Below are 144179 nucleotides of genomic sequence, written 5' to 3'. Positions count from 1 at the left end.
ATACGTAGAAGATGGTGTGATACTGAGCAAGCTGAATAGCTGGGGAGTGGTGGCCGTCTCGGAGATAAGGAGGAGAGTTTGGCCAGGAACGGAGGTGGTTGACGGGACACGTTTCTGCAAGGTCAAGTTCACAGAAAAAGTGACATCATTACCTTATTCTACAAGAATTGAGACGTTGGAGGGAGCAGAATATTTCAGGGTCATTCATGACAAACAGGTCAGAGTGTGTCGTATGTGTATTCAACCCAGGCACATAGTTAAAGACTGCCCGGAATTTAAGTGTTTTAAGTGTGGCAATCAAGGACACTATGCGAGAGAATGTGATGGAGAGAAGGAAAGGAATTTTGTGGTGAATGCAGAAAGAGATTGGTGGAGTGCAACTGTGGAGAGGTTAGGGCTGAAGAGAGGAGTCAAACAATATTCGAGGAAGCAGTGGTATTGTCGCAAGAAGGAGAAGAAGATGGAGGAGAGGACGTGGTGGAAGGTGGAGAGACGGAGGAAGGAAGAAGGAAGAAGGACCAGAAGATAAATGAAATTGGGAGCAGTATGGACTCAGAAATAAGAAGAGGGAGTTTTCAGGAGGAAGGGGGAGTGGACTGAGGGGGACTCACAGGTTTTGGGGGAAAGCACAGCACTAACAAGTAGCTCGGGGGGTGAAGAAATGGAGGGGGTTATGGAGTTGATGACAATACCAGAGACGGCGATGAATACGGGGAGCACAACGGAGGTGGATGCCAAGAGTGGGAGTTGGCTGGATAACATGGACTTGGAGGAGATATCGGACACAGATGATGAGGGAAAGAGGGAAAGAATGAGGGAAGGATACAGGAAGAGGAAAGCGGTGGGAAGAGGGAGAGAGAAAGGGTGGAAGAAGAAAGAAACTGGATAACAGGTAGAGGATAATGAAATTATATTTTATTATTTTATTATTTATTAGAATGGTCAATATAATGTCAATAAATGCAAATGGTTTGAGAACAATGGGAAAATTTAATAGAATAGTCCAAATGAAGAATTCAGATATTTTATGTATTCAAGAAACACACTGGGATAATGTTTGTGTTTTAGAAGTAAAAAAAAATATGGAGGGATTTTATTTATGTAAACAATGGCAGAGGGAATTCAAGTGGGGTTGCAATTTTATTAAGGAAGGATGTAGTAGAAAATGTGAAGAAGATATATAATGATAATAATTTTGGATTTTAATTTTGGATTTTGAATATATGAATAGGGTTTTTAGGATTATAAATATTTATGCGCCGAATAAAGAGATAGAGCGAAGGAATTTATTTTTAGAATTAGGGAAATGGTGCAAGGTTACTGTATTTTAGTTGGGGATTTCAATGTTAAAATGAATAGATTAGATATGTCAAGGGGAGCTATTTTTAGAAGTGACGTATCGAGGGGGGTTTTAAGGAAGATTATGTGTGAAAACTGTCTGATTGATATATGGAGAGACGAGAACCCGAACAAGAGAGGATTTTCTAGAAGGCAGGTGGTTTTAGGGGAGTTGAAACAGACACGGATAGATCTGGTTTTAGTAAATGAAGGGTTAAGGAATTTTATGAAGGATATTAATTATATTTTTACAACTTTTAGTGATCATGCTGGGTTAACATTTTCGGTGGGGTTAGATAAAGAAAGGAAAGGGGGGGGAATATGGTGCATGAATGCAGGGTATCTAGGTGATGAAGAATATGGAATACAGCTTAAATCTTTGATAGAACATGAAATGGAGGATAAGCAAAAAGGGAATGATAAGTGCCAGTGGTGGGAAAATGTAAAGAAAAAAATTAAAGGTTTTAGTATTAGATATGCAAGGAAGAAGAGGAGTAGGATGACAAGAGAAGAACATTTTTTAAGAGAAAAATTTAATGAAGTAATGAGGAAATGTGATATTGATCCTATTTATAATATTGAAAGGTTTTTAGATTTAAAGGCACAATTGAGCAAATGTGAAATAGATAAGTGTAAGGGGGCATCTATTAGAAGTAGGGCAAAGTATGTGTTGGAAGGGGAGAAATGTACGTCTTTTTTTCTTGGTTTAGAGAAAACTAAACAGACGAAATCATATATTAGTGAGATAGAAAATGTAAAGGGTGAAGTGGTAAATGATTATGTTGAGATATTAGAAACCGTACAGAATTTTTATAAGGATTTATTTAAGAAAGGGGAGGTGGATGAGGGGTGTGTAAAGGAGATTTTAGGTAGTGTGGATGTGCAAAGATGTGATAGGAAGATAACAGTGGATGAAGTGAAAGATGCAATTAAGGGTTTACAAATAAATAAAAGTCCTGGAGTAGATGGACTAATTGCAGAGTTTTATAAAATGCATGAAAGTTTTTTAGCACCGATTTTAATGGAAGTGTATCAATATATGGAAGATAATAATACTGTTTCAGACTCCATGGTGACAGGGCTGATATCGATTTTATATAAAAATAAGGGGAGCAAATTAAAATTGGAGAATTATAGCCCAATTAGTTTATTAAACTCAGATAAGATTTTAGCTAAGATATTGGCAAATAGGATGAAGATGGTTTTAAATGATATTATAGCACCTACACAAAATTATAGTGTGCCTGGAAGAGATATAGCTGATGCTATTATTACACTTAGAGATGTGATAAATAAAATGAATAGCGATAAGAGAGGGGGAATTGTTTTAAGTATAGATTTTAATAAAGCTTTTGACAGGGTGGAACATGATTTTATGTTTAGGGTACTGGAAAAATATGGGTTTGGAAACAGAATAATAGGATGGATAAAATTATTATATAGAAAGGCAAAAAGTAGGGTAAAATGTAATGGGGTTTTAACAGATTCTTTTATTATTGAGAGATCGGTGAGACAGGGGTGCCCTTTATCAGCATTATTGTATGTTTTATCGGTAGAACCCTTAGCGGCATACCTTAAAAAAGATAATTTTATAAATTGTGTAGAGACTCCGCAAGGAGGTTTTAGTTTAATTCATCAATATGCAGACGATACCACAATAACAGTTAGAGATGAGGGAAGTGTTAAAAGGGTGATGGAGTGTTTTAAAGTATATGAGCAAGCCTCAGGAGCAAAAGTGAATATGGAGAAGTCAGTAATAATGTATGTTGGGAAGATTAATGAGGGGATTTTTCCTTTTAAAATGGTAAATTATTATTTTAAGGTGTTAGGTGTGTTTTTAGGGGTGAAGAAACAGGAAGCTAGGGATCTGACATGGAGTGGTGTAATAAATAAAGTTAGAAAGGTGGTAAATATGTGGAGGGGGAGGTCTTTGAAATTAAAAGGGAAAGTAATTGTCGTAAATTCCTTGCTGATGTCAATTTTTATTCATGTCATGAATGTTTTAGACGTACCAGAATGGGTTTTATCGGAAATAAATAAGATTTTAGTTGATTTTTTTATGGGATGGGAAAGGTGCGAAAATGTATTTTAAAACTTTGATTGCAGGTTATGAGGAGGGGATTTAAATGTGAGGAAAAAAGCAATTAGAGTCAAAATGGTACGTAAATATTTATATGGTGAATTAGATTATGGATGGAAAAGATTTTTTAAGGAGTATTTGCAGGAGGTTGGGAGGATGGGGGACAATGGTTTATCGATGTGTATGAAAAAGGAAATGTTAGGTAATATACCTTTGTTTTATAGAGAAGTGTTTGAGGTTTGGGGGGAGTTTTTACTAAATATTTATTATGAGTCTACCATTTTAGACAATATTTGAAAAATCAGCCAATTTTTTAAAATCCCAAGATACAGTATAATAATAAGATGTTGTTTTGTAAATATTTTATGAGAGCTGGGATGAGACAGATTGGGGACATTTTATATGAGGTCATTCCGGGGTTCCTTCCATGTCAGGCAATATTTGATAATGTGGATGAAGAAAATGATGAAATAAGTAGAACTACTGTGGAGAACATGTATAAGAGAATATTAGGATGTCTTCCTGGGGAGTGGGGTGTTTTAATAAATAAAGAGGTGGCTACAATAGCAAAGGGTTTACCACTTTTATATTATGAAAGTAATGGGAAGAAGTATGATTTGTCAGGTTTGAAAGTTAAAAAGGTTTATGAAAAATTTATTTTAAGAGAGATAAAAACTCCTGCTTCGGAAAAAGTGTGGTCTAGGGTGTTTGCAAATATAGATGTGAAATCATTATGGAAGAATGTAAATGTAAAATATAATTCTATAGAATGTGAAGACAATGATTTTAAATTGAAACATAATAGGATTTTTACGAACGTGGTTTTACATCAAATAAATAGAGATGTTAAAAGAGAATGTGATATTTGTGGTACGGGGGTGGAAAATTTTATGCACTTTTTTGTTGAATGTAGTAGATTAGAAGAGTTTCATAAGTTTTTAAAGGGGATTTTAGTACAACATTGGGGAGAAGAGATTGTTGCTGGGGTTGAGTGGAGGAGGTTGTTTCTTTTTGGTTTAACTGGGAAAAGCAAAGTTTTTAATTTTAATTTGATGAATTTTGTTCTTAGTCATGCCAGATACGCTGTAAGACTAAGAAGAAATTTGGGACATTATGAAGGGAAAATTGTGAGTGTGGAGGTTATATTTAGAAGTATTCTAGAGAAAGATATAGAAGTAATATATAAATATGGTGGATGTAATTTTGAAAAATTATTTGTGTGGGGGAGCACTTTTATTGAAATTGAGTCGAATGGAAAACTTGGTTTTAATTATTAATTGGTTTTGGTGGATGATTGGGGTTTTAATAGGTTCTTTTCTTTTCTTTTTTGATTTTGTAAAAGGATGAATTGTTCATCCTTTTTTATAATAAAATATTTTAAAAAATTAAAAAATACGCCTGATCTCGTCTGATCTCGTCTGATCTCGGAAGCTAAGCAGGGTCGGGCCTGGTTAGTACTTGGATGCAAGACCGCCTGGGAATACCAGGTGCTGTAAGCTTTTTGTCACTGCCTTGTGGAATTTGAACTCTTTGTCCGTTTTTTTCCCACAAGGCTGAAATATGTGCCCTCGCTTTGAAAGAAGTAAGCAAGGTTAGTTTGTATTTCATCCAAAAATCTGTGCTACAAATTATGGCTACAGTACATTCCACTTTTTGAGTGACACAAAGATGCCTATCTAAATGGTGAAAATGCAACAGCTGTTAATCAGACTACTTTGACTTTACATGGTGCACCAAGAGATAGTTTCTCGCTTATGACCATACCGGCCTGAGTGAAACAGGTGTTGGTAATTAAGTCGTGAGTGAGTGTTTGTTTGCTTGAGATTGTTTGGTGAGAGTGTTTTGGTTATTTTCATCATTTTTTGGAGTATAATTTAGATTTTTGCATTTGAACAAGTTGAAGTTTGGTTCGTTTTTTCCCCCTTAGCAGTTTTGCTGCTTGGGGGAGAGTTTTTTGGGTTTAATTGTTTTTTACAATGACAGACAAAATGGACAAAAAAATGCTCAATGGAAGAAAATGGAGATGAAGGAGGACTGAAATATGGCAAAGAATTTACGGTGGCAGTGGAGTTGATGGGAGAAGATAAAGTCAGGACGATGGAATTACTACGTGTGATTAAAGAGGTGTGTGGAGAGGTGGTGGGATGTAGAGTAAAATGAGAAAGAAAGTATGAGGTCACGATGAGAAATGGAAAAGGAAAAGAGCGCTTAATGGATGGCTTTATGATTAAAGAAACAATAATTATGGCAAGAGACATGGTTTCCAATGAACTTATAGTCTCATAGTCTTATAGTCATGAATTTGCCTGTGCATATGGAAGACAATGCTATATTGGCCAAGCTATGTAGCTGGGGTGTATCAGCAGTCTCTGAAATCAGGAGGAGAGTTTCGCCAGGGATGGAGATAGCAGATGGCACGAGATACTGCAAAGTGAAATTTATTGACACTGTGAAATCATTGCAGGTACTCTACAAAGTTTGACACACTTGAAGGAGGAGAGTACTTTAGAGTTATTCATGATAAGCAGGTCAGAGTTTGTAGGCTTTGTATTCAGCCTGGTCATATTTTGAAGGACTGCCCTGAATTCAAATGTTATAAGTGTGGGAAGCAAGGGCATTATGCAAGAGAATGTGTAGGTGGAAAGGAAAGGGCATTTTGCGAAGGATGTCGCATGAGAACTGACGAGTGCAACTGTGGAGAGGTTGTGAATGAGGGGGGAGCCAGGATCTTTTTGTGGAGACAGATATATCTCCGAAACCAGAAGAAGATGATGGAGGAGAGGACGTGGTGGAGGGTGGAGAGACGGAGAATGCAAGAAGGGAGAAGATGGAACAGAAGATGAATGAAATAAGAGGGCGTTTTCAGGAGGAGGGAGGGGGGGAGTGGGCTGGTGGAGTGACTGGGGACTCACAGATTTTGGGGGGGACCTCGGGCTATGTGGGTGCCTCGGAAGAAGGTGAAGTGGAGGGGAGTGGGATGCTGACAATAACAGGAGACAAATGGATACAGGAAGCACAACAGGCACATGAAAGAAGAGTTTAAGTTTCTTGGAAGAGATTGATTTAGAGTCCATTTCAGATTCAGATGACATGAAAAGATTGACAGAAAATGGGGAGGCTACAGGAAGAGGAAAAGGGCGGTGGAGGTGAAAAAGGACAGAAAAGGAAGAAAACATGACAACAGATAGAGGTAAACGAGAAAATATTTATTATTTTTTACTATTTATTGGAATGGTTCATTTTATGTCAATCAATGCGAACGGTTTAAGAACAATGGAAAAATTTAAAAGAATAGTAAAAATGAAGAATTCTGATATTTTATGCTTTCAAGAAACACATTGGGACAATGTATGTGTTTTAGAAGTTTTAAAAATATGGAGAGATTTTATTTATGTTAACAATGGCAGGGGGAATTCATGTGGTGTTGCTATTTTATTGAGGAAGGATGTGGTAGAGAATGTGAAACATATATATAATGATAATGAGAGGATTTAAATTTTGGATTTTGAATATATGAGTATGGTTTTTAGAATTATAAATATTTCTGCGGCTAATACTGAAATAGAGCGCAAAGATGTATTTTTAGAATTAGGGAAATGGTGTGAGGGGAATTGTATTGTAGTTGGGGATTTTAATGTTAAAATGGATAGACTGGATATGACAAGAGGACCTATTTTTAGAAGTGATGTATCTAGGTTTTTTTTAAAGAAGATATTAGAAAAATGAATAATTGATATGTGGAGAGAGGAAAATCCAGACAAAAGAGAATTTTCTAGAAGGCAGGTGGTTTTAGGGGATTTGAAACAAACAAGGATAGATCTGGTTTTAGTAAAAGAAGGTTTAAGGAATTTTATGAAAGATATTAAGTATGTTTTTACAACTTTAAGTGATCATGCAGGTTTATTATTTTCAGTGGGTTTAGATAAGGAAAGAACAGGGGGTGGAATATGGTGTATCAATGCAGGGTATTTAGGAGATAAGGAATATGGGAAACAACTTAAATCTTTGATATCATGTGAAATGGAGGATAAGCAGAAAGAGAATGATAAGTGTTTATGGTGGGACAAGGTTAAGGAAAAAATAAAAGTTTTTAGTATAAGATATGCAAGGAAAAAGAGAGGTAGGATGAAAAGAGAAGAAAATGAGTTGAGAGCTAAATTGGAAGAAGAAATGGGGAAATGTGACAGTGAGCCTAATTATAATATAGACAAGGTTTTAGAGTTGAAAGACAAATTGAGTAAATATGAAATAGATAAGTGTAAGGGGGCTATTATAAGAAGTAAAGAAAGCAATGTATTTTTTGGAGAGGGAGAAATGCATGTTTTTTCTTGGATTAGAGAAAAGTACTAAAAGAAGAACATATCTTAGACAGATTGAAAATGTAAAGGGTGAAGTAGTAGAGATTTTAGAGACAATGCAGAATTTTTATAGGGACTTATTTAAGAAAGGGGAGGTGGATGAGGGGTGTGTACAGGATATTTTAGATAGTGTGGAATTGAAAATTAATGTAGAGGATAAGTTGATGTGTGATGGTGTAACGTAGTTCATCTGTTGTATGAAGAGAGTCAGACCGAAATGCAGCGTGTAGGTTATTCATGACTTTAATGAAGATAAATACGGTACATGAAATAACTGAAGAAGAAAACAACAAACGGAACGTGAACTAATTGAAGCCTATCTGGTGACTAACACAGAGACAGGTACAATCACCCACAAAATACAACACGCACTCAGGCTACCTAAATACGGTTCCCAATCCGAGACAACGAGAATCACCTGACTCCAATTGGGAATTACCTCAGGCAGCCAAGCCTAACTAGACACACCCCTAATCATACACAATCCCAATTAATACAAACCCCAATACGAATTTTACAACATATAAACCCATGTCACACCCTGGCCTACCCAAACATATAACAAAAACACAAGATACAATGACCAAGGCGTGACAGAACCCCCCCCCCCCTAAGGTGCGGACTCCGGGACGCACCACAAGAGCATAGGGAGGGTCCGGGTGGGCGTCTGTCCATGGTGGCGGTTCTGGCTCGGGACGTGGACCCCACTCCATAAATGTCCTAGTTCCTCCCCTTCGCGTCCTGGGATAATCCACCTTCTCCACCGACCATGGCCTAATAGTCCTCACCCTGATCCCCACATAACTGAGGGGCAGCTCAGGACAGAGGGGCAGCTCGGGACAGAGGGGCATCTCGGGACAGAGGGGCATCTCGGGACAGAGGGGCATCTCGGGACAGAGGGGCATCTCAGGACAGAGGGGCATCTCAGGACAGAGGGGCATCTCAGGACAGAGGGGCATCTCAGGACAGAGGGGCATCTCAAGACAGAGGGGCAGCTCAGGGCAGAGGGGCAGCTCAGGACAGAGGGGCAGCCCGGTACTGAGGGGAAGCCCGGTACTGAGAGGAAGCCCGGTACTGAGAGGAAGCTCAGTACTGAGAGGAAGCTCAGTACTGAGAGGAAGCTCAGGCAGGTAGTAGGCTCCGGTCAATCCTGGCTGGCTGGTGGAACTGGATGATTCAGGTTGTCTGGCCGATCTAGAAGATCTTGGCAGACTGGCACTTCTGGCGGATCCTGGCAGACTGGCGACGCTGGGCAGACTGGCGACGCTGGGCAGACTGGCGGCGCTGGGCCGACTGGCGGCGCTGGGCCGACTGGCGGCGCTGGGCAGACTGGCGGCGCTGGGCAGACTGGCGGCGCTGGGCAGACTGGGAGCACTGGCGGCGCTGGGCAGACTGGGAGCACTGGCGGAGCTGGGCAGACTGGGAGCACTGGCCGCGCTGGGCAGACTGGGAGCACTGGCGGAGCTGGGCAGACTGGGAGCACTGGCGGAGCTGGGCAGACTGGGAGCACTGGCGGAGCTGGGAAGACTGGGAGCACTGGCGGAGCTGGGCAGACTGGAGACTCCGGCAGCGCAGGAGAGGAGAAAGGCTCTGGCTGTGCTACACAGGCGGGAGACTCCGGTAGCGCAGGAGAGGAGAAAAGCGCTGGCTGCGCTGAACAGGCGAGGCGCACAGGAGGCCTGGTGCGTGGTGCTGGAACTGGTGGTACTGGCGCTAGGACACGCACAGGAAGCCTGGTGCGGGGACCTGCTACCGGAGGACTGGTGTGTAGAGGTGGCTCTGGATAGACCGGACCGTGCAGGCGTACTGGAGCTCTTGAGCACCGAGCCTGCCCAAGCTTACCTGGCTCGATGCCCACCCGGCCAATAGGAAGGGATGGTATGTGCCGCAGCTGGCTCTGCACCCGCACTGGAAACACCGTGCTCTCCATAGCATAACACGGTGCCTGCCCGGTCTCTCTAGCCCAACGGTGAGCACAGGGAGTATGCGCAGGTCTCCTACCTGGCATAACTATTCTCCCTTTTAGTCCCCCCCCCCAATACATTTTTTGGGGTGACTTTCCGGTTTCCAACCGAGTCGCCGTGCTGCCTCCTCATACCTGCGCCTCAACGCTTTAGCTGCTTCTATTTCCTCCTTGGGACGGCGATATTCTCCCGGCTGCGCCCAGGGTCCTTTTCCGTCTAATATCCTCTCCCAAGACCAGAAGTCCTCATATTGCTTCTCCTCACAATGAACAGGGAGAGTAGGCTCAGGTCTGACTCCTGACCCAGCCACTCTCTCTCTGCGTTTTCCCGTTACCTTCGGTTTTCGCTCTGTATAGCCATGCTTTCCTTTTCGATTCCATAGGTGTATAGCCCTCTTCGCATTGCTGTAGGGAATCCCAGGCGGGCTCCTGCACTCGCTCTGGGTTGGCCTCCCACCTGTCGATTTCTTCCCACGTAGTATACTCCATGCTTCTGCTGTCCATAACGTCCTCTTTCAGATCCTGCCAGTTCACACGCTGCTCAGTCTGTGAATGGTGGTGGGTGATTCTGTAACGTCGTTTGTCTGTTGTATGAAGAGAGTCAGACCGAAATGCAGCGTGTAGGTTATTCATGACTTTAATGAAGATAAATACGGTACATGAAATAACTGAAGAAGAAGAAAACAACAAACGGAACGTGAACTAATTACAGCCTATTGTAACGAAGTTCGTCTGTTGTTTGAAGAGAGTCAGACCGAAATGCAGCGTGTAGGTTACTCATGACTTTTAATGAAGATAATGCGGTACATGAAATAACTGAAGAAGAAAACAACAAACGAGTGAAACTAATTACAGCCTATCTGGTGACTAACACAGAGACAGGTACAATCACCCACAAAATACAACGCACTCAGGCTACCTAAATACAGTTCCCAATCCGAGACAACGAGAATCACCTGACTCCAATTGGGAATCGCCTCAGGCAGCCAAGCCTAACTAGACACACCCCTAATCATACACAATCCCAATTAATACAAACCCCAATACGAATTACAACATATAAACCCATGTCACACCCTGGCCTACCCAAACATATAACAAAAACACAAGATACAATGACCAAGGCGTGACAGATGGGACGATTACAGTAAATGAAATTATAGATGCGATTAAGGATTTACAGGTGAATAAGAGCCCTGGTGTAGATGGGATCATTGCAGAATTTTATAAAATGTCTGAAAGTTTTTATAGCACCTATTTTATTGGAGGTTTACCACTATATGGAGGGGAATGACTGCATTTCAGAATCAATGGTGACAGGGATGATAACTACTTTGTTTTTATATAAAGGGAGTAGGGTAAAATTGGACAATTATAGGCCTATTAGTTTATTGAATGTGGATTAGAAGATTTTAACCAAAATTTTAGCGAATAGAATGAGGAGAGTTTTACATGACATTATTGCACCAACACAGAATTATAGTGTTCCAGGGAGGGACATAGTTGACACAATTAATACAATTAGAGACGTGATACACAAAATTAATGGGGATAAGATGGGGGGTATTGTTTTAAGCATAGATTTAAATAAGGCTTTTGATAGGGTAGAACATGATTTTCTGTTTAGGGTTTTGGAAAGATTTGGTTTTGGTAATAAAATAATAGGGTGGATAAGATTTATATAGAAATGCAAAAAGTAGGGTGAAATGCGATGGGATTTTAACTGATTCTTTTACTCTTGAGAGATCGGTAAGACAGGGATGTCCTTTATCTGCTTTATTGTATGTTTTATCAGTTGAACCTTTAGCAGCTTTTCTTAAGGATAATTTTATTAATTGTGTACAAACTCCAAGGGAGGGATTTTAGTTTGATTCACCAATATGCAGATGACACAACTATAACAGTTAGAGATAAGGAGAGTGTAAAAAGGGTAATAGAGGGTTTTAAAGTATATGGAAGAGCATCAGGAGCTGAAGTTAATATGGAAAAATCTGTTGTAATGTATATTGGAATGGTAAATGAGGGGAATTTGTCTTTTAAAGAGGAAAAATATTATTTTAAGGTGTTAGGAGTGTTTTTAGGGGTAAAATAATAGGAAGCTAGGGATGTGACATGGAATGGTGTGATAAATAAAGTTAGGAAGGTTGTAAATATGTGGAAGGGGAGGTTTTTAAAATTAAAGGGGAAAGTAATTGTTATACATTCTTTATTGATGTCAATTTTTATACATGTAGTGAATGTTTTAGATATGCCAGATTGGGTTTTATCTGAAATGAATAAGATTTTGGTTGATTTCTTATGGGACGGGAAGGGGGTGAAAATAGCTTTTAAGACTTTGATTGCAGGTTATAAGGAGGGGGGTTGAGGTTGGTGGATTTATTAACAAAGAAAATTCAGTACTTTATTTTGGCACTGGAAGATTTTGACTTTCACAAACATTGGTAAGATGGCTGACTTCCAAAGCGAGTGCACAGGACTTGGTACAAAGAGTTTAAATTCCACAAGGCAGTGATGCTGATGAAATGATGCAAGATCACCCCTAGTGAACAAAAAGCTTACAACTTTGTATAACTTTGTCTTCGATGTATACCGGAAGATTCATGAAAGATACAACTAGCTCATTGGCAATCATATCCTCGCCATGGCAATCATATCTCTCGCCATGATCCTTGTATCTTTAATCATTAAACCATCCATTAACCTTTCCTTTTCCATTTCGCATTATAATTTCGTACTTTCTTTCTCCTTTCAGTCTACATCCCACCACCTCCCCACACACCTCTTTAATCGAACGTAGTAACTCCATCGTTGTAACTTTATCTTCTCCCATCAACTCCACTGCCACCATAAATTCTTTGCCATATTTTGTCCGTTGAGCATTCTGTTAGTCATTGCCATGTTGTCCGTCATAGTAAACAAAATTGAGAACAATTCTCCCCCAAGAAGCAAAACTGCAAAGGGGAAAAAAACGAACCAAACTTGTTCAAATGCAAAAATCTCAATTATACTTTAAAAAAAATGAAAATAGCTCTCAAGCAAACACTCAAGAAAAGAAAAACCACTCACTCATGACTTAACCCGCTGAGCTCTGTCGAGACCACCGGGTGCCTGGCGGTTGCAGGGTTCCATTTGTGGGTTATCGGCCTTTTGGTTCAGATCAAGCTTGGTACCGAGGTGCCCCAGAGCTCGCTGAGTCAGAAGGTCGAAGTAGGAGTGCGGTAAAAAGTTATTTGATAAAATAATTGAAGTTTTTGTTTTTTCTCCCTTATTGTTTTGGAGTTTTTTTGGCTGGAGGAGAGCGTCATTCTCCTTGCAGAGATGGCGCAGAGGTCGTCAAATGGGTCGGTCCCGGGGATCGGACTGGCAAATACCCTGTGTTTTGCTTGGAGGGAAAAGGATGTGGAGCCATTTGGAAGGGAGACGTTTGGGAGAACAATCCTTTTTGGAATATTGAAGCTGGCGGTGAAGGACGTGTTTTACCTTCAAAGCAACTCGCTGGATGGAACATTTGATGTGGCCTTCTACAGGGAGAGCAAGCACGATGAGATCCTTAAAAAAGTGAGAGAGATGGGAGATACAAAGCCGATGTGCCTGTATGAGGTAAAGAGCTTGGCTAGGAACAATTTTCAGGTTGTAACTGTCAATATGTACAACCCCTACGTCAAGGTTGAGGAGGTGAGGGCCTTTCTGGGAAGATAAATGGATAATGTCTCCTCAGTAAGGCACCTCAAAGATTCGTTGGGCTTTTGGAACGGGAGGAGAGGCTTCCAGGCCCTCCTCAGAGAGGACCCTAAGGGACTTGGTGGGTACCTTCATCCCCCAGCTATGTTCTCCCTTGGGGCTGACAGGGGGACATTGTATTATGCACGTCAGCCCCCGTTTTGCAGGCGCTGTATGGCCTACGGACACGTCCTGGCCTCGTGCAGATTTTGTGGATCTGGGGAGCACGAGTCCAAGGACTGTGATGAGCCGAAGGCTTGCCACGGGTGTGGATCTACAAAGCACCTGTGGCGGGATTGCCCGGCTCGTCAGAGGTCATACGCGTCTGCAGTTGGAGGGGGAGCAGGAGCAGGGGGAAGAAGAGGAGGAGGACCATCTCAGGCCCAGAGCGCGGGCCCAGAAGGTAAAGTCGATCAGAAAGAAGAGGAAGGAGTAACAGCGGGAAGAGGAGGGGCAGGAGAAGATACGGGAGTAGAAGAAGGAAAGGAGAAGGGAAGCAAGGGAGTGGAAGAGCGAGAGAGAACAACAGTGGAGGGATTGGTGGTGGTGGGGGAGGAGGGGGAGAGGGGGTGCGGGTATGGGGGATAGCCTGTCGAGCTTCCTAGTGGAAGAAATGAGGGAAATGGTGGAGGAGCTAGCGGGGAAGGGGGTGGTGTCTCCTCCTTCACCAAAAAAGAAAGGGAAGAGGAGGGGGGCTCGGCAGGCAGTGAGGGGGAGGGGGTGTGGATGGGGAGGGGGTAGTCAAGAGAGGGATGGGGGCGGTAAATATTTATTTGACCTCGCTCTTCTCCTCAGCACCTTGTCTTTTGGTGGATGGTGAGGCCCAGGGTATGGATCAGGGCTGTTTGTCCGGGGGGGGATCCCAACTCCTGTTTGGGGAGATGGGGTCCCCTACTCTCAGCCAAGCAGCCTACAGGGAGGGAGTGGAGAGTGTTGGTGGGGAACCCGGAATGCAGGGCACTCCAAGATCTAACACCGTGCCTGCATCCTGGGTTGGAGAGATGGGGGAGGACGGGGGGACGTCAGGAGAGGAGAAGACGTCCCTGCCGGATGTGATGAAGCAGGGGAGCATCGGGTGAGCCTCCTGTTCTGTTTTCTGTTTGGGTTTAGTATTTGGGTGAAGGTGGTTTATTTGTATTATTTGTATCATGGGGTCTAATTTTAAGTTTGTTAGTTTAAATGTAAGGGGTTTAAGGGATTTTGTAAAGAGGGCTGTTTCTAGTTATTTGGAGGGTGTGGGCTTTGATTTTTTTCTACAGGAGGTTCATCTGAGGGATGGAGGGGATGTTTATAGATTTAGGAGGGAGTGGGATAAGGGAGAATCGTATTGGGGTATAGGAGGGGTGCACTCAACAGGGGTAGGGATTTTGTGTGGGCACAGGGAGGTAAAGGTTGATGGTTCTTTTGTTGTTATGCAGGGGAGGGTTTTAGGGGTGGATGTCAATAGGCAAGGGTTTTTGTGTGGGCACAGGGAGGTAAAGGTGGAGGATTCTTTTGTTGTTATGCAGGGGAGGGTTTTAGGGGTGGATGTCAATAGGCAAGGGTTTTTGTGTGTGCACAGGGAGGTAAAGGTGGAGGGTTCTTTTGTTGTTATACAGGGGAGGGTTTTAGGGGTGGGATGGATGGGCTGCCGGTTGAGTTTTACCTCAAGTTTTGGGGTATACTTGGACCAGTGGTCCTCGAAGTCTTGAAGGCCATCCTTGAGACGGCGGTCCCGGGGCGATCAATGGCTGTTGGTGTACTGTCACTTCTTTATAAGAAGGGGGAAGCAACTGACCTTGGCAACTGGCGGCGGTTGACCATGCTGTGTGTAGATTACAAGATACTTGCAAAGGTTTAAGCAGACATGTGGGCACAGCCCCTTCCCTACGTCGTCCACGTCGTACGTCGTCCACAAGGATCAGACGTGTGGGGTAGAGGGCCGCTCTATTAGATGGAATCTACAGTTGATCAGGGACCCCATCGCTTGGGTTGAAGATAGAGGGCTGCCTTTAATGGTAGCAGCGCTAGATCAGGCGAAAGCCTTTGATCGCGTGAATAGATATTTTCTATACAGGGTATTAGGTAGATTAGGATTTGGGGAGAAGTTCATAGGATGGATCCGTACATTGTATGTCGGAGCGGGTTGCCGAGCGAGTGTAAATAGTCACATGGGTGACGTTTTTGACCTCTCGTCAGGGGTCAGACAGGGGTGCCCGCTCTCGGCTCTCCTCTTCGTTCTGTACATGGACCCTCTGGGGGCTGCCATTAGGGAAGACACAGGGGTGGAGGGCTTGTTGATCCCTGGAAGCGGTGGTTTGCACATTCAAGTTGACGCAGTACGCCGATGACACTTCCTTACTGCTTTGCAAGGACTCGTGCCTGACAAGGTCCCTTGCCATTATTGGGGACTTCACCCGAGCGTTGGGAGCGGTTCTGAACCATGCAAAGTCTTCTGTTAAATTTTTCAGAAGACGGCGCGGCAGGACGGATGTGCCCAGGGGGTTATCTCTCTGTGAGGGGGCCCTGAGGATTATCAGGGTCCATTTTGAGACCTCTGGCTCAGTGACGCTGAACTGGAACATGGGTATCGCAATGGTACAGAGGAAGTCTTTGTCTTTTATGGACAAGGTCCTGGTCCTAAAGGTGGATGTATTGCCGTCTCTTTTGAATCTGGCGTACATCTACCCATTACCGGCTTGTCTGAGGATGCCTCTAGTGAGGCTTGTGTTTCAGTTCATGTGGTGTGGCAGGTACGAGTGGGTCGCCAGGGCACGCATGCTCTGTCCCATCGGGGAGGGAGGTAGGGGGGGGTACCACATCTCCCCCTCAAGCTGCACACATTTTTTGTTTCTTTTCTGTTGACGGAGCTTGCTCATCTGGTGATACACCCGTCCGGTTACCTTTTGCGGGTGTTCTTATCGTATCAGACGAGAAGCCTGTGGTGTGGTCTAACACGGGTCCTCAGGCGGAAAAGCTGCTGTGGCACTTTGGCCATGCAGCCAAGCGGCTGCGTGCGCACCCCGAGGTTGAAGTTGCCCGAGTAGGTTTAGATCACAAGCACCTGTACGAGGAGGTCAGATGGGCAGGGAGTCCGGCGCCTGTAGTCGGCGTCCCGGCAGTGGTCTGGGAGGGAGTGCAGGCACGGGGCCTGAACAACAGGCTCAAGGACCTGATTTGGTTGAGCCTCCACAAGTGCTTGCCAGTACGTTCTATCATGTACCGGCATAGTTTGGCACAATCCCCCACCGGTCCAAGATCCTCATGTGGCAGGGAGGAGACTGTGCGCCATGCCTTTGCTGGAGTAGTATGGGCTAGTGCACAGGTGCTGTTAGGAATGGTAAGAGGGGATTTTGTATTGACGTGGGCAAAGTTAGAGAGAGGTCTAGTGAGAGCGACAGGGACAGATAGGGACAGGTTTCTGCTCTGGCTTCTCATGAGTCTCTTTAAACGGGGACTGTGGGAAGTCAGTCAGAACATGGTTAAGACAGCGAGAGATTGGGGGTTGGAAGGAATAGTGAGGAGGGTGGAAGGAGATTTTAGGGAGAGGATGAAGAGGGTGGAGATGAAGTGGGGGCAGCATGCTGCCTGGGAGAGGTGGAAGGGGGGTTTAGGGCTGGGATTGATTTAGATGGTTTAAGGGGATAGATTAGGGATGGAGTGATAGGGAAAGGTAGTGGTAAGGTATGACGGGGAGGGAAGATGCCCCCCTGAGGTTTTGTTTAGTGTGTTCTTTGTTAATTTAAAAATGCAATGGATGGAGAGTGAATGATAACTATAATTTTGTATTGTATGAATGGCATTGATTGTAATAAATTATTTAAAAAAATGTAAATCTGTTCTTATCAGTTTAATATCTGATACGTCCCCCTACGGGGGACTACATATTAAATGGATTTTTCGAACAAGGAGTTGGAAATGGGGCTTCCTTCGGGAACGGTGCAACATCTCCCATTGTCAAGGGAAAAAAATACACAAAGCTATGTGAAAAGCTAGCAGAAGAAGTGAAGGAAAGAGAAAAAAAATAAGAAACATTGAAACTGAAAGAAGGGAGAAGAGCCCTTCATGGAGTCTCCTGTTTCCCACCATTTCGCCTGCAAAGAGAAGGCAGCCAGTGTGCCATTCTCAAACATTCAGGTTTTCCACTTGTGCCAGTTGGATTTAAAGATCATCACCGTGCACATTTACAATCCCTATTTTGAAGATGACAGAATTCGGGGCTTTCCTATGCCGGTTTGGTAAAGTGAGTCCTGGGGTATGGTACCTACGGGATCTGGTCAGGGAGGAGACAGTTCCGTGTCGCACTGAACAGGGATCCAGAAGGAGTCAATAAGTTTGTTCACCCACCAGCCTATTTATCCATTGGAGAGGACCGGGGTTACCTGTTTTATTCAGACACTGCCGTAGCTTCGGTCATTTGGCCACGGGGTGCAACCTGCTGAAGTGCAGAAACTGTGGGAAACCAGGTCAAGGCGCAAGTCTGCAATGGCTGTGGGAAGCAGGGCCAATTGTTTAAAAACTGCCCAAATAGACAATGGACCTATGTGGAGGCAGCCGGTGATGGCCTCGAGGAAGGTGCTGCAGGCTCTCCTCTCCAGCCAATAGAGGAAGTTCTTAAGGAAATTTGAGTGGCAGCAGCGGCGGTGGCGAAAGCCCCAGGGGAAGCTGCAGTAAAGGAGGTCTGTCCGAAGGGGACTTTGGAGGAGATGGAGCTGCTGACTGGAGCCTGGGAGGATAGTCTGCTGAGTGAAATGTCAGACGACTCGGCTACCCGACCCATTTCGTGAAAGCTGAGGTCGTCTTCGGCTAGCGGGTCGACTGGGTAGGTATCTTAGGACAATAGAGAGTCCGGGATGGTGTACAAGGGGAAAAGGAAGAAGAGGAGGGTCACTGACCGGGTGGAGGTGGAAAGCACAGGAGGCCATCGGCGGCCATCTCCAACCGGTTTACAGTGCTGAACCCTGATACCGGAGATGATTAAAAACAGATAGAGGGAACCAGTGTGTCCTCTCTTTTGCAGGAGCGGGAACCAGTGTGTCCAGTGCACAGGCTTGCTACAGGCGAGCCCACAACGGTTTGGCACAACGTGGCCCATCCGGCTCTGCTGAACCGTCAACGGGACTTGTCCTGGATTGTCACCCACGAGATCCTCCAGGTCAGAGCCGTTATGCAGTCCCGGGGCATGGTGAGGACACCCGACCAGGCTGCGGCCAGGAGGAGTCGGTGAGGCACTTGCACTGGGAGTGCAGAGCTGCCAGGGGCCTGTAGAAGGAAGCACTGTGGTCATCCCGCAACCTGCTGGTAGCAAAACGAGTCGTGTCCACCCCCCAGGCAGTGGCCATGGTAGACCTGGGGTGGTACAGAAAGGGGCCTCAACCCAAGGCGAAGGCTTCCCCACAACACCCAAGGTGACAGCACTGCGGCGCCTAGGGCGATGCGCCTAGTGAAGGGATCTCCTCCGGGCCCTCGAAGGACAGGACGGTTATTGAATTCGGAATAGCACTTTTTTAAACAAAGTTTGTTTTTAAACATGTTTTACTTTTGTTAAATCATTTGTACACAATTGAAATGGCTTTTAGAGATTGGATGTTTTACAAGAAAAAATACATTTATTCGTGGTTGTTTATTGTTTTTTACATAGACTAACAATTTAAATGTAATATTCAAATGCTGTTTGTATGTGTATAAATGTTGTACAAATATAAATGAGCTGTTTTAAAGGGAAATCAAATCAAATTGTATTTGTCACATACACATGGTTAGCAGATGTTAATGCGAGTGTAGCGAAATGCTTGTGCTTCTAGTTCCGACAATGCAGTAATAACCAACAAGTAATCTAACTAACAATTCCAAAACTACTGTCTTATACACAGTGTAAGGGGATAAAGAATATGTACATAAGGATATATGAATGAGTGATGGTACAGGGCAGCATAGGCAAGATACAGTAGATGGTATCGAGTACAATATATACATATGAGATGAGTATGTAAACAAAGTGGCATAGTTAAAGTGGCTAGTGATACATGTATTACATAAGGATTTTATTTATTTATTTTATTTTATTTCACCTTTATTTAACCAGGTAGGCAAGTTGAGAACAAGTTCTCATTTACAATTGCGACCTGGCCAAGATAAAGCAAAGCAGTTCGACACATACAACGACAGAGTTACACATGGAGTAAAACAAACATACAGTCAATAATACAGTATAAACAAGTCTATATACAATGTGAGCAAATGAGGTGAGAAGGGAGGTAAAGGCAAAAAAGGCCATGGTGGCAAAGTAAATACAATATAGCAAGTAAAACACTGGAATGGTAGTTTTGCAATGGAAGAATGTGCAAAGTAGACATAAAAATAATGGGGTGCAAAGGAGCAAAATAAATAAATAAATTAAATACAGTTGGGAAAGAGGTAGTTGTTTGGGCTAAATTATAGGTGGGCTATGTACAGGTGCAGTAATCTGTAAGATGCTCTGACAGTTGGTGCTTAAAGCTAGTGAGGGAGATAAGTGTTTCCAGTTTCAGAGATTTTTGCCCCCGGTGATGCATTGTGCAGACCTCACTACCCTCTGGAGAGCCTTACGGTTGAGGGCGGAGCAGTTGCCGTACCAGGCGGTGTTACAGCCCGCCAGGATGCTCTCGATTGTGCATCTGTAGAGGTTTGTGAGTGCTTTTGGTGACAAGCCAAATTTATTCAGCCTCCTGAGATTGAAGAGGCGCTGCTGCGCCTTCTTCACGATGCTGTCTGTGTGAGTGGACCAATTCAGTTTCTCTGTGATGTGTATGCCAAGGAACTTAAAACTTGCTACCCTCTCCCCTACTGTTCCATCGATGTGGATAGGGGGGTGTTCCCTCTGCTGTTTCCTGAAGTCCACAATCATCTCCTTAGTTTTGTTGACGTTGAGTGTGAGGTTATTTTCCTGACACCACACTCCGAGGGCCCTCACCTCCTCCCTGTAGGCCGTCTCGTCGTTGTTGGTAATCAAGCCTACCACTGTTGTGTTGTCCGCAAACTTGATGATTGAGTTGGAGGCGTGCGTGGCCACGCAGTCGTGGGTGAACAGGGAGTACAGGAGAGGGCTCAGAACGCACCCTTGTGGGGCCCCGTGTTGAGGATCAGCGGGGAGGAGATGTTGTTGCCTACCCTCACCACCTGGGGGCGGCCCGTCAGGAAGTCCAGTACCCAGTTGCACAGGGCGGGGTCGAGACCCAGGGTCTCGAGCTTGATGACAAGCTTGGAGGGTACCATGGTGTTGAATGCCGAGCTGTAGTCGATGAACAGCATTCTCACATAGGTATTCCTCTTGTCCAGATGGGTTAGGGCAGTGTGCAGTGTGGTTGAGATTGCATTGTCTGTGGACCTATTTGGGCGGTAAGCAAATTGGAGTGGGTCTAGGGGGTCAGGTAGGGTGGAGGTGATATGGTCCTTGACTAGTCTCTCAAAGCACTTCATGATGACGGAAGTGAGTGCTACGGGGCGGTAGTCGTTTAGCTCAGTTACCTTAGCTTTCTTGGGAACAGGAACAATGGTGGCCCTCTTGAAGCATGTGGGAACAGCAGACTGGTATAGGGATTGATTGAATATGTCCGTAAACACACCGGCCAGCTGGTCTGCGCATGCTCTGAGGGCGCGGCTGGGGATGCCGTCTGGGCCTGCAGCCTTGCGAGGGTTAACACGTTTAAATGTCTTACTCACCTCGGCTGCAGTGAAGGAGAGACCGCATGTTTTCTTTGCAGGCCGTGTCAGTGGCACTGTATTGTCCTCAAAGCAGACAAAAAAGTTATTTAGTCTGCCTGGGAGCAAGACATCCTGGTCCGTGACTGGGCTGGGTTTCTTCTTGTAGTCAGTGATTGACTGTAGACCCTGCCACATGCCTCTGTGTCTGAGTCGTTGAATTGAGATTCTACTTTGTCTCTGTACTGACGCTTAGCTTGTTTGATAGCCTTGCGGCGGGAATAGCTGCACTGTTTGTATTCGGTCATGTTACCAGACACCTTGCCCTGATTAAAAGCAGTGGTTCGCGCTTTCAGTTTCACGCAAATGCTGCCATCAATCCACGGTTTCTGGTTAGGGAATGTTTTAATCGTTGCTATGGGAATGACATCTTCAACGCACGTTCTTATGATCTCGCACACCGAATCAGCGTATTCGTCAATATTGTTATCTGACGCAATACGAAACATTTCCCAGTCCACGTGATGGAAGCAGTCTTGGAGTGTGGAATCAGCTTGGTCGGACCAGCATTGAACAGACCTCAGCGTGGGAGCCTCTTGTTTAAGTTTCTGTCTGTAGGCAGGGATCAACAAAATGGAGTCGTGGACAGCTTTTCCGAAAGGGGGGCGGGGCAGGGCCTTATATCGCGGAAGTTAGAATAACAATGATCCAAGGTTTTACCACCCCTGGTTGCGCAATCGATATGCTGATAAAATTTAGGGAATCTTGTTTTCAGATTAGCTTTGTTAAAATCCCCAGCTACAATGAATGCAGCCTCCGGATAAATGGTTTCCAGTTTGCAAAGAGTTAAATAAAGTTCGTTCAGAGCCATCGATGTATCTGCTTGGGGGGGGGATATATACGGCTGTGATTATAATCGAAGAGAATTCTCTTGGTAGATAATGCGGTCTACATTTGATTGTGAGGAATTCTAAATCAGGTGAACAGAAGGATTTGAGTTCCTGTATGTTTCTTTCATCACACCATGTCTCGTTAGTCATGAGGCACATGCCCCCGCCACTCTTCTTACCAGAAAGATGTTTGTTTCTGTCGGCGCGATGCGTGGAGAAACCAGTTGGCTGCACCGCCCCAGATAGCGTCTCTCCAGTGAGCCATGTTTCCATGAAGCAAAGAATGTTACAGTCTCTGATGTCCCTCTGGAATGCTGCCCTTGCTCGGATTTCATCAACCTTGTTCAAGAGACTGGACATTGGCAAGAAGAATGCTAAGGAGTGGTGCACGGTGTGCCCGTCTCCGGAGTCTGATCAGAAGACCGCCTCGTTTCCCTCTTTTTCGGAGTCGTTGCATGGAATCAATTCCATTGACCTGTTTGTAAGGCAGAACACAGGATCCGCGTCGCGGAAAACATATTCTTGGTCGTACTGATGGTGAGTTGACGCTGATCTTATATTCAGTAGTTCTTCTTGACTGTATGTAATGAAACCTAAGATGACCTGGGGTACTAATGTAAGAAATAACACGTAAAAAAAAAAATTGCTTAGTTTCCTAGGAACGCGAAGCGAGGCGGCCATCTGCCGGAAGTACGACACTTAAATAATAGTAATATTAATAATCTGTTGTGTGTATTTTCTATTACAGTTGCTGCATTTGATCGGAGAAGCGATTATAGGCCGGAGTTATTTTGTTAAGTGTATTATTGTTGTTCTGTTTCACAATTACTTTATTTTGTCCTGGGTAAGGAGGTGGTCTCGGTTGTAGACTACAGGCCCGCTGCTCCTTTTCCTTTCTTTCTTTCTTTTTTAATTTATATTTTGTTTTTATTTTTTACTTGTTCTGTTTTGCATTTCCCCTCTCCTGTATATAATTTTGTCTTCCCTTAGCTCCTCTCAGTGTCTTCAGTTTTGTGTTGTCTGCTCGCCGGGGTGGCCTGCTAGCCTGGTCTGCGATCTCATCTGATCTTGGAAGCTAAGCAGGGTCAGTGATTGAAGACAATTTGTTAGAATTGTTTTTTATTATTAGTTGAGTTGATTTTCACCAGCTTATGTTGTTGGGGGAAAGGTCTCTGTATAACCGAATGGATTACACTGGCTTCTATGACCATCGCGAGGAAACTGAAAGAGTGCAGGTAATGAAGTGAATAATCATGGTGCACCACCGTCGAGGGAGAAATCCTATGATAGGGCTTGTATTGTGGAGGTGGATATCACTGGGAATCATAAACTAACGATGGAATTGCTGCGAGGGATAGAGAAGGCATGCTGAGCAGTGACAGGGTGCAGATGCAAGGGCGATCAGGAGTATGAGATAAAGATGTCGCATGTCTATGGGAAGGAGTGACTGATGGATGGACTGAAGATCAAATCGTGTATGGTAATGGCGAGGGACATTTCATCGGATGAACTGGTGGCGTCCTTCATGAATTTATCCGTATATATTAGCGATGATGCTATTGTTGCCAAATTGGAAGGATTTAGAAGACATTTTGTCTGGTAACGGAGATAGCGGATGTCACAAGATTCTGCAAGGTCCGGTTCACAGATGTGATGCACTCACTACTGTATTCTGCAAAGTTCGAGATGTTGGAGGGGGCTCAATAATTCCGTGTGATACACGACAGGCAAGTTAAAGTGTGCCGAAGTTGCATTCAGCCTGGCCACGTAGTCCGGAATTGCCAGGATTTTTTTTATGACGGAGATGCAGAATACAAGGGCATTATGCGAGAGTGCGTCGCAAAAGTGGGAAGACCTTGCAATGTGTGTGGTGAAAGGGGCTTCCACTGCACGTGTACTAGGCCGACAGACGGTGATGACATGGAACATCAGGAGGTGGTGGTAGAAGAGAGTGTGATGGAGGAGAGGACGGGAGGGAGGAAAAGGAGGCCAGGATGGTGAAGGAGAAGAGGTTGATGAATCTACTGTGGCAGATGGAATCGGGTCTAGCATGGAAATGAGCCGGAGGGTGGAGGAGGAGTGTCGGCCACGGATCTGTCTGAAGGTGCAGGGGGTGCTGATCATGAACGTTTTATATCTGACGCTAGTCCTAAAAATATGGAGGTGAAGGGTGAATCCTCGAAGAGTAAGGACTCTGTGCCTGACGTGTCCTCAGATGAAGTCCAAAGAGTGAGGAAAGAAGCGAAGGAAAGGCGGCTGGTCAAGATCAAGAAGAAAAAGACTGGGTCTTGATGATGGAAACAATAAACAGAACATCCAGAACGCCGCAGCCCGTCTGGTGTTCAACCTTCCCAAGTTCTCTCACGTCAACCCGCTCCTCCGCTCTCTCCACTGGCTTCCAGTTGAAGCTCGCATCCGCTACAAGACCATGGTGCTTGCCTACGGAGCTGTGAGGGGAACGGCACCTCAGTACCTCCAGGCTCTGATCAGGCCCTACACCCAAACAAGGGCACTGCGTTCATCCACCTCTGGCCTGCTCGCCTCCCTACCACTGAGGAAGTACAGTTCCCGCTCAGCCCAGTCAAAACTGTTCGCTGCTCTGGCCCCCCAATGGTGGAACAAACTCCCTCACGACGCCAGGACAGCGGAGTCAATCACCACCTTCCGGAGACACCTGAAACCCCACCTCTTTAAGGAATACCTAGGATAGGATAAGTAATCCTTCTCACCTCCCCCCCCTTTAAGATTTAGATGCACTATTGTAAAGTGACTGTTCTACTGGATGTCATAAGGTGAATGCACCAATTTGTAAGTCGCTCTGGATAAGAGCGTCTGCTAAACGACTTAAATGTAATGTAAATGTAATAAACATCATACTCCTACTCATGGTGAGCGTTATATCTGTCAAAATTAATGAGACTAAGACATATGGAAAAGTTAGACCAGACAGTAAGCCTACTTCAGGTTATTTCATGCCTTCAGGAGACACTGGCCTGACAGTATGGTGGATGGAATAAGAATGCGATGGATGGATTTGCTTTATTTTAATAATGGTAGGGAGAGGACTTGTGGGGTTGCTATTTTATTTAAACCTCTTACAGCTCCCCCCTACTTTGTGTAATTTCCACCTGAAGACATACCCAAATCTATCAGCCTGTAGCTCAGGCACAGAACCAAGGATATACATATTTTTGGTACCATTTGAAAGAAAATACTTTGAAGTTTGTGTACATGTGAATTGAATTTAGGAGAATATAAAACAATATATCTGGTTTAGATAAAACAATGAAAAAACACTTTTTTTGTATCATCTTTAAAATGAACAAGATAAAATGCGGACAATTTCAGTGAAAAATACAAGAGGGCAACAGTACTTGTGCAAAGTTTCAGAATGATACCTTCCAAAATGAGTGCGCTACATGACATTGTTTGGGTAACTGTATATTGGTTGGGGGATTTTAAACGTTCGTTTTACTAAACTGGACATGTCAAGGAGTACATTGTTGTGCTCTGATCTCTCTAGGCTAGACTGGCTGGGGCTAATGAAGGATCGTTGAGTGATGTATGGCAGGCTTTGTGAAAGCTCAGGCTGCTCTACATAACATTGAAAAGAGTGCATGTGTGGGGGCAATGGGGGGGTCGATCAAGGCTGTAGTGAAGTTTTATTGATGCTAAATTACCTGATGCTGAACGAAAAATGTATGGCAAAGATATGCCGGTTAAGGAGATATTGGAGGACATCTTGGCCAGGAATAGGAAAAAATGTCAGGGATCAGATGGGCTGAAAAGTGAGTTTAATAATCAATTTGTGGATATTTTGGCACCTATATTGTTGGACGTGTACATGGAACAGGCACAGATAGTTCCAGAATCATTGTCCACAGTTTTGTTAAATATTATAAAACCAATGGAGCAGGGAGAAGCTGGAAAATTTGAGGCCTTTAAGTTCACGGAATACTGATAAGATTTTGGCAAGGGTTTTCGCTAAACGTGCTAATAAAGTGATGGGGAGTATTGTATCTGAGTCAGATGTACAGTGTTCCCGGGAGGGATATTATGGATATTACTTGTACATTAATGGATGTTGTTCGACATATGACTGTTGAAGGAGGCATAGTGCTTAGCCTAGATTTGAACAAGAAAAGTAACTTGAGAAGTGTGAAAGTAGGCATGTGAGGGATGTAATGGAGATGCATGGATGAATGTAAAATGTGTATAAGTGTTAAAGGTACACTTAATCAAAAACAAATCAACCAGATCACAAAACAAAATGGTGCTTGTGGAGCGAGAGAGAGAGGCAAGACTGGGCACCAGGACCTTTTATCACCTAGGTGATCCCAAACCCAGGTGCAACTTGTCACCTTAACGACCCAATCAACTCCACCTGTCCCCAATCTGCAAATATAAACACAGAGAAGGAGGCAGGGAAACCGAGGGGGGTATAACACCCACTCCTAAGAACAGCAGGAACTAACAAAGACCTGAAAACAAAACCCACAACCACACAAATACACCAATACATCTGATCACGGTTCAGACACAAAATAGTATACAAACCATAAAGATAAGAGGCCCACTGTATGCCCATGATACCAACCCAACCACATCACCTGACCCCAACCAACCTCAGCAACCACGGTACCCGGAAGCAACAATTTAAAAGATAAAGAAATGGAGACCAAGTGACAGGAGCGCAGAAGCCAGAGCAACAGGAAGGATAAAATAAACCCTGTAAAAATAAAAACAAACAACGAAGGCGTCCGAAGATCGACGAAATCGGTGCACGTTAAAGCACATTATCCACACTTTTTACATGTCGTACATCCACACGCATGCAGGTACAAACACCAGCACATAATCCTGCTTTTTAGGCAAAGCATGGTGTGCAGGAAAGTAAGTGGGTTGTTGTCAGTGTATACCACAACAGGGACCACACACATACCTCTATGCTTCAATGCCCAGATTAAAACAAGGGCCTCTTTCTCCCCCACTGAATAAATCAACTGATAGCTGTTAAACTTTCGGGAGAAATAAATAACAGGATGTTCAACACCCCCATCTGCTTGAAGCAACATTACACCTGACCCTACGTTACTTGTATCCACATATAGGCTGAAGGCAGTTCAAATCATGGGGCAGCCAACACAGGGTCAGAACTAAGAAGCAGTTTCACATTTTTAAAAGCACTCTGACAGCAGGAATACCAGATTAAATCAACCCTCTCCTTCAACAGATCAGTCAGAGGTGCTACAACCATGGAGAAGTTGAAGCAAAACCCCCGAAAGTCACCAACCATACCTAGGAAGCGTTGCAGCTCCTTCTTGGTGATGGGCGGTGGAAACAGATCGATAGTGGCCACTTTAGCCTGCAGTGGGAGAACACGACCCTGCCCGACCACTCTGCCGAGGTAGGTCACTGTTGCTTGGGCAAACTCAGTTGGCAAAGTTCACAGTGAGACAGGCCTCAGCCAAATGTTCAAACAGAGGCTGTATCTGCACCAGATCACGCTCCCAAGTGTCACTATAAAACAACCACATCAAAGATAAACAGCACAGCTTTCAAGTCCAGAGGTCACCCTATTCATTAGACACTGAAATGTAGCAGGAACATTGCGTAGGCCTCAACTCCTGACCTAATAGGAGAAAAGACCTGAAGGAATAATAAAAGCAGATATTTCACGATCTCTTGATGACAAAGGCACTTCCCAGTAACCCTTCAGCATATCAAACTTGCTGAAAAACCGGGCAGCACCAACCTGGTCAACACAATCATCCATCCGTGGGAGTGGGTAACAGTCCGGATGTCAGTGCAAAATCCAAGAAAGCATGCCATAAGACTGTTTGAGGACAGTGCCCCACATCAACATTTTCCACAATCATAGGTTTCATTAAATATTCACTTTTTAAAAATCTTCCTCTGATTTGTCATCCAAAGGGTCCCAGCTATAACATGTAGTGTCATTTTGTTAGATAATCCTTCTTCATATCCCAAAAAGTCCATTTAGTTTGCACCATCGATTTGAGTAATCCACTCGTTCAACATGCCTAAACTTTGATTCAACAAGTCAAAGTATGTTTCTAGTTAGTGCTCAGGTACCCTAAAATGTAATTAAACTATAATATTTAATACGGAAAGAAGTATGTTCAATAGGAAAGCAATATTAGCAGGTGCGCGTCCTCCTCATTGCACGCGCAAACACAGATTTCCAAACTGGTGTTGTTGTACTAAAACTCATATTTATCATTCGTTATTGAAGTTACAAGCCTGAAGCCAAGAACAAAGACTGTTGACACATTGTGGAAGCCATGAAATTGGATATTCCCCTATGCTTTCATACCTTAAGGGAACATTTTGATGCTTGCCATATGGTTAGTGAGAAAGTCCATATTGCAAATATACGGTCCCTTACTAGACGTCTGAAAATGTTTGTAAAATTCGCGGATGGCGTTGGGCCGTGCGGCAGGGCCGGATCTTCCGGGAAGTCATCGGACATTCGGTTTCCGTTTTATAAAATATTCAAATTTTGGACATTTTTCCTCTGTCCCGGTAAATCCCACAAGAGGGCGAATGGAATCATATTGCAAACGTACAAAACATCACGAATCACGACATGGCCTTATCTCCTAAATGGAAAAGACTTCGAAGACGAAACTTGGTGAGCAGAAGTTTGGCATAATAGCAAGGCCCCGAACAAGATGGCATCTTGGCCTCAATGTTTTTTGAGTTATGGCCATTTTTCTAGGAATAAAGGTAAAAAATGAAAATAGAAAAATAATTTGACCGCTTCACGTCAAAGTAAGTGAACCTACGGTGTCTATAAAAAAGAACCAGTCATTTAAGGACAATCGTACAATGTCAAATTGTTGATGTTCAAAATTAGTTTTTTTTAAACAGTTACAAATCCAGTTGCAGCATGTTCATACGAATCATTTTAAAGTCTGCTTTGGAGCTCTGCGAGATTTCTGTGATTTTCTGTGATAACACACACACAACACGAAACCCTCCGTAAATAAGTCAGTTCTTAATGCAAAGACTTAAAACTCAATATTCTACAATTGCCTACCCAAGGAGAATGTGTTCACTTTCAGCTTCCTGTGTAAACCGGAAGTGCCTTAAAATGGTGTCATAGGTGCTGTTTCGAAGGGTTGAAAAAGGTCAGATCTTTTCAAAACTTCATATGTGTGATTAGGCAACCCTCATGAACTGTAAGTCAGTCATTTCTCCCAACAGATGTTAAAGAAAAGCTCACACACACACACACACACACACACACACACACACACACACACACACACACACACACACACACACACACACACCACACACACACACACACACACACACACACACACACACACACACACACACACACACACACACACACACACACACACACACACACACACACACACACACACAAACACACACAGCAAGGATGGAGTGACAAAGTGCGGTGCTTAAAGACACACAGAGCCTGCAATGGATTTCCATATTCTCAAGGCCGTGCCGAGTTTAACGAGATTCAACGAGTGCAGCGACCGTGAAAAAAGTAGGCCCAAAATTAAGCCTGGCCCGAAATGTCATTTGCTTTTGGGTGACAGTGAGAGAACCGTTAGGGTGAGAAGCACAATTTGACTTCAGGTACGTTCCTGAGGTCCTCTCGATCTGTGCAAGCCAAACCTTGACCGTGTGGCATTAATCCTTAACAGAAAAATCTGTTTATTTTTTATCTCACAGCTTACAATGACATCTCTCCTTATAGGAAAACATTGCCTTCTCCCCTAAATTCAACCTAGAGCCTATTTGGGTTAATATTGCCTTATGAACTATGAGGCTTACCTATGTTGATTCTAAGCTTTCTGAAGCAATCGGAAGTGGTTAAATTCACCCTAAAAGTGTTTTTCTATACCCAAGCTGATGTTTGATAGAAATAGTGAATTCAACCCTGTGTAAATCAGTCAGTTCTTAACGTATATACTTAAACTCATGATTCTGTAAAAGCATACTCCAATGAGGATATGTGTTTACTTTTAGCTTCCTGTGTCAACGGGAAGTGCCATAATTGGTGTCACAGGGGCTGTTTCGAAGGGTTAAAAAAGTCAGATCTTTCCAAAACTTCATGTGCGATTAGGCAACCCTCATGAACTGTAAATCAGTCATTTCTCCCATAAAATTTCCAAGAAAAACTAAATCACACACATACACATACACACAGCCTGGACGGAGGGACACAGCGGGCTGTGTCGAGACAGACAGAGCCTGCAATAGTTAACTTTGTTCGAACTATTAAAGAACCGTCAGACCTAGAGCTCAGATTGATAGTGCGTGGTGAGTTATGTGGCTCTAGAAGGTTCTAGGACCGAGAAACAGCCTCGTACATTTGCAATGACTTCAATTAATGTTCACATCACGTAAATGACAACATTTAGAAATGTCCCAGAGTCTCAAGACTAGGTGCATTGCAACCGCCTCGGCCCATAGAGACAGACCCCAACGTTACTGTCCGATAGCTAATTCAAGGACCCCGTAGCAAGGAATAGAAAAAGTGGATTTTCAGCACCAATTAAGGTCTTGCTCGTGCACCAAATGACCTATCGAGCCGAAACTTGGGATTCGGGGTCGCCTCATCTAGGCCTACACATAATGTCAGAACTGGACCCGCAGCTAGAACGTAACTACGTGTTTTACGTTTTTATTGTAGTTTGAACAGAAGGCGTTGTGAATTTTGGGCCACCTCTGAAATATGTGATAGTTGGCTTCTAAATGAGTTGGAAAAGTGGGTGTGGTGTCAGTTTGTATCAGTTTGGTGTCAACCGCAACGAGCGATGGAGAGGAACCAGAATCACTTCACGGCCATCCCGAGATCATCATGCCAGTCAATTTTGCATTTCTGCAGTATTTCTGAGCATGACAAATTCATGATGGTAAATGTCCATTGAATCATATTGCAAATGCACTGTGCATTTGCAATATGTTTCAACCGTGAAAAAATATCACCAAATGAATCTGATGAAATCAACAAAACGAGCGAAGGAGAGGAACCACTATCACTGCCCGGCCATCCCGAGTTAATCAAGCCAGTCAATTTTGCATTTCTGAAGGATTTTTGAGCATGTCAAATTTGTGATGGTACATGGCAAATGGACATAACATCCTGATTTGGCATTTTCAAATCTTTCATATTGCATTGGGACATTTCTTATGGCATTTGGCCAAAAAAAGTGACTTTCGACTTTTGACTTCCTATGAAATCATATTGCAAATGGACAAACATATGCCTTGTGCACATGTATATATATATATTTTAAATTATGATAATAAAATGACTAAAGTATGTTGATACAGCTCTTATACATGTGTAATTGACACAAAATTTGAAAGGATTTTGAAAAACGGTCCAGAAAGCACTTTTTTAAGGGGGTGATAAGTTTTTCAAAATTTTACTTTGATGTAGACTTGTATTACATTTGCAATATGAAAATCCACGGTGGAGCGCACTCGCCATCTGTTGGATTTTTAAAGTGTTACACTCGGCATTTGCCATATGGCATTTGCAATCAACTTTGAATGAAACAACGCCGAATTGAGTGGTATTGGACACCATGTATGTGGTTTGTCCAGTGCCAATGACTTCCCATTCACTTTTGTACATTTCAGGGGCGGTTTTCAGCACCAATTAGGGTCTTGCTCGGGCACCAAATGACCTATCGAGCCGAAACTTGGGATTCTGGGTCGCCTCACATTTTCAAGTGTCCAGCAAGTCTACGCTGATTCTGAAGAGGAAGTGGAGGATGTGTCAGAAAATGAAGATTGGGAGGAATTACAACCCAGAGCCTGATGCATCATCTTCAGAGGAAGACGATATCTCTCACGCTGAAAGCGAGACTTTCCTGTCAAAAAACGGCTAAATCAAATGGTCCTCAGTGGCATATCACAAACAGGGAAGAATGGCAGAACATAAGGTCATGTAGATGACCCCAGGACCCACAACGTATGTTGTTTCCCATGCCCATGACATGGCCTCAACATTCTACCTGTTTATCACACCGGCAAATACAAATAATCATCCTGGACATGACAAATCTGGAGGGTTTTCAAAAATATGGAGACAGCTGGAAAGGGATGGATGAGACTGACCTGCATGCCTACATAGGGCTGCTAATCTTAGCAGGTGTATACATGTTCCGAGGTGAGGTTGCCGCTAGTCTATGGGATGCAAGGAGTGGAAGGGCCATTTTCTGTGCCAACATGCAACTAAAAGTATTTCACACTTACACAAGACTGCTACGATTTGGTGACCATGAGTCAAGACCTGCAAGATGTGGGACAGACAAACTGGCAGCCGTTTGAGAGGTCTGGGAAAGTGGGTTGAGCGGCTGCCATACCTCTCCAACCCAGGGAATGACGTGACAGTGGATGAGCAACAGGTTCCATTCAGAGGTAGTATATGTACATATATTTAATAAAAGTGATTTTCACCATTGACTTCTGTGACTGTTTCTGTGTGACACCGATACTAATAATTACCAATGATGCTAATCTCTTCTTGCCAAAGGTCTGTCAGGACCCGGTTACGAACCCGGGTCTCCGGAGTGAGAAACAGTCACTTAACCAACTGAGCCACGAATAGTCGGCAGAACCCAGAAGATGAGCCAGACACAGCAGTACTTGAGACGGTGTATTTAATGAAGTAAAAAGTGAAGTTCTTCAGGAAAACATGTAACTCCACAACCTCAAAAGGAATTCCACAAGAACAAAGGTAATCCTCCAAGACAAAAAGGTAAATCCACAAGGTGGAAGGTATTGCACAAAAAGCCTCAAAATATACTCAAAAACAAACAAACAAGAACAAAAAAACAGAATTCCACAAGAGAGTCCACCGGGATCAACAAGAGATCACAGAGTACTAGGGCTGGGTGCTAACATACAAACACAGAGCAAAGAACAGAGGAAAACAAAGGGTGTAAATACAATCAGGCGAAACGAGGCACAGGTGCAAATAGTAATGGGGATCAAGGGAAAACAAAGGGTCAAAAGGCACAATGGGGGCATCTAGTGACCAAAAACCGGAACAACCCTGGCCAAATCCTGACAAGGTCATTGTCCTTTCGAGCAGTATATGCCCAGCAAGCCAGAAAAATATGGGATCAAGTTATGGGTGGGACTGCGATGCCATTTCTGACCAAGTTTGAACTTTTTAGGGATAGAGGGCAGCATTTTGACGTTGGATGAATTGCGTGCCCAAAACACTCTGAAGTTTCTAAAACTGTTTGAATTATGTCTGTGAGTGTAACATAATTCATAGGGCAGGCAAACTTCCAAACAGGAAGCGGAAATTCTGGGGCTGGTTGATTTTTAACTCCTCGCCTATTCACATCCCAGTAAGATATGGATCTGTTCACACTTCCTACGCCTTCCACTAGATGTCAACAGTCAGTAGAATGTGGAATGAAGCCTCTAGTGTGATGTGGGGACGGAAGGCAGTTATTTCAGTTAGTGGTCTGGCAGAATGCAAGCTCCTGGTTACACACATTCCTCATGATACACCATGCGTTCCATTACTCTGTAGACAAAAACGAATGCTCCGGTTGGAACGTTATTAGACATATATGATAAAAATGTCCTGAAGATTGATTCTCTACTTAGTTTGATCAGTTTATTCGACCTGACATATAACTCTTTGAAGTTTTCGTCCGAGTTCGCCTGGACCAGCGCCAGCTTTTGGACATGTGAACTAAACGTGCTAGCAAAAGTAGCCAATTGGACACTAGTAATGGACATTATGGAACAAAACAACGATTTATTGCGGAACTAGTATTCCTGGCACTGCATTCTGATGAAAGATCATTAAAGATAAGGGAATATTTATGATGTAATTTCGTATTTCTGTTGACTCCAACATAGCGGAGAAATGTTGTTTGTTTCTGACCACGTCCCAGATTATTGCATGGTATGCTTTTTTCGTATATTTCTTTTTAAAATCTGACACAGCGGTTGCATAAAGAACAAGTGTATCTTTTAATTTTTATGTAAAACATGTATCTTTTGTCAAAGTTTATGATGAGTATTTCAGTTATTTGACGTAGCTCTCTGTAATTACTCGGGATATTTTGGAGGCATTTCTGAACATGGCACCAATGTAATCCGAGATTTGTGGATGTCACGCCTTGGTCTTAGTATTTTGTGTTTTCTTTAATTATTTGGTCAGGCCAGGGTGTGACATGGGTTTATGTTGTTGTATTTCGTATTGGGGTTTTTGTATTATTGGGATTGCGGCTGAGTAGGGGTGTTGCATGGGCTTGGCTGCCTGAGGCGGTTCTCAATCAGAGTCAGGTGATTCTCGTTGTCTCTGATTGGGAACCGTATTTAGGTAGCCTGGTTTCGCTTTGTGTTTCGTGGGTGATTGTTCCTGTCTCTGTGTAGTGTTCACCAGATAGCCTGTAATAGGTTTCACGTTCCGTTTGTTGTTTTGTATTTTGTAATAGTTATTTCATGTATCGCTTTCTTCATTAAAGACATGAGTAACCACCACGCTGCATTTCGGTCCGACTCTCTTTCGACAAACGAAGAACGACGTTACAGTGGATATAAATATGCATATTATCGAACAAAACATAAATGTATTGTGTCATCTGATGAAGATTATCAAAGGTTAGTGATTAATTGTATCTCTAATTCTGCTAATTCTGCTTTTGTGACTATCTTTGGCTGGGGAAAATAGCTGTGTGTTTTTTGGATTTGGTGGTGATCTAACAAATATATGTTGTGTTTTCGCTGTAAAACTTTTTAAAACTCGGACACGATGGGTAGATTAACAAGATGTTTATCTTTCATTTGCTGTATTGGACTTTTTAAACTGTGATTACAAAATCCTAGCTAAGCCATCCGTATGGAAGGCTTGCTGCACCAAGTCATACACTCTGACCAGACTGGCTTTGTGAGAAATAGGCATTTATTTTTCAATATTAGGCACCTTATGAATATACTGTACTCCCCAGCGTCGGAGGACCCGGAGGTGGTGGTCTCACTTGATAAAAAAAAGTGTTTGACCGCGTTGAGTGGGATTACCTAACAGCTGCCCTTTATAGCTTTGGCCCCAAATTCATTGCGTGGATAAAGATTCTTTACCCCCTTGGCTTCGGTACGGACTAATAACTTGTCCTCTGACTATTTTCCCTTGCACCACGGATCCAGACAGGGTTGCCCACTCTCCCCCTTGTTGTTTGCTTTGGCAATCGAACCTCTCGCCATTGAACTACGCTCTAATGATGCCATTCAAGGCATAATCAGGGCGGGCTGGGAGCAGAACGTCTCACTATATGCTGACGACCTCCTTTTGTTTATCTCCAACCCCGAAACCTCATTGCCACGTGCCCTATCTGTTCTTAAAAAGTTTGGATCAATCTCAGGGTACAAGCTGAATCTAGGCAAGAGTGAGCTTTTTTTCCGGTAAACAAGGCTGCTTTAAAGTGCTCTTTTACAAGTTCTCAGTTTAGGATTGTCCGGGATCAATTCACTTACTTGGGAGTAAAAGTGACAAGGAAATATTCAAATTTGTTTCAGGAAAACTTTGTTGCTCTATCAGACAGATTGAAACAATCTTTTACTTTTTGGAATTCGCTACCCCTTTCTCTTATCGGAAGGATTAATGACATTAAAATGAATGTGTTGCCCAAATGTTTATATTTATTTCAATGTTTACCCATTTTTATTCCAAAATCTTTTTTTATTTCACTGGATCAAACATTCATGCATTTTATTTGGGATGGCAAGGTACCACGGATTGGTAGAAAACATTTACAGAAGCCTAGGTCATCGGAGGGTTTAGCTCTACCAATTTTCAGACATACTACTGGGCTGCAAATTTCAGAGCCGTTCTGTACTGGCTGCAGACTGATCCTACTGGCCCTAGACCACTCTGGGTCCAGATGGAGTCTGAATCGTGTAAACCTGCAGCACTTTCCTCTGTGCTGTGCTCGTCTCTCCCAGTGTCCCTAGGCAAAAGGTGTGTCAACCCAATTGTAAAGCAGTCTTTTAAAATTTGGAATCAGTTCCGTTTAGCCTTTAGCCTCCCGAGGCTTTTCTCTATCAGGCCCAATCAATCAGAACATTTTATTTCCTCCATCTTTGAATGATGGGGCTTTTGGCATTTGGCATTTGGCACTCACTAGGCCTCTCCTCGCTAGCCCTATTATTCTTTGATGATACATGTGCCTCTTTTTCTCAGCTGCAGGAAAAGTTCAATCTCCCCCAATCCTACTTTTCCAGACTAGAAACTTTGTCAGGGCTAACACACATGGATTTCCCAATAGGCCTGCGAATACAGCTATAGAGAGCATCTTGGAGCTGAACAAGCTTCTTAGGGGTGCAATTTCAGATGTATATGCAATCATTCATGACTTACAGAACCCTTCTTTGGTGCCTTTAAAGACTGGATGGGAAAAGGATTTGGGGGAGGAACTTGGGGAAGACGCCTGGGAATCTGTGCTGCACAGGGTGCACTCGTCCTCTTTTAGCACTAGACACAGCCTCATTCAATTCAAGGTGGTTCACCGTATCCACTGGTCGGGGGCCAAACTTGGAAGAATATTCTCTGATTTTGATCCTACCTGTGTCAGATGTAAAGTGGAACCAGCCACACTGTTGCATATGTTTTGGGGCTGTCATAAACTGTCAGGTTTCTGGGAATTAATATTTAAATGTTTCTCTGATATATATGACACTGTTATAGATCCGTCTCCCCTTACAGCCCTTTTTGGAGTACTGCCCATGGGTACCCCCCTATCAAGAATCCAGTCAGACACTGTTGCTTATACAACTGTTTTAGCTAGATGGCTAATACTACAGAACTGGAAGATGGTAGCTCCCCCATCTTATAAATATTGGGTGAGGGATGTGTTGTGCTCTCTGAAACTAGAAAAAATTCTATTCAATTCACGTGGGAACCCCAAACTGTTTGATGAGGCTTGGGCTTCATTCCGGTCTTAGTTTAAACAGTCCATCCTCTGATGGCATTCCAATTCATATTAAAATAAGTCTGTGACTTAAGGGTTGGAGGAGCTTCTCTCTGTGTTTTTGCTGGGGGGGGTCATTAAGGTCCATGTGCTTATTGATTGTGATCCGCAGATGCCTTGTTCATCTTGCCCAGGCAGAGACTGAAGTGTGAGCTTGTTTTTCCCAGTTATTTTTACATTTTGTTCACGCCTACATGAATAATAATTTTTATTTTTTTATTTTAAAGCATTGTAAACTTTTTTCTGTCCAGTGGATGGTCGGTCTGTGGCCATGACACAGTGGTTGCATTTCTCCACCCTTATCCCTTGACTGTTTACAGGAACAATGGTGAGTTGTTTGCTCTGTCCCTGTACTATAGATTGCCCTTTAACCTCTGTAGCCTTCTGCCTGGTGTGTTTAACTTGTCTAAAGTATGGTATCTTTAAAGCTATTTTTTTATTTGTATTTATATTGCTTTGTCGCGTGTGTGTGTGTGTGTGTGTGTGTGTGTGTGTGTGTGTGTGTGTGTGTGTGTGTGTGTGTGTGTGTGTGTGTGTGTGTGTGTGTGTGTGTGTGTGTGTGTGTGTGTGTGTGTGTGTGTGTGTGTGTGTGTGTGTGTGTGTGTGAAACTTAAACAAAAAAAAGAAAAAAAAGAAATTAAAAGGGAAAGTAATTGTAATAAATTCATTGTTGATGTCAATTTTTATTTATGTAAATGAATGTTTTGGATATGCCAGAATGGGTTTTATCTGAAATGAATAAGATTTTAGTTGATTATTTATGGGATGGGAAGGGGGTGAAAATAGCTTTTAAAACTTTGATTGCAGGTTATGAGGAAGGGGGTTTGAAGTTGGTAGATTTAAGTGTAAGGAAAACAGCAAGTAAATATTTATTTGGTAAATTGGATAATGGGTGGAAAATGTTTTTTAAAGAGTATTTGCAGGAGGTTGGGAGGATGGGGGACAATGGTTTATTAATGAGTATGAATAAGGAAATGTTAGGTAATATACCTTTGTTTTATAGAGAAGTGTTTGAGGCTTGGGGGCAGTTTTTACCAAATATTTATTACGAATGTTCCACTTTAGAAAATATTTTAAATCAGCCGATATTTTTCAATTCAAAGATAAAGTGTAATAATATGTTGTTTTGTAAATATTTTGGTTTATGGTTGGTTTATAGAAAATATATTCTAAAAGTGATAAAAGTTCCTGCTTTTGAAAAAGTTTTGCAAATATGAATGTGAAATCAATATGAAAGAATAAAATATAATGCAATTTTAAGCTCTTTTTTGTGAATGTAGCAGGTTCAAAGTTTTTAAACAGCTTTTAGTAAAACATTGGGGAGAAGAGATTTTTTTCTGGGGTGGAATGGAGGAGGGTTCATTTTTGTTTTAAATTTTAATTTAATGAATTTCGTACTAAGTCATGCTAGATAGGCGATAAGATTAAGAAGGAATTTAGGTCATTATGAAGGGAAAATTGTGAGTGTGGAGGTTTTAAAAAATATATTTTAGAGAAAGAAAGAGATATTATATAGATAGGGTGGAGGAAATTTTGAAAAAATGTTTGTGGGGGAGTACTTTTATTGAAATCCTGTCAAATGGAACTCTTCGTCCGAAGAGGAGTAAGGATCGGACCAAGATGAGGCGTCGTAAGTGTTCATGGCGAATTTTAATAAGAAAAGCCTGAACACTATGAAATACAAAACCGAAACAGTCCCGTGTGGCACAAACACTGACACAGGAAACAGAAAACAAACAGACTGCCCACCCCAACTCACGCCCTGACTAACTAAATAAAGACAAAACAAAGGATTTTTTTATTTTTTATTTTACCTTTAGTTAACTAGGCAAGTCAGTTTTAAATATTTTAATATACCTTCATTGTCTTCTACCTGTTGTCTTGTTTTTTCCCTTTTCCATAATTTTCCACGTCCCCCGCTTTCCTCTTCCTCAGGCCTCCTCTTATTCTGTCTGTATCCGAAATCAGCTCTAATTCAATCTCATCCAACCAACTCAAATTCTTCTTTCCCGTGTCTGTTGTGCTTTCTGTATACATTTCCGTCTCCTGTATATTTGTCAGCATCCCACTCCCCTCCGCTTCACCTCCTCCCGAGACATCCACATGGGCCGAGCCTCCGCTCAAAACCTGTGCGTCCCCAGTGCCTCCACCCAGCCCAATCCCCCCTCCTCCTGAAAACTCCCTCTTCTCATCTCTGAATCCATGCTGCTCCCTATTTCATCCACCCTCGGCTTCTGCACCTTCTCGCTCTCCTCATCTCCGCTCTCCTCCACGTCCTCTTCTCTATAATTTTCTTCTCCAAGCGGTGATACAGCTGCTTCATCGAATAGTTCTTGACTTCTCTCCACAGCCAAAACCTCTCCACACTTGCACTCCTCTGTTCTTAACCTGCATGCTCCGCAAATTGCCCTATCCCTCACTCCGACACATTCTCTGGAGTAATGTCCCTGGTTTCAGCACTTAAAACACCTGAAATCAGGGCAGTCTTTTAAAATATGTCCAGGTTGAATACACAAGCGACACACCCTGACCCTGACACACCCTCCACAATCACATGAGCGCTACAGCAACACCGCTTAACCAAACCAAGGTCTCTACCTGGTGTACACTTGCGTTTAAAGGGTAACTACACCCCAAAATCGAAAGACTTAATTTCTTCCCAGACCTCAAAAGTGGTTTCCTGCTAGGATTTTAAATGTTGTCGTGGACATAGAACATCCAATCGTGTTATGTTTCTATTAATAACCTCTTGGAACTACCTCTCCCGGATCCGGGAGAATTTTCATCAACTGACACTAATTAGCATAACGCAAAAAAATATTACTAGAAAATCACAAGTGAAATATATCGAAACACAGTTTAGCCTTTTGTTAATCACCCTGTCATCTCAGATTTAGAAATTATGCTTTACAGCCAAAGCAAGACAAGCATTTGTGTAAGTTTATCGATAGCCTAGCATAGCATAATGCCTAGCTAGCAGCAGGAAGCTTGGTCACGAAAATCAGAAAAGCATTGAAATTAAATAATTTACCTTTGTTGAGCTTCGGATGTTTTCACTCACGAGACTCCCAGTTAGACAGCAAATGTTAATTTTGTCCCATAAAGATTATTTTTGTAGCCGAAATACCTCCATTTGTACTTCACGTTTGGTTGAGAAATCCACCGGAAACTGCAGTCACGACAACGCCGAAAAATATTCCAAATTAGATCCATGGCAAACGTTTTTTTATAATCAGTCCTCAAGGTGTTTTTATAATCAAGCCTCAAGGTGTTTTTCAAATATCTATGTGATAATATATCAATCGGGACAGGTGGCTTCTTAGTAGGAAAGAGAGAAACAATGGCCACATTTGTCTTTTACGCACAAAACACTCTGAGAGACTCCAGCTGACCACTGACACAATGTTGACGTTCAGGCTAATATTTCAAAATAAAAGCTTGAAACTATGTATTGTGACACTAAACACATTAGGGAAGCCTTAGAAAAAGGAATCTGGTTGATATCTCATTCACTGCTCAATAGGGACGCATAGGAACGCAGAGCTTTCTAAATAAGAGTCCCTTCCTGATTGGATTTTTCTCAGGCTTTCCCCTGCAATATCAGTTCTGTCATACTCACCATGAGAAACAAGATTTTCTGAAACCAAGATTGAAATCTTTTTACAATATTTTTACAGTTTTGGAAGCTTTAGTGTTTTCTATCCTAAGCTGTCAAATATATGCATATTCTAGCATCTTGTCCTGACAAAATAGCCCGTTTACTTTGGGAACGTTATTTTTCAAAAAATGAAAATAGTGCTCCCTAGTTTTTTTTGAGAGCAAAAACGGTTAACGGGGAAATGTAAACGGAGAATAGGGGGAATTTTCTTTGGGGGGCGGGCATTCAGGCAAAACATTGAAGGGATTTTACAGGGCCCTAATGGACTACAGACATTGACAGTCTCCTAGCCTAAAAACAAATGCTGAATGCACTGCCTATATTTTGAGGGAAACACTAACAAACTGCAGTTTGTTCAATAAAAACACAACATTATTAGGGTGATAAATAAAAGGCAGCTGCTCCACGCATTACACAAGAGAACCCTCTACTGGAGCAAAAAGCTTACAGCACCTGGTATTCCCAGGCCTGACCCTGCTTCGCTTCCGAGATCAGACGAGATTGGGCGTATTAAAAAATATATATATTTACAACTGACCTTGGGGCGGCAGCGTAGCTAGAGCGTTGGACTAGTAACCGGAAGGTTGCAAGTTCAAACCCCCGAGCTGACAAGGTACAAATCTGTCGTTCTGCCCCTGAACAGGCAGTTCAGGAAACACAGATCATGGCGAGGGACATGGTTACTGATGAACTTGTGAACTCTTCTGAATCTGCCAGTGTACATGAGGACCGCACTATACTGTCCAAGCTGTGTAGCTGCGGTCTCCGACATCAGGCAGAGAGTTTGGCCAGGGACAGATATTGTGGATGGCATGCGTTTCTGCAAGGTAAAGTTTACAGACACTGTGCAATCGCTGCCGAATTCTACCAAGTTTGAGGGTGGAGAATATTTTAGGGTCATACTCTGTATTCAGCCAGGACACATTATAAAGGACTGCCCTGAATTTAAATGTTACATGTGCGGTAAGCAAGGACACTACGCAAGGGAATGTGTAGGTGGGAGAGAAAGGGCTTCTTGCGGAGAATGTAAGAAGAGAGCGGGCAAGTGTACCTGTGGAGATGGAGTGACTACGGTGGGGATCCAGGATCTTTTTATAGGAGTAGCTGCACCACCGCCAGTAGAAGAAGAGGCCAGAGAGGAGGAGGCGGAGGAGGAAGGAGAGGTGGGGAAAGGAATGCGGGAAGCATTGGAGCAGAGGCCTGACTACTTGGGAGCAGTATGGACTCTGTGATACGGAGAGAAGGCCTTCAAAGGTTGGGCTTTAGTGTGAGCCCTGGTGTCTCGCAGGAACTGGGGGGAAGCTCGGCTCATGTGAGTACCTCTGCAGGCAGCGAGATGAATGGGAGCTTGATGACAGCAACTGTACAAGAGTCTGCAATCGACACAGGGAGCACACAGGACATGGCAGATGTGGACATTGAAATTATGGTTAGAACATGGGGGAGCTACAGGACGAGGAAAGCGGCTGCGTATGTGAAAAAGAAGGAGGGTAGAGGGAAAAAACATGAAACCAGGTAGATGAGAAATATACATTTTTTTTCTCTTCATTTATGCAATGATTAATTTAAAGTCTATCAATGCTAATGGCCTAAGAAATATTGAAAAAATCCACAGAGTAGTTAACATGGTTAAACATAGTTAAAACAGATATCCTGTGTATACAAGAGACCCATTGGGATAATGAATGTATGTTGGACGTTAACAAAATACGGAGTACCTAGCTTTGTAAATAATGGAATGGGAAATTCATGTGGTGTCGCAATATTGCTGAAGAAGGATGCAGTGAATAATGTAACACAAATAAATGCAACAAGGGGAGAATATTAATCATAGAATTTGAATATATGTGTATGAGATTTAGAATTATTAATATATATACACCCAAGAATGGAGGAATATATTTATGGAATTTAGACAATTGTGTGAGGGGGAATAGTATTGTGGTTGGTGGCTTTAATGTCAAGAGAGAGACTGGATATGATGAGAGGAGCCAAATTTAGATGTGAATCCTGTAGGGAAATTCTACTTAAATAGATGTCTGAGAAAGGAATTAAAGATGCATGGACGGATGAAAATCCAAATTAAGGATCATTTTTAAAAAGGTAGGTGGTGTTAGGAGAATTGAAACAAACAAGGATAGATTTGGTTCTGGTAAAATGAGGATTAAGAAAAGGTACGAAAGACATTAAGTATGTTTTTGCAGCTTTAATATTCTCCATGGGTTTAGATATGATGAGACAGGAGGAGGAGTATGGTGCATGAATGCAAGGTATTTAGGAGAGGAGGAATGTGGAAAACAACATAAGTTACTGGAAGATAAGTCAATGGTGGGAAATTAGAATCTCAGTATTAGATATGCAAGGAAGAGGAGTATTATGATGAAAAGAGAAGAGAATGAAGAAATGGGAAAATGTGATAGTGAACCTAATAAGATAGAAAAATATGAAATGGAAAGTGTAAAGGTGCAATTATCAGAAGCAAGGCACATTTTGGAGGGGGAGAAATGTACTTCCTTTTTTCTTCACTATAATTTGCAAATAAAATCATAAAAAATCCTACAATGTGATTTTCTGGATTGTTTTCTCATTTTGTCTGTCATAGTTGACGTGTACCTATGATGAAAATTACAGGCCTCTCTCATCGTTTTAAGTGGGAGAACTTGCACAATTGGTGGCTGACTAAATACTTTTTTGCCCCACTGTACTTGTATCCATATTCTCATTCACCCCTTTGTGTGTATTTGATAGTTGTTGGGGAATTGTTAGATTACTGCACTGTCGGAAACTAGAACTAGCATTTCGCTACACTCGCATTAACATCTGTATGTGACCAATACCACTTGATTTAATTTGATTTATTTGACAGCCCACTTGGAGTTTGCCATAAGGCACCTAAAGTACTCTCACCATGAGAAACAAGATTTTCTGAAACCAAGATTGAAATCTTTGGCCTGAATGCCAAGTGTCACAACTGGAGGAAACCTGCAACCGATACTGACTAGTCTCCCTGCCACTCAAAAACATTCCCACAGCCTGATGCTGCCACCACCATACTTAACTGTAGGGATGTTTTCTCAGTGGCAGGGAGACTAGTCAGTATCGAGGGAAAGATGAATTGAGGAAAGTACAGAGAGATCCTTGATGAAAATCTGCTCCAGAGCGCTCAGGACCTCAGACTTTCCTGTCCAACAGGACAACAACCCTAAGCACACAGACAAGACAATGCAGGAGTGGCTTCTGGACCAGTCTCGAGTGACCCATCCAGAGCCCGGATTTGAATCCGATTAAACAACTCTGGAGAGATCAGAAAATAGCTGTGCAGCGACGATCTGCATACAACCTGATAAGATTTAGAGGATCTACAGAGAAGAATGGGAGAAACTCCACAAATGCAGGTGTGCCAAGCTTGTAGCGTCACACCCAAGAAGACTCAAGGCTGTAATTGCTGCCAACGGTGCTTCAACAAAGTAATGAGTAAAGGGTCAGAATACTTATGTGATATATATTTTGCAATATTTGCTAAATATATTTAGTCATTATTGGGTATTATTGGGTAGATTGATGAGGAAAATAAGGCTGTAACGTAACAAAATGTGGAAAAAGTCAAGGGGTCTCAATACTTTCCAAATGCACTGTATATATAAAGTATATATATACACTTCGGACTCCAACATTGCTAATCCTAATATTTATGTATATCTTAATTCTATTATTTTACTTTTAGTGCACTGTTCTGACAGTGCAGTAACATCTAACAATTCCACAACAACTACCTAATACACACAAATGTAAAGGGATGGAATAAGATTTGTGTGCATTGTTGTGTATTGTCAGATATTACTCCTCATTACATTTACATTTACATTTAAGTCATTTAGCAGACGCTCTTATCCAGAGCGACTTACAAATTGGTGCATTCACCTTATGACATCCAGTGGGACAGTCACTTAACAATAGTGCATCTAAAACTTAGGGGGGTGGGGTGAGAGGGATTACTTAACCTATCCTAGGTATTCCTTAAAGAGGTGGGGTTTCAGGTGTCTCCGGAAGGTGGTGATTGACTCCGCTGTCCTGGCGTCGTGAGGGAGTTTGTTCCACCATTGGGGGGCCAGGGCAGCGAACAGTTTTGACTGGGCTGAGCGGGAGCTGTACTTCCTCAGTGGTAGGGAGGCGAGCAGGCCAGAGGTGGATGAACGCAGTGCCCTTGTTTGGGTGTAGGGCCTGATCAGAGCCTGGAGGTACTGAGGTGCCGTTCCCCTCACAGCTCCGTAGGCAAGCACCATGGTCTTGTAGCGGATGCGAGCTTCAACTGGAAGCCAGTGGAGAGAACGGAGGAGCGGGGTGACGTGAGAGAATTTGGGAAGGTTGAACACCAGACGGGCTGCGGCGTTCTGGATGAGTTGAAGGGGTTTAATGGCACAGGCAGGGAGCCCAGCCAACAGCGAGTTGCAGTAATCCAGACGGGAGATGACAAGTGCCTGGATTAGGACCTGCGCCGCTTCCTGTGTGAGGCAGGGTCGTACTCTGCGGATGTTGTAGAGCATGAGCCTACAGGAACGGGCCACCGCCTTGATGTTAGTTGAGAACGACAGGGTGTTGTCCAGGATCACGCCAAGGTTCTTGGCGCTCTGGGAGGAGGACACAATGGAGTTGTCAACCGTGATGGCGAGATCATGGAACGGGCAGTCCTTCCCCGGGAGGAAGAGCAGCTCCGTCTTGCCGAGGTTCAGCTTGAGGTGGTGATCCGTCATCCACACTGATATGTCTGCCAGACATGCAGAGATGCGATTCGCCACCTGGTCATCAGAAGGGGGAAAGGAGAAGATTAATTGTGTGTCGTCTGCATAGCAATGATAAGAGAGACCATGTGAGGTTATGACAGAGCCAAGTGACTTGGTGTATAGCGAGAATAGGAGAGGGCCAAGAACAGAGCCCTGGGGGACACCAGTGGTGAGAGCGCGTGGTGAGGAGACAGATTCTCGCCACGCCACCTGGTAGGAGCGACCTGTCAGGTAGGACGCAATCCAAGCGTGGGCCGCGCCGGAGATGCCCAACTCGGAGAGGGTGGAGAGGAGGATCTGATGGTTCACAGTATCGAAGGCAGCCGATAGATCTAGAAGGATGAGAGCAGAGGAGAGAGAGTTAGCTTTAGCAGTGCGGAGCGCCTCCGTGATACAGAGGAGAGCAGTCTCAGTTGAATGACTAGTCTTGAAACCTGACTGATTTGGATCAAGAAGGTCATTCAGAGAGAGATAGCGGGAGAGCTGGCCAAGGACGGCACGTTCAAGAGTTTTGGAGAGAAAAGAAAGAAGGGATACTGGTCTGTAATTGTTGACATCGGAGGGATCGAGTGTAGGTTTTTTCAGAAGGGGTGCAACTCTCGCTCTCTTGAAGACGGAAGGGACGTAGCCAACGGTCAGGGATGAGTTGATGAGCGAGGTGAGGTAAGGGAGAAGGTCTCCGGAAATGGTCTGGAGAAGAGAGGAGGGGATAGGGTCAAGCGGGCAGGTTGTTGGGCGGCCGGCCGTCACAAGACGCGAGATTTCATCTGGAGAGAGAGGGGAGAAAGAGGTCAGAGCACAGGGTAGGGCAGTGTGAGCAGAACCAGCGGTGTCGTTTGACTTAGCAAACGAGGATCGGATGTCGTCGACCTTCTTTTCAAAATGGTTGACGAAGTCATCTGCAGAGAGGGAGGAGGGGGAGGGGGCGGAGGATTCAGGAGGGAGGAGAAGGTGGCAAAGAGCTTCCTAGGGTTAGAGGCAGATGCTTGGAATTTAGCGTGGTAGAAAGTGGCTTTAGCAGCAGAGACAGAGGAGGAAAATGTAGAGAGGAGGGAGTGAAAGGATGCCAGGTCCGCAGGGAGGCGAGTTTTCCTCCATTTCCGCTCGGCTGCCCGGAGCCCTGTTCTGTGAGCTCGCAATGAGTCATCGAGCCACGGAGCGGGAGGGGAGGACCGAGCCGGCCTGGAGGATAGGGGACATAGAGAGTCAAGGGATGCAGAGAGGGAGGAGAGGAGGGTTGAGGAGGCAGAATCAGGAGATAGGTGGGAGAAGGTTTGAGCGGAGGGAAGAGATGATAGGATGGAAGAGGAGAGAGTAGCGGGGAGAGAGAGCGAAGGTTGGGACGGCGCGATACCATCCGAGTAGGGGCAGTGTGGGAGGTGTTGGATGAGAGCGAGAGGGAAAAGGATACAAGGCAGTGGTCGGAGACTTGGAGGGGAGTTGCAATGAGGTTAGTGGAAGAACAGCATCTAGTAAAGATGAGGTCGAGCGTATTGCCTGCCTTGTGAGTAGGGGGAAGGTGAGAGGGTGAGGTCAAAAGAGGAGAGGAGTGGAAAGAAGGAGGCAGAGAGGAAAGAGTCAAAGGTAGACGTGGGGAGGTTAAAGTCGCCCAGAACTGTGAGAGGTGAGCCGTCCTCAGGAAAGGAGCTTATCAAGACATCAAGCTCATTGATGAACTCTCCGAGGGAACCTGGAGGGCGATAAATGATAAGGATGTTAAGCTTGAAAGGGCTAGTAACTGTGACAGCATGGAATTCAAAGGAGGCGATAGACAGATGGGTAAGGGGAGAAAAAGAGAATGACCACTTGGGAGAGATGAGGATCCCGGTGCCACCACCCCGCTGACCAGACGCTCTCGGGGTGTGCGAGAACACGTGGGCGGACGAAGAGAGAGCAGTAGGAGTAGCAGTGTTGTCTGTGGTGATCCATGTTTCCGTCAGTGCCAAGAAGTCGAGGGACTGGAGGGAGGCATAGGCTGAGATGAACTCTGCCTTGTTGACCGCAGATTGGCAGTTCCAGAGGCTACCGGAGACCTGGAACTCCACGTGGGTCGTGCGCGCTGGGACCACCAGAGTAGTGTGGCCGCGGCCACGCGGTGAGGAGCGTTTGTATGGTCTGTGCAGAGAGGAGAGAACAGGGATAAACAGACACATAGTTGACAGGCTACAGAAGAGGCTACGCTAATGCAAAGGAGATTGGAATGACAAGTGGACTACACGTCTCGAATGTTCAGAAAGTTAAGCTACGTAGCAAGAATCTTATTGACTAAAATGATTAAAATGATACAGTACTGCTGAAGTAGGCCAGCTGGCAGTGGGTGCGTTGTTGACACTACACTAATCAAGTCGTTCCGTTGAGTGTAATAGTTTCTGCAGTGTTGCTATTCGGGGCTAGCAGGCTAGCTAGCAGTGTTGTTTACGTTACGTTGCGTTAAAAGAACGACAATAGATGGCTAGCGAACCTAGAAAATCGCTCTAGACTACACAATTATCTTTGATACAAAGACGGCTATGTAGCTAGCTACGATCAAACAAATCAAACCGTTGTACTGTAATGAAATGAAGTGAAAATGTGATACTACCTGTGAGTGCGACCGGGTAGTTGAGTTCTATACAGAAGACGTTGGCTAGCGTTGGCTAGCTGTTGGCTAGCTAGCAGAGTCACCTACGTTAAGGACGACAAATAGCTGGCTAGCTAACCTCGGTAAATTAAGATAATCACTCTAAGACTACACACTCTAAACCTAAACAACACAATTATCTTGGATACGATGATACGTATCATCATGGAGCTAGGAACACAAGCATTTCGTTACATCCACAATAACATCTGATAAATATGTGTATACGACCAATAAAATTCGATATTGATTGAATCCATATTGCGGAAGTTTAGTGCTATAGCGCGATTGAAATTTAAAGGTAATTTCTGATTGAGCCCAGATATGCAGCATTTACCATGAATGCAGGCTCTGCGAACATGGGAACATTGGTTTTTAATTTAAATCCCACTACTATACTAAACTTCCACGATACAGATTGAATCGAGCCCCAAATCAGATCAAACTTTATTGAAAGATGTTAGATGTTTGGTTGCAATAGAGTTGTGAATTCAACCTATTACTAATGTGAAATCAACCAAAGCTTGAAACCCCAGGCCTATTTTCAATTTTCTTGTTGAATCCTGGGTTGAAATGAAATGATAGCTTTTGAAGACATGGGCCTAGAAAGCATAATTGATGATATATGATTGATAAAGTATATTATATATATAATTTGCTCGCTATAGTGAATGTCTTGAGTTCTTAATTGGAGAGACATTTATGCAAGGTTTGTCTATGTTGAAAATTGGTCACCATGACATAATCCCGTTGATGAAATTTCACCCTCTAAATCAGTCTACATTGATGACTTTTGCAAATCCAATGTATTTTACTAAAATCCACATCACAATACGTTGACAAATTACATTGAAACAACATTGATTCAATCCGTTTGTGCCTCAATGGAATGTTACTATCTTACCTGAGGGCATCTTTCACCCGTTCCTTCAGGAGAGGTCTGGTGGAATGAGTCCCTCTGCTCCTCAACTCCCATGTCTTCCAACACTGAATGTCTGTTTATTGCTTTGTGTGTCTCTCTCTTTTCTTTCTGTCTATGTTTCTTTGTCTGTCCTCCTAGTCTGAAACAGTGTGCGGAGGAAATACCTCTCATAAAAACCTCTCACGAAGGTCTCACAATTATCAACAAACTGTCAAACACCCTGATAAGAGGTTAAAAAAAAGCTACTCAATGTTCCAAGCTAGTCTGAGTGTACTCCTGGCTGTGTCTTTGTTTGTATCTCAGTTGGACCATCCTCATATCTGAGTGCAGGACACAATCCCTGATATTATGGTTCGAACAGAGACTTAGCTGAATAATAAGGACATTAAGATTTGGGGTTAAAATATCTTCAGGTGTGATATATTGCAAAAAGTGAAAGGCGTGGCTGTTTATGTAAAAACAACACACATGGCATCATGTTGTCTAAATATTACTGTTCCCAAGAAAATTAGCTGGTTATAGAAAAGCCAAATAAACCCAAATACATATTTATTTGTTGCTGGGATTTACCACTGTGATTACTGAAAACAGAGGATGGATAAACAACATTGCAGTTAGTTACAGTATGGGATCTTACTTTGAGACAGAAAAATAATCCTGCAGCAACAGGAAATGTGAATTATTATGTGGATTGTAATAAATTGACATTTTCATAGGTGTTGATACATTTTTCGTAAGGGAAAATCAAGTCTGAAATTTCAAAGTGGAAATTACAAACTTCAGAAGACTTTTTCAACCTCAAATACACAACATGTTTTATGTCAGGGTAATCAAACTAATAACGGTTAACTTCATATGGCTGCAGGGCAGTTTTGAGTAGCTTGGATGAAAAGGTGCCCATTGTAAATGGCCAGGTTCTCAGTTGCTAATATATGTATATTATTATTAGTATTGGATAGAAAATACTCTAAAGTTTCCAAAATGGTCAAAATATTGTCTGTGAGTATAACAGAACTGATATTGCAGGCGAAACCCTGAGGAATATCAAACCAGAAAGTGAATTCTATTTTGAAAACTCCATGTTCCATAGCCTCCCTTTGCTCCATTTAAAGGGATATGAACCAGATTCCATTTCCTATCTCTTCCTCAAGGTGTCAACAGTCTTCAGACATAGTTTCAGGCTTTTATTCTGAAAAATAAGCCAGAACGATAACAAGTGGTCACATAAATTTGCTTGCGCAATAGAATTTGGACAGCCATTGTTTTCCCCTCTCCTACTGTGAAAGACATTTGCGGTTGATATATTATCGATTATATATTTTAAAATCAACCTGAGGATTGATTATAAAAAACGTTTTACATGTTTCAGAACATAACGCGACAAACAAACGGAGGTATTTTGGATATAAAAATCATCTTTATGGAACAAACAGAACATTTGTTGTGTGAGTGAAAACATCCAAAGGTCATCAAAGGTAAACGATTAATCTGATTGCTTTTCTGATTTTTGTGATCAAGCATCCTGATGCTACGTGTACTTAATGTTTTGTAGTGCGATCGATAAACTTACACAAACGCTTGTATTGCTTTCGCTGAAAGCATCATTTCAAAATCTGACACGACAGGTGGATTAACAAAAAGCTAAGCTGTGATTTCATGAATATAAATATTTTTTGTAATATTTATTGAATGCTATTCAGCAGTTGTTGATGACACTCATCCTGATAGGGGATTGCAGCCATAACAAGTTAAGTACCAACGCATATTTTCTACTGGTTCTATTACCGAATTATGGTTCCTTTCCCTCCACTTGTTTGATGTTCCAAACTCTACTCTAAGGCTATTCAAGAGTCCCTCTGTAGAGTCAAGAGAGAGGGAAGGGAGAAAGGTATTTATAGGGGGGAGGTGATAAACCTTACCCACAGGTCAACGTCTTGACAGTCCCCCCATGTTGGGTTCAGTCTTGCGATTAACCAGTTAAACATTAGGGGGCGCTATACATTTTTTGGGATGAAAAACGTTCCCGTTTTAAACAATATATTTTGTCATGAAAAGATGCTCGACTATGCAAATAATTGACAGCTTTGGATAGAAAACACTCTGACGTTTCCAAAACTGCAAAGATATTGTCTGTGAGAGCAACAGAACTGATGTTGCAGGCGAAACCCAGATAAAAATCCAACCAGGAAGTGTCGCATTTTTTGAAACCGCCTCATGCCAATGATTCCTTACATGGCTGTGAATGAACTACGAATGAGCTTACGTTTTCCACGTATTCCCCAAGGTGTCTACAGCATTGTGACGTCTTTTTACGCATTTCCATTGAAGAATAGCCGTAAGGGAACATATATAGCAAGTGGTCACATGGTGTCTCCCGCAGAAAATCTTGCGTAAAATACTGAGGTAGCCATTTTTACAATCGCTTCTTATGAGAAACCAACTGCCTCGACGGATATATTATCGAATATATATATGTTAAAAACACCTTGAGGATGGATCCTAAACAACGTTTGCCGTGTTTCTGTCGATATTATGGAGCTAATTTTGAAAAAAGTTTGGCGTCGTAGTGGTAGCATTTTCCGGTCGATTTCTTAGCCAAGCATGATGAACAAATGGGAGATAATTTCGCCTACAAAAATAATATTTTTGGAAAAAAGGAACATTTGCTATCTAACTGAGAGTCTCCTGAGTGAAAGCATCTGAAGTTCTTCAAAGGTAAATTATTTAATTTGGTTGCTTTTCTTATTTTCGTGAAAATGTTGCCTGCTGAATGCTAACGCTAAATGCTACACTAGCTAGCAATAGTGTTACACAAATGCTTGTTTTGCAATGGTTGAGAAGCATATTTTGAAAATCTGAGATGACAGTGTTGTTAACAAAAATCTAAGCTTGAGAGCTAGCATATTGATTTCATTTCATTTGCGATTTTCATGAATAGTTAACGTTGCGTTATGGTAATGAGCTTGAGGCTGTATTCACGATCCCGGATCCGGGATGGCTCGTCGCAACAGGTTAACCATTGGAAGAGTGCAATGGAGATTTCCTTCCCCGTGTTGCACTCTGAGTGACTCCTATGTCGGTATTATCAATAGCAATTTAACTTGTGAGGTTACTAATCCTCTTACTGAGTGTTGCTGGACTGACTGTGGTATTGGTACTCAAGGGGACCAGTTGTCCTACTGATTTATTCTGAAATGTTATCCTACAGGAATACATGATTAGAGCGTTTTACTAATTGTCTTGTAGTGGCTACTACACATGGCAAGGAATGATTATTGTTGCCATTTGTTTTGGAGGTGGACAAGTCCACTGGACTTCCTTTATGATCAGTGTGGTACACCTCAGTACTATCTTAGATGTGTTCTAAGATAATCCCTGTCTAGGGGCCTGTCTGTTCCTCACTGTTCTCAAAGGGGAGTTTACAACTAGATTTGAGTTATGCTTTGGCGGCCTCGTAAGGTGTTATCCGTAGTCTCGACCCCCACACCGATCTCGATAAGGCTCATCATGGGTCTAAGCTACTCTTCCCCCCTTTTGTGTCTTGGGACCCCCCCACCAACGGGTGGTGTTGGTATCCGAGGCACAAACTAAAAGTTTGGACCGTATGTACGAGTTGTCAGTGGCCACTTTATTATGAGAATGGCTGTAACCTTTCAACCAAATCTCCTGGTGTTTGTGCTTCAACACCCTCAGTGGCTGTCGAGGTCTGACTGTCACCACCGCGTCCGCGTGTGGCAACCTCTTCAGTATCTGCAAACTGAGACGAGGATATCGGTCTGTGATATCGCAAAGTGTTTCACCAGTGGGAGTCATCGGGTCAGTTGCTGGACTGATGCCATTAGTGTCATTGTAAGGGTTGACAGTCCCCAAAAAAGCGGAAGGTGTATCATCGGAAGCAGAGTATACTCTGCGCATCAATGTTTTTCTTGCTGAGACGGCCGCAGTGCTTGCGGAAGTGTCCGAAGGGCAAAAGGAGTTCATCTCAACTACCGTATTGCACGGCTGCAAGGAGGAACAAAGTTGCTCATTCACAGAGACAGCTGGCTTGAAATCATGACAAGAATGGTCAATAAGATTGGCTGATGAAATGTGTCGAGATATCGTAATATCTCCTTGGATCGGATTCTGCAACAAGAGGTTTCTAAACGTCTTTTTCACACGGGGTGCTTTCGACAGATACCCCTTGTGAATGACTGCGTTGCAGCTAGCCTGTGAGCTTACCTGGTGGTTTTCCAATCCATCAATGGGAGTAACCGATCCATCAAGTCTGCTCCCAGGAGCAGGGGTACAGTTTTGAGGCTGGTAACATACACAGGGTGAACGAGCGATACGTCCTGGAAGTGTAGTTAAAGCATAACTCTCAATGTGAAAGGCGAGGTAGTCTGAGTGACCCCTCGAAGTGTAGTGTCGCATCGTTCCACTTTTAACCAACATTTAGTTGGCTTCAAAGCCCTTTTGAGATCATCGAACAATGTTTGAGAGATGAGTGATATTGTCGCACCTGAATTAATTAGCGCATGACAAGTTAAGCCGTCCTCCAGGACTGTTTCCATGTATGGCTGTTTAGATTCGTGGTTAGTGGACATATTCCCCACAAAGTGGAGTGGCCATTCGCAACGAAGTGATGTGCTATTTCTGTTCAAGGTGGAAGCAGATGGACTTTTCCGGTTTTGAGTGGTTTGGCTTTAACTTCTTATGGTATAGGGGACGGTTGCGTCCCACTTGGGCAAAAAACAGGGAAAATGCAGCGCGGCTAATAAAAAAAATGATATAAAAATCAAACTTTCATTACATCACACAATTAAAGCTACACTTGTTGTGAATCCAGCCAACATGTCAGATTTTTAAAAGGCTTTTCGGCAAAAGCATAAGAAGCTATTATCTGATGATAGCACAACAGTAAACAAAGAGGGTAGCATATTTCAACCCTGCAGGCGCTACACAAAACGCAGAAATAAAATATAAAACACGCCGTATCTTTGACGAGCATCTTTTGCTGGCACTCAATATTGTTCACGACTTCTCCCGAAGTCGTTGCCTCGCCTTGTTCGGGCGGTGCTCGGCGTTCGACGTCACCGGTCTTCTAGCCATCATTGATCCTTTTTTCATTTTCCATCGGTTTTGTCTTGTCTTCCCACACACCTGTTTTCAATCCCATTCATTACCTGTTGTGTATTTAACCCTCTGTTTCCCCTCATGTCTTTGTCAGAGATTGTTTTATTGTCAGTGTAGTGTGATTGTTGTATAGGTGCGTGTCGGGTCCTCGTACCCATGTTTGTTTGTTTGTTTGTTTGTTTATGTACATTTAGTGTTATGGAGCATACTCCGTGGACTTTATTAAAAGACTCCATTTTACACTCCATTTGACTCTCCTGCGCCTGACTTCCCTGCCACTTATTCCTCTATGCATGACAGAATCTCTGACCAATGAAGTCAGCAGGAGAGGACACTATGCCCATGGAGCTGGAGGAACGCGTTCAGGAACAAGCGAGGGAGCTTGACGTTATCAGCTCCGTCATGGATCACATTGTCATGAAAATGGTTCGCTGGGAGAGACAGGGAGTTTCTCCAGCGCCACGGAATCTCCCCTGAACGTTTTTTCCTCTCCGGAATCAAAGATCCCTTTATCCCTACCTACGGGATACAACGGAGATACTGCCGGCTGCCAGGGTTTCCTCCTTAAACTGAACTTGTATCTAGCCACGGCCTCCCCAGTACCATCTGACCGTGAGAAGAGTTACGCCCTCGTCTCATGCCTCACCGGGAAAGCCCTGGAATGGGCCAGCGCTGTGTGTAGTAGGGAGGATGCAGAGCTGGACCAGTTTGAGGAGTTCACCCGCCAATTCCGGATAGTATTCGATCACCCACCTGAAGGCAAAGCAGCGGGTGAGCTTCTCTATCATCTGAGGCAGGAGACGAGGAGTGCACAGGATTTTTCTTTGGAGTATAGGACCTTGGCTGCTGGCGCTGGATGGAGCAACAGGCCCCTGATCGACCATTACCGTTGTAGTCTACGCGAGGACATCCGTCGGGAGCTGGCCTGTAGAGACACCACCCTCACCTTCGACCAGCTGGTGGACATGTCCATCAAGCTGGACAACATGCTGGCTACTCGTGGACGTCTAGATCGGGGTCTGGTTGTTCCATCCTCCCGCACCCTCTCTCCCGAAACTATGGAATTGGGAGGGATGGTGAGCAGGGAGACCGGAGGGGGTTCCCGCTGGAGCACCATTCAAGGTCGCAGAGAGCACACTGCTGGTCGGTGCCGGTTTGGTTCCTCTGGGAATAGAGAGGGCAGGCAGGGCATTCTGGCATCACCCCAGGTGAGTAGGCACAATTCTCATCCAGAGCCCTCTGCTGCACTAATGTTTGTCTCTGTCTCTTTTCCTGATTTTTCACTGCATTCCCAGTATAAGGCGCTAGTAGATTCAGGTGCGGCTGGGAATTTCATTAATAAAAGTCTAGCTCATAGTGTAGGGATCCCTACTGTTCCTGTGGATATGCCTTTCCCTATTCATGCCTTAGATAGTCAACCATTAGGGTCAGGGTTTATCAGGGAGGTAACCGCACCTTTGTGTATGATAACGTGGGAGGGTCACAAGGAGAAGATTAGTATTTTCCTTATTGATTCTCCAGGTATTCTGTAGTGCTAGGCCTACCCTGGTTAGTTTGTCATAACCCCACTGTTTCTTGGCCAAAGAGGGCTCTCACGGGGTGGTCGCGAGAATGCTCAGGCAGGTGTTTAGGGGTTTCGGTTGGTGCTACTACAGTGGAAAGTCCAGACCAGGTCTCCACCGTGCGCATTCCCCCCGAATATGCCGATTTGGCTCTTGCCTTCTGTAAAAAGAAGGCGACTCAATTACCACCCCATCGACGGGGGGATTGTGCGATAGATCTCCTGGTAGACGCTGCATATCCCAAGAGTCACGTGTATCCCCTGTTGCAAGCGGAGACGGAGGCTATGGAGACATATGTCTCTGAATCCCTGCATCAGGGGTTCATTCAGCCATCCATTTCACCCGTCTCTTCGAGTTTCTTTTTTGTGAAAAAAAAGGATGGCGGTTTAGCCCGTGCGCTGATTATCGAGGTCTTAATAAAATCACAGTGAAATATAGTTACCCGCTACCTATGATCAATACGATTATTGAGTTAATGCACGGGGCACGTTTTTTCACAAAATTGAATCTCAGGAGTGCGTACAATCTGGTGCGTATTAAGAAGGGTGATGAGTGGAAGACGGCATTTAGCACCACCTCAGGTCATTATGAGTACCTGGTCATACCATATGGCTTGATGAATGCTCCATCAGTTTTCCAATAATTTGTAGATGAGATCTTCAGGGACCTGCACGGGCAGGGTGTAGTGGTGTATATCGATGATATTCTGATATACTTTGCTACACGCGCCGAGCATGTGTCCCTGGTGTGCAGGTTGCTTGGTCGCCTGTTGGAGCATGATCTATATGTCAAGTCTGAGAAATGCTTGTTTTTCCAACAATCCATCTCCTTCCTAGGGCATCGGATTTCCACTTCAAGAGTGGAGATGGAGCGTGACCGCATTACAGCCGTGCGTAATTGGCCGACACCAACCATGGTAAAGGAGTTGCAGCGTTTTTTGGGGTTTTCCAATTACTACCGGAGGTTTATCCGGGGTTTTGGTCAGGTGGCAGCTCCCATTACCTCACTGCTAAAGGGGGGCCCGGTGCGCTTGCAGTGGTCGGCTGAGGTGAACAGGGCTTTTGAGCACCTGAAGACTCTGTTTACCTCGGTGCCTGTGCTGGCTCATCCGGATCCCTCTTTGCCATTAATAGTGGAGGTGGACACATCCGAAGCTGGGATAGGAGCAGTGCTCTCTCAGCATTCGGGTATGCCACTGAAGCCCCTGTGCTTTATTTTCTAAGAAGCTCAGCCCGGCGGAGCGAAACTATGATGTGGGGAACCGAGAGCTGTTAGCTGTCATAGAAGCTTTGAAGGTGTGGAGGCATTGGCTTGAGGGGGCTAAACACCATTTTCTCATCTGGACTGACCACCGCAATCTGGAGTATATCTGGCAGGCGAAGAGATTGAATCCTCGCCAGGCAAGGTGGGCCATGTTTTTCACTCTTTTTGTGTTTACTCTTTCTTACAGACCAGGCTCCCAGAACGTTAAGGCAGACTCATTGTCTCGGCTGTATGACACAGAGGAGCGGTCCATGGATCCCACTACCATACTCCCAGCTTCGTGTCTGGTGGCGCCTGTAGTGTGGGAGCTGGACGCGGACATTGAGCGGGCGTCACGTGCAGAGCCTTCTCCCCTTGAGTGTCCAGCTGGTCGTCTGTACGTTCCGTCTGCTGGCCGCGACCGATTGATATATTGGGCTCACACGTCACCCTCCTCTGGTCATCCTGGGATAGGTCGGACAATGCGCTGTCTTGACGGGAGATACTGGTAGCCCACTTTAGCTAAGGACGTGAGGATTTATGTTTCTTCCTGCTCGGTGTGCGCCCAGTGCAAGGCTCCTAGACACCTGCCCAGAGGTAAGCTACAACCTCTACCTGTTCCTCAACGGCCGTGGTCGCACCTGTCGGTGGATTTTTTGACTGATCTTCCACCTTCACAGGGTTACACCACGATCCTGGTAGTTGTGGATCGGATTTTCAAAGTCCTGTCGTCTCCTCCCTTTGCCCGGTCTCCCTACGGCCTTACAAACTGCAGAGGCCCTGTTTACACACGTTTTCCGGCACTATGGGGTGCCTGAGGATATAGTGTCTGATCGGGGTCCCAAGTTCACATCAAGGGTCTGGAAGGCGTTCTTGGAGCGTCTGGGGGAGTGGGCAAAGTTCGTGCCCTGGGCAGAGATGGCTCAGAACTCGCTACATCACTCCTCCACTAACCTTACTCCCTTTCAATGTGTATTAGGGTATCAGCCGGTTCTGGCTCCTTGGCATCAGAGCCAGACCGAGGCCCCTGCGGTGGACAATTGGTTTCGGCACGCTGAGGAGACCTGGGAGGCAGCCCACATCCACCTTCAGCGTGCCATAAGGCGCCAGAAAATTGGCGCAGACCGTCGCCGCAGTGAGGCCCCAGTGTTCACACCAGGGGACAGGGTCTGGCTCTCGACCCGAAACCTGCCCCTTCGCCTGCTCTGCCGGAAGCTGGGTCCGCGGTTTATGGGGCCGTTTAAAGTCCTGAGGAGAGTGAACGAGGTATGTTATGTTAGGTTACAACTACCCACTCATTACCGTATTAACCCCTCATTCCATGTGTCGCTCCTCAGGCCGATGGTGGCTGGCCCGCTCCAGGAGGCTGAAGTGCGTAATGTTCCTCCGCCTCCTCTATACATCGAGGGGGTTCCGGCGTACTCTGTTCGATCCATTTTGGATTCGAGATGTCGGGCGAGGGGCCTTCAGTACCTCGTGGACTGGGAGGGGTACCACCCGGAGGAGAGATGCTGGGTTCCGGTGGAGGACGTGTTAGATCCTTCCATGTTTTCAGAATTCCACCGTCTCCACCATCTCCATCGTCCCGGAGGGCGTACTGTCACGACTTCTGCCGAAGTCGTTGCCTCTCCTTGTTCGGGCGGTGCTCGGCATTCGACGTCACCGGTCTTCTAGCCATCATTGATCCTTTTTTCATTTTCCATTGGTTTTGTCTCGTCTTCCTACACACCTGTTTTCAATCCCATTCATTACCTGTTGTGTATTTAACCCTCTGTTTCCCCTCATGTCTTTGTCAGAGATTGTTTTATTGTTGTATAGGTGCGCGTCGGGTCCTCGTACCCATGTTTGTTTGTTTGTTTATGTACATTTAGTGTTATGGAGCATACTCCGTGGACTTAATTAAAAGACTCCATTTTACACTCCATTTGACTCTCCTGCGCCTGACTTCCCTGCCACCTATTACACCTATGCATGACAAATATGTCCCGTAAACATCACAATTGGTCCTTTTGTTTGATTAATTCCGTCCATATATATCAAAAATGTAAATGTATTTGGCACAACGTCACTACAAAATATCTCAAAAGTTGTCTATAAACTACTTTTGTAATACAAATTTAGGTAAACGTTAATAATCGATCAAATTGAAGACAGGTCTATCTGTTTTCAATGGAGGATGAGAGGAAACGAACACTACTTTTCATGTCTTGGCCAACTCAACAGCGTTACCCTTTTCCAGGATGGCCCTACTCCTTCATTGCACAAATGAATAACCTAAACTAACTAAATTCCAAAGACTGTTGACATCCAGTGGAAGGGATAGGAACTGAAAACAAGTTCCTAAGAAATATCATTTGCCAATGAGAAATCGGTGAACAGACAGAGACATAAAATAAAAAAATCTGAACTGTTAGTCCTCAGGGTTTTGCCTGCTACATAAAATCTGTTATACTCACAGACAATATGTTTAAAGCACATAAAGATATGATCTGGGACCAGGCTAAAACATTTACATGTACATTTTAGTCATTTAGCAGACACTCATATCCAGAGCAATTGCAGGAGCAATTTGGGCAAAGCGCCTTGCTCAAGGACACAACACGTTTCACATAGTTTGCAATGTGTGACTAATGATGAAATGTGTAGGATATTATTTTGGAGAGAATAAAGAGTGCAGCTATGCTTCAGAAGTGTATTCAATCATACAAGTGCTGAATATGAAACAGATGAACACAATAAATTACACAACAGATCTGCTCATTTTACTGACGTTTATTTAGCCATGTACTCAAACAATCATTTTTACTTTAACATATTGGAGTGTGTGTTCGATCAATGCTAGAAAATTACAAATCGTATTCAAAGTAGATTAATTTAGATCAGGAAATGAGCAATTTAGGAAAATGTTCCAAATGCACATTAACATGAATTATTCACATCCTCTTTAGGAAAATACAGAAAGATACAAAGAGATTAGCTCTATAACAGTGTTCAAACTAGAGAAGAACTATACTCCATTTGACCCTGAAATACACAATGTATAGATGTGGCTCAAGGCTACGTGATGCCAACCTGGACTGTATGATATGTTACAAATTCCAATTTGTTGTGGCAAACGTTAGCTGGGTTAGGGGAAGGATGCTATGTTCTTGCAAAGTAGCTGACATGCAGTTGCAAAGTTGCTAATTAGCTAAAATGCTAAAGTTGATATGTTAGAAACACAGAGTGAATAGCTGCTATTCATACTCATTCATTGGATATTGAACTACCACGATTTACATAATTTTCAACATCAGCAATGAGGCCTAAGAAATTACCCATTGTATGTTTCCCCTTGGCATTGAAACCGTATAACCCTAGCTTATGAGAGACAGAGGAGTTAGCTAGAGCCAATGTTGTTAAAGCAATTAGAATTTACATTAACATTTTAGTAATTTAGCAGACAATGTTATACAGAGCAACTGACCGTTAGTGCATTCATCTTAAGATAGCTAGGTGGGACAACCACATCTCAGTGAGAGTAAGTACATTTTTCCTCAACGTAGCTATCAGCAAAGTCAGTGCAAAAAGAGAAAAAAAGGCAAGTGTTTGTTCATGAAAGGCAAGGGTGTTATATTTATATATATACAGTACCAGTCTAAAGTTTGGACACTTACTCATTCATGGGTTTTAATTTATTTTTTAAAACACAACTGATTGGCTCAAATGTATGAAGAATGAAATAAATTACACAAATTAACTTTTAACAAGGCACAACTGTTTATTGAGATGCATTCTAGGTGACTACCTCATGAAGCTGGTTGAGAGAATGACAAGAGTGTGCCATGAAGGCAAAGGGTGGCTACTTTGAAGAAATTCAAGTGTAAAATATATTTTGATTTTGAACAGTTTTTTTTGGTTACTACATGATATGTTATTTAATAGTTTTTATTGTCTTAACCTCTTCAACCTATGGGGGCGCTATGTCATTATTGGATTAAAAAAACGTGCCCGTTTTAAGCGCAATATTTTGTCACGAAAAGATGCTCGACTATGCATATAATTGGCAGCTTTGGAAAGAAAACACTCTGACTTTCCAAAACTGCAAAGCTATTATCTGTGAGTGCCCCCGAACTGATGCTACAGGCGAAACCAAGATGAAACTTCAAACAGGAAATGAGCAGGATTTTTCACGCTCTGTTTTTCATTGTCTCCTTATATGGCTGTGAAAGCGCCACGAATTAGCCTGCCCTTTCTATCGTTTCTCCAAGTTGTCTGCAGCATTGTGACGTATTTGTAGGCATGTCATTGGAAGATTGGCCATAAGAGACTACATTTACCAGGTGTCCGCCCGGTGTCCTTTGTTGAAATTGTTGCGTAATCTCCAAGCTGCTTGCATTCATCCATGTGATTGAGACAGAGAGGAGACTTCCAGGAATGATATATCATGAAGAGATATGTGAAAAACACCTTGAGGATTGATTCTAAACAACGTTTACCATGTTTCAGTCGATATTATGGAGTTAATGTGGAAGAAATTTTCGGGTTTTTTTGGTAGCCATACATGGCGCCTAAAACGGACCGATTTCTCCTACACAAATAATCTTTCAGGAAAAATTTGCTATCTAACTGAGAGTCTCCTCATTGAAAACATCCGAAGTTCTTCAAAGGTAAATTCTTTTATTTGAATGGTTTTCTGGTTTTTGTGAAAATGTCGACTGCTGAATGCTAACGCTAAATGCTAACGCTAAATGCTAACGCTAAATGCTAACGCTAAATGCTAACGCTAAATGCTAACGCTAAATGCTAACGCTAAATGCTAACGCTAAATGCTAACGCTAAATGCTAACGCTAAATGCTAACGCTAAATGCTAACGCTAAATGCTAACGCTAAATGCTAACGCTAAATGCTAACGCTAAATGCTAACGCTAAATGCTAACGCTAAATGCTAACGCTAAATGCTAACGCTAAATGCTAACGCTAAATGCTAACGCTAAATGCTAACGCTAAATGCTAACGCTAGCTATCAACACTGTTACACAAATACTTGTTTTGCTATGGTTGAGAAGCGTATTTTTGAAAATCTGAGATGACAGTGTTGTTAACAAAAGGCTAAGCTTGAGAGCTAGCTTAGCTTAGCTAAACGTGACGCACAAAATGGAGCGATTTCTCCTAAACAAATCATCTTTCAGGAAATCTGAACATTTGCTATCTCACTGAGTCTCCTCATTGAAAACATCAGAAGTTCTTCGAAGGTAAATTATTTTATTTGAATGGTTTTTGTGAAAATGTCGCCTGCTGAATGCTAACGCTAAATGCTAACGCTAGCTATCAATACTGTTACACAAATGCTTGTTTTGCTATGGTTGAGAAGCATATTTTTGAAAATCTGAGATGACAGTGTTGTTAACAAAAGGCTAAGCTTGAGAGCTAGCATATTGATTTCATTTCATTTGTGATTTTCATGAATAGTTAACGTTGTGTGTTATGCTAATGAGCTTGCTGATAGATTTACACAATCCTGCATACATTTTTTTTTCTTAGCTAAACGTGACGCACAAAATGGAGCGATTTCTCCTAAACAAATCATCTTTCAGGAAAAACTGAACATTTGCTATCTCACTGAGTCTCCTCATTGAAAACATCAGAAGTTCTTCAAAGGTAAATGATTTTATTTGAATGGTTTTCTGGTTTTTGTGAAAATGTTGCCTGCTGAACGCTAAATGCTGTTACACAAATGCTTGTTTTGCTATGGTTGAGAAGCATATTTTTGAAAATCTGAGATGACAGTGTTGTTAACAAAAGGCTAAGCTTGAGAGCTAGCATATTTATTTAATTTCATTTGCGATTTTCATGAATAGTTAACGTTGCGTTATGGTAATGAGCTTGAGGCTGTATTCACGATCCCGGATCCGGGATGGCTCGACGCAAGAAGTTAACTATTATTCTACAATGTAGAAAATAGTAAAAATTAAGAATAAACCTTGAATGAGTGTTTCCAAACTTTTGACTGATATATATATATATATATACATATTATATATATATATATACATATATATATATATATATATATATATGTATGTGTGTGTATGTGTGTATATATATATGGGAGAAGGCCCCTGAGGTACAGGACAAACTACTGTCTGGGACACACTGGCCCTAGGAGGAATGGATTAAAGGGAGGGACGGGGATGGGGAGGTGAAGTGAACTGCTGACTAGACGACACATCTTAGGTGGCTGACAAATATATTGGGGAGTTTTATAGTTTTATTTCGGGAGGTATTTTGTGTTCAGTTATTTAACATAACATGAAGGGGGAACTGCCTTGGTCCAACCGGCAAAACACACACGGTGGTGCATTCTCTTTCACAGAGAGGAAAGAGGTGAGGGGAACCAATGGGAAGCCAGGCAGATGAAGGTGGAGTGGAAGGGAGGTGGAGTGGAAGAGGAACAAAGTGACCCCTGTTGGTTACATCTTGGTAGTGCAGGTCAAGTCCTAACAGAAGAGGAGATAGGGTCAGAACATAAGATATGATTCTGTGACTAACTAATGCATTTCTAGGTAGCTCAAAGTCTGCTCCACTCACCACAGCATACTCGTAGATGATCGGTATGTCTGAGGCCCCATGCAGTCGGAGGCTGTATAGCACCGCGTCGTGGATCGTAGTGAACAGACAGCTTTTAGGGATGGACTCAGAGAAGAAGCCTGCACTCGATAACTGCTCCACCACACAGACTGGAGGAGAGACAAACCAGGTTAGACAATACACATGTGAACCCCAAACACACACACAGACAACACAAGCTATGGCCAGAGCGCTGGAGCCTGAATTACCACACATACCAGTGGCGGTCGGTGCCATTTTAAGATGAGGGATGACGATACTTTTTTATGAGCATCGCCTTACAGTGTTTCTATTACAGCATATTGGATGACTGTCATTCCTTTTCCATTCACCCAGCTCAACGTAACAACGATAGGTTCAGGCTACTACATGATACTCAAATGTTTCCAATATCCATCATGAGGTTGCTACAACCTAGCATATGAATTAACGTTTACCATGTAGGTACACAGTTTAAGATACATTTTAGTAATCAAGGTGACAGATATTGACACAATCAATACTGCCTTGCACACTCTTGTCAGCATCTAGCTGATCTAGAGTGTAATTATTAGTCCAACAGTTGCAAATTATAGTTTTTCTTGGACAAATTCAGGTATGTTTACAATTGTCTTATTCATCCCCCCTCTTGTCTCTAACTATTCCCCAGGTCGTTGCTGTAAATGAGAATGTGTTCTCAGTCAACTGAGCTGGTAAAATACATGTTTACATGTTAAACATTTTCCAAGCCAAACCTTAATATAATAACCGCTAACCTCTACAAACAGCCTACATTGTTGTCACCATATTAACGTCATAATCAACATAGCTACTAGATCTAACGCGTTAGTAAACCCACTACAATTATGCAGTATAGTGTGCAGTTGAGCAGTTACACCGGTTGGCCCTGGTAGGAATAAATTAATAAAACCAGAAGCTTACCTTGACTTGGAGGAGTTTCAGTGTTGGATAGCCAGCTAGCTAACATAGCATCCCTCTCTGTTTGAGATTGAGCCGGGTGTTTGAGTATGCTAAACTAGCTAAGAAAGTGAAAGTAAATCATTTTTAAAAATCTAAATCTCTCTATTTCTTGCTTCTCCTTCACTTGTTACATAATTTGTTCAAAACTGTACAACTATTGTCTTTCTCGCTCTTTGAGTCAACTCCTCACCACATTTTACGCACTGCTAGCTAGCTGTAGCTTATGCTTTCAGTACTACCTTCATTCTCTGGACAACATGTCAGTTCATACTGCAAGAACTCTGATAGGTTGGAGGATGTCCTCCAATGTTGTTATAATTACTGTGTAAGTCTATGGAAAGGGGTGAGAACCACATGCCTCCTAGGTTTTGTATTGAAGTCAATGTACCCAGAGGAGGACGGAAACTACGGTGCTACGCTACAGAGTGCTGTTGAATATACTGTAGACCTTCATTGCTAAACTGTGTTGTTTAATAAATGATTTGGTGACGTGAATATATTTAGTATAGTTTGTTACATATATGTTTGACTAGTTTTTTTCAGAATTTCAATGAAGAGGATGGTCCTCCACTGACACATACTCACCTTGGCATCCAGTTAAATAAATGTCAATGTCAATCTTTCTGTAGTTTAGGAATATCTGCAAAAAAAGAGAAAGTCAAATAAGAAGTCCATGTTTCTCTCAGGGACTGTTTTTGTTACACCAGTTTGGATTGATCTTGTTTTTCTCTTCCATCCCTCTTCATTTCCGCCTCTTAGGTACATAGGGTACATAAAATATAATTTAGGCCTGCCAACTCACAGAAAACAAGACCTTTTGGTTGTTTTGAGCACAAAGCCACACAGGAGAGCGACTGCAAACAATGTTACATAAGAAGACTGGATACAAAGAAACTAACAATAATACATTTCTGAAAACATCTGTGAACCAAACCTCTTTCTCTCTTTCCTTGTCTCCTCTCTATCCCCTTTGTGCTCAAACCCCACTCCTTCATCACCATTGTTCAAAACCACTCATACGTTTTTCAGCGTCTTCACAGTGGCCGTGTCAGCAAAGTTGGCTGTGGATAGGTCCAGGATGATGGTGTGTGTGTTGTTGACGGAGCTCCTCCCCATCTCTCCTTCTCTTCCGGTACTGGACATCTGGGTCATGTGATCATTGCCATGAATATCAGTTTTAGAGTCCTGGTCGAACCTGTTACCTTGCTGCTCAAAACCCCAGTTCACCTTAGATTGACAGAGAGACAGAGTTTCAATCTTTACTCTGCTCTTATAAAATACACATTTCAAAAGCATTATGGGCTAGCCTAGGTGCACCTGGAGGTTTTACTGAAGCACCAAATTTAGCACAGCGGTAGATTTATGTAAACTAAAAAGATTTCGATATGGAGCCGCCCCAGATTTGGCCCCTGGGGGAACGTGGCAGTATTTTTTTTAATAGCCGTATACGATAACACTATTTTACAATTCAGAAGGTCTATTTTGAGAAAAACACATATCTATCATGAATTGTTTTACATATGGAGCCACCACAGATTTAGACTACGTGACATTGCAGGAAAATGAATCCATGCTTTTGTCACTTCAAGGTTAGACTCCTGCAATGCTCTACTTTCCGCCGACCCAGATAAAGCACTAAATAAACTTCAGTTAGTGCTAAAACGCCTGCAATAATCTAGACTAGAACCCAAAATATGTTTTTCGTATTACCCCAGTGCTAGCCTCTCTACACTGGCTTCCTGTTAAGGAGAGGTTTTAAGGTTTTACTGCTAACCTACAAAGCATTACATGGCTTGCTCCTACCTATCTTTATGATTTGGTCCTGCTGTACATACCTAAACCTACGCTATGGTCACAAGACGCAGGCCTCCTTACTGTCCCTAGAATTTCTAAGCAAACAGCTGGAGGCAGGGCTTTCTCCTATAGAGCTCAATTTTTGAGGAAGGGTCTGCGTATCCATGTGAGAGAAGCAGACTCGGTCTCGACCTTTTGGTCTTTATTTAAGACTCATTTCTTCAGTAGGTCTTATGATTGAGTATAGTTTGTCCCAGGAGTGTGAAGGTCAACGGAAAGGCACAAGAGCAAAAACCACCCTTGCTGTCTCTGCTTGGCCAGTTCCCCTCTCTCCACTGGGATTCTCTGTCTCAAACCCTATTACAGGGGCTGAGTCACTGGCATACTGATGCTCTTCCATGTCATCCCTAGGAGGGGTGCGTCACTGACGTGATTTTCCTGTCCAGGTTGACGCCCCCTTCTTGGGTTCGTGCCGAGGGGGAGATCTTTGTGGGCTATACTCGGTCTTGTCTCAGGATAGTAAGTTGGTGGTTGAAGATATCTCTCTAGTGGTGTACGGGCTGTGCTTTGGCAAAGTGGGTGGGGTTATATCCTGTTTGTTTGGCCCTGTCCGGAGGTATCATCAGACGGGGCCACAGTGTCTCCCGGCCCCTCCTGTCTCAGCCTCCAGTATTTATGCTGCAAAGGTTTGTGTCGGGGGACAAGGGTCAGTCTGTTATATCTGGAGTATTTCTCCTGTCTTATCCGGTGTCCTGTTTGAACTCTGCTCTCTCTAATTCTCTATGCTTTCTTTATTTCTGATGACCTGAGCCCCAGGACCATGCCTCAGGACTACCTGGCCTGATGACTCCTTGCTGTCACCAGTCCACCTGGTCGTGCTGGAGTTCCAGTTTCAACTGTTCTGCCTGCGGCTATGGAACCCTGGCCTGTACAGCAGACATGCTACTTTGTCCCAGACCTGCTGTTTTCAACTCTAGAGACAGCAAGAGCGGTAGAGATACTCTGAATGATCGGCTATGAAAATCCAACTGACATTTACTCCTGAGGTGCTGACCTGTTGCACCTTCTGTGATTATTATTATTTGACCCTGGGGTAGCTCCATATCTGAATCTTTTCAGGGTACAAACATCTACACAATTGTTTTGTTTAATGCCTCACTATACTCTAGTACATCACACTACACACCTGTCCGTTGATGGGTCGGTCAACTAGGGCAATGGCTGTCTGGTTCAATTTCAGGTCTGGGGAACCTTTCTCTTCCTCCCTCTTGTCATCTGGATGGACTGTATTGTTGGGTAGGCGTCCATTCACACCATTCTGGGAAGGGAAGAGAAATAAGGTCACTAACAATTTTTGTGTGTGTGGTTCTTAGTCCTACACTACCGTTCAAAAGTTTGGGGTCACTTAGAAATGTCCTTGTTTTTGAAAGAAAAGCACATTTTTGGACCATAAAAACAACATCAAATTGATCAAAAATACAGTGTAGGCATTGTTAATGTTGTAAACGACTATTGTAGCTGTAAACGACAGATTTTGGGGGAATATCTACATTTATTAGCAACCATCACTCCTGTGTTCCAATGGCACGTTGTGTTAGCTAATCCAAGTTTATCATTTTAAAAGGCTAATTGATTATTAGAAAACCCTTTTATAATTATGTTAGCACAGCTGAAAATGGTTTGTCCTGATTAAAGAAGCAATAAAACTGGCTTTTAGACTAGTTGAGTATCTGGAGCATCAGCATTTGTGAGTTTGATTACAGGCTCAAAATGGCCAGAAACAGACTTATCTTCTGAAACTCGTCAGTCTATTCCTGTTCTGAGAAATGAAGGCTATTCCATGCGAGAAACAGCCTAGAAACTAACTTCATTAAATAGTACTCGCAAAACACCAGTCTCAATGTCAACAGTGAAGAGGCGACTCCGGGATGCTGACCTTCTAGGCAGAGTTCCTCTGTCCAGTGTCTGTTCTTTTGCCCATCTTAATCTTTTATTTTTATTGACCTGTCTGAGATATGGATTTTTTCTGTGCAACTCTGCCTAGATATCAAAACCCTGTCTATATAAACAACCATATCAGGTTGGTCCCATTGTCAGCATCCCGGAGCCGCCTCTTCACGGATGACGTTGAGACCTGCGTTTTGCGTGTACTATTTAATGAAGCTGCCAGTTGAGGACTTGTGAGGCGTCTGTTTCTCAAACTAGACACTTGTCCGCTTCTTTCAAAAACAAGGACATTTCTAAGTCAAATCAAATGTATTTATATAGCCCTTCGTACATCAGCTGATATGTGTGTTGGACGTGTATTATACCTTTTTTGCCTCTTTTTTGGCTTTGTTTTTTTCTTTCTCATCTTTTCTCTTTTCTTCAGTGTCTCTTTTCTTCTTTTTCATCAGCAGCATTCCAATGTCAATTCCACTCTGTGTAAGAAAATGAAATGGAGGGCTTGAGATAAAGAGCGTGAGGGAGACAGAAAGCAATTCTGAGAAAGAGGGCTATTGAGAGAATGACACACAAACCTATTTTCACAGTGGAAATGATGAGCGCAATAGGTGGAAGTGGCACAAAACGACTGTTTTAATAAATACATTGTAGGTGTGACGAGGGCATGGCCACTCACTGGCCAATCAACGTGTTTCATGGCCTAAGGCCGTGTTCCCCGTCCTATTGGAGTTATCAGAATCTGCTCGTTCCCAGTTGGGAATTTCAATTGAATGACCCCGAATCCAAGTCAGAATGACAAGTGGGAAACTGAGAAAATTTTGTTACCCGCGTTGCCGAGTTGTGACGTTTCACCACTGACCTTTTACTCGTTCAACCAAAAGATGACGAAAAATTCCTTATATGAATAATGAAGCTAGTCTGACCATATTGTCAATGTTAAGCAAGCTAGCTAACTTCATTATTAGCAATGTTAGCAAGCTTATCAAGCTATCTAAAATCTTATTGGTTGAAGAATTGTTCAGAGTTCTAAAGCACTTGAACACATTCACGTCAGACTGACAACTTCCCACAAGCAAGTGAAGCCAGCCTAATATGGTCGAATACAACAGGTGTAGAATTTACAGTGACATGCTTACTTACGAGCCCCTAACCGACAGTGCGGTTTAAAAAAATACGGATCAGAATAAAAGGTAAAAGTCATTAAAGAGCAGCAGAAAAAAATAACAATATACAGTTGAATTCGGAAGTTTACATACACTTAGGTTGGAGTCATTAAATCTTGTTTTTCAACCACTCCACTAATTTCTTGTTAAAGGCACAGTCAACTTAGTGTATGTAAACTTCTGACCCATTGGAATTGGGATACCGTGAATTATTAGTGAATTAATCTGTCTGTAAACAATTGTTGGAAATATTACTTGCCATGCACAAAGAAGATGTCCTAACTGACTTGTCAAAACCATAGTTTGTTAAACAGCTCGGAAAATTCCAGGAAATTATGTCATGGCTTTAGAAGCTACTGATAGACTAATTGACATCATTTGATTCAATTGGAGGTGAACATGTGGATGTATTTCAAGGCCTACCTTCAAACTCAGTGCCTCTTTGCTTGGAATCGAAAAAAATGGTTGACCTCCACAAGTCTGGTTCATCCTTGGGAGAAATTTCCAAAAGCCTCTAGGTACCACGTTCATTTGTACAAACAATAGTACGCAAGTATAAACACAATTGGTCCACGCAGCCGTCATACCGCTCAGGAAGGAGACGTGTTCTGTCTCCTAGAGATGAACGTACTGTGGTTGTGAAAAGTTCAAATCAATAGCAAAGGACCTTGTGAAGATGCTGGAGGAAACGGGTACAAAAGTATCTATATCCACAGTAAAACGAGTCCTATATCGACATAACCTGAAAGGCCGCTCAGCAAGGAAGAAGCCACTGCTCCAAAACCGCCATAAAAAGCCAGACTACATTTTGCAACTGCACATGGAGGCAAAGATTGTACTTTTTTGGGAAGTGTCCTCTGGTCTGATGAAAAAAAATAGAACTGTTTTGCCATAATGACCATCGCTATGTTTGGAGGAGAAAGGGCGAGGTTTGTTCTGTTCGGTGACCTAAACTGGGATATGCTTTAACACCCCGGAAGTCCCTCAATCTCACACAAATGATCAAGGAACCCACCAGTTACAACCCTAAATCCATAAACATGTGCACCCTCATAGATATTATCCTGACCATCTTGTCCTCCAAATACACCTCTGCCTTCTTCAAAAAGGATCTCAGCGGTCACTGCCTCATTGCCTGCATCCACTATGGGTCCACGGTCAAGTGACCACCCCTCATCATTGTCAAACGCTCCATAAAACACTTCTCCGAGCAGGCTTTTCAATTTGACCTGGCCCTGGGATCCTGGAAGGACATTGACCTCATCCCGTCAGTCGAGGATGCCTGGTCGTCCTTTAAAAGTAATTTCCTTTCCTTAAATAAGCATGCCCCTTTAAAAAAATGGAACTAAGAACAGATATAGTCCTTGGTTCACTCCAGACCTGACTGCCCTCGACCAGCACAAAAACATCCTGTGGCGGACTGCAATAGCATCGAATAGTCCCTGGGATTATGCAACTGTTCGGTGAAGTCGGGAACCAATACACGCAGTCAGTCAGGAAAGCAAAGGCTAGCTTTTGCAAACAGAAATTTGCCTCCTGTTGCTCTAACTACAAAAAGTTCTGGGACACTGTAAAGTCCATGGAGAACAAGAGCACCTCCTCCCAGCTGCCCACTGCACTGAGGCTAGGTAACACTGTCAAAACCGATAAATCCACAATAATCAAGAATTAGAATAAGCATTTCTCCACTGCTGGCAATGCTTTCATCCTGGCTACCCCAACACCAGACAACAACAGCTCTGCTTTTGTTGTTTGTGTCGCATTGCTTTGCTTTATCTTGGCCAGGTCGCAGTTGTAAATGAGAACTAGCCTACCTGGTTAAATAAAGGTTAAATAAATAAAAAAATAAACTCAAGCCTATAGAAAATTGGTGAGCAGAACTGAAAAAGTGTGTGCGGGCAAGGTGGCCTAAAAACCTGACTCAGTTACACCAGCTCTGTCAGGAGGTACGGGCCAATATTCACCCAACTTATTGTGGGAAGCTTGTGGAAGGCTGCAAAAAACGTTTGACGCAATTTAAAGGAAATGCTACCAAATACTAATTGAGTGAATGTAAACTTCTGTCACGACTTCTGCCGAAGTCATTGCCTCTCCTTGTTCGGGCGGTGCTCGGCGTTCGACGTCACCGGTCTTCTAGCCATGATTGATCCTTTTTTCATTTTCAATTGGTTTTGTCTTGTCTTCCCACACACCTGTTTTCAATCCCATTCATTACCTGTTGTGTATTTAACCCTCTGTTTCCCCTCATGTCTTTGTCAGAGATTGTTGTTTAGGTGCGCGTCGGGGTCCTCGTACCCATGTTTGTTTGTTTATGTACAGTTAGTGTTATGGAGCATACTCGTTGGACTTTATTAAAAGACTCCATTTTACACTCCATTTGACGCGCCTGACTTCCCTGCCAACTAATTACACCTATGCATGACAACTTCTGACCTACTGGGAATGTGACGAAAGAAATAAAAGCTGAAATAAATCATTCTCTCTACCATTATTCTGAATGCGAATCATCTGGGTAGCCATTTGACTAGATATTCAGGAGTCTTATGTCCTGGGGGTAGAAGCTATTCAGAAGCCTCTTGGACCTAGACTTGGCACCCCGGCCGTGCTTGCTGTGTGGTCGCAGGGAGAACAGTCTATGACTAGGGTGGCTGGAGTCTTTCACAATTTTTAGGGCCTACCTCTGACACCGCCGGGTATAGGGGTCTAGGATGGCAAGAAGATTGGCCTCAGTGATGGAATGGGCCATTAGCACTACCCTCTGTCATGCTTTGAGGTCGAAGGCTGAGCAGTTGCCATACCAGGTTGTGATGCAGCCAGTCAGGATGCTCTTGATGGTGGAGCTGTAGATCCTTTTGAGTCTCCTGAGGGGGAATAGGTTTTGTCTTGCCCGCTTCACAGGTGTCATGGTGTGCTTGAACCATGTTAGTTTGTTGGTGATGTGGACACCAAGGAACTTGAAGTTTTCAACCCGCTTCACTGCAGCCCCATCGAAGAAAATGGGGGTGTGCTCGGTCCTTTTTCCTGTAGTCAACAATCATCTCCTTTGTCTTAAGTTGCATTTAACTCATTTAGCAGTCATTCCTATCCAGAGGGACTTGCAGGATCAATTAGGGTTCCATGCCTTGCTCATGAGCACATTGTAAGATTTTTTTACCAAGTTTGATCAGGGATTCGAACCAGCAAACTTTTGATTTCTCGTCTAACGCTCTTAAGCTCTAGGCTACTTGCTTATAGTCTGTATGTAATATCAAGACTCTGAATGATTCATATCGATGTGCTGCTACAGTCTGTTATGACCGAAAATAACTTCTGAACATCAGAACTGGGATTACGATTTCTCCTTTGACGAGTCCGATGAGAAAGATATACTGCTCTCCCGGGAACAGGCTCAGATCCCCATCATTTGCATGAAGAAAAGACGGAGGAAAAGAGGACGCAGATCGGGCTGACTTTTGAGAATCTGTAGGCGAGCAAGTTAACTCCCACTGCCATCAATTCTAATTGCTGACATGCAATCATTGAAAATTGGAATTGATGACCTACGTTTACGATTATCCTACCAACGGGACATTAAAAGCTTCTATCCCAAGCCATAAGACTGCTCAACAATTAATAAAATGGCCACCGGAAAATTACATTGACTCCCCCCCTCCAATTGTTTTGTACACTGCTGCTACTCACAGTTTATTATCTATGCATAGTCACTTCCCCCCTACCTACATGTAGAAATGACCTCTAACCTGTACCACTTGTATATAACTTCGTTATTGTGTTACTTTTTATTATTTTTTACTTTAGTTTATTTGGTAAATATTTTATTAACTCTTCATGAACTGCACTGTTGGTTAAGGGCTTGTAAGTAAGCATTTCACGGTAAGGTCTACACTTGCATTCATGTGACAAAAAAGTTTGATTTTGATTTGATCGAACGACACAACCTCTCCAAATCACCAAAATGTTCCAAAACTGAGATATAGTTTGTCAGTTGTAGGGGTCCATTGTGGATTGAAACTACAGTTTATTAAATAGAATAGGCTACGTGTAATAACAACTGTAAAAAAGGTGTGACCAATATTGCCCTTGTCGTCAAGCAAGTTTCCAATTGAACTAATCATGTCTGTATTTAAAGCAACTGCCCAGTGTTTACAGATTTCAATGAGATATGAGTGAAATAATTTTCCTTAATAATTATTTTAAAAGGTGTGGGCGTATACCGGTCATAAAAGAATCACACTACCTTCTCCTGCAGTGCGTCCAGGTATAGCTGAGCGTTGGTATAGTACATTGTGGTGGAGGAACGGAAGATGGTGATACCTGGTATCTCTTTAGCCTGTGGGACAAACCAACACACAAACAGGGGACTTCAATAGATGGTCATCTAAAAACTGTTTTAAAACCCACTGACACCTCCCTAATTACATATTACAGTTTTGTTTTATTGCTTTGGTCTTATTTTCATAAGTATGTGATGAATTTCCAAAACTCTTAGTACAAAAGTCAACTGGTAACAATTGTAACATGGACAGTCTTGCATTAATTTTGTTTGTTCACCACATAACCACTGAAATCATTGCATGACTCTATTACAGTACTGTATTCGCCAACGCAGTTTTAGTAAAGCAGTGTGAACTCTGCATTGTAAAAGGCAAATACTTTATATGAACATGTGTTGCAATGTCAAACATGTATTTCTAGATGAAACACTGATTAAGTTTGGTGAAAAAAAGGACTGTATGATTTTGTTGTAGTTGGTCAGTTAAATGTACTTAGAGTTTTGAAACAACTACCTTTTTGATGATCTGTTTGTGACTATTAGTTGTGAAAATGTACCACATGAAAATTGCAAATAAAGCGATACAAAAAAACGTGTAAACAGCTCCGTCTCACCTCCTCATATGTTTCTGTATCCAGGTAGAGCTCAGTCCCAGGAACATGCCCCAGGATAGAGTACCTCGGCCTGGGAGAGAGAGCACGCACGCACGAGAGAGAGAGGACAGATGTTATCTTCTTTAAGAAGAAGAGAAACACAATACTTTCACTTTAGAACAATGGTATTCAAAGTCCGAGTCGCGACCAGTGGGATTGCCCAAAATATTATAATAATACGAGTGCAGATTTTTGTATGGGACAATATACAAACGTTTCTGAGAAAGATATTTACTGGTTTCTTTTCATTTCGGGAAGAAATTTAAACGGAATGAAGGTTATTTGTTGATGCAAAAATGTAAATTTACCGATTTTTAAGGTTGTATCATCTTCTTTGGGGTGGGGTCGTGAGAAAATATAGCAAAAAAAAATGGGTCCCCCTCTGAAAAAGTTTGAATACCACTGTTTTAGAAGTATTAATCTATCTTACTCTCTCTCATAATAAAACAAACAAACACAAACACGTGTGCTCATGCACACACACTCATACAAAAACACTTTTTACAATCTGCCATTCCTTTTGGTGGACCCCAGAATGAGTAGCTGCTGCCTTGGGGATCCATAATAAATACAAATAAAATACACTCAGACTCACAGTTGTGTTTTGAAGATGACAGTGAGCATAGAGAAGCCGATGGATGCACCAAGGCCAATGTCCAGGTTCAGCAAGATAGTACACACCAGAGTTACCAACCACACCAGCTAGGGGACAGCAGAGACACAGGTAATCAGTATGTGGAAATCACAGGAATCAGGGTTTCTCAAACCCCATTTGAGTCATATACGTTAATCTCAAGTTAGGATGCATGTTTTAGGATATAAATATGAAGTGTATAGATGTGTTATTCGCCACTCGGACTCCCGAGTAGCGTGGCGGTCTAAGACACTGCATTTCAGTGCAAAAGGCGTCACTACAGTCCCGGGAAGGATTCCAGACTGAATCACATCCGGCTGGGATTGGGAGGCCATAGGGCGGCACACAAATCATTGTAAATTCGATTTTGATGTTAACTGACTTGTCTAGTTAAATATAGGTAAAATAAACAAAAATAAAAGCTCTCACCAGGTCGACCTTATTGCTCTTCCAGAGTGCAGGAATGTCTTTAAACTGCATAAAAAGGCCTTTCAGGTTCACAAGCACTATACAGGCCAGGACAGCCTAGGGGACACACAAACACTCATCAGATCAGTGGTGGTGTCTGTGTTTGGATGAGGTGGAGGTGATGGAGACATAGATACCTTGGGAAGCTCCTCAAACAGTGTCCCCAGTTGCAGAATGAAGATCAGCACAAGTACTGAAGAAATCATCCCCACAACCTGACAAAATGTACAAACACACACATCAGTTAGTGTGCACGTGTGCGTAAATATTAGCAAGTGGAGATACGTGTATGTGCATGCATGAGTGTAGGTCTTTGTGTGTTACCTGTGTCTTTCCCCCAGTGCTATCCTGGAGGAGGGTACGTGACGGAGAAGCAGCAATGGCGTGGCATTGAAAGAATCCTCCCACTATGTTACAGAGACCAACAGCCACCATCTCCTAAAAAGAGAGAAAGAAGACCAAGAGAGAAAATAGTTTGAAAGAGAGGGGGGAGATTACAAGAATGGAGAGGCTCAATTAAAATGGGGTTTATTTACTTGTGGCCACCCCCAGTAAATAAGTCCTAGTGCTTATTCCGTGGTATATTCAGTATTTTTTTCACAGCTCCTGGTGTACTTCGCCTTCATACATGACAGAAAAGAGCGTGTCGGCCATTAAACATTCAGGATCAGACAGCTGTAAGCTGGTACAGACACTGTGTGTTCCCTTCCTGTCTCACTCCTTCAGAGCAAAGCAAACCCAAGCACGTGTATGTGTGTGTGTGTCTGTATGTGCATGTCCCACCTGGTTGCTGTCCACATCGTAGCCGTGTTTTTGGCCGAAGATTTTTCCCAAGGAGATGTTCAGGGCATATCCCACTATGCCTACTACGAATGCATCACCAACTACCGAACCCCACATACTAACGTCAGGTGAACTGGGAGGCTTTAATCTAAGGATAAAGAAGAAAGGGAGATGGGGAGAAGACAGGAGTGGAGAGAAAGGGAGAGGAAGAGAGGGAGAGATTAAAGTGGACAGGGGGAGGAAGGGATAGAGGAGAATTATGTGGTTCAAAGACACTGTAAAAATGTATCTCATTGATTACTGCCTCGTCCAGACCCCTCATCCTTCCCCAACACATCCCCTTGACTCTTGCTGCTGGTAACACGTGTTGAAACATGTAGACAAACAAATAATGACATTGGTGTTTAACTGTGTATCAATGCACAGGATAAGTTATGATTGCTCAAAGTAACCTAAATGCTAAACAAAGTGGTAAAGGACCTGTAGGCTACCTAAGGTAAAGCCATGTTATGAAGAAAATGATTTGATACTTGAAAGAATGAAATTATCAATTTACACCAGTGACAATGATCAAGCCTATGAATACTGTATCCTCCATTCAACAGCTGATAGTAGCAGTTGCCACTTCTTACTGTAATTTTTGTCTTTGGCAGTCCTGCAATCTGAAGACCATGCAGAATCAGCTAAAACACATGTCCAAAACTGCCTTAGCAAATCTTGATGAAACAGGTTGACATTTACTGGCTGTTGATCATTGTTTCACTGTCATCACACTTCTCTCTGCTCACTGTATCTGTGTTTCCTTATCAGACTTTGACATTTTGATCTATTCACCTTATGTAGCCCGGCCCACTCGACCCAGTTCCATTCAAACGCGATTGTGTTTTCCTGTCACAACTTCTGTCAACGCTAGTGAATTACCTCAGAGTGGTAGCCAGCGAATAATTAAAAAACAAGCATCATTAACACATCTTAACAAATAAACAAAAACATGGCTCACATTTGGGAACACACACAAATGGCTCTTCAGAGGTCGGATGGTATCACCGTACCCCATCCGTCCATGATTAATATTTGGGCGGATGACGTGATAAAATGGCCTGAAATTCCGTATGGGGACATTTTTCATTACTTCGTGCTCTTTTTGGGAGTGGATGGTTTCACTACGAAAAATGACCTCCACAGTGGTAAGGTGGGCCGAGAGGAGGGAAAAGGATTGGTATTTTTGAAGGCCGATGTTCAGCCCAGACAATCAAGCAGCTCTTACCACTCTGCTTGGGTACTTGTATCCAACAACGGATCAGTAGAGATGGCTGAATTGAGAATGTTATGATTGGTTATGGTAACATGTATTTGTGGATCAACAGAACTGCTGTATTAATGAGGGAATCTGTAAGTATCCTGTCAAATCTCATGTTGGTGAAGCAAGGTAGGTTTATCGAGGTGAGGTTTATCCAGGTGAGTAGTGTCACGTTCTGACCTTAGTTCCTTTGTTTTGTCTTTTGTTTTCGTATGGTCAGGGCGTGAGGTCTATGTTAGTTTGTCTATGATTTTCTATTTCTGTGTTTGGCCTGGTATGGCTCTCAATCGTTGTCCCTGATTGAGAACCATATTTAGGTAGCCTGTTTTCCATTGTGTTTTGTTGGTGGTTATTTTCTGTTTAGTGTCGTAACTTACAGGACTGTTCGTTCTTTGTTTATCGGTTTGCTTTCATTGGTCCTCCTCTCCTTCCCCAGATGACAAGCGTTACAAGTAGGGTATAACATTAATTTAGACATGTCAGCATCACATGTATTTCTTTAGTGTTACTGTTTTCTGGGTGAATAAGGTTTGTATAATATCCTTGTGGTTGGGGGTAATGCCTAAAGTATGGTAAGTACAAGTGGTCATCTCATTGGGAACAATCGCAAGATAAGTTTATGATGAAACTTACATGTGTTTGGATTAAGTTGATCACAGTCCTGAGTCACACAATTGTTAATAATGTTATTTTATCTGAATGTCTTGTTGTAACAAACATTCGATCACCGGTGCAGAATGGGCTAACTGGCATAGCCTGGACTGTTGAGCAGTGTTGGTGTTAAGGGGAATGGCTGTGATTATCTGGATGATGTCTTCAATGGGAAAGCCTGTGATGTGAAGGCGATGGAGGGCACACCCCAACTGCAACATGGGCCACCTGGCTACTACCTGCAGGTGCAAATTGGTATGTTTTGCATAGGACTGAGAGAAAGTAAGGTGTTCATCTGGACTCACAGCAAGTTGTCATCCATGTCCCATATGATACGCAGAGGCTGTCCTGTGTTTGAAGGCATTCTACTTTACACACATGCTGCTATTTATTTTTGAGGAGCATCAGGCAGACAGATTGTCAGTGACAAATATATGCAGCTCTGTATAAGTATGTAGTCAGATGTCTCTCCTGTTTGCAGTTACTATTAACCTCTTGAAGCTCGGGGGCACTATTTTTGTATTTTTGGAAAAATAACATTCCCAAAGTAAACCGCCTGTTTCTCAGGACCAGATGCTAGAATATGCATATAATTGACAGCTTACGATAGAAAACACTCTAAAGTTTCCAAAACCGTCAAAATATAACAGAACTGATATTGCAGGCGAAACCCTGAGGAAAATCCAATCAGGAAGTGACTTATTTTGAAACCCCTGTCTTTCTATGCATCCCTATTGCCCATTGAAAGGGATATCAACCAGATTCCTTTTTCTGTGGCTTCCCTAAGGTGTCTACAGCCTTTTAGACGTAGTTTCAGGCATTTATTTTGAAGAATGAGCGTAAACGTCCACATTGCGTAAGTGGTCAGTTGTTGGCTCTGTGATTTTTGCGCACGTAGAGAGGTAGCCATTTTACCTCCCTGTCCTAGTGAAAAGCCAACCTTGAGGATTGATTAGAAAAAATGTTTGCCATGTTTCTGTCTATTATGGATATAGTTTGAAATCTGTTTGTTATCGTGACCGCTATTTCCGGTGGATTCCTAGGCATAACGCATCAAACTAACGGAGGTATTTGGATATAAAAATATATTTATGGAACAAAAGAAACATTTGCTGTCTAACTGGGAGTCTCGTGAGTGAAAACATCTGAAGCTCATCAAAGGTAAATGATTCATTTGATTGCTTTTCTGATTTTCGTGACCAGTTACCTGCCTCTAGGTGTACATAATGTTTTGCTAGTATATCGATAAACTTACACAAACACTTGTCTGTAAATCATAATTTCAAAATCTGAGATGACAGGGTGATTAACAAAAGGCTAAGCTGTATTTCGCTAGTGATTTCATGAAAGATTATTTTCTAGTAAGATTATTTGGCCGTTGCGCTATGCTATTTAACGTAGTTGATGACAATTATCCCGGATCTGGGATGGGTGGTTCCAAGAGGTTTTAACAAATAGTTTTTCTGGCTTTATTTTTTATTAATATTAATGAGTATGTAAAACTAAGTCGAGTTGTAATATAATTAATTGAAATGTATTTAATGTAACATTTGACAACTAATTCATATATCAACCCTCTGAATGCACTTTGACTGGTCCGTTCATTCAGCATCTTCATGAATGATGTTACACAGGGCAGCAAAGTATTTTGTCCATTTTAGATGAGAGGTTGATTGGCGCTGTCTGTGAAATGAATCTAAACCGTTTTAGCCTTTGAATTACGTGTTTCACATGGAACCCTCATGTTAGCTATCCGTCATGTTCATGTGGTATCCTCTGACAGTTGTGTCTTTTTGTGAAGGCTGGAATTGTTCATCTGACCTTCCTGTCATGTCTCAGATCCCAGATTGTGAAGCCCTGGTCCGCCATGACGTCATCACCTGGACAGAGGTACTCCAGGAACCCAGAGTCCGATGTTATATATTTACCTCCATATGCTGAGGAGATGAACATCAATGGCAACCAGGAATTAGATAGTGTTCTGGGCGTAGTAATGGCTGAATGACTCTCCCCTTGAATCCAGATTATTTCACTTCTGTAAAGCAGTTTCTGAGCAGTCAATAATGCAGGTTGTTCCTGGGTAGTGGTTGATAAGACATTGTAGCGTGAATGGTTTCCCTTGGCAGCCATGGAATGTACTCTTTTCCTTTTCCATCATGTCAATCCAATAACTAATCACTCGACTGACAATACTCTGGGAAACACCAAACATTTCTGCTCGCTACTGTTGCAGCAAGTTGAGCTTCAGCTTCATCAGTGTTATCAGGAGTTGGTCTGTCAAGTCCACCGCTTTGAGCCAGAGCCATAAAGACTCAATGTCTTTCGGAGGTGGATGTAGGTCATTTGGGGCTCCTCAGGTACATTCAGATTGACTTTGGTGTTCAAAACATTGCTGTAAAAACTGCCTTCTCTTCATCCAGTTGTTGAGACAGCCTTGTACTGAACATACTGTATAATGCTTGTCATGTTGACCAATTTTAGGATTTTGTACGGTTCTGTCTTTGTAAAACTATCAAGCTCCCAACTAAAAGTACCACTTTTGCATGCGCCAGTGTCACACAAATGTTGCCGGAAATAGAAACACAATTGCAACTAACTCGCCATGATCCCTGTGATGTTCAAGAACAAGGAAAATAGGATGACTCTTTCCCAATGAACTACACCATATCACATTTCCTTATCTTCCCTCTTCCTCCCCTCTTCTCCTGTGGACTCAACTGACCTTAGAACTCCCCTAAACACCCACAAACACTAACTCATAAACACTCACCCTTTGGGGATCTGTCCAATGACGGCCACTTTGTATAGGCTGTGCAGTTTGCAGTAGTAAGAGATAAGTGTTGCTACTATGATCTGTAACACACACATGGACACACATAAGTTACCATGCTCACAATAACACAACATCGCCTGTCCTGTTGTGTACATGTGTATTTGTGAGTAAATCATTATATCAGACCCTCTGTGTTTTTGCTGTGTTCGGAATCCATGTACAAAAACAGGCCGATTATTTAACACAACTACTCATTTAATATATTTTATTGGATCAATTAATCAATCAATTAAACTGGAATGGTTTGGTGACATCAGCCAAGGTGACATGTTGCCCTCTAGTGGCTTTCACTAGACGTGTCGTTCAAGAGACCAAAAGAGAGGAATGAGGAGCAAAAGACTTGAGGATGATTGTATGACAAATAAACAGAGGTGTTAGATGTAGAGCAGGGTTTCCTAAACTTGGTCCATGTGTTTGTTTTTTCCCTAGCACTACACAGCTAACTCAAATAACCGAGTTTGGTTAACCCTGGTGTAGAGGACTTACTGTTATGAGTTCTATTGGAACGGGCACAGGCATTTTCTTCTCAAAGTAAATGTTGAGTTCTTTGACCGCTATGAGGACCGCCAAGGCCACTAGAGTTACCACCACGGCCGCAATGTTAGTCTCTGGCAGATGTCTACAGATATCTATTAGGAGCTAGAGAGAGAGAGAGTTTCTGCATACATGCAGCAGTTGGAAAACATTTACGACTTTTGTGTTTGTGTGTGGATGTGTTGTGTGCACTCACATAGACCTGAGACAGAGGTCCGGAGAAGCGTCCAACGCGGATCCCAAAGAGGCTTGGGAGTTGGGAAAGTACCACATGTATACCTGCTCCTGTCATGTAAGCACGTACCATGGGATCTGACAGGAACGTCACCGCAAAACCAAACCGAATCATGCCCAGCAGAAACAGAAAGATCCCACTCAGAAAAGTGGTGCCAAACTTGCTCAGTAGTGTTACAATAGGCATCTAAATATTTGTAAGGGGGGGGTAACATTTTTGAGAAGGACATTGTCACTGGACATCCAGTGGAACAACCACTTTACAATAGTGCATCTAAATATTTTAAGGGAGTGAGAAGAGTTACTTTATCCCTCCACCTTTGGGGTTTCAGGTGTCTCCGGAAGGTGGTGATTGACTCCGCTGTCCTGGCGTCGTGAGGGAGTTTGTTCCACCATTGGGGAGCCAGAGCAGCTAACAGTTTTGACTGAGCTGAGCGGGAACTGTACTTCCTCAGTGGTAGGGAGGCGAGCAGGCCAGAGGTGGATGAACGCAGTGCTGCTATCTGTACTCTTAAGGCATCACGGGATACTACATCGAGAACTTGAGTCCCATTGGTTCCATTTAGAATCATGAAGTTACTGTTTGGGGCCAGCCTCTCTGTCGTGGTGCCTATCATGATGCTGGTCACAGCAAATGGGCCTGAGGGAACACACACACATTACACACACAAAATCATGGTAGGGAGATCATTAGCATATTCCTTTGACCAAATTATATTAAAATATTAAAATTATCTCTCTGCCCCCCCCCTTCCACACTCTGTCTTGCCTACGGAGATGTGTCTGGAGGTGCCAAAGATGCAGTACATGAGTACAGGGTAGAAGGAAGTGTAGAGGCCATACACTGGGGGCACAGAGGCCAGCAGAGCATAGGCCAAACCTGGGGAAACATTAAAGAAATGTCAGTGTTCATAGACTTCACAAAATAGATAGTTATCATATAGTATTCTCAGCCCAAAGAGATGCAACACTAACTTGAACTTGATCAACTTGTGTAAGAAGAGAGGGAGGGGATGGCCCTTGTTCTGTGAGCTCGTCAGAGTCGAAGCCACGGAGCGGGATCAAGCTTTCACGTACCTCAGGCATTGGTATCAATGAAAGATTTACATGTGGTTACATGCAGTGGCTTAAAGTGACTAAGTACTCAGTGGTGTGAAGTACCACTTATGTAATTTATATGGGTAGGCCTATCGGTACTTTAATATTTCTATTTGTCACAACTTTTACTCAACTACATTCCTAAAGAAAATAATGTACTTTTTAAACATTTACCTTCACCCCCCCAAAAAAAATGGTAACATTTTGAATGCTTAGCAGGACATGAAACTGTCCAATATATTCACTTATCAAGATAACATCCCTACTGCCTCAGATCTGGTGAATTCACTAAACACAAATGCTTCATTTGAAAACTATGTCAGATTGTTGGAGTTTTTTTATGCTACTGTCTCGTTGGCTTAATATAAGGAGTTTGATTCATAGCATTTAACTTTACTTATACTCAAGTATAGCAATTGGTACTTTTCCTCCCATTGTTCTTACAGTAAGTACATGTTCAAATAAATCGTTTTAGACTTTTACTCAAGTAGTATTTTACTGGTTAACTTTTACTTGAGTCATTTTCTACACATTTTGGTCAGGTAAGACTACTTAGTACTTTTCCCACCATGTGTTGTTGATTTCAAGTTAGGATTGGGCCCTGTATGTGTGTTCAAACAGTAGAGGTGGTACAGACCCATAGGCAGGTGCATGATGCCAATGCTTATGCCAGATATGAGGTCTCCCAGTGCGTCTTGTCTCACTGAGTAACGAGGCAGCCATGACAGGATAGGTATAAAGCTCAGCACAGAACGCTTCAGCTTGGGCACTGAACACCTGCGACCAGGGGGAAGAGTTGGAGAAGTGGAGAAAAGAATAATACATTTTTGTTATCCATTTGTGACAACGGATGTGTTTCCGCTGTGTGTTGAATAGGGCATGCAGGCAACTCAGCTCCTTGAGTGCCACAGTGAGTGCAGGGTTTTGTTCCATTCCATCTCTTACACTTCTAATGAAACTAACCAGGAGTCTTAGAGCTTGGCTGGAACATTAGCCAGAACAAATGATGGCAATTCAGGACCAGGTTTCATCTCCTTTGGTGGCACATAGAGCCTGTTAACACCGTGCCATAGGGCTGTAGTTACAATCGAGGCGGGAAAGGGAGTAAGCCTACATAGGATTTTGAAAAAAGATGAAATTCTACAATTAAAATAAATGTTCCATCACATTGACCATATTATTTAGGGCAAGCACAATTGATTCTGAGTTTGAGCATATCAAACTATTAATAAGATGTGTATGCAGGTTGTAAGGCAGGGTTCCCCAACTGGCGGCCAACTGGCCGAATTTAGCCCACGAGTGGTTTTATTTGTCTTATGTCATTAGACACAGACTATAAAAACACCAGGAAATCAGCTCCAGTGATTTACATTTTTGAAATCTGTTCCCAAGTATTCCCACTCAGAGTGACATGATCATATAAAAATGCAAGAAAGTTTTGAAATTATTATGCTTTAGTCAAATATTATATCTGTTTGCGATTCTTGCGGTCAAATTGACTAATTATGTTCCGGCCCCCCTACCATCCGCCTAGTTGATACGTGTTCTATGGGTTGAGCTACATGGTGATGGACTTAGAGATCAGCCATTTTGTAACGGCTGTTGTGGGAAGAAGGTGAGGACCAATGCGCAGCATGTTCATCTTTTTAATAAAGTAAACTGAACACTGAATAACAAAACAACCTGATCAGTTCTGTCAAGTGTAGGACACACAAAGACTGAAAACAACCATCCAGGCTACCTAAATATGGTTCTCAATCAGGGACGATTGACAGCTGCCTCTGATTGAGAACCATACTAAGCCAAACACAGAAATAGAAAATCATAGACAAACTAACAGACAACCCACCCAACTCACGCCCTGACCATACTAAAACAAAAGACAAAACAAAGGAACTAAGGTCAGAACGTGACACATTTAAAACCAGCAACTGTTTTTGTCGCTTCTGCCATAGACTCCTGGTCAAGTCCCGTTCCGAGGCATTGTAAAATCAGACGTCTTGATACAGGAAGAGCCGGCTGGTAGAGGAGACTATTACTTTTTTAAGTGCAGTAACTTTGGGCTATTTACTGTATCTATTAGTGTGCTTGCTGAAGGCAAGAACACTCTAGATTTCATACATACTCATGTTATTAGGTGTGCTTGCTGAAGGAAAAGCACAACTTTAGATTTCTATCTTAGTCTTTATTATTATATATATAAAGTATGCTTCGCTACCACACCCAGTGGGCCTCGGGATCATGTCATGGTATCTCTGTGCATTCAAATTGACATGAATAAAATGCAATTGTGAACATTGTCCATAGCTTATGCCTGACCATACCATAACCCCACCGCCACCATGGGGCACTCTGTTCACAATCAGCAAACCGCTCGCCCACACAACGCCATACATGCTGTCTGCCATCTACCCGGTACAGTTCAAACTGGGATCCATCCATGCTGAGTACACTTATCCAGTGGGTCAGTGGCCATCGAAGTAAAGCTTTTGCCCACTAAAGTCAGAAGCGACGCCGAAATACAGTCAGTCAAGACCCTGGTGAGGACGATGATTGCAAGCAGATTAGCTTCCCGGAGACCATTTCTAACAGTTTGCAGACATTCATTGGTTGTTTAAACCCACAGTTTCATCAGCTCTCTGGGTGGTTGGTCTCAGATGTCATGACATGGCCCTTTTTGGGTATAGCTAGAGGTTTCCATCTCTCTCTCCTACACACAGGTTCTATTATCTCCTGGAGACTCTCTCCCCCTGGCCACGCAGAAAGAGACACATAACGAGAACAAAGGATTTCACACGGCGTACTCCTAAATCCCCAAGATGGGGATTTGATACAAAATGGCCCCTTGTGAGAAGGTGGGAATGGTCCGTGGACACTTAAGGGATGGGTATGATGAGTGTGTTTCATTTGGTGACCTCAGAGAGGACAGGAAACACACAACCATATCTCTGAATATGTACATTTCTCAATTATGGGGTTTGCATCTAATTCTTGTATAAAATGAATGAGTAAAGATTAAACTATTTATGAAATGAAGTAATATAACATTATACCTTTTAATGTGAAATAACTGTATTCCCTTTAAAGTTTAACTTCTTATGGCCAGGTGGGACGGAAGCGTCCCACCTGGCCAACATCCTGTGAAATTGCAGAGCGCGAAAATATGTTTATATATCAAAATAAAGCGTAACTTCTTGTTAATGCAGCCACTGTGTCAGATTTCAAAAGGCTTTACGGCGAAAGCAAACCTTTGCGCGTTTGACCCAGAAATACACAGGTTTCAACTCGCCCAACATGCCTACAAAGTATCTAATACGTTACCTGTAAACTTGGTCCAAACATTTCAAACAACATTCCTAATACATCTCAGGTATCCTAAAACTTAAATAATCGATAAAATATAACACCTCTAGGGGGTGTGGGATGCTACCGTCCAACCTGGCCAACATCCAGTGAAATTGCAGAGGGCCAAAATTCAAAAACAGAAATACTCATTATAAAAATTAATGAAACATACAAGTGTTATACATCGGTTTAAAGATTAAATTCTTGTTATTCCAACTGCGGTGTCAGATTTAAAAAAGGCTTTACAGCGAAAGCAAACCATGCGATTATCTGAGAACAGCGCCCAGCAGACAAATCATTACAAACAGTTACCAGCCAAGTAGAGGAGTTACACAAGTCAGAAATAGCAATAAAATAATCACTTATCTTTCATGATCTTCATATGGCTGCACTCACAAGACTCCATGTTACACAATAAATGTTTGTTTTGTTCAGTAATCCATTTGAACAAAGTGCGGTCACAACAGACAGACGAAAAATCAAAGTACCATAAAGGTTCGTAGAAACATGTCAAACAATGTTTATAATTAATCCTCAGGTTGTTTTTGTCATAAATAATTAATCATATATTTCAACTGGACAATAGCTTCCTCAATAGAAAAGGAAAAAGAAGAAAGGCACACTCCCGGTTACAGGACTCATGTCTGGAAATTTATACTGTCTTCTCATTGAAAGTGTTTTTTCTCCCTAATATTTCAGAGTAAAAGCCTGAAACAATGCCTAAAGACTGGCCACATGTAGTGGAAGCCATAGAGATTGTAAACTGGGTCATAAGGGTAGCCTAGTGGTTAGAGTGTTGGACTAGTAACTGAAAGATTGCAAATTCATACCCCCGAACTGACAAGGTACAAATCTGTCATTCTGCCCATGAACAGGCAGTTAAACCCACTGTTCCTAGGCCGTCATTGAAAATAAGAATGTGTTCTTAACTGACTTGCCTAGCTAAATAAAGGTAAAATAAATGAATAATTCTTTGTATGGTGGATAGGCTTTCAATGGAAAAACAGGCATTTCAACATAATTGCACTTCCTAGATGTGGTTGTGAGACCTGTTGAATGTACACATTCTCTAAAACGACATTGGAGGTGGCTTATACAGTAGTAGAGAAATTAACATTTCATTCTCTGGCAACAGCATTGGTGGAAATTCCTGAAGTCAGTTTCTGACAGTTTGTACAGAAATTTTTTGGTTATGCAAACCCAGAGTTTCATCAGCTGTCTGGGTGGTTGGTCTGAGACGATCCTTCAGGTAAAGAAGCCGGTTTAGGAGGTGCTGGGCTGGCATGGTTACACGTGGTCTGCAGCTGTAAGGCCTGTTGAATGTACAGCCATATTTTCTAAAATGAAATTAGGTGGCTTATAGTAGAGAAATTACAATTAAAATCTCTGGCAACAGCTTTGGTGGAAATTCCAGCAGTCAACATGCCAATTCCATGCTCCATCAAAACGTTGTGTTGTGGTGCAAAACTGGACATTTTAGAGTGGCCTTTTATTGTCCCCAGCATAAGGTGCACCTGTGTGATGATCATGCTGTTTAATCAGCTTCTTGATATACCACACCTGGTGGATGGATTATTTTGGACAAATGCTCACTAACAGCAATGTAAACAATTTTGTGCAACATTTCTGGAGAAATATATTTTTTTGTGCTTATGGAACATTTACATTTAAGTCATTTAGCAGATGCTCGAACATTTCTGAGATCTTTTATTTTAGCTCATGAAACACCTTACATGTTGCGTTTATATTTTTGCTCAATACCCACTCAAAAAGACAGCCAAAAGTTTGTGACACCCAATGTGTCACTGCGCTTTTAAACATTTTAAAGAACAACAAAGTTCTCTGCAACCTTTGCATGCTATCTTGAACATGCACGCTTTCTAAGATTACATAAGAGGACATTTATCGTTACAGTAAACTTCAAGACAAATGTGTCCATGGATGTCTTTCTAATTTTAAGGTTGAATAAATACTGTTACAATAGTAAGATTTCACGCTCGCTATCCTCAAACTCCCTGTCATAAATCGACCAAGGCGCAGCGTGCATGTATTCCACATCTTTTAATGAAAGTGAAACCGAAATAAGTAAACAGCAAAGACCGTGAAGCAAACGAGGTACACACAAACACACACAGAAAATAATTACCCACAAAACACAGGTGGGGAAAAGGCTACCGAAGTATGGTTCTCAATCGGAGACAACGACAGACAGCTGTCCCTGATTTGAGAACCATACCTGGCCAAAAACAAAGAAAGAAAAACATAGAGTTCACACCCTGGCCTAACCAAAATAGAGAATAAAACCCTCTCTATGGCCAGGGAGTGACATAAGATCACATTCACCTTAGTCTATTTAACTGTATTGTAAAAGCTTTATTGGATTGTATTTGGTTGTCAATCTAAGTTTTAACCTCTACGGGATCGGCGTCACCCCCGTGGGACAGTTGAGCTAATGTAGGCTAATGTGATTAGCATGAGGTTGTAAGTAACAAGAACATTTCCCAGGACATAGACATCTGATATGGGCAGAAAGCTTAAATTATTGTTAATCTAACTGCACTGTCCAATTTTAAAGTAGCTATTACAGTGAAAGAATACCATGCTATTGTTTGGAGAGTGCACAGTTATGAACTTGAAAATGTATCAATAAACCAATTAGGCACATTTGGGCAGACTTGATACAACATTTTGAACAGAAATGTGATGGTTCATTGGATCAGTCTAAAACTTTTCACATACATTGCTGCCATCTAGTGGCCAAACTCAATTGCGTCTAACCTGGAATAAAACATTGTGACCTTTCTCTTGCATTTCAAAGATGATGGGGGGGATTTCATGTTTTTCTTTTTTCATCTTTTACCAGATCTAATGTGTTGTATTCTCCTAAATTAATTTCACATTTCCACAAAATGCAAAGTGTATCAAGAATAGGCATATCCCTCAGGTCCTGAGCTACAGGCAGTCAGATTTGGGTATGTCGTTTTATGCGAAAATTGAAAAAAAGGGTCTGATCCTCATATTTTCTTAACTGTATTGTTGGTTAAGGGCTTGTACTGTAAGTAAGCATTATATGTATCTGGTTGAGAGAATGCCATGAGTGTGCAAAGCTGTCAAGTATCCCTAACCCTAAATATATTTATCACATTTTAGGTTACTACATGATTCCATAGTTTCGACGCCTTCACTATTATTCTACAATGTAAAAATACATCATTTTTGGATAAACATACTCAATCTTTTGACTGGTACTGGCACGCCCTAGCCTTGGATATCTTTATCATTTTGGTTAGGCCAGGGTGTGACATGGGTGATTTATTGTGTTCGTTTGTCTAGGGGTTTATTAGATTAATGGGGTTGTGTTCAGTTTAGTTGTCTAGGTAAGTCTATGGTTGCCTAGAGTGGTTTTCAATCAGAGGCAGGTGTTTATCATTGTCTCTGATTGGGAGCCATATTCTTTGGGTATTTTGTGGGTGATTGTTTCCTGTCTTTGTGTTTTATGCACCAGTTAGGACTGTTTTGGTTTTCATGTTTATTGTTTTGTAGTTCGTTCATGTTAAGTGTATCTTATTAAAGAACCATGACCTTCAACCATGCTGCGATTTGGTCCACCTCTCCTCCCCAGGAAGAAAGCCGTGACAGGTACTGCATACAAAAATATTAACTCAATATGTAAAGTGTTGTTCCCATGTGTCATGATTTGAAATAAACATCCCAGAAATGTTAGATAAACAATAAAAGCTTATTTCTCTCAAATGTTTTGCACAAATCTGTTTTGATAGGATTACCTATCCACCTGACAGGTGTGTCATTTCAATAGGCTGAATAAATAGCATGATCATTACACAGGTGCACCTTGTGCTGGGGGCAATACAAAGATACTATAAATTGTGCAGTTTTGTCACACATCACAATTGCACAGATATCTCAAGGGAGCGTGTAAATGGCATGTTGACTGCAGGAATGTCCAACAGAGCTGTTGCCAGATAATTTAATGTTCATTTCTCGACAATAAGCCGCCTCCAACATCGAAAATTTGGCAATACGCTCAACCAGACTAAAAACCGCAGACCACATGTAACCATGCCAGCCCAGGACCTCCACATCCGGCTTTGTTACCTGAAGGATCGTCTGAGACCAGCCACCAGGACAGCTGATAAAACTGGAGTTTTTCTGTATGTAATAAAGACCTTTTGTAAGGGAAAAACAAATCTAATTGACTGAGTCTGACTCCCAAGAGTGTGGACTTATGCCCTCCCAGGCACACCCATGGCTGCACCGCAGCGCAATCATGTGAAATCCATATATTAGGGCTGAATTTTTCAACTGTAACTCAAATCTTGAAATTCTTGTATGTTTTATTTATAGTTTTGTTCAGTATAGTGCATATAGTGCATTCGGGAGGAGTATTCAGACCCCTTGACTTTTTCCATATTTTGATGTGTCACAGCATTTTTCTAAAATGTATTAAAATATTTATCAATCTACACACACTAATAAATAATGACAAAGTGATAAGTAAATTAGAAACATTTCTAAAAACCCGTTAAGTATTTAGACCCTTTGCTATGAGATTCATCTCAGGTACATCCTGTTCCATTGATCATCCTTGAGATGTTTGTACAACTTTATTGGAGTGGTAAATTCAATAGATTGCACATGATTTGGAAAGGGAAACATCTGTCTATATAAGGTCCCACAGTTGACAATGCATGTCAGAGCAAAAACCAAGCCATGGGGTTGAAGCAATTGTCCGTAGAACTCCGAGATAGGATTGTGTCGAGGCCACAGATCTGGGGAAGGGTACCAAAAAATGTCTGCAGTATTGAAGGTCCCCAAGAACACAGTAGCCTCCATCATTCTTCAGGAGGCTGAAGAAATTTGGCTTGTCACCTAAAACCCTGACAAACCTTTACAGATGCACAATTGAGAGCATCCTGTCAGGCTGTATCACCGCCTTGTAGGGCAACTGCACTTCCCTCAACCACAAGGCTCTCCAGAGGGTGGTGCAGTCTGCACAAGCATCACCGTGGGCAAACTACCTGCCCTCCAAGACACCTACAGCACCCGATGTCACAGGAAGGCCAAAAAGATCATCAAGGACAACAACCACGAGCCACTGCCTGTTCACCCCTTTTCCATCCAGAAGGTGAGGTCAGCAGAAGTGCATGAAAGCTGGGACCGAGAGATTGAAAAACAGCTTCTATCTCAAGGTCATCAGACTGCTAAATAGCCATCATTAACTCAGAGAGGCTGCGGTCTACATGGACTCAAATCACTGGTCACTTTAATAAATGGATCACTCGCCAATCAATTTCGCCAATCTTACATTACTTCTCTTATGTGTATAAACTGTACCTCATACCATCTATTGCACCTTGCCTATGCCGCTCCTGACATCGCTCATCCATATACTTGTATACATATTCTCATTCACCCCTTTGTGAGTATTTCAAAGTTGTTGGGGAATTGTTAGATTACTTGTTAGATATTACTGCACTGTCGGAACGAGAAACACAAGCATTTCACTACGCTCGCATTAACATCTGCTAACCATGTGTCTGTGACCGACAGCCCACTTGGAGTTTGCCATAAGGCACCTAAAGTACTCTGACCATGAGAAACAAGATTTTCTGAAACCAAGATTGAAATCTTTGGCCTGAATGCCAAGTGTCACATCTGGAGGAAACCTGCAACCATCCCTACAGTTAAGCATGGTGGTGGCAGCATCAGGCTGTGGGGTTGTTTTTCAGTGGCAGGGACTGGGAGACTAGTCAGTATCGAGGGAAAGATGAATTGAGGAAAGTACAGAGAGATCCTTGACGAAAATCTGCTCCAGAGCGCTCAGGACCTCAGACTTTCCTGTCCAACAGGACAACAACCCTAAGCACACAGAGGAGACAATGCAGGAGTGACTTCTGGACCAGTCTCTTGAATGTCCTTGAGTGACCCAGCCAGAGCCCGGATTTGAATCCGATCAAACAACTCTGGGGAGATCAGAAAATAGCTGTGCAGCGACGATCCCCATACAACCAGACAAGATTTAGAGGATCTACAGAGAAGAATGGGAGAAACTCCACAAATGCAGGTGTGCCAAGCTTGTAGCGTCGCACCGAAGAAGACTCAAGGCTGTAATTGCTGTCAACGGTGCTTCAACAAAGTAATGAGTCAGAATACTTATGTGATATATATTTTGCAAAATTTTCTAAATATATTTAGCCATTATTGGGTATTGTGTGTAGATTGATGAGGAAAATAAGGCTGTAACGTAACAAAATGTGGAAAAAGTCAAGGGGTCTCAATACTTTCCAAATGCACTGTATATATAAAGTATATACAATGCCTTGCGAAAGTATTCGGCCCCCTTGAACTTTGTGATCTTTTGCCACATTTCAGGATTCAAACATAAAGATATAAAACTGTATTTTTTTGTGAAGAATCAACAACAAGTGGGACACAATCATGAAGTGGAACGACATTTATTGGATATTTCAAACTTTTTTAACAAATCAAAACTGAAAAATTGGGCGTGCAAAATTATTCAGCCCCTTTACTTTCAGTGCAGCAAACTCTCTCCAGAAGTTCAGTGAGGATCTCTGAATGATCCAATGTTGACCTAAATGACTAATGATGATAAATACAATCCACCTGTGTGTAATCAAGTCTCGGTAAAAATGCACCTGCACTGTGATAGTCTCAGAGGTCCGTTAAAAGCGCAGAGAGCATCATGAAGAACAAGGAACACACCAGGCAGGTCCGAGATACTGTTGTGAAGAAGTTTAAAGCCGGATTTGGATACAAAAAGATTTCCCCAACTTTAAACATCACAAGGAGCACTGTGCAAGCGATAATATTGAAATGGAAGGAGTATTAGACCACTGCAAATCTACCAAGACCTGGCCGTCCCTCTAAACTTTCAGCTCATACAAAGAGAAGACTGATCAGAGATGCAGCCAAGAGGCCCATGATCACTCTGGATGAACTGCAAAGATCTACAGCTGAGGTGGGAGAATCTGTCCATAGGACAACAATCAGTCGTATATTGCACAAATCTGGCCTTTATGGAAGAGTGGCAAGAAGAAAGCCATTTCTTAAAGATATCCATAAAAAGTGTAGTTTAAAGTTTGCCACAAGCCACCTGGGAGACACACCAAACATGTGGAAGAAGGTGCTCTGGTCAGATGAAACCAAAATTGAACTTTTTGGCAACAATGCAAAACGTTATGTTTGGCGTAAAAGCAACACCCTGAACACACCATCCCCACTGTCAAACATGGTGGTGGCAGCAGCATGGTTTGGGCCTGCTTTTCTTCAGCAGGGACAGGGAAGATGGTTAAAATTGATGGGATGATGGATGGAGCCAAATACAGGACCATTCTGGAAGAAATCCTGATGGAGTCTGCGAAAGACCTGAGACTGGGACGGAGATTTGTCTTCCAACAAGACAATGATCCAAAACATAAAGCAAAATCTACAAGTGAATGGTTCAAAAATAAAAAATATCCAGGTGTTAGAATGGCCAAGTCAAAGTCCAGACCTGAATCCAATCGAGAATCTGTGGAAAGAACTGAAAACTGCTGTTCACAAATGCTCTCCAACCAACCTACCTAATACACACAAATGTAAAGGCATGGAATAAGATTTGTGTGCATTGTCTGATATTACTTCTCTGTTGGAGCTAGGAACACAAGCATTTTTTTACTTCCGCAATAACATCTGATAAATATGTGTATAACGACCAATAAAATTTACATTTTATTGAATCCATATTGCGGAAGTTTAGTGTTATAGCGCGATTGAAATTTAAAGGTAATTTCTGATTGAGACCAGATATGCAGCATTTACCATGAATGCAGTCTCTGCGAACATTGGTTTTTAATTTAAATCACACTATTATAATAAACTTCCACGATACAGATTGAATCGAGTCCCAAATCAGATCAAACTTTATTTAAAGTTTGATTTGAATTAGGCTTATTCTTTAACTTAGATGTTTGGTTGCAATAGAGATGTGAATTCAACCTATTACTAATGTGAAATCAACCAAAGCTTTAAACCCTAGGCCTATTTTCAATTTTCTTGTTGAATTCTGGGTTGAAATTAAATGATAGCCTTTGAAGACATGGGCCTAAAAAGCATAATTGATGATATATTATTGATAAAGTATATTTACTTTTCATTTGCACTGTTAAATCTACCCTTTTAAATGACATTGATTGCTATAGTGAATGTCTTGAGTTCTTAATTGGAGAGACATTTATGCAAGGCTTGTCTATGTTGAAAATTGGTCACCATGACATAATCCCATTGTTGAAATTTCACCCTCTAAATCAGTCTACATTGATGACTTTTGCAAATCCAATGTATTTTACTAAATTCCACATCACAATACGTTGACAAATTACATTGAAACAAGGTTGATTCAATCCGTTTGTGTCCAATGGGATGCTACTATCTTACCTGAGGGCATCTTTCACCCGTTCCTTCAGGAGAGGTCTGGTGGAGTGAGTCCGTCTTCTGGCCAACTCGTCCAAGCAAAGCTCGTTCAAAACATCCCTCTCCACGTAAAACTCCCCAGCTCTCTGCTCCTCAACTCCCATGTCTTCCAACACTGAATGTATGTGTGTTTATTGCTTTGTGTGTCTCTCTGTCTGTCCTTCTAGTCTGAAACAGTGTGCGGAGGAAATACCTCTCACAAAGGTCTCACAATTATCAACAAACTGTCAAACACCCTGATAAGAGGTACAAAAAAAGCTACTCAATGTTCCAAGCTAGTCTGAGTGTACTCCTGGCCGTGTCTTTGTTTGTATCTCAGTTGGACCTTCCTCATACCTGGGTGCAGGACACAATCCCTAATATTCTGGTTCAAACAGAGACTTGGCTGACTGATTCGGTCTCCGATAAGGACATTGAGATTTGTGGTTAAAATATTTTCAGGTGTGATATATTGCAAAAAGGGAAAGGAGTGGCTGTTTATGTAAAAACAACACACTTGGCATCATGTTGTCTAAATATGACTGTTCCGAAGAAAATTAGCTGGTTATAGAAAAGACAAATAAACCCAAATACACGTTTATTTGTTGCTGGGATTTACCACTGTGACTACTGAGAACAGAGGATGGATAAACAACATTGCAGTTAGTTACAGTATGGGATCTTACTTTGAGACAGGAAAATAAATAATCCTGCAGCAACAGAAAATGTGAATTATTATGTGGATTGTAATAAATTTATATTTTCGTAGGTGTTGATACATTTTTCTTAATGGAAAATCAAGTCTGAAATTTCAAAGTGGAAATTAAACTTCAGAAGACTTTTTCAACCTCAAATACACTACACGTTTTATGTCAGGGTAATCAAACTAATAAGGCTTAACTTCATATGGCTGCAGGGGCAGTATTGAGTAGCTTGGATGAAAAGGTGCCCATTGTAAATGGCCAGCTGCTCAGTCTCAGTTGCTAATATATGCATATTATCATTAGTATTCGATAGAAAAAACTCTAAAGTTTCCAAAACTGTCAAAATATTGTCTGTGAGTACAACAGAACTGATATTGCAGGCGAAACCCTGAGGTATATCAAACCAGAAAGTGAATTCTATTTTGAAAACTCCATGTTCCATAGCCTCCCTTTGCTCTATTTAAAGGGATATGAACCAGATTCCTTTTCTTATCGCTTCCTCAAGGTGTCAACAGTCTTCAGACATAGTTTCAGGCTTTTATTTTGAAAAATGAGCCAGAACGATAACACCGCGTATGGAGTGGTCATATGAGTTTTGCTTGCGCAATAGAATTTTGACAGCCATTGTTTTCCCCTCTCCTACTGTGAAAGACATTTGCGGTTGATATATTATTGATTATATATTTTAAAATCAACCTGAGGATTGATTATAAAAAACGTTTGACATGTTTCTGTGGACATTATGGAAACTATCTGGAATTTCCGTCTGCGTCGTCGTGACCGCTCTTTCCTGTGGATTTCTGAACATAACGCGACAAACAAACAGAGGTATTTTGGATACGAAAATCATCTTTATGGAACAAACGGAACATTTGTTGTGTGTGTGAAAACATCCGAAGATCATCAAAGGTAAACAATTAATTTGATAGCTTTTTCTGAAAACTGGTGAGTGCTGTAGAGTCAAATGCCTCAAAATAAATGTTCAACTTTACTAAGGCTGGTATTTTGCTCGAACCCTTAAGTGATCCTAGCATAAATCCTAGATGTTCCGTTGTGCATGTGTGTTTATGCTTACGCAAGCACACATGTCAAGGGAAGGAAACCAAGTATCCTGGGAGATTACAACTTGTTCAGAATGAGTCTGGCGTAGTCACATAATTTTCAAGTCAATTCCTGGAGGTCAGTCAGAATTGGTGTCGAGGGAGTCTGTACTGGTTTTACTACCAGTCATTGTCTTCCACTATTGTAGTGGTGGTAGATATGAAGAAGTCTAATTCATAGCTATGTTATCAATGGAGGAGTTAACCTCACGACTGAAATACTGTAAGTATTAGACCAGTCATATGCGGTGTGATCATGGTTCATCACTTTTCTCCTGAACGGAGGGTTCCATTTATTAGTGGCGTGTGTTTAAAACTTCTTATGGTATAGGGGACGGTTGCGTCCCACTTGGGCAAAAAACAGGGAAAATGCAGAGCAAAATCAAACTTTCATTAAATCACACATGTAAGATACTCAATTAAAGCTACACTCGTTGTGAATCCAGCCAATATGTCAGATTTTAAAAAAGGCTTTTCGGCGAAAGCATAAGAAGATATTATCTGATGATAGCACAACAGTAAACAAAGAGGGTAGCATATGTCAACCCAGCAGGCGCTACACAAAAAGCAGAAATAAAGTACAAAACATATCTTACCTTTGACGAGCTTCTTTTGTTGGCACTCCAATATGTCCCATAAACATCACAATTGGTCCTTTTGTTCGATTCATTCCGTCCATATATATATCGAAAATGTCAATTTATCTGGCGCAACGTCACTACAAAATATTTCAAAAGTTGCCTATAAACTATGCCAAAATATTTCAAACTACTTTTGTAATACAACTTCAGGTATTTTTAAATGTTAATAATCGATCAAATTGAAGACGGGGTCTATCTGTTTTCAATAGAGCACGAGAGGAAACTAACACTACTTTTCAAGTCTTGGTCAACTCTCAACAGCGTTACCCTGTTCCAGGATGGCCCTACTTCTTCATTGCACAAATGAACAACCTCAACCAAATTCCAAAGACTGGTGACATCCAGTGGAAGTGGTAGGAACTGAAAACAAGTTCCTAAGAAATATCGTTTGCCAATGAGAAATAAGTGAACAGACAGAGACATAAAAAAAACTGAACGGTTAGTCCTCGGGGTTTTGCCTGCTAAATAAAATCTGTTATACTCACAGACATGATTCAAACAGTTTTAGAAACTTCAGAGTGTTTTCTATACTAATACTATGCATATCTTATATTCTTGGCATGAGTTGCAGGAAGTTGAAATTGGGCACGCTATTTATCCAAATTGAAAATGCTGCCCCCTATACCTTAAGAAGTGAAACAAATATATGGATTTGCAGATACACTCAAAGCTCAATCACTGACGGTTACTATCAGAGAGTCACACATAGCCTGGTCTTAGATCGGTATGGTCTTGAACCAACTACATGTAATGATTAGTCAGGAGATATGATCTGGGACCAGGCTAAAGCATGTACATTTTAGTCATTTAGCAGACACTCATATCCAGAACAACTGCAGGAGCAATTTGGGCAAAGTGCCTTGCTCAAGGACACAATACGTTTCACCTAGTCTGCAATGTGTAACTAATAATGAAATGTGTAGGATATTATTTTGGAGAAAATAAAGAGTGCAGCTATGCTTCAGAAGTGTATTCAATCATACAAGTGCTGAATATGAAACAGATAAACACAATAAATTACACAACAGATCTGCTCATTTTACTGACGTTTATTTAGCCATGTACTCAAACAATCATTTTTACTTTAAGATATTGGAGTGTGTGTTCGATCAATGCTAAAAAATTACAAATCGTATTCAAAGTAGACTAATTTAGATCAGGAAATGAACAATTTAGTAAAATGTTCAAAATGCACATTAACATGAATTATTCACATCCTCTTTAGGAAAATACAGAAAGATACAAAGAGATTAGCTCTATAACAGTGTTCAAACTAGAGAAGAACTATACTCCATTTGACTCTGAAATACACAATGTATAGATGTGGCTCAAGGCTACGTGATGCCAACCTGGACTGTATGATATGTTACAAATTCCAATTTTGTTGTGGCAAACGTTAGCTGGGTTAGGAGAAGGATGCTGTGTTGTTGCTAATGAGCTAATATGCTAAAGTTGTCAGTGATATGATAGAAACACCTTTGGATAACAGAGTGAATAGCTGCTATTCATACTCATTCAGTGGATATTGAACTACCATGATTTACATAATTTTCAACATCAGCAATGAGGCCTAAGAAATTACCCATTGTATGTTTCCCCTTGGCATTGAAACCGTATAACCCTAGCTTATGAGAGACAGAGGAGTTCGCTAGAGCCAATTTTATTATAGTAATTTAGCAGACAATGTTATACAGAGCAACTGACCGTTAGTGCATTCATCTTAAGATAGCTAGGTGGGACAACCACATCTCAGTGAGAGTAAGTACATTTTTCCTCAAAGTAGCTATCAGCAAAGTCAGTGCAAAAATAGAAAAAAAGGCAAGTGTGAGTGTTTGTTCATGAAAGGCAAGGGTGTTATATTTATATATATACAGTACCAGTCTAAAGTTTGGACACTTACTCATTCAAGGGTTTTTCTTTATTTTTTAAAACACAACTGATTGGCTCAAATGTATGAAGAATGAAATAAATTACACAAATTAACAAGGCACAATTGTTAATTGAAATGCATTCTAGGTGCCTACCTCATGAAGCTCTTTGAGAGAATGCCAAGAGTGTTCCATGAAGGCAAAGGGTGGCTACTTTGAAGAAATTCAAATGTTAAACATATTTTGATTTAACACGTTTTTGGTTACTACATGATTCCATAGTTTTTATGTCTTAACTATTATTCTACAATGTAGAAAATAGTACAAATTAAGAAAAAGCCTCGAATGAGTGTGTCCAAACTTTTGACTGGTACTGTGTGTATGTATATATATTTATGTGTGTGTATGTATATTTATGTGTGTGTATGTATATTTATGTGTGTGTGTGTGTTTGTATATATATATATATATATATATATATATATATATATATGTTTGTGTGTGTGTGTGTATATATATATATATATATATATATATATATATATATATATATATATATATATATATATATATGGGAGAAGGCCCTTGAGGTACAGGACATACTACTGTCTGGGATACACTGGCCCTAGGAGGAATGGATTAAATAGGGAGAGGGAGGAGGATGGGGAGGTGAAGTGAACTGCTGACTAGACGACACATCTTTGGTGGCTGACAAATATATTGGGGAGTTTTATAGTTTTATTTCGGGGAGGTATTTTGTGTTCAGTTATTTAACATAACGTGAAGGGGGAACTGCCTTGGTCCAACCGGCAAAACACACACGGTGGTGCATTCTCTTTCACAGAGAGGAAAGAGGTGAGGGGAACCAATGGGAAGCCAGGCAGTTGAAGGTGGAGTGGAAGGGAGGTGGAGTGGAAGAGGAACAAAGTGACCCCTGTTGGTTACATCTTGGTAGTGCAGGTCAAGTCCTAACAGAAGAGGAGATAGGGTCAGAACACAAGATATGATTCTGTGACTATATGAACTAATGCATTTCTAGGTAGCCTAAGAAATAATAACAAGAAAGTAGCTCAAAGTCTGCTCCACTCACCAGAGCATACTCGTAGATGATCGGTATGTCTGAGGCCCCATGCAGTCGGAGGCTGTGTAGCACCGCGTCGTGGATCGTAGTGAACAGACAGCTTTTAGGGATGGACTCAGAGAAGAAGCCTGCACTCGATAACTGCTCCACCACACAGACTGGGGGAGAGACAAACCAGGTTAGACAATACACATGTGAACCCCAAACACACACACAGACAACACAAGCTATGGCCAGAGCGCTGGAGCCTGAATTACCACACATACCAGTGGCGGTCGGTGCCATTTTAAGATGAGGGATGACGATACTTTTTTATGAGCATCACCTTACAGTGTTTCTATTACAGCATATTGGATGACTGTCATTCCTTTTCCATTCACCCAGCTCAACGTAACAACGATAGGTTTAGGCTACTACATGATACTCAAATGTTTCCAATATCCATCATGAGGTTGCTACAACCTAGCATATGAATTAACGTTTACCATGTAGGTACACAGGTTAAGATACATTTTAGTAATCAAGGTGACAGATATTGACACATTCAATACTGCCTTGCACACTCTTGTCAGCATCTAGCTGATTTAGAGTGTAATTATTAGTCCAACTGTTGCAAATTATAGTTTTTCTTGGACAAATTCAGGCATGTTTACAATTGTCTCATTCATCCCCCCTCTTGTCTCTAACTATTCCCCAGGTCATTGCTGTAAATGAGAATGTGTTCTCAGTCAACTTAGCTGGTAAGCTAGCATCTACGCACTTTCCTCCTCACCTTTTCCCTTCGCTTGTAGACTTCAGTAACAACATATCAGCTGTCTTTGACCAGGCGAAAAAACTTTTCCAAGCGAAACCTTAATATAATAACCGCTAACCTCTACAAACAGCCTACATTGTTGTCACCATATTAACGTCATAATCAACATAGCTACTAGATCTAACGCGTTAGTAAACCCACTACAATTATGCAGTATAGTGTGCAGTTGAGCAGTTACACCAGTGGGCCCTGGTAGGAATAAATTAATAAAACCAGAAGCTTACCTTGACTTGGAGGAGTTTCAGTTTTGCATAGCCAGCTAGCTAACATAGCATCCCTCTCTGTTTGAGATTGAGCCGGGTGTGTGAGTAGACTAAACTAGCTCGCTAAGAAAGTAAAAGTAAAGAATTTAAAAAATCTAAATCTCATACTGCAAGAACTCTGATAGGTTGGAGGATGTCCTCCGGAAGTTATTATAATTACTGTGTGAGTCTATGGAAAGGGGTGAGAACCACATGCCTCCTAGGTTTTGTATTGAAGTCAATGTACCCAGAGGAGGATGGAAAACTACGGTGCTACGCTACAGAGTGCTGTTGAATATACTGTAGACCTTCATTGCTAAACTGTGTTGTTTAATAAATGATTTGGTGACGTGAATATATTTAGTATAGTTTGTTACATATATGTTTGACTAGTTTTTTTTCAGAATTTCAATGAAGAGGATGGTCCTCCACTGACACATACTCACCTTGGCATCCAGTTAAATAAATGTCAATGTCAATCTTTCTGTAGTTTAGGAATATCTGCAAAAAAAGAGAAAGTCAAATAAGAAGTCCATGTTTCTCTCAGGGACTGTTTTTGTTACACCAGTTTGGATTGATCTTGTTTTTCTCTTCCATCCCTCTTCATTTCCACCTCTTTCTATCTGTGCCTCTTAGGTACATAGGGTACATAAAATATAATTTAGGCCTGCCAACTCACAGAAAACAAGACCTTTTGGTTGTTTTGAGCACAATGCCACACAGGAGAGCGACTGCAAACAATGTTACATAAGAAGACTGGATACAAAGAAACTAACAATAATACATTTGTGAAAACATCTGTGAACCAAACCTCTTTCTCTCTTTCCTTGTCTCCTCTCTATCCCCTTTGTGCTCAAACCCCACTCCTTCATCACCATTGTTCAAAACCACACACACTCATACGTTTTTCAGCGTCTTCACAGTGGCCGTGTCGGCAAAGTTGGCTGTGGATAGGTCCAGGATGATGGTGTGTGTGTTGTTGACGGAGCTCCTCCCCATCTCTCCTTCTCTTCCGGTCTTGGACATCTGGGTCATGTGATCATCGCCATGAATATCAGTTTTAGAGTCCTGGTCGAACCCGTTACCTTGCTGCTCAAAACCCCAGTTCACCTTAGATTGACAGAGAGACAGAGTTTCAAACTTTACTCTGCTCTGATAAAATACACATTTCAAAAGCATTATGGGCTAGCCGTATACGATAACACTATTTTACAATTCAGAAGGTCTATTTTGAGAAACACACACATATCTATCATGAAAATATTTAGATATGGAGCCACCACAGATTTAGACTACGTGACATTGCAAAAATCTGAAACTTTCTGCCCCAAAAATGATGCAGGAAAATTAATCCATGCTTTTGTCACTTCAAGGTTAGACTACTGCAATGCTCTACTTTCCGGTTACCAAGATAAAGCACTAAATAAACTTCAGTTAGTGCTAAAACGCCTGCAATAATCTAGACTAGAACCCAAAATATGTTTATCATATTACCCCAGTGCTAGCCCCTCTACACTGGCTTCCTGTTAGGGCTGATTTCAAGGTTTTACTGCTAACCTAAGAGCAATACCTGGGCTTGCTCGACCTATCCTTATGATTTGGTCCTGCTGTACATACCTAAACCTATGCTATGGTCACAAGACGCAGGCCTCCTTACTGTCCCTAGAATTTCTAAGCAAACAGCTGGAGGCAGGGCTTTCTCCTATAGAGCTCAATTTATGAGGAAGGGTCTGCGTATCCATGTGAGAGAAGCAGACTCGGTCTCGACCTTTTGGTCTTTATTTAAGACTCATTTCTTCAGTAGGTCTTATGATTGAGTATAGTTTGTCCCAGGAGTGTGAAGGTGAACGGAAAGGCACAAGAGCAAAAACCACCCTTGCTGTCTCTGCTTGGCCGGTTCCCCTCTCTCCACTGGGATTCTCTGTCTCAAAACCTATTACAGGGGCTGAGTCACTGGCATACTGATGCTCTTCCATGCCATCCCTAGGAGGGTTGCGTCACTTGAGTGAGTTGAGTCACTGACATGATTTTCCTGTCCAGGTTGGGCTATACTCGGTCTTGTCTTAGGATAGTAAGTTGGTGGTTGAAGATATCCCTCCAGTGGTGTAGGGGCTGTGCTTTGGCAAAGTGGGTGGGGTTATATCCTGTTTGTTTGGCGCTGTCCGGGGGTATCGTCAGACTGGGCCACAGTGTCTCCCGACCCCTCCTGTATTTATGCTGCAAAAGTTTGTGTCGGGGGGCAAGGGTCAGTCTGTTATATCTGTAGTATTTCTCCTGTCTTGTCCTGTTTGAATTTAACTATGCCCTCTCTAATTCTCTATCCTTTCTTTCTTTCTGATGACCTGAGCCCGAGGACCATGCCTCAGGACTACCTGGCCTGATGACCCCTTGCTGTCACTAGTCCACCTGGTCGTGCTGCTGTTCCAGTTTCAACTGTTCTGCCTGCGGCTATGGAGCCCTGGCCTGTTCACCGGACGTGCTCCCTTGACCCAGACCTGCCGTTTTCAACTCTAGAGACAACAAGAGTGGTAGAGATACTCTGAATGATCGGCCGTGGGGGCCATCTTACACAAAGGTCACTGTCAGTGATAAACACACCAAATTTGGCACAGAGGAAGATGCATGTACCCTGAAAATATTTACAGTGAGGCAAAAAAGTATTTAGTCAGCCACCTATTGTGCAAGTTCTCCCATTTAAAAAGATGAGAGGTCTGTAATAACACTTCGACTATGCCAGACAAAATGAGGGAAAAAAAATCCAGAAAATCACATTGTAGTATTTATTTGCAAATTATGGTGAAAAATAAGTATTTGGTCAATAACAAAAGTTTCTCAATACATTTTTATATACCCTTTGTTGGCAATGACAGAGGTCAAACTATTGTAAAATGACTGTTCCACTGGATGTCATAAGGTGAATGCACCAATTTGTAAGTCGCTCTGGATAAGAGCGTCTGCTAAATGACTTAAATGTAATGTAAATGTTTTCTGTAAATCTTCACAAGGTTTTCACACACTGTTGCTGGTATTTTGGCCCATTCCTCCATGCAGATCTCCTCTAGAGCAGTGAGGCTTTGGGGCTGTTGCTGAGCAACACGGACTTTCAACTCCTTCCAAAGATTTTCTATGGGGTTGAGATCTGGAGACTGGCTAGGACACTCCAGGACCTTGAAATGCTTCTTACGAAGCCACTCCTTCGTTGCCCGGGCGGTGTGTTTGGGATCATTGTCATGCTGAAAGACCCAGCCACGTTTCATCTTCAATGCCCTTGCTGATGGAAGGAGGTTTTCAATCAAAATCTCACAATTCATGGCCCCATTCATTCTTTCCTTTACATGTTTCAGTCGTCCTGGTCCCTTTGCAGAAAAACAGCCCCAAGGCATGATGTTTCCGGCCCCATGCTTCACAGTAGGTATGGTGTTCTTTGGATGCAACTCAGCATTCTTTGTTCTCCAAACACGATGAGTTGAGTTAACAAAAAGTTTTATTTTGGTTTGATCTGACCATATGACCTTCTTCTGGATCATCCAAATGCTGTCTAGTAAACTTCAGATGGGCCTGGACATGTACTGGCTTAAGCAGGGGGACACGTCTGGCACTGCAGGATTTGAGTCCCTGGTGGCGTAGCGTGTTACTGATGGTAGGCTTTGTTACTTTGGTCCCAGCTCTCTGCAGGTCATTCACTAGGTCCCCCCGTGTGGTTCTGGGATTTTTGCTCACCGTTCTTGTGATCATTTTGACCCCACGGGGTGAGATCTTGCGTGGAGCCCCAGATCGAGGGAGATGATAAGTGGTCTTGTATGTCTTCCATTTCATAATAATTGCTCTGACAGTTGATTTCTTCAAACCAAGCTGGTTACCTTTTGCAGATACAGTCTTCCCAGCCTGGTGATGTGTACAATTTTGTTTCTGGTGTCCTTTGACAGCTCTTTGGTCTTGGCCATAGTGGAGTTTGGAGTGTGACTGTTTGAGGTTGTGGACAGGTGTCTTTTATACTGATAACAAGTTCAAACAGGTGCCATTAATTCAGGTAATGAATGGAGGACAGAGGAGCCTCTTAAAGAAGAAGTTACAGGTCTGTGAGATCCAGAAATCTTGCTTGTTTGTCGGTGACCAAATACTTATTTTCCACCATAATTTGCAAATAAATTCATAAAAAATCCTACAATGTGATTTTCTGGAATTTTCTTTCTCAATTTGTCTGTCATGGTTGAAGTGTACCTATGATGAAAATTACAGGCATCTTCCATCTTTTTAAGTGGGAGAACTTGCACAATTGGTGGCTGACTAAATACTTTTTTGCCCCAGTGTAGATATAGTCCCATCATAGATTTGGATCGTGACATACATTTTACTAAAAGGTTGCAGACTGTACCACTACTTTACAAACCTTTAATCTACAAAAAGGTATTGCCTATACTACTTTGATTGATTGATATATTTTTGGTCTATACTTCTTGCCCTGGATCACCTCAAAACCAAAAACTGTAACAGTAACACAATATATTACAGTAGGCCAAATTGTAGAATAAATACATTTTCTGAGATGAATACAGCCAAACACAGAATCATATTTTGGTTTAATGGTTGAGACCGGGGTTCACGTCCTACCACGTGAGCATTTAATAAATGGCCACTAAAGCTACTTTGGAAAATATCCCAGCCATTGTGGTGGAATAGTTCACAATTGCTGTGAACTATTATCTCAGGTTGTGTTTCAGTCAGATATGTGCCTGTCAAGCATAATATTTTAATTTCAACCAGATTTTATAATTCCAGCAGATTATAATGGACTGCAATTGGAATAAATTAAAGTCTATAACAGAGTTTAGTCTGACTTGGATTTTGCTGTAACTGTTGATTTGAGACAGCATTTCATGTACTCTCAGGGACCTCTAAAATCATCATTAAAAAAATACTTACTGGGTCAGTGGAGCCATACACCAAATAGAAAGAGATGAGTACAGCATCAAAAGCCCTGACATTACCCATCTAATTTGCTAGTGGCGTCTAAGCAAAATAAACTCCTGGCCTTGGACCTGACCTAAATCCCTGTATTCAACTGTATTCTGCACATCAACCAATGCTGTATATCAACCAATGGCAGGCATTACCCTCGAGCATACTCGATCCATGTTTATGCGTGCGTACATGTGTTCCCATGCCCACCCGCCTAGACACATGTCCGCCCCCCACACATACCAGAATGGGTCCAACCATATGACACTGATCAGGAATAGGAGGGTCCAAGACACTTGCCACCAGTCCAAGCCACCCGGGCCGACAATCCCATCCATCGCCACAAGAGTGACCAGTAGAACAGTGAGACTACACAGCCAGTCTGTCAATAATTTAACTCTTCCCCCACACTATTTCTTTCCCATCTGTTTTTATAAATTCCCCATCTGTTTTTATACATTTATAAATTCCCAAGGGGAAAGTTTAGAAACAAAGATGAAACATCAAAACACAGACACAGCACAGCCTCCATAGAATTAATCTCATAATAATAATGTAGAGCTCTCTTTACTTGCACACAATATAGCTGGGTTGCCCCACCTGCATGCCACCTTCTGTAAGTTTATCTAAAAAAAGCCCTTCAGTACTGTAACATTGTATTACATGCCACGACCCCAAGGGCCAGCTATGTGGTGGATCCATATCTAAGTCTTTTCAGGGTTCATAAATCTAGCTCTGTTTTTTTAATATATGATGTATCAATCTCGAAATCTTTCCAGGACACATTAATCTACCTCTGTGTCAAATGTGATGCGTGTATCTCAAAAAAGGCCCTCAGAATTGTAACATTTTATTACTGACAGTGGCCATTTTGTAAGATGGCCACCATGGACCCCAGGTGCCAAATGTGTTGTGGCTCCACATGTAAATATTTTCAGGATACATAAATCTACCTCTGTGCCAGATTTGGTGTGTTTATCTCAAAACAATCTGTTTAAAATATTGCTTCCATATGCTGCCATTTTGAAAAATGGCTGCCATGCCCCAGGGGCAAAATCTGGGGTGGCTCCATATCTGAATCTTTTCAGGGTACATACATCTACACAATTGTTTTGCTTAAATGCCTCACTATACTCTAGTACATCACACTACACACCTGTCCGTTGATGGGTCGGTCAACTAGGGCAATGGCTGTCTGGTTCAATTTCAGGTCTGGGGAACCTTTCTCTTCATCCTTCTTGTCATCTGGATGGACTGTATTGTTGGGTAGGCGTCCATTCACACCATTCTGGGAAGGGAAGAGAAATAAGGTCACTAACAATTTTTGTGTGTGTGGTTCTTAGTCCTACACTACCGTTCAAAAGTTTGGGGTCACTTAGAAATGTCCTTGTTTTTGAAAGAAAAGCACATTTTTGGACCATAAAAACAACATCAAATTGATCAAAAATACAGTGTAGGCATTGTTAATGTTGTAAACGACTATTGTAGCTGTAAACGACAGATTTTGGGGGAATATCTACATTTATTAGCAACCATCACTCCTGTGTTCCAATGGCACGTTGTGTTAGCTAATCCAAGTTTATAATTTTAAAAGGCGAATTGATTATTAGAAGCCCCTTTTATAATTATGTTAGCACAGCTGAAAACTGTTTGTCCTGATTAAAGAAGCAATAAAACTGGCCTTTACACTAGTTGAGTATCTGGAGCATCAGCATTTGTGAGTTTGATTACAGGCTCAAAATGGCCAGAAACAGACTTATCTTCTGACACTCGTCAGTCTTTTCCATGCGAGAAACAGCCTAGAAACTAACTTCATTAAATAGTACCCGCAAAACACCAGTCTCAACGTCAACAGTGAAGAGGCGACTCCGGGATGCTGACCTTCTAGGCAGAGTTCCAGTGTCTGTTCTTTTGCCCATCTTAATCTTTTATTTTTATTGACCTGTCTGAGATATGGATTTTTCTGTGCCTAGATATCAAAACCCTGTCTATATAAACAACCGTATCAGGTGGGTCCCATTGTCAGCATCCCGGAGTTGCCTCTTCACTGTTGATGTTGAGACCTGTGTTTTGCGTGTACTATTTAATGAAGCTGCCAGTTGAGGACTTGTGAGGCGTCTGTTTCTCAAACTAGTCACTCAAACTAGACACTTGTCCTCTTCTTTCAAAAACAAGGACATTTCTAAGTCAAATCAATGTATTTATATAGCCCTTCGTACATCAGCTGATATGTCAAAGTGCTGTACAGAAACCCAGCCTAAAACCCCGAACAGCAAGCAATGCAGGTGTAGAAGCAAGTGATCCCAAACTTTTGAACGGTGGTGTTAAATAAGATAAATGTATGTATATATCCCTTCGTACATCAGCTGATATGTGTGTTGGACGTGTATTATACCTTTTTTGACTCTTTTTTGGCTTTGTTTTTTTCTTTCTCGTCTTTTCTCTTTTCTTCAGTGTCTCTTTTCTTCTTTTTCATCAGCAGCATTCCAATGTCAATTCCACTCTGTGTAAGAAAATGAAATGGAGGGCTTGAGATAAAGAGAGTGAAGGAGACAGAAAGCCATTCTGAGAAAGAGGGCTATTGAGAGAATGACACACAAACACTAGTCACACGTGGGTCGGCTGTTTGTTCACCCGCACCCAACCACAATTCTTAATAACACATTTTCAACCACAGGGGTGTGTCAGAAAAATGTGTGCTATTTTCACAGTGGAAATGATGAGCGCAATAGGTGGAAGTGGCACAAAAAGACTGTTTTATTAAATACATTGTAGGTGTGACGAGGGCATGGCCACTCACTGGCCAATCAACGTATGTCATGGCCTAAGGCCGTGTCCACGTCCTATTGGAGTTATCAGAATCTGCTCGTTCACAGTTGGAAATTTCAATTGAATGACCCCGAATCCAAGTGGGAAATTGAGAAAATGTTGTTACCCGATTTCCCACCACTGACCTTTTACTCTTTCAACCAAAAGATGACGACAAATTCCTTATCAATATGAATAATGAAGCTAGTCTGACCATATTGTCAATGTTAAGCAAGCTAGCTAACTTCATTATTAGCAATGTTATCAAGCTATCTAAAATATTATTGGTTGAAGAATTGTTCAGAGTACTAAAGCACATGAACACATCCACGTCAGACTGACAACTTCCCACAAGCAAGTGAAGCCAGCCTAATATGGCATGCCGTTGTCTCAAGATAATTCATAGTCGTTGCGTTGTCATCAACTCTGAATATTCCTAGTAGAACCCTTCAACCAAAGAACCCTATTATGTTTCAGATGAGTACTGATTTTGTATCTTATTATTACTGGAATGTTCAGAGTTCTCAACTGACATGATGACTCCTTGCTGTCCCCAGTCCACCTGGCCATGCTGCTGCTCCAGTTTCAACTGTTCTGCCTTACTATTATTTGACCATGCTGGTCATTTATGAACATTTGAACATCTTGGCCATGTTCTGTTATAATCTCCACCCGGCACAGCCAGAAGAGGACTGGCCACCCCACATATGCTCTCTCTAATTCTCTCTTTATTTCTCTCTCTCGGAGGACCTGAGCCCAAGGACCATGCCCCAGGACGACCTGACATGATGACTCCTTGCTGTCCCCAGTCCACCTGACTGTGCTGCTGATCCAGTTTCAACTGTTCTGCCTTGTTATTATTCGACCATGCTGGTCATTTATGAACATTTGAACATCTTGGCCATGTTCTGTTATAATCTCCACCCGGCACAGCCAGAAGAGGACTGGCCACCCCACATAGCCTGGTTCCTCTCTAGGTTTCTTCCTAGGTTTTGGCCTTTCTAGGGAGATTTTCCTAGCCACCGTGCTTCTACACCTGCATTGCTTGCTGTTTGGGGTTTTAGGCTGGGTTTCTGTACAGAACTTTGAGATATCAGCTGATGTACGAAGGGCTATATAAATAAATTTGATTTGATTTGTTTAGAAGCCTCTTGGACCTAGACTTGGCACTCCGGTAGCGCTTTCTGTGTGGTCGCAGGGAGAACAGTCTATGACTGTGGTGGCTGGAGTCTGACAATTTTTAGGGCCTTACTCTGACACCGCCTGGTATAGAGGTCTAGGATTGCAAGATAATTGGCCTCAGTGATGGAATGGGCTGGGCCATTAGCCCTACCATCTGTCATCCTTTGAGGTCGGAGGCTGAGCAGTTGCCATACCAGGCAGTGATGCAACCCGTCAGGATGCTCTTGATGGTGCAGCTGTAGATCCTTTTGAGGATCTGAGGACCCATGCCAAATCTTTTCAGTCTCCTGAGGGAGCATAGGATTTGTCATGCCTGCTTCACAGCTGTCATGGTGTGCTTGGACCATTTGTTGGTGATGTGGACACCAAGGAACTTGAAGTTGTCAACCTGCTCCACTGCAGACCGTCGATGAAAATTGATGTGTGCTCGGTCCTCTTTTTCCTGTAGTCCACAATCATCTCCTTTGTCTTAAGTTGCATTTAGCGGTCATTCTTATCCAGAGTGACTTACAGGATCAATTAGGGTTCCAGGCCTTGCTCATGAGCACATCGTCAGATTTTTTTTAACCAAGTTTGATCGGGGATTCGAACCAGCAAACTTTTGATTACTCGTCAAGCACTAGGGTACTCGCTTAAATTCTGATTCATATCGATGTGCTGCTACCGTCTCTTATGACCAAAAACTACTTCTGGACATCAGAACTGGGATTACTCAATACAGACTGGAAGAATCTTTTTCCTTTAACGAGTCCGATGAGAAAGATATACTGCTCTCCAAGGAACAGGCCCAGATCCACGTCATTTGAGTCAAGAAAAGACCGAGGAAAAGAGGACGCAGATCGGACTGCCTTTTGAGAATCTGTAGGCGAGCGAGTAAACTCCCACTGCCATCAATTCTAATTGCTGACATGCAATCATTGAAAAATGGAATTGATGACCTACATTTATGATTATCCTACCAACGGGACATTAAAAGCTTCTACCCCAAGCCATAAGACTGGTGAACAATTAATCAAATGGCCACCGGACTATTACATTGACTTCCCCCCTCCATTTGTTTTGTACACTGCTGCTACTCACGGTTTATTATCTATGCATAGTCACTTCCCCCCTACCTACATGTAGAAATGACCTCTAACCTGTACCACTTGTATATAACTTCGTTATTGTGTTACTTTTTATTATTTTTTACTTTAGTTTATTTGGTAAATATTTTATTAACTCTTCATGAACTGCACTGTTGGTTAAGGGCTTGTAAGTAAGCATTTTGATCGATTGATCGACAACACAACTTTTCCATATCACCAAAATGTTCCAAAACTGAGATATGGTTTTTAGTTGAAGGGTTCCATTGTTGATTGAAACTACAGTTTATTAAATAGCATAGGCTACGAGTAATAATAAATGTTTAAAAAAAGGTGTGACCAATATTGCCCTTGTAGTCAAGCAAATTGACAATTGACCAATTGTACTAATCATATGACTACTGATGTGTGTATTTAAAGCAACTGCCCAGTGTTTACAGATTTCAATTAGATATGACCTATAATTATTTACAATATGAGTGAAATCATTTTCCTTAAGAATTGTTTTAAGTATTTTAAAATGCAGATTTTCTGTGTTGGAATGGTGTGGGCGTATACCGGTCATAAAAGAATCACACTACCTTCTCCTGCAGTGCGTCCAGGTATAGCTGAGCGTTGGTATAGTACATTGTGGTGGAGGAACGGAAGATGGTGATACCTGGTATCTCTTTAGCCTGTGGGACAAACCAACACACAAACAGGGGACTTCAATAGAAGGTCATGTAAAAACTGTTTTAAAACCCACTGACACCCCCTAATTACATATTACAGTTTTGTTTTATTGCTTTGGTCTTATTTTCATAAGTATGTGATGAATTTCCAAAACTCTTAGTACAAAAGTCAACTGGTAACAATTGTAACATGGACAGTCTTGCATTCAAAACCTTTCCTTGTGCATAAATTTTGTTTGTTCACCACATAACCACTGAAATCGTTGCATGACTCTATTACAGTACTGTATTCGCCAACGCAGTTTTAGTAAAGCAGTGTGAACTCTGCATTGTAAAAGGCAAATACTTTATATGAACATGTGTTGCAATGTCAAACATGTATTTCTAGATGAAACACTGATTAAGTTTGGTGAAAAAAATGACTGTATGAAATTGTTGTAGTTGGTCAGTTAAATGTACTTAGAGTTTTGAAACAACTACCTTTTTGATGATCTGTTTTTGACTAAAAGTTGTGAAAATGTACCACATGAAAATTGCAATAAAGCGATACAAAAAAACGTGTAAACAGCTCCGTCTCACCTCCTCATATGTTTCTGTATCCAGGTAGAGCTCAGTCCCAGGAACATGCCCCAGGATAGAGTACCTCGGCCTGGGAGAGAGAGAACAGATGTTATCTTCTTTAAGACGAAGATAAACACAATACTTTCACTTTAGAACAATGGTATTCAAAGTCCGAGTCGTGACCAGTGGGATTGCCCCAAAAATTATAATAATACGAGTACAGATTTTTGTATGGGACAAAATAAAAACATTTTGGAGTAAAAAATACATAGAGGTTATGTATTTACTGGTTTCCTTTCATTTCGGTAAGAAGTTCAAACGTAATGTAGATTATTTGTTGATGGAAAAATGTAAATGTACCGATTTTAAGGTTGTATCATATTTGGGGTGGGGTTGTGATAAATTATTGCGGAAAAAATGGGTTCCCCGCTGAAAAAGTTTGAATACCACTGTTTTAGAAGGTAAATATCTCTTATAAAACACACAAACACTTTTTAAAATGGTATTAAATGTGTTAATTTTTGCTGGACCCCAGGAAGAGTAGCTGCTGCCTTGGGGATCCATAATAAATACAAATAAAATACACTTAGACTCACAGTTGTGTTCTGAAGATGACACTAAGCATAGAGAAGCCGATGGATGCAGCTAGGCCGAGGTCCAGGTTCAGCAAGATAGTACACACCAGAGTTACCAACCACACCAGCTAGGGGACAGCAGAGACACAGGTAATCAGTATGGGGAAAACACAGGAATCAGGGTTTCCCAAACCCCATTTGAGTCGTATACGTTAATCTCAAGTTAGGATGCATGTTTTAGGATATGAATATGAAGTGTATAGATGTGTTATTCACCACTCGGACTTCCGAGTGGCGCGGCGGTCTAAGGCACTGCATTTCAGTGCAAAAGGCGTCACTACAGTCCCAGGAAGGATTCCAGGCTGAATCACATCCGGCTGGGATTGGGAGTCCATAGGGCGGCACACAATTGGCACAGGGTCGTTGGGGTTTGGCCAGGGTAAGCCGTCATTGTAAATAAGATTTTGATGTTATCTGACTTGCATAGTTAAATATAGGTAAAATAAACAAATAAATAAAACTGCTCACCAGGTCAAACTTATTGCTCTTCCAGAGTTCAGGAATGTCTTTAAACTGCATAAAAAGGCCTCTCAGGTTCACAAGCACTATACAGGCCAGGACAGCCTAGGGGACACACAAACACTCATCAGATCAGTGGTGTTGTCTGTGTTTGGATGGCATGGAGGTGATGGAGACATATATACCTTGGGTAGCTCCTCAAACAGTGTCCCCAGTTGCAGAATGAAGATCAGCACAAGTACTGAAGAAATCATCCCCACAACCTGACAAAATGTACAAACACACACATAAGTTAGTGTGCACGTGTAGGTAAATATTAGCAAGTGGAGATACGTGTATGTGCATGCATGAGTGTAGGTCTTTGTGTGTTACCTGTGTCTTGCCCCCAGTGCTATCCTGGAGGAGGGTACGGGGTGGAGAAGCAGCAACAACGTGGCATTGAAAGAATCCTCCCACTATGTTACAGAGACCAACAGCCACCATCTCCTAGAAAGAGAGAAAGAAGACCAAGAGAGAAAAATAGTTTGAAAGAGAGGGGGGAGATTACAAGAATGGAGAGGCTCAATTAAATTGGGGTTTATTTACTTGTAGCCACCCCCAGTACATAGGTCCTGGTGCTTATTCAGTGATATTTTCAGTATTTTTTTCATAGCTGCTGGTGTACTTCTCCTTCATACTTGACTGAACAGAGCGTGTCGGCCATTAAACATTCAGGATCAGAGAGCTGTAAGCTGGTACAGACACTGTGTGTTCCCTTCCTGTCTCACTACTTCAGAGCAAAGCAGCCCCAAGCACATGCCTTTGTTGGTCTGCCTGCATGCCAGTGTGTGTGTGTGTGTTTTGTGTGTGCATGTCCCACCTGGTTGCTGTCCACAGTGTAGCCGTGTTTTTGGCCAAAGATTTTGCCCAAGGAGATGTTAACGGCATATCCCACTATGCCAACTGCGAATGCGTCACCAACTATAGAACCCCACAGACTAACGTCAGGTGAACTGGGAGGCTTTAGTCTAAGGATAAAGAGGAAGGGAGATGGGGAGAAGACAGGAGAGATTAAAGTGGACAGGCGGAGGAAGGGATAGAGGAGAATTATGTGGTTCAAAGACACTGTAAAAATGTATCTCATTGATTACTGCCTCGTTTAGACCCCTCATCCTTCCCCAACACATCCTCTTGACTCTTGCTGCTGGTAACACGTGTTGAAACATGTAGACAAACAAATAATGACATTGGTGTTTAACTGTGTATCAATGCACAGGATAAGTTATGATTGCTCAAAGTAACCTAAATGCTAAACAAAGTGGTAAAGGACCTGTAGGCTACCTAAGGTAAAGCCATGTTATGAAGAAAATGATTTGATACTTGAAAGAATGAAATTATCAATTTACACCAGTGACAATGATCAAGCCTATGAATACTGTATCCTCCATTCAACAGCTGATAGTAGCAGTTGCCACTTCTTACTGTAATTTTTGTCTTTGGCAGTCCTGCAATCTGAAGACCATGCAGATTCAGCTAAAACACTTTTTTTTATCTTAATTTAACTTGGCAAGTCAGTGAAGAACAAATTATTTTTTTCAATGATGGCCTAGAAACAGTGTGTTAACTGCCTGTTCAGGGGCAGAATGACAGATTTGTACCTTGTCAGCTTGGGGATTTGAACTTGCAACCTTTTGGTTACTAGTCCAATGCTCTAACCACTAGGTAGGTTACCCTGCCACCCCACCCTGACATGTCCAAAACTGCCTCTTGATGAAACAGGTTGACATTTACTGGCTGTTGATAATTGTTTCACTGTCATCACACTTCTCTCTGCTCACTGTATCTGTGTTTCCTTATCTGACTTTGACATTTTGATCTATTCACCTTATGTAGCCCGGCCCACTCGACCCAGTTCCATTCAAACGCGATTGTGTTTGTGTTTTCCTTTCACAACTTCTGTCAACGCTAGTGAATTACCTCAGAGCCAGCTAATAATTAAAAAACAAGCATCATTAACACATCCCCAAATAAACAAAAACAAAACGTGGCTCACATTTGGGAAAACACACAAATGGCTCTTCGGAGGTCGGATGGTATCACCGTACCCCATCCGTCCATGATTAATATTTGGGCGGATGACATGATAAAATGGCCTGAAGTTCTGTATGGGGACATTTTTCATTACTTCATGCTCTTCTTGGGAGTGGATGGTTCCACTACGAAAAATGACCTCCACAGTGGTAAGGTGGGCCGAGAGGAGGGAAAAGGATTGGTATTTTTGAAGGCCGATGTTCAGCCCAGACAATCAAGCAGCTCTTACCACTCTGCTTGGGTACTTGTATACTACAACGGATCAGTAGAGATGGCTGAATTGAGAATGTTATGATTGGTTATGATAACATGTATTTGTGGATCAACAGAACTGCTGTATTAATGAGGGCATCTGTAAGTATCCTGTCAAATCTCATGTTGGTGAAGCAAGGTAGGTTTATCCAGCTGAGTAGTGTCACATTCTGACCTTAGTTCCTTTGTTTTGTATTTTGTTTTAGTATGGTCAGGGCGTGAGTTGGGTGGGTTGTCTGATTTTCTATTTCTGTGTTTGGCCTGGTATGGTTCTCAATCAGAGGCAGCTGTCAATGGTTGTCCCTGATTGAGAACCATATTTAGGTAGCCTGTTTTCCATTGTGTTTTGTGGGTGGTTATTTTCTGTTTAGTGTTGTGTTGCACCTTACAGGACTGTTTATTGTTTTGTATTCAGTGTTCATTAAAATATGAACACTTACCACGCTGCGCATTGGTCCTCCTCTCCTTCCCCAGATGACAAGCGTTACAGAACCACCCACCAAGAAAGGACCAAGCAGTGTGGTAACGGGCAGCAGCAGCAGCGGCCGGAATCACAAGAATCCTGGACATGGGAGGACATTCTGGACGGCAAGGGACCCTGGGCACAGGCTGGAGAATATCGCCGCCCTAAGGCTGAGCTGGAGGCAGAGAAGGCCGAGAGGCGGTGGTATGAGGAGGCAGTGCGGCGGCACGGCTGGAAGCCCAAGAGGCAGCCCCAAAAATGTATTGGGGGTGGCACGCGGGGAGTGTGATGAAGTCAGGTAGGAGACCTGCGCCAACTCCCCGTGCTTACCGAGAGGGACCGGGCAGGCACTGTGTTATGCCGTGAGGCGCATGGTGTCACCGGTGCGTACAGCGCATCTGGTCTCCAGTGCGTCTCCTCGGGCCGGTGTACATGGCTCCAGCCTTATGCATGGTGTCCCCGGTTCGCCAGCACAGCCCAGTGCAGGCTATTCCACCTCGCCTCACTGGCCTTGCTACGGGGAGCATTCAACCAGGTAGAGCTCCAGTGCGCCTTCACGGTCCGGTCTATCCGGTGCCACCTCCACGCACCAGCTCAGTCAGTCAGGAATTGGTATGTTTTGCATAGGACTGAGAGAAAGTAAGGTGTTCATCTGGACTCACAGCAAGTTGTCATCCCTGTCCCCTATGATAGGGGCTACACAAGGGTGTGTTCTGAGCCCTCTCCTGTACTCGCTCTTCACCCACAACTGTGTGGCCATGCACGCCTCCGACTCAATCATCAAGTTTGCAGACGACACTACAGTGGTAGGCTTGATTACCAACAACGACGAGACGACCTACAGGGAGGAGGTGAGGGTGTCAGGAAAATAACCCCACACTCAACGTCAACAAAACAAAGAAGATGATCGTGGACTGAAATGGTCCAACCACACAGACAGCATGGTGAAGAAGGTGCAGCAGCGGCTCTTCAACGTCAAGAGGCTGAAGACTTTGGCTTGTCACCAAAAACACTCAAAGTTTTACAGATGCACAATCGAGAGCATCCTGTCGAACTGTATCACTGCCTGGTACAGCAACTGTTCCGCCCACAACCGTAAGGCTCTCCAGAGGGTAGTAAGGTCTTCACAACGCATCACCGGGGGCAAACTACCTGCCCTCCAGGACATCTACACCACCGGATGTCACAGGAAGGCCATAAAGATCAAGGACAACAACCACCCGGGCCACTGCCTGTTCACCCCGCGATCATCCAGAAGGTGAGATCAGTACAGGTGCATCAAAGCAGGGACTGAGAGACTGAAAAACAGCTTCTATCTCAAGGCCATCAGACTGTTAAACAGCCACCACTAAAATTGAGTGGCTGCTGCCATACATGTAAAAAATGTATCACTAGCCACTTTAAACAATGCCACTTGATAAGAAAAGTATTTTGTCCATTTTAGATGAGAGGTTTATTTGGCACTGTCTGTGAGATTAATCTAAACCGTTTTAGCCTTTGAATTACGTGTTTCACATGAACCCTCACTTTAGCTATCCATCGTGTTCATGTGGTATCCTCTGACAGTTGTGTGCCTCTTTTTGTGAAGGCTGGAATTGTTCATTTGACCTTCCTGTCATGTCTCAGATCCCAGATTGTGAAGCCCCGGTCAGCCATGACAGAGGTACTCCAGGAACCCAGAGTCCGATGTTATATATTTACCTCCATATGCTGAGGAGATGAACATCAATGGCAACCAGGAACTAGATAGTGTTCTGGGCATAGTAATGGCTGAATGACTCTCACCTTGAATCCAGATTTTTTCAAGTTTCTGAGCAGTCAATAATGCAGGTTGTTCCTGGGTAGTGGTTGATAAGACATTGTAGCGTGAATGGTTTCCCTTGGCAGCCATGGAATGTACTCTTTTCCTTTTCCATCATGTCAATCCAATAACTAGTCACCCGACTGACAATACTCTGGGAAACACCAAACCTTTCTGCTAGGTACTGCGCTTCAGTGTCATCAGGAGTTGGTCTGTCAAGTCAGTCCAACTGAAAGCTGCCTTTGTAGAGGGATAGAAGATGTTCCTCCAGGGTAGAGAAGGCAGCAAGAGACACGCCTGTATGCAGTCGACAGAGTGCTTCGTTCCTCAGCAGGGTTTTGGAGAGAGGTGCTGCTGGGCACTGTGTTCCTGCCTCACAGGTGGTGTGCTTTACATGATCACCTGAGCTGTAGTCGTGATCACTTAGAGACGGGTCTTCCAATTGGGTTTGGTCATCCTTCGCTGAAGGCATATCCATTCCTTCTATCTGTGTTGGCCAATCCCCATTTTCAATTTGGTGAACACTTGAGCCTGTTGTGTCATCTGTTAAGAAACCAGTATGGTTTGTTAAAGAAGTCAATGGACGATTAATAACAAAACCGTCCAATAAAACACCATTCTGCATGGATGCTCCTAATAATATTTAATAATCATAATAATTAAAACTTCTACTTCTTCTAGTGCTAGCCAGCGAGACACCAGTCAAACCTTCAGGTGAAATTGGAGGGCGTGCAATTCAAATAAATAATCGTAAAAATTATGGATACTAAACATTTAAAAGCTTAAATTCTTGTTAATCTAACTGCATTGTCGGCTTTACAGCGAAAGCATGCCATGTGATTGTTTGAGGACAGCGCCCCACATCAAAATGTTTTTCAACCAGCACAGGCTTTGAAAAATCACAAATAGCGATTAAATATTCACTTACTTTTTGAACATCTTCCTCTGATTTACAATCCCAAGGGTCCCAGCTACAACATGCATAGTCGTTTTGTTAGATAAAATTATTCTTTATATCCCAAAAAGTCTGTTTAGTTGGCGCCATCGAATTAAGTAATCCACTCGATCAACATGCAGAAAAAGGAATCCAAAAAGCTACCGGTAAACTTTGTTAAAAAAGTCAAACTACATTTCTACTAAATCCTCAGGTACCCTAAAATGTAATTAAACTAGAATATTTTATAAGGAAAGAAGTATGTTCAAGAGAAAAGTAAAATTAGCAAGTGCGTGTCCTCTTCGTTGCGAGCGCACAGACTGATTTCCAACTCTGACTCCCAGTACTAAAACTCAAAATTCTTCCTTGTTTGTGAAGAAACAAGCCTGAAACCTTGAACAAAGACTGTTGACATCTAGTGAAAGCCATATGAATTGCATAGGACCCATAGCTTTCCATTGAAAGAGCATTGGCTCCCAAAACAAAACATTTCCGGTTGGTTTTTCTTTGGATTTTCTCCTACCATATCGTGTTATAGTCTCATACATTATTTTAACATTTCTACAAACTTCAAAGTGTTTTCTATCCAACGGTACCAATTATATGCATATCCTGGCTTCTGGTCTTGAGTAACAGTCAGACAGAACATGGAGAAAAATAGACCCTAGCCTGAAGAAGTTTTTAATATTGAGTTGTTGAGCAAATGTGTATATTATGAGACTGTGCTTTGATAGAAGAGGGAGACACAAAATGAAAGCAGGCTGTAACGACTGTCTTCGGGTGAAAGAGAGGAGGACCAAGATGCAGCGTGAATATAATCCATATTTAATGGGAATACTTAAACAATGAACAAAAACCGACAAAATGAACAAAGACGATACAGTCCCGTAACGTGAACACTAAACACTAGCACACTGAAACAGGTACAATCACCCACAAAATACCCAAAGAATATGGCTGCCTAAATATGGTTCCCAATCAGAGACAACGATAGACAGCTGCCTCTAATTAAGAACCAATCTAGGCAACCATAGACTTATAAAAACACCTAGATAGTGAACACCCCCAGACAAGACACATACATCACCCATGTCACACCCTGACCTAACCAAAATAACAAAGAATACTAAGGTCAGGGTGTGACACAGGCAAACTGATCAAGCGGTTGGCTTACCTATCACTGATGACTGCCTGACCAACACCCGATGTTTCTTCATCAGTGGAGCATCGTAGCCAAGCCATTTTTTGGGGTAAGGATGCTCCACTGTAGGCTTCTCGTAGGAGCACACAAAGGGACGTTTTGGTGATTTCTTTAGGTTCAACGCTTTGAGCCAGAGCCGCAAAGACTCTGCGTCTTTAGGAGATGGATGCAGGTCGCATGGGGCTCCACAGGTACATTCAGATCGACGTAGGTGTCGACGTTGGTGTTCAAAACATTGCTGTTGTAAAAATTGCCTCTTCATCCAATTATTGAGACAGTCTTGTACTGAACATATAATGCTTGTCATGTTGATCAATTTTAGGATTTTGTGCGATTCTGTCAGTGTAAAACTATCAAGCTCTCAACTAAAAGTACCACTTTGCATGCGCTAGCGTCGCACAAATGTTGCCGGAAATAGAAACACAATTGCCACGATCACTGTGACGTTCCAGAACAAGGTGAATAGGAGGACTCTTTCCCAATGAACTACACCATATCACCTTCCCCTATCTTCCCTCTTCCTCTCCTCTTCTCCTGTGGATTCAACTGACCTTAGAACTCCCCTAAACACCCACAAACACTAACTCATAAACACTCACCCTTTGGGGATCTGTCCGATGACGGCCACTTTGTATAGGCTGCTCAGTTTGCAGTAGTAAGAGATAAGTGTTGCTACTATGATCTGTAACACACACATGGACACACATAAGTTACCATGCTCACAATAACACAACATCACCTGTCCTGTTGTGTACATGTGTATTTGTGAGTAAATCATTATATCAGACCCTCTGTGGCTTTGCTGTGTTCGGAATCCATGTACAAAAACAGGCTGATTATTTAACACAACTACTCATTTAATATATTTTATTGGATCAATTAATCAATCAATTAAACTGGAATGGTTTGGTGACATCAGCCAAGGTGACATGTTGCCCTCTAGTGGCTTTCACTAGACGTGTCGTTCAAGAGACCAAAAGAGAGGAATGAGGAGCAAAAGACTTGAGGATGATTGTATGACAAATAAACAGAGGTGTTAGATGTAGAGCAGGGTTTCCCAAACTTGGTCCATGTGTTTGTTTTTTCCCTAGCACTACACAGCTGACTCAAATAACCGAGTTTGGTTAACCCTGGTGTACAGGACTTACCGTTATGAGTTCTATTGGAACGGGCACAGGCATTTTCTTCTCAAAGTAAATGTTGAGTTCTTTGACCACTATGAGGACCGCCAAGGCCACTAGAGTTACCACCACGGCCGCAATGTTGGTCTCTGGCAGATGTCTAAAGATATCTATTAGGAGCTAGAGAGAGAGAGAGTTTCTGCATACATGCAACAGTTGGAAAACATATACAACTTTTGTACGTGTGAATCATCTGTTTGTGTGTGGATGTGTTGTGTGCACTCACATAGACCTGAGACAGAGGTCCGGAGAAGCGTCCAACGCGGATCCCAAAGAGGCTTGGGAGTTGGGAAAGTACCACCTGTATACCTGCTCCTGTCATGTAACCACGTACCAGGGGATCTGACAGGAACGTCACCACAAAACCAAACCGAATCATGCCCAGCAGAAACAGAAAGATCCCACTCAGAAAAGTGGTGCTGGCTGCTATCTGTACTCTTAAGGCATCACGGGATACTACATCGAGAACTTGAGTCCCATTGGTTCCATTTAGAATCATGAAGTTACTGTTTGGGGCCAGCCTCTCTGTCGTGGTGCCTATCATGATGCTGGTCACAGCAAATGTGCCTGAGGGAACACACACACATTACACACACAAAATCATGGCCGGGAAATCATTAGCATATTCCTTTGATTACAACATTCAAATTCTCTCTCTTTCTCCTTCCCCCCCTTCCACACTCTGTCTTGCCTATGGAGATGTGTCTGGAGGTGCCAAAGATGCAGTACATGAGTACAGGGTAGAAGGAAGTGTAGAGGCCATACACTGGGGGCACAGAGGCCAGCAGAGCATAGGCCAAACCTGGGGAAACATTAAAGAAATGTCAGTGTTCATAGACTTCACAAAATAGATAGTTATCATATAGTATTCTCAGCCCAAAGAGATGCAACACTAACTTGAGATCAACTTGCGTAAATCAAGCTTTCACGTACCTCAGGCATTGGTATCAATGAAAGATTTACATGTGGTTACATGCAGTGGCTTAAAGTGACTAAGTACTCAGTGGTGTGAAGTACCACTTAAGACATTTATATGGGTAGGCCTATCTGTACTTTAATATTTATATTTGTCACAACTTTTCCTCAACTACATTCCTAAAAAAAATAATGTACTTTTTAAACATTTACCTTCACCCCCCAAAAACCTGGTAACATGTTTAATGCTTAGCAGGACATGAACTGTCCAATATATTCACTTATCAAGATAACATCCCTACAGCCTCAGATCTGGCGAACTCACTAAACACAAATGCTTCATTTGTAAATTATGTCGGATTGTTGTTTTTTTATGCTGCTGTCTGGTTGGCTTAATATAAGCATTTAACTTTACTTACACTCAAGAAAACAATTGGTACTTTTTAACTTACAGTAAATACATTTTAAAATAAATAGTTTAGACTTTTACTCAAGTAACTGGTTAACTTTTACTTGAGTAATTTTCTACACATTTTGGTCAGGTAAGACTACTTAGTACTTTTCCCACCATGTGTTGTTGATTTCAAGTTAGGATTGGGCCCTGTATGTGTGTTCAAACAGTAGAGGTGGTACAGACCCATAGGCAGGTGCATGATGCCAACGCTTATGCCAGATATGAGGTCTCCCAGTGCGTCTTGTCTCACTGAGTAACGAGGCAGCCATGACAGGATAGGTATAAAGCTCAGCACAGAATGCTTCAGCTTGGGCACTGAACACCTGCGACCAGGGGGAAGAGTTGGAGAAGTGGAGAAAAGAATAATACATTTTTGTTATCCATTTGTGACAACGGATGTGTTTCCGCTGTGTGTTGAATAGGGCATGCAGGCAACTCAGCTCCTTGAGTGCCACAGTGAGTGCAGGGTTTTGTTCCATTCCATCTCTTACACTTCTAATGAAACTAACCAGGAGTCTTAGAGCTTGGCTGGAACATTAGCCAGCACAAATGATGGCAATTCAGGACCAGGTTTCATCTCCTTTGGTGGCACATAGAGCCTGTTAACACCGTGCCATAGGGCTGTAGTTACAATCGAGGCGGGAAAGGGAGTAAGCCTACATAGGATTTTGAAAAAAGATTAAATTCTACAATTAAAATAAATGTTCTATCACATTGACCATATTATTTTGGGGAAGCACAATTGATTCTGAGTTTGAGCATATCAAACTATTAATAAGATGTGTACGCTCAGATTTTGTATAAATCACTTGCGCTGCTCGCGGTTTGAAGTCCACAATGTACGGGGGAGGTTGCAAGGCAGGGTTCCCCAACTAGACACAAAAGACTATAAAAACACCAGGAAATCAGCTCCAGTGATTTACATTTTTGAAATCTGTTCCCAAGTATTCCCACTCAGAGTGACATGATCATATAAAAATGCAAGAAAGTTTTGAAATTATTATGCTTTAGTCAAATATTATATCTGTTTGCGATTCTTGCGGTCAAATTGACTTGTAATTATGTTCCGGCCCCCTGACCATCCGCCTAGTTGATACGTGTTCTATGGGTTGAGCTACATGGTGATGAACTTAGAGATCAGCCATTTAAAAGCAGCAACTGTTTTTGCCGCTTCTGCCATAGACTCCTGGTCAAGTCCCGTTCCGAGGCATTGTAAAACCAGACGTCTTGATACAGGAAGAGCCGGCTGGTAGACGAGACTATTACTTTTTTAAGACAGTAAATGGCCTAAAGTTACTGCTATCTTACAAACTATTGTAACTGTGTTTACTTCTTGCTGAAGGCAAGAACACGCTCAATTTCTTACATAGTCTTATTAGGTGTGCTCGCTGAAGGAAAAGCACCACTTTAGATTTCTATCTTAGTCTTACAATTCTAAATAAAGTTTGCTTTGCTACCACAATGGAAGCATCGCATTAGTGGAAACCAAGACTGTTTTCGGGGCAGGCCTGGTTGTAGCTAGATATGTTCAAGATGCGTCTGGGACAATTTTAGCATTTCAGCTAACCCTAACCGGGGTTAACTTTTACTAACCTGAATATAATTCTCCTAACCTGCCACATTGTTCTCCTAACCAACCACGTTAATTATTCTGACCTGCAGCGTTAGTTCTCCAAACAAAAACTCACTTCTGCTAGTCAAAACTGGCAGACCTGGCCTGAGAACAGACTTGGTTTTCACTAATGCGATACAGCCACAATCATGTCCTCGGATTTCTCAACACAGATGTTGAAACATTCATACATCAACCTACGAATTGTTTAGCAATTTCAGGAGAAAATAGAATGTCTATGTTGCACAGTAATATTGGCATTTCTAACATTCTTATAGTTTATTTTAGGTATGAGGAGACTCTTCGTGATTCCTTAGTGACAGTTATGAAATCTGAAGACACATTACGTTAACCGAGACACATTAAACTGATCATATTCACTCTTTCAAACATGGAAGGTGCAATTTCCCTGGTTACTAAAATTTGAATAGTTTGCCTAAATTGAGTTTGTGGCACAATGAACCATGTATAGTGTTGAGAATCATTGAACCATCTAAACTGCTGTGATATTCCTTTTCAATAACCCAAAATATTATATTTTCAGATGTTTGAAGCTCCTGTACAAAACCGAAAGTAAAAGACGTCAAAACGAAACTTAAGAACGGGAAGCACAGAAATAGTGCACATAGAATAGATCGACCGCAGATTAGACTTGTGTTCAACATGAAAGACAGATCTATAACTCAGGTTTCTATGTGATTTGATCAAGTCGCCCGAAATGTTACATAATACAGCTTTAACTTCTGCACAGGTGTGTGAATCATCTTTCTTTGCCTTTTTAGTGCAATAAACACGAATGAAGTTGCTGTTATGCCTGTATCGACATATCCAAAACCAACGAGGAAGTCTGCAGTGTTGAGAGCGGTTGTATGAAACCAATCAGTACACCAACAAAAACTCTCAAACCCGCTCTTAATTTTTATTCAGTTTGACTCACCATAAATTCTGTGTCTGAACTGTGTGTTAGATTGCGTATACTTCTTAATCTAAAACCAATAAAGATTTGCAGAAAGTAGCCCTTTCCACTCACATTCCCTGTCATCCTGTATTCGGGTTGAAAATGGCAAATTTTTTCATTGATTAGTGCCTAAATTGGAACGCAGTAGCTGTACAGTAACATCCTATGCATGACGTAGGAATTCAAGTTCTCCACCTCACAGCTCTGTATGAGTTTTGACTGACAGCTGTTATAAACTTGAGCACCGTGCAACAAGAAGATGCCCCTATACCTCCCACTAATTGGGCTACTTTTGCACATTTGTTGTTGTCTGGGTAAGGGAAATGCTGTACGTTGAGAAGAGTCGATGTGTTATAAAAGATGAGACATTGAGGATTCTAATTAAGACCGTGTTGATGTCATACAATCAAACCACACACCCATGAGTGCAAATGCCTACATCACATTTCCATATTTGAAAACTCATGTAATTTACAGTATCAACGTTTATGATTGTTTTGCTTAATCCACAGTTGCAAGGATCTTATACACTGGGTTGTCCTGAACCGAATAAGCATGAGTTTGTCTTATTGTGATTTGCTGCAGAAAACGTCACTTGAATGCTCTCATGACTCCATTCTATGTGCACAAAATTACAATCTGTTTCTCTGGATTGCCTTTTGAAAGCCTACCACTGTAAGATTGTATTTTATAACTTAGCTAGCCATGTCCGCAATAGAATAAGCTTTCAAATGATGCCCACGTGCTCATGCAATGATGACATAACTCCTTTGCATAGAGTTATCAGGCTGTTGATTGTTGCCTGTGGAATGTTGTCCCACTCCTCTTCAATTCCTGTGCGAAGTTGCTGGATATTGGCGGGAAGTGGAACACGCTATCGTACACATCGATCAAGAACATCCTAAACATGCTCAATGGATGACATGTCTGGTGAGTATGCAGGCCATAAAATAACTGGGACGTACACCTTCCACGAATTGTGTACAGATCCTTGCGACATGGGGCCATCCATTATCATGCTGAAACATGAGGTGATGACAGCGGATGAATGGCACGACAATGGGCCTCAGGATCTCATAGTATCTCTGTGCATTACAACTGACATGAATAAAATGCAATTGTGATTGTTGTCCATAGCGTATGCCTGCTCATACCATAACCCCACCGCCACCATCGGGCACTCTGTTCACAATCAGCTCGCCCACACAACACCATACATGCTGTCGGCCATTCGCCCGGTACAGTTCAAACCGGGATCCATCCATTTTTTATTTATTTTACCTTTATTTTACTAGGCAAGTCAGTTAAGAACAAATTCTTATTTTCAATGACGGCCTAGGAACAGTGGGTTAACTGCCTGTTCAGGGGCAGAACGACAGATTTGTCCCTTGTCAGCACGGGGATTCAAACTTGCAACCTTTTGGTTACTAGTCCAACACTCTAACCACTAGGCTACCCTGCCGTCCATGAAGAGCACACCTCTCCAGTGTGCCAGTGGCCATCAGTTACGACGCCGAACTACAGTCAGGTCAAGACCTTGGTGAGGACGATGAGCTTCCCTGAGACAGTTTCTGACAGGTTGTACAGAATTCTTTGGTTATGCAAACCCACAGTTTCATCAGCTGTCTGGGTGGTTGGTCTCAGACAATCGATTAGGAGGTGCTGGGCTGGCGTGGTTACACGTTGTGTGCTGTTGAATATTGAATGTACAGCCAAATTCTCTAAAACGACATTGGAGGTGGCTTATAGTAGAGAAATTAACATAAAAATCTCTGGCAACAGCTTTGGTGGAAATTTCAGCAGTCAACATGCCAATTGCTCCTTCAAAACGTTGTGTTGTGGGACAAAACTGAACATTTTAGTGTGGCCTTTTATTGTCCCCAGCATAAGGTGCACCTGTGTGATGAACATGCTGTTTAATCAGCTTCTTGATATGCCACACCTGTTAGGTGGATGGATTATTTTGGCCAAGGACAAATGCTCACTAACAGCAATGTAAACAATTTTGTGCAACATTTTTGGAAAAATATGCTTTTTGTGCTTATGGAACATTTCTGCAATCTTTTATTTTAGCTCATGAAACATCTTACATGTTGCGCTTATTTTTGTTCAATACCCACTCAAAAAAACAGCCGAAAGTTTGATAAATTCCCAATGTGTCACTGCGCTTTTAACCATTTTAAAGCACAACAAAGTTCTGTGCAGATTATTAAAGCAAATGTTATCTCCACAGACCTGCAACATTTGCATATGCTATCTTGAACATGCAGCTTTCTAAGATTACATAAGAGGACATTTATAGTTACAGTAAACTTCAAGACAAATGTGTCCATGGATGTCTTTCTAATTTTAAGGTTGAATAAATACTGTTACAATAGTAAGATAGATAGTGTAAGTAACAACAACATTTTCCAGGAGATAGACACATCTGATATGGGCAGAAAGCTTAAATTATTGTTAATCTAACTGCACTGTCCAATTTGAAGTAGCTTTACAGTGAAATTGCGCCTAATCTGGAATAATACATTGTGACCTTTTTCTTGCATTTCAAAGATGAAAAAAAAAACTCATGTTTTTTCTTTTTATTATATTTTACCAGCTCTAACGTGTTTGAGCTACATTAATTTCACATTTCCACAAACTTCAGTGTTTCCTTTCAAATTGAATCAATAATATGCATATCCTTGCTTCACGACCAGTTATATTTGGGTATGACACTTTATGCAAAAAAAAAAAAAAAAGGTCCGATCCTCATATTTTTCTTAAAACTGCATTGCTCATTAAGGGAGTGTACTCTAAGTAAGCATTTCATGTATCTGGTTGAGAGAATGCCAAGAGTGTGTGTGCAAACCTGTCATCAATCAAAGGGTGGTTTCAATATACTTGAATTTGTATAACACTTTGATTGTTATTTTATAGTTTACTATTATTCTACAAAAACCCTTGAATGAGTAGATTTGGCCAATCTTTTGACTGATACAGCATACAAAAATATTAACTCAACATGTAATGTGTTCTTCCCATGTTTCATGATTTGAAATAAAAGATACGCAATAAAATGCGTTGTTGTGCACAAATTTGTTTACATCCCTGTTAGTGAGAAATGTATCCTTTGCCAAGGTAATCCATCCACCTGACAGGTGTGGCATTTCAAGAAGCTGGACAAACATCATGATCATTGCACAGGTGCTGGGGACAATACAAAGATACTCTAACATGTGCAATTTTGAAACACAACACAATTGCACAGATGTCTCTAGTTTTGAGCGAGCGTGTAAATGGCATGTTCACTGCAGGAATGTCCAACAGAGCTGATGTCAGAGAATTGAATGTTCATTTCTCTACAATAAGCTGCCTCCAATGTTGTTTAAGAGAATTTGGCAATACCGGGCTAAAAACCGCAGACCACATGTAACCATGACTGCCCAGGACCTCCACATCTGGCTACATTACCTGAAGGATTGTCTGAGACCAGCCACCAGGACAGCTGATGAAACTAAGGAGTTTTCCCAAGTGGGTGGGCTTATGCCCTCCCAGGCTCACCCATGGCTGCACCCATAGATTAGGGCCAAATTATTTTATTTAAACTGTAACTCAGTAAAATCTTGACATTTTTGCATGTTGCCTTTATATTTTTGTTCAGTATATAAAGTGCATTCGGAAAAGTATTCAAACCCCTTGACTGTTTCACATTTTGATACGTCACAGCTTTATTTTAAAATATATTAAATTATGTATTTTTCCCTAATAATGACAAAGTGAAAACAGGTTTTTACTTAAGTATTTAGACCCTTTGCTATGAGATTCATCTAAGATACATCCTGTTTCCATTGATCATCCTTGAGATGTTTGTACAACTTTAATGGAGTGGTGAATTCAATTGATTGGACATGACTTGGAAAGGCACACATCTGTCTATATAAGGTCCCATAGTTGACAGTGCATGTCAGAGCAAATACCAAGCCATGAGGTGGAAGCAATTGACCGTAGAACTCCGAGATAGGATTTCTTCGAGGCACAGATCTGGGGAAGGGACCCCCAAAACATTATGCAGCATTGAAGGTCCCTAAGAACACAGTGGCCTCCATCATTCTTAAATGGAAGATGTTTGGAACCACCAAGACTCTTCATAGAGCTGGCCTCCTGGCCAATCGGGGGGAAGGGCCTTGGTCAGGGCCCTTGACCAAGTATTCCAATGGTCACTCTGACAGAGCTCCAAAGTTCCTCTGTGGAGAACCTACCAGAAGGACAATTATCTCTGTAGCACAATCGGGCCTTTATGGTAGAGTGGCCAGACGGAAGCCACTCCTATGTAAAAGGCACATGATAACAACAGTGCCTCTTAAACCTCAGGAGGCTTGTTATCTAAAACCCTGACAAACTTTTACTGATGCACAATCTAGAGCATCCTGTCAGGCTGTATCACCACCTTATATGGCAACTGCACCGCCCTCAACCGCAAGGCTATCCAGAGGGTGGTGTGGTCTGCACAACACATCACTTTGGGCAGACTACCTGCCCTCCAAGACACCTACAGCACCCGATGTCACAGGCCAAAAAGATCATGAAGGACAACAACCACCCGAGCCACTGCCTGTTCACCCTTCTACCATCCAGAAGGCGTGGTCAGTACAGGGGCATTAAAGCTGGGACCGAGAGACTGAAAAACTGCTTCTATCTCAAGGCCATCAGACTGCTAAACGGCAATCACTAACTCAGAAAGGCTTCTGCCTACATAGAGACTCAAATCACTGGCCACTTTAATAAATGGATCACTAGTCACTTTAAACAATGCCACTTTAATAATGTTAACATATCTTACATTACTCCTCTTATATGTATATTCTGTACCTTGTAACATCTATAGCACCTTGCCTATGCTGCTCAGACATCGCTGATCCAAATATTTACATGTAAATATTCTTATTCCATCCTTTTAGATTTGTGTGTATTAGGTAGTTGTTGGGAAAATGTTAGATTACTTGTTAGATGGTGCCAGAAGAAATGGCAGCAGTTTTACGGGATGCATACTACCTCAATCGGGCCGACCAACCAGTGCCCCAGCACATTGGCTAACCTGACTAACGGGCTATCTGCATTGTGTCCCGCCACCCACCACCCGCCAACAACTCTTTTATGCTACTGCTGCTCTCTGTTCATCATATATACATAGTCCCTTTAACCATATCTACATGTACATACAACCTCAATCAGCCTAATTGGTGTCTGTATGTAGCCTCGATGCTTTTATAGCCTCACTACTATATATAGCCTGTTTTATTCTTTACCCACCTATTTTTCAGCTAACACCTTTTTTTGCACTATTGGTTAGAGCCTGTAAGTAAGCATTTCACTGTAAGGTCTACCTACACCTTTTGTATTTGGAGCACGTGACAAATAAACTTTGATTTGATTTGAATTCAACATGTTAATTATTAACTTGTAGAATAAATGTGAAATCAACCAAAGCTTTAAACCCTAGGCCTATTTTCAATTTTCTTGTTGAATCCTGGGTTGAAATTAAATGATAGCCTTTGAAGACATAGGCCTAAAAAGCATAATTGATGATATATGATTGATAAGGTATGTTTACTTTTCATTTGCTCTGTTAAATCTACCCTTTAAAATGACTCCGATTGCAGTAGTGAATGTAGAGTTTTTAATTGGAGAGACATTTATGCAAGGTTTGTCTATGTTGAAAATTGGTCACCATGACATAATCCCGTTGATGAAATTTCACCCTCTAAATCAGTCTACATTGATGACTTTTGCAAATCCAATGTATCTTACCAAATTCCACATCACAATAAGTTGACAAATTACATTGAAACAACATTGATTCAACCAGTTTGTGCCCAGTAGGATGTTACTATCTTACCTGAGGGCATCTTTCACCCGTTCCTTCAGGAGAGGTCTGGTGGAGTGAGTCCGTCTTCTGGCCAACTTGTCCAAGCAAAGCTCGTTCATAACATCCCTCTCCACGTAAAACTCCCCAGCTCTCTGCTCCTCAACTCCCATGTCTTCCAACACTGAATGTCTGTGTGTTTATTGCTTTGTGTGTCTCTCTGTCTGTCCTTCTAGTCCGAAACAGTGTGCAGAGTCTTGTTCCAAAACAACAGAGGTCTCACAATTATCAACAAACTGTCAAACACCCTGATAAGAGGTACAAAAAAAGCTACTCAATGTTCCAAGCTAGTCTGAGTGTACTCCTGGCCGTGTCTTTATCTCAGTTGGACCTTCCTCATACCTGGGTGCAGGACACAATCCCTGATATTCTGGTTCGAACAGAGACTTGGCTGACTGATTCGGTCTCGGATAAGGACATTGAGATTTGTGGTTAAAATATTTTCAGGTGTGATATATTGTAAAAAGGGAAAGGAGTGGCTGTTTATGTACAAACAACACACTTGGCATCATGTTGTCTAAATATTACTGTTCCCAAGAAAATTAGCTGGTTATAGAAAAGCCAAATAAACCCAAATACACATTTATTTGTTGCTGGGATTTACCACTGTGATTACTGAAAACAGAGGATGGCTCAACAACATTGCAGTTAGTTACAGTATGGGATCTTACTTTGAGACAGGAAAATAATCCTGCAGGAAATGTGAATTATTACGTGGATTGTAATAAATGTGTTGATACATTTTTCGCGAAGGGAAAATCAAGTCTGAAACTTCAAAGGAAATTACAAACTTCAGAAGAATTTTTCAACTTCAAATACACTACACATTTTATGTCAGGGTGATCTAATGAATAACAGTTAATGTAATAACTTTTCTAAATGTTTTTCAATTTTGTTAATAATCAAACTGGTTAATGTAATAACCTGCCGGCTAATGTAAAAAAATGTAATAAGTTATTACATCACCCAGTAGTTGATGTTTTTGTCATTGTGTTCTTGACACGAGGCACAAAGTACACCTACAATAGGAGACATGTTTAATTTTATTATTTAATGTTCTGGGTTTATTTTAATTTCATGTTTAGTGGTTTATCGAGGTCGCTTGTAGTGTTGACAGCGCTTACTTATACTGAGGCTGCCTCAATACCCCAGCCCTAAGAACACTTCAATGGGGGGGGGGCATTAGTCTTTGAAATGTTCAAACACATTCCCCAGTTCAACGAGGTCCTTACACATCAATCATCATGACAGCTTTACTTCAAAGGAACAGTTTCACTATCTGGATAAATAAGAACTCACTCTATAGCGTGAGAATTTCCTGACAGGATGTACTTATATGGGCATAAGCCCTCACTCATACCGTGAGAACTTCCAGACAGGATGTACTTATATGGGCGTAACTTCCCGACCATAAATTAGGGTCATAAATCACACGTGTGACGTGTCCCGCCTACTGTATTCTCTCTAATAATAAAACTGGTTAAAGTAATAACTTGCCGGCTAATGTAATAAAATGTTGAAAGGTTAATTTAACAACTTTTTACATCAACCAGTAGTTATTAAGTAACAACTGGTTTGATGAATAATGTAATAACTTCTAACTGGTGTAATAAAATACCAAAATCAATGTTTTTATGTACTATTTCCCTCAGTTTGATAAACATAACACCACCAACAAGCTGTCATGATGTGTCCCTTTCTGGGTGTAGATCGTGGCTTCCCCCTCTCTCACTCTCTCCTTCACCCAGGTTGTGTCTCAGGTCGTAAATTCCTGGCGGAGACTCTCTCTCCCTTTTCATGCAGAGAGAGACCACAAAGTGAACAAAGGATTTCACATGGCCAAACTCCTAAATCCCCAAAATGGGAAAATGAAACTATATGTCCACTTGTGAGAATGTGGGAAGGGTCCGTGGACACTTAAGGGACAGCTTTGTTGAGTGCGTTTCATTTGGTGACCTCACAAAGGACAGGAAACACACATGACTATATCTCGGAATGTGTTTATTTCTCAATAATGGTGTTTGCGTCTAATTCTTATATAAAATGAATGAGTTAATATGAAACTATTTGTAAAATGATGTAATGTGATGTTAACCTTTAATTTTTTGAGAACTGTATTCCCTGTAAAGTTTAATTAGTCAGCGGCCATGCCCCCGTGAGCACAGACATGATCTGGCGTCATGGAACCGGCCTCTTCTACTGTTAAGAATAAAAGCCCCTTCAGGCTAAGCAAATCCACAGAATGAGCTGTGATTGCGAATAGTTAAAACCATGCATACCTCGGTGTAAGCTGAGGTGGCAAAGGTTTGAGTACCAAGACTAGAAAACCATACTACGCTGAGCATTGTCTACACGGCTGGAAATCGTTAAACTCTGAGACTATTGATCCCTACAGAATAAGAGCAAATCTTAGATACTAATTACTAGTCTGCAGATAGATATTTGGTAAACCTGGGATGAACATTTCTGAAGGGTACTCTGAAGTATCCATTCAAACCATAAAAGACTGATCTCCAGGGAAACAGAAAGAGAGAGAGAGACTCGGATGAACTCTCCAGCAGACGGACCGGATTCCAAAAGAGAAGACAACAATGACACACCTTAAATATGTACTTGCAATTATTCTCTAATGAGCGGCCATTCATGTGCGAAAGATTAGCATCTCAATGTATTTAATTATAGACTGTGTAATGAATCCATTTTGTCTTTCCCGCTCTTTCTCAGTCCACACCCCCTTCCCTTTGTCCACCAACCCGTCATATCAGTTTAGCCCACTAGGGAATCTTGCCTACCATTGTTAGTAACCAATATCTACTGTTTGTTTATGCAGTTCATTAATAGAAGACTAATTGATCAGATATTAAAATATCTGAAGAGTTATATTCGGAAAAGTATAATTTTGTATAATTTTTGTATTTTCCATGGTGCCCCGACTTCCTAGTTAATTAAAGTTACACAAGTAGTTTAATACCGTAATAATTACAGAGAAATGATTTGATAAAATAACAGTCTTCACCTTTCATGTTGCCAAAGACACGACAAAGTATACTCATGCACATCATACAGTAATACGCAAGAAATTCACAAACACTCATTGAAATGTAGGCTACACACACGCACGGTGTGTGCTGCTTGGTCCTTGGTTGGTGGGTGTTTCTGTAATGGCAGATCTCCTCTTCGTCTGAAGAGGAGGAAGGATCGGACCAAGATGCAGCGTGGTAAGTGTCCATAACTTTAATCAAAGAAAGCAGTGAAAACTGAATATCAAATCAAATTTATTTATACAGCCCTTCGTACATCAGCTGATATCTCAAAGTGCTGTACAGAAACCCAGCCTAAAACCTCAAACAGCAAGCAATGCAGGTGTAGAAGCACGGTGGCTAGGATAAACTCCCTAGTAACGCCAAAACCTAGAGAGGAAACCTAGAGAGGAACCAGGCTATGTGGGGTGGCGATTATAACAGAACATGGCCAAGATGTTCAAATGTTCATAAATGACCAGCATGGTCAAATAATAATAATCACAGGCAGAGCAGTTGAAACTGGAGCAGCAGCACGGCCAGGTGGACTGGGGACAGCAAGGAGTAATCATGCCAGGTAGTCCTGAGGCATGGTCCTAGGGCTCAGGTCTTCCAAGAGAGAGAAAGAAAGAGAGAATTAGAGAGAGCATACTTAAATTCACACAGGACACCGGATAGGACAGGAGAAGTACTCCAGATATAACAATCTGACCCTATCCCCCCGACACATGAACTACTGCAGCATAAATACTGGAGGCTGAGACAGGAGGGGTCAGGAGACACTGTGGCCCCATCTGATGACACCCCCGGACAGGGCCAAACAGGAAGGATATAACCCCACCCACTTTGCAAAGCACAGCCCCCACACCACTAGAGGGATATCTTCAACCACCAACTTACCATCCTGTGATAAGGTCGAGTATATCCCACAAAGATCTCCGCCACGGCACAACACAAGGGGGGCGCCAACCCAGACAGGAAGATCACATCAGTGATGTAAGATGTTTCATGAGCTAAAATAAAAGAATGTTCCATAAGCACAAAAAGCATATTTTTCCAAAAATGTTACACAAAATTGTTTACATTGCTGTTAGTGAGCATTTGTCCTTGGCCAAAATAATCCATCCACCTAACAGGTGTGGCATATCAAGAAGCTGATTAAACAGCATGTTCATTACACAGGTGCACCTTATGCTGGGGACAATAAAAGGCCACACTAAAATGTTCAGTTTTGTCCCACAACACAACGTTTTGAAGGAGCAATTGGCATGTTGACTGCTGAAATTTCCACCAAAGCTGTTGCCAGAAATTCTTATGTTAATTTCTCTACTATAAGCCACCTCCAACGTCGTTTTAGAGAATTTGGCTGTACATTCAATATTCAACAGCAGACAACGTGTAACCACGCCAGCCCAGCACCTCCTAATCCGGCTTCTTTACCTGAAGGATTGTCTGAGACCAACCACCCAGACAGCTGATGAAACTGTGGGTTTGCATAACCAAAGAATTCTGTACAAACTGTCAGAAACTGTCTCAGGGAAGCTCATCGTCCTCACAAAGGTCTTGACCTGACTGCAGTTCGGCGTCGTAACTGATGGCCACTGGCACACTGGAGAGGTGTGCTCTTCATGGACGTCAGGGTAGCCTAGTGATTTTCAGTGTTGGACTAGTAAGTGAAAAGTTGCAAGTTCGAATCCCCGAGCTGACAAGGTACAAATCTGTCGTTCTGCCCCTGAACAGGCAGTTAACCCACTGTTCCTAGGCCGTCATTGAAAATAAGAATTTGTTCTTAATTGACTTGCCTAGTTAAATAAAGGTAAGAAAAACTAAATAAAAAGGTCAGAATGTGACAGTTACATCATTTGTGAAGATCACATTCAAAGTACCTTTTTTTCAATCACTTTGGTACAATTTTCACAAGCATGTGAAAGAGGTTAAATCAAATCAAATCAAATGAATTTATATATAGCCCTTCGTACATCAGCTGATATCTCAAAGTGCTGTACAGAAACCCAGCCTAAAACCCCAAACAGCAAGCAATGCAGGTGTAGAAGCACGGTGGCTTGGAAAAACTCCCTAGAAAGGCCAAAACCTAGGAAGAAACCTAGAGAGGAACCAGGCTATGTGGGGTGGCTTCTGGCTGTGCTAGGTGGAGATTATAACAGAACATGGCCAAGATGTTCAAATGTTCATAAATGACCAGCATGGTCGAATAATAATAAGGCAGAACAGTTGAAACTGGAGCAGCAACACGGCCAGGTGGACTGGGGACAGCAAGGAGTCATCATGTCAGGTAGTCCTGGGGCATGGTCCTCCGAGAGAGAGAAAGAAAGAGAGAAGGAGAGAATTAGAGAACACACACTTAGATTCACACAGGACACCGAATAGGACAGGAGAAGTACTCCAGATATAACAAACTGACCCTAGCCCCCTGACACAAACTACTGCAGCATAAATACTGGAGGCTGAGACAGGAGGGGTCAGGAGACACTGTGGCCCCATCCGAGGACACCCCCGGACAGGGCCAAACAGGAAGGATATAACCCCACCCACTTTGCCAAAACACAGCCCCCACACCACTAGAGGGATATCTTCAACCACCAACTTACCATCCTGAGACAAGGCCGAGTATATTCTACAAAGATCTCCGACACGGCACAACAGAAGGAGAGGGGGGGCGCTAACCCAGACAGTAAGATCACATCAGTGATGTAAGATGTTTCATGAGATAAAATAAAAGAATGTTCCATAAGCACAAAAAGCATTTTTTTCCAAAAATGTTGCACAAAATTGTTTACATTGCTGTTAGTGAGCATTTGTCCTTGGCCAAAATAATCCAGCCCCCACACCACTAGAGGGATAACTTCAACCACCAACCTACCATCCTGAGACAAGGCTGAGTATAGCCCACAAAGATCTCCGCCATGGCACAACCCAAGGGGGGGCGCCAACCCAGACAGGATGAAAACATCAGTGAATCAACCCACTCAGGTGACGCACCCCTTCCAGGGACGGCATGAGAGAGCCCCAGTAAGCCAGTGACTCAGCCCCTGTAATAGGGTTAGAGGCAGAGAATCCCAGTGGAAAGAGGGGGAACCGGCCAGGCAGAGACAGCAAGGGCGGTTCGTTGCTCCAGAGCCGTTCCATTCACCTTCCCACTCCTGGGCCAGACTACACTCAATCATATGACCCACTGAAGAGATGAGTCTTCTTTAAAGACTTAAAGGTTGAGACCGAGTTTGCGTCTCTGACATGGGTAGGCAGACCGTTCCATAAAAATGGAGCTCTATAGGAGAAAGCCCTGCCTCCAGCTGGTTGACACTTGTAATACAACAAGTCATATATTCAGAACCTTTTCTTGTGAATTCATATTGTCTGGAGATGTCTTTCACCACACAACCATTAATCTAAAATAATCATAAAAACACAACATAATCATATATTCTACATTTAGGTAACGCCCAGTTAATCCAATAGTAAAACATGGTTGATACATGTTTCAAAATGTTCCTTTGGGTGTAACATGCTACAGCAAACTGTTTCACTCGGGGCACCCCTTCCAGCATTGGGGAACATCTGCACATGCCACGTCTATTTCTATGGGCACAAGCACTGTTCATGACATAAACTGTCCACACACCTGTTGTTGGTGGACAGAATGTTGCAGGTTTAATGTGTATTTTCTTGCAATTCTATACATTTTGCCATATCTAATGTGTATTCATAGCCATAGTTTCTCATTGACATCGCAGGATGGTGGCATTCTCTTGTAATCATTGTATATTAGTATTTGCTCACACCTGGCAGATTATTCCTGTCAGTCCTTGGATTCAAACCGGCAACCTTCCAGTTACTGGCCTGCTACTTTAACCTCTTTAGGTATCAAAAAAAGGTTTCTAAACACACAAGCATAAACACAATCCCCAATACAAATAAGGAATGGTGAATACAGCAGAGGAACACAACAGATATGAATGTATCGGCCTCAACCACACCAAAGCAAAGCTTTGTAATGGAAGGCCACATTGTTGAAAATGATGACTTACAGATGCCCTATCTTAATTTGATCATTCTCTTCCTACATGAATTTGAAATGTAAACATGAAGTGTATTCATGGTTTAAAAACACATCTAAAATTTCATTCCCACTTTAAAATGTCAGACTTGACATGCCCTAACAAAAAATGTATCAACCCCTCAAAAATGTTCATTACTTATAATCATATAGAACAAGAAGGCCCACACACTGTTAAAGCTCCCAATGCACCGCTTTATTGACGTTTTCATCGAAACAGATCTTCGTTTCGGATCAAAGCATGGTCAATAAAGTGGTGAATTGGGAGCTTTAACAGTGTGCAGGCCTTCTTGTTCTACACTAGAATTCTTTATTAGCCCAGCACCTACAGTATGTTTTTAAGGATGTGTGCATGACCACAAACTTTTCATTAATTTTAATTCACATTTCTTGTTGCTGCAGGAATATTTTCCTGCTGTGTGAAACTGGCTCAAATTAAGATCAGACATATGTACATTTAGGAGTAACCCAAAGATATGTAGAAGTAATCCAACTTCATTATATGTATCTCTGCATGTCCACAGTGTTGTAAAAAAATCATAGAAATCGAAAGTCCCCGTTGCCTAGATCTTTCCCTATATTATACCTGATTGACTACTGATGTGTAGTAGTATTTACTGATTTCCAAAAACAGTGAACACAACCTCTTCTAATGAAAAGAAAGTGTTAATGTTCTGTGAACAAAACACTTTACAATTGTATTTAAAGTTTTGCAAAAGTGGGTCTAAGATATGCAATCCAGGTACAAATTTTAGAAAATTACCAGTCCTTTTGCAAATGTATTTAAAGACATACAACAATGTTTATGTCATCTTCCTGTTGAAAAGGGATATCCCAAGTTTAAATACACTCAGCACACACACTAAAGTGGGAAAAAAATATATTTAAAAAATGTATTTGATCATTGTTGTTCTGCTACTGGTATGTTCAAACACAGTTCCAGGAAGTGATTGTATGTGAAAACTGTATTCTTGTGTTTGGTGTGTCATGGGGTTGGGCACGTGACAACAAAAATACATGTTTCCATTATACACATGCACACCCTGTATGTGTGGGTGTATTTTGGCAACACAAAAGGGGGTACACTATAATGCATTCATTAGACCTTTATTAAATAATGAATAACCCCTTCATAAATGTTTTAATACTGCGTCATTCATGATAACCCTCATACCACATTAATACAACATCAATCACATGTAATCTACACAAAAGGCCTGTTTTCATCACAGTGTTACAAGTTATTTTGTAGTAGAAATATCTGGTTGGATTGAATTGGATAGTTGCTGGTGTTACTGACGAGGTTAATTCTGCGCACTAAAATACTTTGATAGACTCTGCTGAGCTTAAGCCAAGATGTTAGCTTGAGTAGCTAATGAAAGGTTTCCAGCAAGGTTACTCAACATTTTAATATGACACCAATTGCCCTGGTGCATTCCAAATCTTGGTTCAATATCATTTGAAATACTTTGAGCATTTCCTTTGGCCTGCCTGGCGTGCCAGATTGATGGGTTCTACACTTTTGGGACTATTCCATGTACATCAAAATAAAGGACATAATACATAAAAACATAGATTTTAGTATGCTATTAGATGATCGGTTGACGTTATTAATCAAAAACGTTTGCTACTCACCTGATAATGTAATAACCACCAGATAACATAATAATAAACGGGAAAAGGTTAACCGTTTTACAATTTATCGGATTGATTCCTGGCCTAAGTAAATGTGTTTTCTATTGCGACTTTTATTTTGAAAATCACATTCCTCTGTTTTCGAATGGTTTCAAAGGTTTTATGAATGCCAATCTCATTTCAATGTGACTGTGCATGTGTATACTTTTCAATGTGTTTGTGAATGTCTCTGAGTATTCTTGTATGAGTGCATGAGTTTGTTTGTGTAGTAATTGGTGGTGGGGGTGGTATCTGGATCAAATTGAGGGTCGTAGTACATAAAAACATTGATTTTGGTACACTGAAAATTTCCTGTGAAATCTACAGTAACTTACTGGCAGAAATGTGTAATTTATTGTAGAGTAGAGCTACTGTAATCCATTTTATAGTACCAAAAATGTTGCTGTAATGTAATTTACAGTATATTACCCATGCAGCGACGTGTTCTTAGAAAGTTCTCCTTTTTACATTTAGGTAATTTAGCGGCCGCTCTTGTCCTTAGCAGCTTACAGTCAGTCAGTGCATTCAACCAAGGTTGAAAAAAATTAACACATCACAGTCACAGCAAATACAGTATTTGCAACTGTTACTGAAAATATTGTTTTTGTTAAGGATACATTCGTGTTCAAAATAATTGTAATTTACCAAACCACGCATCTAGGGACAAGAACTGTTACTTGCTTTGCTCTCTAGATTAGGGTGACATTAAGTGTTGAGGAAGATCAACTGAAATTGAAGATAGCTGGAGTATGTGACGCCTGCCGTTTGGTGCGATGCAGACCCGGTGGAGAGCAGAAGTGAAACAGAGAAGACACTGTCTGTCCTGCTGAGTTTTGATGCGGAGTCTTTACCTGAGAAAGTCAGTTATCCCATGAGAGCTATTGACATTATGGTGTTTTAGGTGCCACGCTTATAGTCATGTAGCAGCAGTGTGAAGGAGGGAGGTTCCTAGGTGTGAGTAGTGTGCAGGAGGGCATGAGAAAGCATAGTGTAGTATCGGTGGAAAAGGTTTTAACTGTAGTTAAACTCATGGTGCTGATATCAGAAGTGTCCGGTAAGGGAAACACAGGTTGAGGTTGCATGGATCAGAGTAGTACAGAAGGTGTCATATGCTGAGGCAATGGAGAGAGTAGTAGAGGAAGATTAGTACAGGGCGAGGAATCCTGAGAGGAGCCCTGTGAGAAGGCCAAGGAAAATAGAGAGTGATTGGAATTGTAAGGGTTTTCTTCTGGTGAAAGAGAGGCGGACCAAAATGCAGCGTGGTGGTTATTCATGTTTTTAATAAAGATGACTATACATGAACAGACTATGCAAAACAAGAAAAGTGAAAACCTAAACAGTCCTATCTGGTGCAAACACAAAGACAGGAACAATCACCCACAAAACCCAACACAAAACAGGCTACCTAAATATGGTTCCCAAACAGAGACAATGACTAACACCTGCCTCTGATTGAGAACCATATCAGGCCAAACATAGAAATAGACAAACCAGACACACAACATAGAATGCCCACCCAGCTCACGTCCTGACCAACACTAAAACAAGGAAAACACATACGAACGATGGACAGAATGTGACAGGAATAATATGTGCTTCAGTAAGGTTGGTGTTTCAGCGTTCATAGACATGGTTATCAACAGCAGAAATGGAACATAAATCACGGAAAAAATATGTGGTGGCAGCTTACGAGATCTTACTGCAGAAGAGTTACAGGTGGTGTGGAATGGTATTGTTCTGTCTTCTCGTCAGCCTGGTGTAGGATTACATAACGTTAAAATAGTGGAATGGTGTGGTGATATTTTTTAATTCGGATTAATAGTTGGCAGGGTAATGTTTTCCTTTTCCATTTTCCCTTTTTTGAATCACCAATGTTTGGTTCTGACCGAGTTAAAAACTAATGGACAACTAGTCAAAGCTTAAAGCAAGTTTATTCACCCAATGGGTCAAAGATGAAAAAACAAAGTCACATTTCGACAAGCAGAAGTATTTATACCCTCCTATTAGGCGGAGTCTCCTCCTTGTACATCTAGAGAGCCGATGCATCTCTGTTGCTAGGCGTCCTCCAAAGGGAACACGCCCACCCATTCAGCTGAAAAGGTGGCGCGGGAAATTCAAAAAATATTCTTTAGAAATATTTAACTTTCACACATTAACAAGTCCAATACAGCAAATGAAAGATAAACATCCTGTTCATCTACCCATCATGTCCAATTTTTTTATGTTTTACAGTGAAAACACAACATATATTTTTGTTAGATCACCACCAAATTCAAAAACACACACAGACATTTTTCACAGCCAAAGATAGTCACAAAAACAGAAATATAGATAAAATGAATCACTAACCTTTGATTATCTCCATCAGATGACACTCATAGGACATTATGTTATACATGTATTGAGTGTTTTGTTCAATAATGTGCATATATATATAAAAATCTCAGTTTAAATTGGCGCTTTACGTGCAGTAATGTTTTGATTCCAAAACATCCGGTGATTTTGCTGAAATACTCACAATAAACATCGATAAAAGATGCAAGTGTTATTCACAGAATTAAAGATAAACGTATCCGCTATGCAACCGCTGTGTCAGAGATTTCAAAAAACTTTACAGAAAAAGAATAATCTGAGAATGGCGCTCAGAACCAAAATTAGCCAAAGAAATAGCCGCCATTTTGGCGTCAACAAAAGCTACAAAAAAACACTATAAATATTCACTTACCTTTGAATATATTAATCAGAAGGCAGTTCCAGGAATCCCAGTTCGACAATAAATGACTGATTTGTTCCATAAAGCCCATAATTTAGCCACTTGTTGGTAGCATGTTCAGCCCAGCATTCAATCCTCAAAAAGCACGAGCAATTCCTCCAGACAAAAACTCAAAAAGTTCCGTTACAGGTCGTAGAAACAAGTCAAATGATGTATGCAATCCATATTTAGGATGTTTTAAACATTAATCAGCAATAAGATTCCAACCGGAGAATTTAATTGTCTGAAGAAAAGTATTGGAACGGGAAGACACTCTCTCGTGACCGCGGGCTATGAGACCGAGGCTTTCTGCCATACCACTTACTCAATGAGCTATTATGAACCCCTCCTTTATAGTAGAATCATACAACCAGAATCTAAAGACGGTGAAATCTTGTGGAAGCCCTAGGAAGTGCATGCACATCCATATCTAAAATGGACTTCAATTGGCACTGTTTTCAAAATCGAGTTCTCACTTCCTGTTTGGATTTCTTCTCAGGTTTTTGTCTGCCATATGAGTTCTGTTATACTCACAGACATAATTCAAACAGTTTTAGAAACTTCAGAGTGTTTTCTATCCACCGGTAATAATAATATGCATATATTCCCATCTGGGAAAGAGTAGGAGGCAGTTTACTATGGGCATGCCTTACATCCAAAAGAGAAAATGCTGCCCCCTAGCCCCAACAGCATTACGTGATGTGTGTAATAAAACTGTTCCTTCGCACTTCATCTGACCTGACCTCGGCCCACATTTCTCACTCCTCCCTAATCCACTGACCGCAACCAAGTGAGTGCCTTTTTCCTCACTCAGTAACATCCATACCCCTATTACTTATCCACACTCCATTGACTCCACCATATACATTTCTTATACATGTAATAATTAACTTCTATTATAGCAAGTATTTCAAACTAGAATAAAACAGTCACTCCATTTTGAATTGTAATTCCATACCGTTCAACATTATACCAATTTTTTTTATTACTTATTATGAACAGAAAATAAAACATGATTAACATTCTCAGTTGATTTGTATAATCACACTATGCACACTCTTAGTCCCCCCTCTCGTCGTACAACTGATAATGACATTTCCGCTGGAGCTTTTGACTTTCTCCTTTTCAGCTGGAGCATTTGACTTTCTAATTTTCTTCTTTCGGGTTCCTAAGAGAGTGATAACACAAGTATTACATGTTATTGCCATATCACTAATGTGAGTAACAACTCCCGGTACTCTCATCAGTCTCCCCGTTACCACTTCATGTGGCGTGAGTCCTGTGGTGGCGTTAGTTGACACCCTCATTGACATCAGTACCATGGGTAAATTTGCCACCCAGTGTTTCCCAATTCCTCCTTAATCGAACGATTCTGACGCTCCGTTATACCTGCCACTTGCGGCCTATATGGACAATAAAAGGCAGGTTCGA

General features: G+C 42.0%; 2 protein-coding genes and 1 pseudogene across 3 annotated transcripts; 1 reads left to right on the top strand and 2 right to left on the bottom strand.

The window, feature by feature from the left end:
• Positions 1-17239: 17239 nt before the first annotated feature.
• On the top strand, positions 17240-17409 carry LOC124042371 (annotated as a pseudogene).
• A 45585-nt stretch (positions 17410-62994) lies between these two features.
• Positions 62995-94796, bottom strand: LOC124040876 (solute carrier family 26 member 6-like). Of its 2 annotated transcripts, XM_046357985.1 has the most exons (20): positions 94657-94796; positions 83492-83631; positions 82526-82636; positions 82254-82396; positions 81719-81916; positions 81475-81627; positions 80926-81008; positions 76205-76352; positions 75746-75859; positions 75559-75636; positions 75383-75478; positions 74915-75021; positions 74281-74350; positions 73631-73723; positions 68599-68706; positions 67473-67604; positions 65513-65719; positions 65078-65132; positions 63494-63642; positions 62995-63402 (listed from the first exon to the last, which is right to left on the bottom strand). In XM_046357985.1, exons 1-20 carry the CDS (start codon positions 94794-94796, stop codon positions 63376-63378), a joined length of 2352 nt encoding a protein of 783 aa, XP_046213941.1. In that variant the 3' UTR covers positions 62995-63375. The 2 variants fall into 2 exon arrangements, 1 of the variants encoding a protein (XP_046213941.1); XR_006839814.1 differs by lacking the exons at positions 62995-63402; positions 67473-67604; positions 68599-68706; ... (12 more) ...; positions 83492-83631; positions 94657-94796 and having other exon boundaries at positions 63555-63642; positions 65427-65599.
• A 4746-nt stretch (positions 94797-99542) lies between these two features.
• Positions 99543-131568, bottom strand: LOC124040875 (solute carrier family 26 member 6-like). The gene is made up of 19 exons (XM_046357984.1): positions 131201-131568; positions 122936-123075; positions 122075-122185; positions 121610-121950; positions 121351-121503; positions 120802-120884; positions 114341-114488; positions 113854-113967; positions 113667-113744; positions 113491-113586; positions 112984-113090; positions 112406-112475; positions 111737-111829; positions 108476-108583; positions 107237-107368; positions 102025-102231; positions 101568-101622; positions 100075-100223; positions 99543-99952 (listed from the first exon to the last, which is right to left on the bottom strand). The coding sequence occupies exons 1-19, from the start codon at positions 131338-131340 to the stop codon at positions 99926-99928; spliced, it is 2352 nt and encodes a 783-aa protein (XP_046213940.1). The 5' UTR covers positions 131341-131568; the 3' UTR covers positions 99543-99925.
• Positions 131569-144179: the final 12611 nt, after the last annotated feature.

This window comes from Oncorhynchus gorbuscha, linkage group LG08 (assembly GCF_021184085.1).
Source record: "Oncorhynchus gorbuscha isolate QuinsamMale2020 ecotype Even-year linkage group LG08, OgorEven_v1.0, whole genome shotgun sequence".
NCBI lineage: Eukaryota > Metazoa > Chordata > Actinopteri > Salmoniformes > Salmonidae > Oncorhynchus > Oncorhynchus gorbuscha.
This window is presented reverse-complemented; position numbering and strand designations above follow the sequence as displayed.

What these genes read in the sequence shown, in the direction of transcription:
- LOC124040876 (XM_046357985.1), bottom strand. Translation starts at nt 94,796, where the DNA reads ATGGGAGTTGAGGAGCAGAGAGCTGGGGAGTTTTACGTGGAGAGGGAT. An exon ending in CTCCAGACACATCTCCGTAG is followed by an intron (nt 82,397 to 82,525) that starts GCAAGACAGAGT and finishes GTGTTCCCTCAG; the next exon opens with GCCCATTTGCTGTGACCAGC. An exon ending in ACCGACCCATCAACGGACAG is followed by an intron (nt 65,720 to 67,472) that starts GTGTGTAGTGTG and finishes TGTCAATCTAAG; the next exon opens with GTGAACTGGGGTTTTGAGCA.
- LOC124040875 (XM_046357984.1), bottom strand. Translation starts at nt 131,340, where the DNA reads ATGGGAGTTGAGGAGCAGAGAGCTGGGGAGTTTTACGTGGAGAGGGAT. An exon ending in GTCATCTTCAGAACACAACT is followed by an intron (nt 112,476 to 112,983) that starts GTGAGTCTAAGT and finishes TCTCTCTCCCAG; the next exon opens with GCCGAGGTACTCTATCCTGG. An exon ending in TCATCTACGAGTATGCTCTG is followed by an intron (nt 99,953 to 100,074) that starts GTGAGTGGAGCA and finishes CTCTTCTGTTAG; the next exon opens with GACTTGACCTGCACTACCAA.